The 141,666-nt window shown below is 48.5% G+C and overlaps 5 protein-coding genes across 6 annotated transcripts in view; 2 read left to right on the forward strand and 3 right to left on the reverse strand.

Moving 5' to 3' along the window:
• Positions 1–6,021: 6,021 nt before the first annotated feature.
• DLGAP3 (DLG associated protein 3) lies at positions 6,022–43,828 on the forward strand (the record flags this gene model as incomplete). 2 transcript variants are annotated; one of them, XM_082653071.1, is made up of 10 exons in its annotated part: positions 6,022–7,119; positions 11,305–11,510; positions 11,836–11,908; positions 23,444–23,657; positions 23,933–24,246; positions 24,627–24,712; positions 40,988–41,472; positions 42,433–42,524; positions 42,764–42,907; positions 43,610–43,828. In XM_082653071.1, 10 exons carry the CDS (start codon positions 6,022–6,024, stop codon positions 43,826–43,828), a joined length of 2,931 nt encoding a protein of 976 aa, XP_082509197.1. The 2 variants fall into 2 exon arrangements, with proteins under 2 accessions (XP_082509197.1, XP_082509198.1); XM_082653072.1 differs by having other exon boundaries at positions 42,797–42,907.
• A 5,243-nt stretch (positions 43,829–49,071) lies between these two features.
• SMIM12 (small integral membrane protein 12) lies at positions 49,072–52,991 on the forward strand. Its single transcript, XM_082667172.1, has 2 exons — positions 49,072–49,189; positions 52,041–52,991. The coding sequence occupies exon 2, from the start codon at positions 52,046–52,048 to the stop codon at positions 52,322–52,324; it is 279 nt and encodes a 92-aa protein (XP_082523298.1). The 5' UTR covers positions 49,072–49,189; positions 52,041–52,045; the 3' UTR covers positions 52,325–52,991.
• Positions 52,992–97,946: 44,955 nt separating this feature from the next.
• GJA4 (gap junction protein alpha 4) lies at positions 97,947–100,616 on the reverse strand. Its single transcript, XM_082668795.1, has 2 exons — positions 100,551–100,616; positions 97,947–99,447 (listed from the first exon to the last, which is right to left on the reverse strand). The coding sequence occupies exon 2, from the start codon at positions 99,428–99,430 to the stop codon at positions 98,429–98,431; it is 1,002 nt and encodes a 333-aa protein (XP_082524921.1). The 5' UTR covers positions 99,431–99,447; positions 100,551–100,616; the 3' UTR covers positions 97,947–98,428.
• Positions 100,617–107,441: 6,825 nt separating this feature from the next.
• GJB3 (gap junction protein beta 3) lies at positions 107,442–111,948 on the reverse strand. The gene is made up of 2 exons (XM_082667044.1): positions 111,867–111,948; positions 107,442–109,008 (listed from the first exon to the last, which is right to left on the reverse strand). The coding sequence occupies exon 2, from the start codon at positions 108,972–108,974 to the stop codon at positions 108,162–108,164; it is 813 nt and encodes a 270-aa protein (XP_082523170.1). The 5' UTR covers positions 108,975–109,008; positions 111,867–111,948; the 3' UTR covers positions 107,442–108,161.
• Positions 111,949–140,932: 28,984 nt separating this feature from the next.
• GJB4 (gap junction protein beta 4) overlaps positions 140,933–141,666 on the reverse strand; it is a gene marked incomplete at both ends in the record, with an annotated part of 789 nt that continues 55 nt past the window's right edge. The window contains 2 exon segments of the mRNA XM_082679089.1: positions 140,933–141,613; positions 141,617–141,666. The exon segment at positions 141,617–141,666 is cut by the window's right edge and continues 55 nt beyond it. Coding sequence (XP_082535215.1) covers positions 140,933–141,613; positions 141,617–141,666 — 731 coding nt within the window.

A 141,666-nucleotide genomic window follows, 5' to 3' on the forward strand; every position in this document is an offset into this window, starting at 1 on the left:
TGTGACTCTTTCCTCTGCAGCCCTTTTCCTTCCTCCATTTCCCATTGTTTTTCTGGAAGGTAATTGCTTGGGGCAGTGACAACCTCCTGGCGAATTACACAGCTGGTTTCCCAGTGAGATTTGTAACAACAACTCTGCCAGCCTGGCAGCCCCCAGCAAGTTCCAGTTTAAGACACTAATTGCTGGATTGTGTAGTTGGTGCTAAATTGGGTAATTTCTCGGTGACAGCATGTGTGCCACTTCTTCCAATCCCAGATAGATGCGAGCTGCATCAGAGAATGTGTCACTCACAGCACCCTCCTAGCCTCCTTCACTCCCCACTTCCTAGCCAGCTACAGGCAACTGCAAAAGCAGCTGCTCCCCTGGGCTCAGAGGTTCGCCATCTGGGCAGCTCTCTGTGTGCTGGTGGCCTGGGATAGTAGATAGATGACTTGGTGCAATAAAATGGGGGAAAGTAGCACCAGCATCCAGAGTTGTCAGAGGGTTTCAGGGAGCTTCCTTTATTCTGTACTTATCTGACCTTGGACTTGGAACAAATTCAGTACTCACCACTCAGGGGAAAAGGCTAAACCACACTTTGGTTACCTCTGGAGTGTGTAGTATGTGTGTGGTTCTTAGTCATTTGTTTCCTTTTTAAAAAACAAAACAAAAAAACCAAATTCATTACTGTGTTCCTTCAGAAGGGTGTTTAATCCGTTTGGCTTCCCTGAGCAGCAGCCCAGGTATGAGGAAAGCTCAGGCCTTGGAGTGGGACTACACTGGGTTTGACTTCTGGGTTTGTCACCAACTGTATGACCTTGGGACGGTCAGCCCCTCCAAGCCTCAGTTTCTTCTTCTGTAAATTGGGAGGTGGGGATAATATCTATCCCTTGGCATAGTTGTGGGAATTAAAATGTCATAAGTGAAAAGGATCTTGTTCTTTATAGGCTTATATTCACTCAACAAACACCTGCCATCTACCAAACATTGTTCTAGGAGTGGGGGGGGGGGTAATGCAGTGAATAAGATGGACGAAATTCCTCCACTTACATGGAGCTTACATGCTCCATGTAAGAGAGACAGACAATTTCTGAATCACACAAATTGACAATGGTAATGATAGAAGAGCTATAGAGGTACACAGTGCCTTGAGAGCACACAGCAGGGGGATCTGACCTAGTCAGGGAGGCCAGAGAAAGCTTCCCTGAGGAAGCAACAACCGGGCTGAGATCTGAAGGGTGTGTAGGAGTTAGCAAGGCAGAGGTGGACGGGAAAAGCTTTCTGGACGGGTAGGGGGTGGGGAATAGGCCCCGTGATGGGAGAGATCATGGGACTGCAGAAAGACTGGCCTGGCTGGAGCAGAGGAAGCAAGGGGGAGAGTGTTGTGAGCAGAGTTTGGAAGCCCAGGAAGGGCCAGAGCCTGCAGGCCTTGTTGGATGGGTTAAGGCATTTTATCCTAAGAACATCAATAAGCCAGTGAAGAGTTTTAACCACAGAAGTGACATGATCAGATTTGTGTTTCCAAATGACCATTTGGATTGGAGCCGGGTAAGAACGGAAGCAGGGAGACCATTTAGGAGGCTTTTGCAGACGTCCAGGCAGGAGATGATGTTCTGAGGTAGTTGGATTAGTTAGCAGTGTTTTCTGCTGCAAATACAGAAAATCTGGCCAACAGTGGTTTAAATAAGGAGGAGTTTACTCCTTCCTGCATTTAGGCCTGGAGGAAGGCAACTGCTTTATGTCGGAGCCATGGCTCAGTGACTCCAGGGCCAGCATTTCTGTGATTCTCTAGGCCTTTCTTTCATGGTGGCAAGACAGCTACCCTAGCTCCAGGCATCATGATTGTATTCAAGTTGAAAAGAAAGGGAGGAAGGATGGTACTTGCAAGCCCCATCCCTTTTATTATAAAGGCAAAAATCTTTCCCAGAATCCCTCATCAAATTTTTATGTATATATCGTTAGCTACAAGTGAATCATGTGGCTTCTAGGTACAAGGGAGGCTGGGAAAGGGGAAAGGAGGTTGAGAATGAGTTTTGGCTAGTCAGCCGACAGTGATTTGGTGCATATGGAAATAAGTGGGCAGATCTATTTTTAGGAAGCGGAATCCATAGGACTTGGCGATGGATTGAATTATTAGTCCCCTCCTCGCTTGTTTTTCCTGCCTGTGGATTATGTTTAGTAAGGAGGTGGCAGCAGAAGGTATGTGATCATAAGTGTGATATATAGGAGGAAGTTTATATAATGGAATCTATATCAATTAAATCTTCTCTTTAGGAAATCCATCAATTGGATATCTTCTTCTCCCAGTAATTTGGATTTGATTGTATTGTTTAATATTTGGACGTTGGGGATTTGGGAAGTCCAAAATGAAGGCTTCACATGTGGGATTATATTGTGTAATCTTTTAGAGTTTACAGAGTGGTTTTGTATCGCTTGATACTAAAATCCTTGGAGATAGGTGAGCAGGTATCATTAGGCTTAGAGAGGGTAGGTCACTTGTCTAGTGTCACACACTTTCTGGTCTCAGGGCTTGAGCTTTTTCCACTAGCGAGTACTGCCCTGTAGGACATGGGTAAGGGAGTTGGGGGTGGCTCGTCTGGAGAGAAGCAAACACAGGGACCCATCTCCTTTGAGACTAGAGCTGGGAGGACATGGATTGATGCTAAAGAGACTGATAAGATCTTTATGAAGGTTTAGGGCTGGCAGCAGCACCTGTGTGGTGGTGGAGGAAGGGGGGAAACCTGGGAATGCCCACCATTGGTGTGGACGTTCCCAGGTTTGATGTGGCCACAAAGAAAGCAAATGGGATGGTCTGGGTTTCTGTCAAAGTGGCCTTTTGTGCTGTGAGTCTCAGACATGGGTCCTGCCTGGGGCAGGAAGAGGAGGACCATGCCATGGATGAAAGACCAAGCTATCAAAGCTTCTTTCCAAGGTGGGGAGATGCTTCTAGGTGCTTTTCCAATAGCTGCTTGAGAGGCCATTTTGGTCTGAAGTCCCCTCTGCTTCCCCAGAGGGGGGCAGAGGAGGAGAATTGTCATCTAGAGCCAGGCAGTTAATACCTGTGAGGTGCCCCCCACCCAGTTCCCCTCCAGGCAAGATAACGAACATCTTCTCCAGCCCAGGCCATAGGGTGGGCCAGGGGCTGGGCATGTCCTACCTTCCCCTCTGTGGAAGATTCCCAGGAGACTTCACAATCTTCCTCATTGTCTCACATCCCTCAGGGTCAGGAAGTTCTTCTTGTTGTCTGACTGTGTCTCTTCCACTACTATTAATCATGTCCGCAGAGCTAGCTCCTCCTGACATCCCTGTGCCTAATAATGGCATCATTAGTCTTCCAGTCACGGCTGCTGCAAACTTCAGAGTCGTCTTCCTTTCTGACTCTCTCCCATCTCTTCCCAGTGTTTTCCAAACCCGTGTCTGCTGGAACTCTCTCAACCCACGCCTCAGAATTCCTTATTTGCCCAACTCTTCTGCCTTTATGCTTGCTGTTCCCTCCACTGGGAATTCTCTCTCCCTTACACACAGCCATCTTGTTCTCCATCTTAAACACACTTTTCTCTGGGAAGTCTTCCTCAATTTCCCTCTATTGGATCTGCTCTTGCCCTCATCTTAACTGGCCTGACATTTTGGTACCTCTTTCCAGCACAGTCATTTATTTATCTACTTAGCGAACATTTATTAAGTACCAGCTCTGGGCAAAGCCCCGAGTTAGGTGCTGGAGATCCAGTGATAAATAGAGGTTGGTTCCTACCCTGCAGAAGACCAGATTCTAGTTGGGAAGACAGAAACTGAAACAGACAATTTCAGTGCAGTGTGATAGCTGCTTTCATGGGAGGAACCCAGGGTGTGATAAAAACCCAATAGAGAGGCATAACCCAGAATAAGAGCACAAAAAGTCTTCGAGGGAAGGTGGGCTTAATATGAATAAGTGTTAGTTAGCCAGGGGAGTTGGTTGGAAGGTGGATGAAAGGAGATTCTAGGAGGAAGGAGCAGCTTGTGCAAAAATACAGGGACCTAAAATAACCCTATCACGTGAGAGATTGTTCCCCTGTTAGACTACAAGCCTCTCGATGACAGGGGCCACACTTAAATCACCTCTATACACTTCTCATTCCGAGTATTATTATGGTAGCTGCTCAACAAATATTTGTGGAATGGAATCATGTTTGAGGGCAATGAAAAAAAAATGCAGTGGCTCAGCACCATGGACAGATCACACAGACACCTGCAGTTGGAGGTAGTCCAAACTGTAAGCTCATTTGCATACATTTGCATAATGAAGCCAACTTCATTTCTCTGGGGGCCCAAAGGCTCTGCATCATGGGGGATCCAATCAGTCCTGGTTTGGGGGGTTGGGCACGGAAACTGTCAAGGCCTGAGACTGGTCCTCGGAGGACTCCAGGAGAATCTCTTTTCCTCTTTGCTTACCACCCTTTTCTTTTTGGTCAGGAGCCAGTGGTCCTGAGCCTTTTGAAGTTAGGATTCTGCCTGGTGGTGGGAATCCTGACACCAAGGATGGGACAACCCGGATGGTGAGTAGTAGGAGACTCTGAGAGATGGGGTTCTTTTTTTTTTTTGGAGATGGGCTTCTTAAATCAGAATAACCTGGGTTTGAATCTTGATTCAAAGTGACTCACCCATTTACCGGCTTTGTGACCTTACCATTTTGAGCTCAATTTTCTCATGGGTAAGTGTGGATAATGTCTACACATAGGATTTCAGTGGGATTAGAGAATATTAGGTATGCACAGTACCTGGTACGTAGCAAGTGCTCAGAGATGAGCTGTGAGCAGGATTTGGAAGAAGCCATCCCCATGGTGGGTATGGGGAGGCAGTGGAGGGGAGGAAAGGAGGAAGAGCCTTGGAGGTGCTGCTGTCTGGAGTCTTTGAGGCTGTCATCACCTCATAGTCAGCAGATGGCCCAGGAGCCTGGTCTGGGATGAGAGAGGGCGCCGTCTGCCAGCTCCTCAGTCCCTGTCCCTCCTGCTGGCACCCCCTCCTGCCGTAGCTCCTGTCCTGGCAGCTCTGGAGTCCTGATTGGAGGCAGTACTTGCTGAGAGCTGACCTCTCTGTCCTGTAGTCTTGGCAAGCCTGGGATGGGGGCCAGGAGCACTGGTTCCAATGCTTTCTCTCCATCACCCCCCTGCCCTGCCAGCCCACTGTTCCTGGGAGGAGGAACTCCTGGGTTCTAACCCCAGTTTAGGATTCAGATGCTGCTCGAAGAGCCAGCATTCCTCCTCTTTATGTTTCTCCTCCCTTCATGACTCCCCTCCATTGGAATGGGGGTGGGTGGTAAAAGGCAAAAGGGGAAATTTCATCAGGGGATATTTGGAACCCGGAAGAGGAAGGTGGAGTCATCTCAGGTTATCCCTTCCTATCTCAGTCCTGGGTAGGGGGGGAAGGAGAATAAGCTTACAGCCAGATAGAAGGAGCTGGGTGTGGAAGGAAGCAGAGGGGTTTTCCTGCAGAATCGTGATAGATACGTAGATTTGGGTCCAGGGTTCTCTTTGGTTATTGCTTCTGGGAGCTGTGACCCAGAGGCCTGAGTCTTCCTAGCCGTGGAATTGGGTAGGGATGAGACACAGGTGTGGTGCTGGATCGATTTGCCTCATGTCAGCTTGTTAAAAGCTAGTTCACCTAATGGCTAGTATGTTTGACTATTGTTTTTACGTCTGTATTGGTATCTTTTTATTTTGGGTTACCTAAGGATTTAAAAAACCCATTTGGTTGAGGGCATTTCCTCTTGTGAATAAGTATTTATCATATTTGCAGCATTTGATGGATGATGACGTTATTTTGTGCCCTTGTGAGCATCTTTGTCTAGTATGACTGTTTTAAGGCTTTTAAGCCCATTTGTGGAAAGATAGTGGAATCCATCGCACTAAATTGGTATGCACTACCTAAAGGGATATAAGAATACCTAATAAAAGATAGTTTCAGGTGACGTGGCCTGTCGTTCAGTCCTAATCCCACTGCTCCCTGTTTCTCCAGGAGGTTCCTGGGGCCTGGCCCCCAGCACTATGAAGAGCCCTTGCTGAGGCCATGAGGGGTTATCATGGCGACCGAGGCAGCCATCCCCGCCCAGCCCGCTTTGCCGACCAGCAGCATATGGACGTGGGCCCCACTGCCAGGGCTCCATACCTGCTGGGCTCCGGGGAGGCCTTCTCCACCGAGCCCCGCTTCTGTGCCCCAAGAGCTGGCCTGGGACACCTTTCTCCTGAAGGGCCCCTGAGCCTGAGTGAGGGACCAGCGACAGGCCCCGAGGGAGGGCCGGGAGGGGCCGGGGTTGGGGGGGGTAGCAGCACCTTCCCCAGGATGTACCCTGGCCAGGGCCCCTTCGACACCTGTGAAGACTGTGTGGGCCACCCACAGGGCAAGGGTGCCCCCCGCCTGCCTCCCACACTTCTGGACCAGTTTGAAAAGCAGTTGCCCGTTCAACAAGATGGCTTCCACACGCTGCCATACCAGCGAGGGCCAGCAGGGGCCGGGCCCGGGCCAGGGTCTGGCACTACCCCGGAGGCCCGCAGCGAGAGCCCCAGCCGCATCCGGCACCTGGTTCACTCTGTGCAGAAGCTGTTTGCCAAGTCCCACTCTCTGGAGGCGCCAGGGAAGCGGGACTATAATGGGCCCAAGGCTGAGGGCAGAGGTGGCTCCGGCGGAGACAGCTACCCTGGCCCGGGCTCTGGAGGCCTCCACACCTCCCACCACCACCATCACCACCACCACCACCACCACCAGTCCCGGCATGGCAAGAGGAGCAAGAGCAAGGACCGCAAGGGGGATGGACGGCAGCAGGCCAAGGCCGCGGGCTGGTGGAGCTCCGACGACAACTTGGACAGTGACAGCGGCTTCCTGGCCGGTGGGCGGCCCCCTGGGGAGCCTGGTGGTCCCTTCTGCCTGGAGGCTCCAGATGGGTCCTACCGGGACTTGAGCTTCAAGGGGCGCTCGGGCGGGTCGGAAGGCCGCTGTCTCGCCTGCACTGGCATGTCCATGTCACTGGACGGACAATCGGTCAAGCGGAGTGCCTGGCATACCATGATGGTCAGCCAGGGCCGGGATGGATACCCAGGGGCCGGGCCAGGCAAGGGGCTCCTGGGTCCAGAGGCCAAGGCCAAAGCCAGGACTTATCACTATCTGCAGGTGAGGCTTTGGTGGGGGTGGGGAACAGGGTCCTCAGCCCTCATCAATGTTGTCACCCAGGGAGCTGTGGAAAGGGTTGGGTGGGAGCCAGCTATTCCCAGGATGGAGGGTCTGGAGTCAGGGAGGCTCTCCCTTGCCTCACTGTATTGCCTTGAGCCCCTTTGGGGACCTCAGTTTCCCTGTTTATGCAGTGAAGGGGCCCTTCTATTTTGATACTGTATGTCAGTGCCGGGAAGATTTTTCCTTTACCTGAGGTTTTGGACAAGCTGTGCTGGCCTCTGCCTCGTGAGGCTGGAGGCAGAATGAGGTTGAGAGTAGGCAGTGAACAGGACAGTGCGGTGCTCCCTGCCTGTAGCTTCCCCAAGATTGGAGGTCAGCCGTTGGAAAGCAGTCCTCTTGCCCCTTAGGCCTTCTCCAGACCTCTTTTCTGCCCAAACCTGGGTGGTCCAGATATTGTTTGAATGTGAAGGTCAGTTATTTCCAGAATGTGCCTCTGCTGGTGTTTGTCATTCTGGGGAACCTGCAGCAGGACACCCGTGAGGCTGTGGAAGAGCCTGGGAGCCTGTCTCATGGGTTTCCCCAGGCTGGGCTTCACACAAGTCTGAGCTCCAGACACAGCAGCAGGCCAGGGCACACTGTCCCTGTCCTCTTCTACCAACTCTATAGTGTCTGCAGTTGAGGCTAAGAGCTCTGAACCCTTCTTCTTATGGAGCCTTCATCCATCTCTCACTGTCCCCTCTCCGTCTTCCTATTGAGATGGGGTCGGGGGCTCTTCTGGCCATCAACCTCCCTCTTCTCTGCCTTACGCTCCCCTCTCATATCCCCTGACAGGCTTTCTTGAGCCCTGCTGTAGTTTTAGGAGGAAAAGTCTAGACAAGTCCTAGAAGTCCAGTAGACTTAGGGTTATCCCCCAAACCCACGTTCCGCGTAGTTCATCTGCGTCCATCCATTCAGTGAGCATTTCCTGGGTGCTGTGGGTACAAAGATGAAGACACAGATGCTGCTTGGGAGGAGCTCACCATTTAAAGGTGGGATAGACAAGGCATCAGGTAGAATACACTGTGATGAGGCTGTGAGAGGAGAGAGCCTTGGGAGCCCAGAGGAGGCACCTCACCCACCTGGGTGATGGTGGCCAGAACAACTTCTAGGAAGAATGTCCCCTGAGCAGAATCTCAGTGGAGAATTTGGAGTTAGTTGAGTGCAGAAGTTCCAGGATTAAGGGTGTTCCAGGAAGAGACTACAGCACGTTCAAAGGTGTGGAGAGTTGAGCTTGCATGTGTCTTTGGGTGTCACTGGCCTTTTTGGTAAGTTGTTCACATGTTAGGGCTCTCCTGGGTAGGGAACTCACAAAAGCTCAAGGGAACAGATGGGGCCACAGTGGAAGCAGGAAGGGGTGGGAGACAGAAGGGGAGGTTGGAGACTTCTAGGATTCAGGACTTCTGGGTTGGCCTTGGATTGCCCCCTCCCTGGGAGAGAGGTTCTCTAAGCTGGGGATTGAAGGGTCCAGCAGAAAGGGTCGAGGAGAGAACACCAACCCTTCTTCTCCCATCCCTGGAACCTTGCCACCACTCCGCTGCTCCCTGCTGCTTCTCCAGGGCTTCCCTCACCTCCCTGGGGGCTTCCTTTTTAACATGCAACTCACAGTGTCCTGCAGAGGAGCCAGCAGCTCCGCAGTGGCTATGGAGTGGGAGCCCTGCAGTGTGCAGAGCGTGCCTGGCTGTCCCATCTGCCTCCCTCTGCCTCTGTGGCTCCTCTCTGTAGAGTATGGGGAAGGGCAAGGATCGATCAGGGGCTGGGGTTCCAGGGAATCTTAGGACTGGAAAGTCTGAGCCTGTTTGGGGGAGAACAAGGGGCTGCAGGGACTCTCTAGACGGACTGGTGCCCCCCTGGCACAAAAGCAGGGAAAGCTGGCCACATCAGACCAGGTGTCTTTGTTGGATCCCCAGTCCTTTTGTTGAGACCTTGTTCCCCTACTGGATGCCAGCTCTCTCTCAGACTTCTTGCAGAATCCCTCTTTTCACTCAGAGCCCTTGTTCCTTTATGGAGCCTCGTCTCTTCCCTGCGTTCCCATCTTCTGATTGAGCCCAGCCCCACACCGAGCCCTGTCCGCCTCACCCCCTGAGGGCTCCTTCATGGGGCCCCATCCCATCCCTGTTCTTACACTGATCTCTGACCCCTCATTTAGTCCCACCCCAGAATCTCTATTCCTCTCCCGAGCCCTATGCTCTCCCTGAAGCCTGACCCCCACCCCATTTAACCTGTTCTTTTCAACAGGTGTTTTAAATCTTCGCTACCTGCCCTGGGCCCCTCCCGCATACCTTCATTACACCTCATTCTTCACAGTGTAGGCCAACCATCCCAGACTCCCTCACCTTCCTGTCAGTGCACCTGGGGACTCATCAAAATCCCCAGCCACCCTCATACCCTTCCTTCTTGGCTCAGAGGAGAAGCCAGGACCACCCATCCCAGCATGACGCCTCCACAGGGCTTGAGCCCATCTCTCTGGGATCCCCTCTGTCCATGAGCTGTCCCCCCTTCCTCCCCACATTTAAAGACTGTCTCTTTACTGACTCTTTCCCTCATCCTGCAAACATGCCCAAATCTCTCTCATCCTAAAAAAAAAATATTTTTCTTCAACCCCATACCCCTTTCCATCTCCCTCCTGTCTTCCCTTCATTTCCAAGTTCTCAGAGTGTAGACTCCACTACTGCACTTCCTTTCACTCTCCCCTTTACTGCAGTCTGACTTCCACACCCCTGTCCTCTAAAATGTCCTGGGAGTGGTCACCAATGGTCTCTTGAGAACTCTCCTTGAAAGGTACCTTTCAATGCTTATAACAATGGTCAACATTGGGCACTTACTCTGTGCTGGGCACTCTATGTTGGCTCACTTATCTTTCCCACCAATGCTGTGAAGTGGGCATAATTATCATCACCAGTTCACAGACGAGGAAACTGAGGCTTAGAGATTAATCAGTTTTGCTTAAGTTTACCCAGCTAGCAAGTGACGGGGCCAGAATTCGAACATGGTTCTAACTCCCTAGCCTGAATCACTAACCTCTGCACGCACTGTGGCATTTGACATTATCAACTCCTTCTATTCTGGAAATGTCTCCTGTTTCCATGACATGGCATTCTCCTGACTTCCCTCCCACCCTTCTGCCCACTCTTTCTCAGGTGACTTCATAGGCTCCTCTCCCTTTCTTCGCAGTCCCCTTTTAAATGTCAGTGGATCCCTTCCCACCTCTCTTTCTTCTTTCCCCTGGGCTGTTTCATTCACTCCTGTGGACTCAGCTGCCACCCATGACTCCCCCATGTCTGCCTCCAGCCCAGATCTCTCCGCTGAACTCCAGAACCAAACGCCCAACCACCTGCTCCACAGTTCTCTGCCAACTCAAGATGCTCAACGCTGAACCTATCACCTTTTCCCCAAACCTGTTTCTCTGGGATTCTGTGGCTCAGTGAGCAGCAGCCCCGTCCCCCCAGGTCCTCAGCCAGCAGGATCTCAGTCGTCATCGACTCCTCCCCACCCCCTCACCCCCCACGTCTAATCAGGCTCACTGATGCTCCTTAACACCTCTCATTTCCATCTCCTCTTCCCCCTCATTGTCATTGTCTTAATTTAAGCCTCATCATCTCTTGCCTGGATAACAGCATCAGCCTCTTAATTGGTCTCCCTCTCGCCACTTGAGCCCCTGCCCTGCTCCTGGCCCTCCACGATCCATCCTCTGTTTGGACTGTTGAAGGGCTCTTTCTGAGGCACAAATTGATGTCACTCCCTCTGTGGTTCTTCACAGAAGGGAGGCAGAAAGTCAGAGGATTTGGGCTATAAGCAGTTAAGAGGATGAAGGAGAAGGAGGGGTGAAAGGTCACTGAAGTCAGGTGACGCTTTAGAGGGGTGAGGTTGACATAGGTCACTTTGGCCTCTGAGCTTCAGCCTCTTGGCACCTGGCACGTCAGCTCCTAGACTCTCTAGGTGGTCCTCAATTAAGGAGCAAAAGGCACATGGAGGGTGATGGGGCATCTCCTGTGGCGGAGACCTCACCTGCTCTGCCGCTGCACATTCCTGAACGTGGCCTGCTTGAGCCAGGGCTGAGTGTCTCCCACTGGCAGTGGAGAATGTGGGTCCCCACTTCCAGATTCAGCAGGGACTTGTCTGAAAGACAGAGGCCCCTTGTCCCTGCAGGTGCCGCAAGATGACTGGGGGGGTTACCCCACTGGGGGCAAGGACGGGGAGATCCCCTGCCGCAGGATGCGGAGCGGCAGCTACATCAAAGCCATGGGGGATGAGGAGAGTGGAGACTCAGATGGCAGCCCCAAGACATCTCCCAAAGCGGTCGCCCGGCGCTTCACCACCCGCCGCTCCTCCAGCGTGGACCAGGCCCGGATCAAGTAAGGACAGGGAGAGCTGGGGTGGGGGTGGGGTGTAGGATGCTGATCCTGGGTGCCTGTAGGAGACGTGCGTAGAGTGGGTACCAGTCAGGTTCCCTGCTTAGGGTTCAGTTGGGCAGTCTTGCTCTGCCCCATATAAAGAGGGGGTGCCTGTGATAACCCCTATCTGAATGCCTCTTTGGCAGAATCCCTTTACCCAGGAGTCTCCTGGGGATCTCTGGGATTTCTGAGGGTTAGACCTGCTCAGGGGCCTCAGTGCTCTCATTCCCCTCCCCCACCTCCTAGCAGACCCCCATTCTGAATCTGGAATTTTGACCTTTCCCAGCTGCTGTGTCCCACCCAGGATCCACCCCCGGAGCTCCATCCCTGGCTATAGCCGTTCCCTCACCACCGGACAGGTAGGGAGAGGCCCAGCATGCTGGAAGGAAAGGGTGGGAAGGGGGATTCAGTCCCATGCTCAGCCTAGGCCTTAAAATCAGGAATCTGCCCATGGAGAGAGAACAGGTCTGGTTCTGGGGAGCTGGGAAGCCTGCCTTGGGACTCCTGGAGCTGACTCAGACTGAGGATCTCAGAGAGTCACATCCTTAAAAACCACAAAGCATCCTCAAAGTGATGAACTTGTAACGGCAGCGTCAGTTCTCTGAGGTTCCCCAGCCCTTTCGTGGCCTGATTTCTCCCAACCCACCCCATGTAAAAGGCAAGATTGAGCATATAGACTGGAGATAGGCAGAACTGCAGTCTCAGAGATGATCAGGGCTTGAGGTCTTTCCCCTCCACTCCACCCTGTGGAACACTGGCAAGATACCTCCCTCTCAACGCCTCTGTTGGCTCATCTTTTTTTTTTTTTTTTAATGTAATTTATTTATTTTTGGCTGTGCTGGGTCTTCGTTGTGGTGCGCGGGCTTCTCATCGTGGTGGCTTCTCTTGTTGCGGAGCACGGGCTCTAGATGCGCGGGCTTCAGTAGTTGCGGCACGCAGGCTCAGTAGTTGTGGCGCATGGGCTTAGTTGCTCCGTGGCATGTGGGATCTTCCCGGACCAGGGCTCGACCCTGTGTCCCCTGCATTGGTAGGCGGATTCTTAACCACTGCGCCACCAGGGAAGCCAAGCCCCTGTTGGCTCATCTTTGAAATGACAATTGTAATGATGATTATCTCACAGGGGTTTTGTGAGTTCAGTGAGAAAATATATGCAAACACAAGGTACCTGGCCCCACACTGGTATTTTACAAGTGTGAGTTCTACCTAAGTGTAGACTTTACCCTTAACTAAAGGAGGCAGTGCAGTTTAGTAATTAAATGCGTGAGGTGGGTTTGAATTCCAGCTCAGCTACTTACCAGCTGAGTGACCTGGGGCAAGATACTTGACTTTTTTGAGCCCCACTCTCCCTGTTTAAAAATAGGCATCATAATAGTGTTCTTGGCACACAGCCAGCACTCAATAAAGGTTAGCTATTTTTACTGTTTGCTGGGCAAAAAAAGCAATGCAAAGACCGTCCTGGTTGGCTCCCATGGTTTTGCTGCTGCAGTCTCTCAGCATTTCTTTGTTACATTTCCTGAATCAGGGAATCTGATTGGCACAGCCATCTTTTCACAGAAGACCATTCTATGTCGCTAAACCCACTAGTTAATGCTCAGACCTTGTTTTACTTGATCCATCAGCAACATCTAACGCAGCTGATGACTCTCTCCTTCCTGAAACACTTTTCTCAGTTGGCTTTGAGGACACCACACCTTTTAGGTTCTTCTGCCTTCTCTCTCTGGTTGCCTATTCTTAGTCTGTGTCACTGGTGCCCGCAAACTCTTCAGGATCTGAACACTGGAGTTTTCCAGGGCTTAGTTCCTGGACTTCTTCCTACACTCACTCTTTGGGTGAGCTCATCCAGGCTCATGGCTTTGAATATTATTGAGAGCCTGATGACTCCCAAATGTCTATCACCAGCCCACATTCTCCCATAAATGCATATATATCTGTGTGTTGAAATCTCACATGGATGTTGAGTAGACATCTCAAACTTGAGATGTTCAAAACCAAACTGCTGGTACCCTTTTCTCCCTCCTCAAATTTCCTACTCCATCCAATGTCTTCTCCATTTCAGATAATGGCAATTTTGTTATTCCAGGAGCACTGATCTAAAACACTGAAGTCAGTCTGCACTCCTTTCTCTCTCACACATCCCATGTCCAACCCTTCAGCAAATCCTGTCGGTCCCACCTTCAAAGTATTTCCAGGATCCAGTCACTCCTCACCATCTCCACTGCCAGCACGTCAGTGCAAGTCACCACGTCAGTGCAAGTTCTTTTGTCTAGACTGTTGCACTGTTTTCTAGTTGATCTCTTGCACTTGTCCTTGCTCCACTTCATTCTCTCATAATACGGCCAGAGTGATCATTTAAGAATAAAATTGCATTCAATCAAGACCTTGCTCAGGGGAATAGTCAAACACTGTACTATGATGTATAAGGCCCTGCATGATCTGGCCCTTTGCTCCCTCTGAGTTCCTGTTCTAACACTGTTCCCATCCCACACCCACTCCAGCCACACTGGTCTCCTTGCTGCACCTCTGACACCACACGTGTGCTTCAGCCTTAGGTCCTTTGCTGCTACCTCTGCCTGGATCTCTCCTTCCCAGATACTCCCATGGATTGCTCCCTCGCTTCTTTCAGGTCTTTACCCAAACGTTCTAAATTTTAATTTTAACCCCCTCAACATTTCCTGTTTCCCTTCTCTGTTCTTCTCCTTTTCCTCTTCCTCCCCCCCCACCACTTCTTCTTTTCATCGCTTTACACTATCTAACATCATGTATACTTTACATATTTTTCCAGGGGGCCATGGTTTATAACCCCTGATTTACAGAAGAGGAAATTTACAGGTTTAATGAACTAGCGACATCACTCTATTATCTTTATCAGTTTTTGCCCTTCTAGTATTTTCCTAGAACATCTTTTCCTATATTTTACTTTAAAGCTTTTTGTCTCTTTATGTTTTAGGTGTGTCTTTTGTAAGTAGTTTATAGCTATATTTTATTTTATATCCATTCTGACAATTGTTTGAGAGTTTAGTACATTTATATTTATTGTGATTTCTGATATGCTTGGATTCATTTCTGTCATCTTATTTTGTGCCCATCTATTTATCCTGCCTTTTGGGTGATGCTTTTCTACTCCTTTGCTGCCTTCTTTTGGATCAATTGGATTTTCTTCATTTTTCTCTTCACCAAATCCCACACTGATTTGGCAGTTATATGTACTAATTCCATTATTTTTGTGGTTATTCTTATACTTTCATGTGCATATTTGACTTAGCAAAGTCTCAGATTGTCTTAGATTGACAATTACTTCTACCCTTCTTCTGAACAATGTAAAGACCTTAGGACGCTTTACTTTTGATCACCTCTTCCCTTCTTACATGTACCAGTTGCCCAGTATTTTAGTCCCATCTTTTTTTTTACCTCTCTCAGTTAGTCTTTATTATTGTTATTAAATTTTATACTACCAATACTTGATTAGTAGTATTACTAATACTTCACAATTTTACCTTTTTCCCTCTCACTATACCTTCTTACATTTCATTTCTTCCTTTTAAAGTAAATTCTTTAGTAACTTTTTTCAGTGAGTGTCTGTTAGTGGCAAATTCTGCCTTTAACCAAAAATGTCATTTACTCTCACTATTTTATATAATTTAGCTTATCACAGAATTTTAGGTCAACGTTTATTTTCTCTCAGTGTTTTGATGATATTCCTCTGTCATCTGTTCTGTTGTTGCTGTGGGGAAGTCTACTATCAATCTAATAGTCTTTCTTGGTTATTTTCATTTCTCTTGGATTGTTGTCAAAATTTTGCCCTTGATTTTGGTGTCCTACAGTTTCACTATGATGTGTGTGTGTGTGTGTGTGTGTGTGTGTGTGTGTGTGTGTGTGTGTGTGTGTGTGTGTGTGTGGTGTGTTCCCTGAATCTGAGGATTCATGTCTTTCATCAAATCTGGAAAATTCTCTCATGGTTACTGTTTGCTGGTACATCTTTTTCCTTCTTTTTACTTTCTATCTACTTGCTTTTTTATCCAGTCTGAAAATCTCTGCCTTTTTAATGGCGGTGTTTTGTCTACTCACATTTAATGTGGTTATTGTTATGGTTGGATTGTCTCATGTCATTTTTGTTCCTCTGTTCTTCCTTTACTACCTTCTTTTGTATTAAATACTTTGTGTACCATTTTAATTTCTTTTCGTTAATTCCTTTTTACTATATTATTCAAGTTATTAGTGGTTGCACTAGAAATTACAATGTGTATCTTAACTTATTAAAATCTAATTGATTCTGGTAAAATACAGAAGCATTGCTCTAATATATCTCCTTTCTCTCTCCCTTTTCTGTGCTATTATTGTCATATGTATTACCTATACCTGTGTTATAAACCTAAAAATTATTATAAACCAATAATAGTATTATAATAATTGCTTTGCTTACGTCTTTTAAAGAAGTTGAGAGAAAAAAATGTGAAAAATATATTTATAGACCTATTTATATTTACTCACATATTTACCATTTCTGGTGCTCCTCATTTCTTCCTGTGGATTTGAGTTACTACTGGTTGTCACTTCCTTTTAACCTGAAGAACTTCCATTAGTATTTCGTGTAAGATAGTTCTGCTGGCAATAATTTCTTCAGTCTGTATTTATTTGGAAATGTCTTTATTTTTACTTCATTTTTTGAAGGATAGTTTTGCTGGATAAAGAATTCCTGGTTGACAGTTTTTTTTCTTTTAGCAGTTTCACTATACCATTCCACTGCCTGTGGTGTTCATTGTTTCTGATGAAAAACCAGTTTTTAATCAAATTTTTTTTTGTATGCGATGAATTGTTTTTCTCTTGTTGCTGTTAAGATTTTCTTTTTGTCTTTCAACATTTTGACTGTAATGTGTCTGGGTGTGGATCTCTTTATGTTTAACCTACTTTGGATTCATTGAGTTTCTTTGATCTGTAGATTGTTTTTCATCAAATTTGGAAAGTTTGGGGCCATTATTTTTTCAAATGCTTTTTCTTCCTCTTTCTCTCTCTCTTCTTCTGGGACTCCCATTACATGCATACTGATATACTTGATGTTGTTCCATAGGTCTCTGAGGCACTGTTCATTTCTATTCAGTCATTTTCCCCATTCAGTTCTTTATATTGGATAATCTATACTCATCTATCTTCAAGTTTACTGATCACTTTTTATGCTGAGCCCTTCTGGTGAATTTTTAATTTCAGTTATTGTACTTTTCAGCTCTAGAATTTCCATTTGATTCTTTTCTTGTTCTTTTTAAAAACTAATTAATTAATTAATTTTTGGCTGCCACTTTTGGCTGGTTGGGTCTGCGTTGCTGTGTGAGGGCTTTCTCTTGTTGCGGCGAGCGGGGGCTACTCTTCATTGAGGTGTGTGGGCTTTTCATTGTGGTGGCTTTTCTTTGTTGCGGAACAGGGGCTCTAGGCTCATGGGCTTCAATAGTTGTGGCACGCGGGCTCTAGAGTGCAGGCTTAGTAGTTGTGGTGCATGGGCTTAGTTGCTCTGCGGCATGTGGGATCTTCCCAGACCAGGGCTTGAACCCATGTCCCCTGCATTGTCAGGCGGATTCTTAACCACTGAGCCACCAGGGAAGTTCTTTTCTTGTTCCTTTTAAAAAAAAATTCTCTTTGTTGTGATTTTCTATTAATGCTGTCACTGTTGTTGTACTTTCCTTTAAATATTTAAACATGCTTTCCTTTAGTTCTTTGAACATTCTTATAATAGCTGCTTTGTAGTCTTTGTCTGATAAATCAAATGTTTGGGGACATTCACATTTTCTTGTTTATTTACATGTGTCACAAATTTTTTGGTTGAATACTGAACATTTTAGCTAATGTATTGTAGCAACTCTGGATTCTTATTTTACCTCTTGAAGATTGTTATTGCTTTGTTTGTTTGTTTGTTAATCCCTGGGCTAAATCTGTGAAATCTATCTATGATTCCAGATGCAGCCTCTGATTTCTCCACTAATTTTTTTTCTTTCTTGTTTTTATTTTAAAGCCTGGTTTCCTAGGGGTTGACCCTGTCTCTGCATAGCTTAATGTCCAGCCAGAGATTGATCAGAGGTTGTGCTCAAAAACTTCAAGCCCGTAAGACTTCTTCTCTCTCCTTTTATAGTTCTATGTGTGATCTGGGGAGTACAAACACTGTGCTGTTTTCAAGCCATCTCTGGCTTTTACTTTTCACTGGGCTCTCTCGCATTTCTTCTGCACGTATGCACAGGCTCCATTGGCAAAGGATATGTGGGTGGGCTCAAGGCCTCTCTGATCTCTGTTGTACATGCACCCAGCCTCTAGTTAACCCAGACTATGTGAAGAGCTTATCAAACTCTCTGTGGCTGTCTTAGCCCCTGGAACTCCCCATCAAATCCCTGTCTAGTCTGACAGTCCCATTGCTTGCCCCCAAACAGTGCTGAAACCTCAGCCTGGCAGTGCTGCTGGTTATTCCTATCCTTGACACTATAACAGACAATGCTCAAAATTAAGTGAGCTCCCTTTGTTAGTTGCAGTGAAGCAGCTGGTTTTCATAGCCTGGCCCACCCTTTTTGAACTATTGCAACAGACAGAGCTGGGAGCTTGGGTAATGGGAGCAGCCTCAGGCAAGGACACCACAGACTCATGCTGTCCTTACCCAAAGTTCAGTAGTTTTCATGAATGTGTTTCTTTGCTGTATACCTTTGATTGATTTTCAGAGTGATAAAATGGTTGTTTTTGACAGTTTTGTGCAGCTTTATAGTTGTCTTGGGGGACAGGATTTGGTATCCTCACTCTGTTGTGTCTGAAGTCAGAAGTCTGGAAAATTCTCAGTGACTATTATTAACCCTTTGAATATTGCCTCTTCTACATTTTATCGAGTGCCCCCTCTAGAACTCTTATTTGTTGTATTTGGGGCCTTTTTATTCTCTCCGTCATATTTTCCATCTCTTTACCTCTCTACGTTGCCTTCTAGGTAAGTTCCTCAGATATTATTCACTATTCACTGGTTCACTATTTTTCTCTTCAATTGTGTTTCATTTACTCATTAGTTGTGTTTTAAATTTCCCCCTTTGCCCCCTAGAAATCTGATTTAGTCCCTTTTCAAATCTTTCTGGTTTTTTCAAAACTTTCTTTTTGGCCGCACCATGTGGCACGTGGGATCTTAGCTCCCTGACCAGGAATCAAATCTGTGCCCCCTGCAGTGGAAGCGTGGAGTCTTAACCACTGGACCGCTAGGAAAGTCCCTCAAAGCTTTTATTCTATCCTTATGTTTTCAGTTTTATTTATATTTTAAGTTTTAGAAAATTTAAACATTGTTTAAAAGCTATTCTGTTTTAGCTAAGGTAACACTAGCTGCAGTAACCGATAAACCTTGAATTCTCAACGGCTTCACTCAGTAGAAGCTTAGTTCTTGTTTATGTCACTGTCTGCATTAGTGATCTATTGCTGCATAATAAATTACCCCAAAACATAGAGTCTTAAACAAAAAATATTTATTATCTCACAATTTCTGTGGGTCAGGAATCCAAGCACAGCTTAGCTGGGTGCCGCATGGATCAGATGTCTCACAGGCTTCATCAAGGTGTTGGCCAAGGCTGCAGTCATCTCAAGGCTTGCCTAGAGGAAGATCCCCTTCCACACTCACATGGCTGTCAGCAGGCTTCAGATCCTTGATGTGTGGGACTCACCATATGGCTCACAACATAACACAATTCAAACATAACAACTTGCTTCCCCCAGAGCAAAGACTCCGAGAGAGAGATGGTGAGAGAAAGTGTCCAAGATGGAAGCCTCAGTGTTTTTGTAATCTAATCTCAAAAGTGACATGCCATTGTCTCTGCCATATTCTGTTCATTAGAAGTGGACCAATAGGTCTAATCTGCACTCAAGAGGAGGGCACTATGCAAGGATGTGAATGCAGGAGGTGAAGATGATTAGGAGCTGTGTTAGAGGTTGTCTACCACACAGTTTAATATGAGCTCATCTTCAGTGTAGCTTTATCTTTGAGAACCCTCATCAGCCTGGGTTAGGAGTGGGTCCCCCAGAAAATATTTTTAATTAATTAATTAATATATTTTAACATCTTTATTGGAGTATAACTGCTTTACAATGATGTGTTAATGTTTGCTTTATAACACAGTGAATCAGCAATACATATACATATATCCCCCTATCTCCTCCCTCTTGCATCTCCCTCTCACCCTCCTAATCCCACCCCTTTAGGTGATCATAAAGCACTGAGCTGATCTCCCTGTGCTATGCGGCTGCTTCCCACTAGCTATCTATTTTACATTTGGTAGTTTATATAAGTCCATGACATTCTCTCACTTCGTCCCAGCTTACCCGTCCCCCTCCCTGTGTCTTTAAGTCCATTCTCTACGTCTGCGTCTTTATTCCTGTCCTACCCCTAGGTTCTTCAGAACCATTCAGAAAATATTTTTAAATTGCTTCTGTTCAACTATTCTCGGTCTGGCACCTTTTTATGTTAATTTTTAATTTGGGGGGCGTCTGGCCCATGCAGACACTGAAGGCTGGGTCTGTGTGAAGACTAGCTTGTGGGTATAAATTCTTAGGAGATTTATCATCTTTCCCCTCTCCCCAGTGCCTAGACTACAGACTAGCTCCCTTGTCATCAGTCTGTGTTGATAATTGATTTTTCTAGTTTGTCTTTTCATCAAAGCTTTCCCCTTTCCTACTTTTATGCAGGTTCCCATTTCCAATTCCACGCTTCGTGTGGGCCCAAGTGGGTGTTAAAATCTAAGCCCTTTGGTTACTGAGACCAGCAACCCCTGCCCCCGCCTCCCACCCTCCACTGGGCTGTTTGCAGCATTGGCTCACACAGTTAATATTCTGATTTTCCAGTCTCCTCTTTGCTTTTGTCCCCTGGGGACTTACCTCGCTTTCTTGTGAGCTCAATTAATGTATATAAAACGTTTGTTATATTTTATTAAGTGTTTTAGAATGTTTTAAAATGGGAGGGTTTTCCAAGGTTATCTAAACCAAATGACATATGTAAAGTATACAGGATGTTGCCTTGTCCCCAGTTGGACCCACTAACTCTAGTACAGATAATTTTCAGTTAGACCCAAACAAAGTATTTTCTTTTAAATATCCCACATCCTTGGAAATATTTACTGATTCTGAGTCTGGTTTGCAGAAAGGTTAAGGTTCTCATTTCCCAAGAGGATTCTTTGGCTTTGACTCTCCTGAAAGTGAGAGTTGAGGGGAGCAGGGTGGAAGGCAGTGTAGGGAAAATAGGAGAATTCACAGCACAATGTCACAATTTCATACTTGTAATACAGTAAAGATCAGCTCAGATGCAGTATTCCTCTGAGAGTCTATAAAAATCTACGTTTCCCTTAGGTCTTGGTCCCTTATTGGAACGCCAGAAGCTCCTCTTGGCTAGTAGAGATGGAATATGTGTAGCCCCAGAGAGTTTCACACCCTCCTTCTGTCTGCCTTGGATAGAATTGGTCATGGGACTAGCATATGGTGGGGATTTCAAGAGCTTGAGAACCCTTGGGAAAGATGGGCCTTTGAGAGGTATTGTCACTGTGATTTAAGAACCTCTTGCTACTAATAATAGTAGTCAATGTTTATTGAGCACCTGCTATATGCCAGATATTATGCCTAGTGCTTTACACAGAGAAAAGGGCTGGAGATGTAGATATAAGCCACAGAGTGAGATTCCTTCCATCCTTGGTGTCCAGACTTGAGACTGAAATGCTCTCTGCTAGGGTTAGATAAGCTTTCTTGTGCTTCAGAGGGACCCTCTGGGCTGGATTGGTTCTAGTTGGGGAGTATCTTGAGCCCGGCATAGAAATAGCAAGAGTTAGATCAGCTCCTGAGCTTCAGGTACCACTGGTGCTTGGTACCCCAGAGGTCAAGAGATAGGAAAATGAGAGGTAGACTCACAAGGAGTCGTGAAAGTCACAGGTGCCACAGGAGTGTGGCTTGTGCCGGACAAACATGGGAGAACTTCATGTCTACAGGATCTTGGATTGATTTGTCCATGGCCTGTGATTTCTTTACACTTGTAATGAAGTTCCTTTAGAAAAAGCTGCAGACAGTCTTTCTTTTTAATTACTGGACCCATGTTGGAATCACTGAATCTCCAGCAAATTTGGCTCTGACCTTCAAAGCAGCCAAGGTGAAGAGAGGCTTATAGTTAGAGAACCCTGGGTTCAGATCCTTAGGGTGGGGACTGAGTTAATACAGGTTTAACAAGCTCTCCAGGACATTCTGATGCTCAGTTAGCCTGGCAGGAGAGACAGGAAACTGGACACTTTAGTTTTCTCACTTACATGCTGGGCATCTTTGGATAATTCATCTGCCCTCTCTGAGCCTTAGTTTGCCTATCTGTAGAATAGGATGGAAATTCCTGCTCAATTTGAGGTAGACTCTAGTGATATAATGTCATATACACTTTGGGGGCCGAGTTTGGAATCACTGAGCTGCAGTTTACACATGAGTCAAGCTACTCCTTTCTCTGTTGACTGTACATAAATATGATGCCATGAATCTTTCCTGGGAGGTCACAAGATGCAACCATGGGATACTTGCTGTCACATTCACCATGTGGATGCTACTGAGGACCTTGTCCATGACTTCCTCCAGTGGCCTCTACATAATCACCCATGGGGGAATTTCTCTTGGACTCAGTGACAAGAATAGTGTGATTGTCATGAGTGGTGGCCTGTGTCTACCAGGTAGGCCCTGAGACCATCCTGTGGCACTGACTGAGGGCTTACCTGCCCCAAGTGCCTCCCTTGTTTTTCTCTGAGTTTCCTAAATCGCCCTATGAAGATGGTACCATTATCATTCCCATTTGACAGGTGATTAAACAGAGGCCCAAAACTTTAATGTTCCCAGGCCACACTGCTAGGAAGTAGCAGAGCCAGCACTTGAGTCCAGTTGAGTCTCACAACATAGCCCATGTGGGCAACCCAGAAGCTATACTCCTTGAAGCTATGGGTGCTCTGAAGCTCAGGGTCAAATGTGCAACCATCCTGTGCTCTGGGTGTTGAGCTTACCACTGAACCACCTTCTTCCCTACCTTTATATTTTCTTTGTGTCAGTTTTCTCATATAAAGCAAATGAAGCTACAGCCGCTGGTATATTTAGTCTTAGTGGAGTGTTATGTGACATGCTTCCATGAACAAAATTTTTGTTTTGCTTTTTCTTAGTTGCTTCAATTTTTTTTAAACACCATGGGTTCTGCATCACAAAATATCAAAACCAAAACCAAGAACCTCAATCAGCAGTGGCTGAACTTTCCTCAGAGGATGAGGGCAGGGAAGGAACCGGCAGGCTGAACCAGAACCCTAGTTAGTGGGCAGAAGGTGGGGGAGGGCTTGGAACACTTGAAGGATGATAATTTTTGCTCTGTTATGTACCCATTAATTTCCTTCCTGCCACATCATTTTATCTCTATAGGTTGCTTTCCATCATTTTTGTAATGCAGTTGGTCATAAATAATAAAATAAAAGTTGTCCTTCCCTACAGTACCCCATCCCCATACTTGGCAGGAGGGTGGCTGTCAGCTCTCTGGTCCTCTCCCCCCAGGGTCAAGTGAGAGAAACGTGAAGGGCTGGGACAGGTGGAGAGGAAGATGGGGTGGTCTGGAGGCACCCGAGCTAGGCATCTGGGAGAGGCATGGGGGGGGGTCGAGGGAGGAGTATTTAGAGGAAAGATTAGACCCCAAGGCTGGTCCCAAAGCAGGCCTGGCGAGCAGCACAGGGCAGAGGTGCCTCCGTCTTTCTTTGCAGGGGGTGAGGGTTTCTTTTAGTCCAAAGGCGTTAAGAGTCATACAGAGACACAGCTTCTGCAGAACTAGATATATTCCTAAGGCAAAGTGCCTCAGAGACGCCCCCATCCCATCTCAGCACCACGGTAACTGTCCTTCTGGCTCCTGTACCCAGCTCAGCGAGGAGCTGAACCAGCAGCTGGAGGCCGTGTGCGGGTCCGTGTTTGGGGAGCTGGAGTCCCAGGCCGTGGACGCCCTGGACCTGCCCGGCTGTTTCCGCATGCGGAGCCACAGCTACCTCCGGGCCATCCAGGCCGGCTGCTCTCAAGACGATGACTGCCTGCCCCTCCTTTCTACCCCTGCCTCTGTCTCAGGGAGGCCCGGCTCCTGTGAGTACGCCCCCTCTGTCCCTGGCCCGGCCCTAGGTTGGAGAGCGATCTGGGTCCGGTTCTGGCCCTGGTCACGGCTCTGCTGTGTGACCTTGGGCAGATCGCTTGCCTCTCTGGGTCGGATGATGGGGAGAAGGATCCGTGGTTCTGTAGGTAGCAGCACGTGGAGTACACGTGGCTGCTGGGTCCCGTGGTACCGCGTGGGTGTGGGGAGTGGCAGACACCTGTCAGGACGTGTTTCTCACCCTATGTGTCTTTGCTTTCCCTGGCCACAGCCTTCAACTTCAGAAAGGCCCCGCCCCCCATCCCACCGGGAAGCCAGGCCCCGCCCCGCATCTCCATCACCGCCCAGAGCAGCACCGACTCCGCCCATGAGAGCTTCACCGCGGCGGAGGGCCCAGCCCGGCGCTGCAGCTCCGCCGACGGGCTGGACGGCCCGGCCATGGGCGCGCGCACCCTGGAGTTGGCGCCGGTGTCACCCCGGGCCAGCCCCAAGCCCCCCACACTCATCATCAAGACCATTCCAGGCAGGGAGGAGCTGCGGAGCCTGGCGCGGCAGCGGAAGTGGCGGCCGTCCATCGGGGTGCAGGTATGGAAGGAGGAGGCGCCGAGGAAGTTCAGGCCCCGTCCGGTTGAGGATGGATTGAGGGGGTCAGTGGGCCCTTCTGGATATAGACCTTTTCCTCGCTTACTCTTAGCTTGATCATCGACGGGGCTGCTCCAGACAGTCCCAGCCCACATCCTTGTCCCTCATCCTGGCACCATCACCCCTGGCGAGCGGAGAGCGGTGCCCAGAGGTTGGCACCTTGATGCATCTAACCTCCTGGGTCTCTCGTCTTGTTCAGGCAGATTGTCTTTTCAGGATTTGCCAGCTGGCTTGGGGCTCAGGCATCGCTTGCCCTTCTCCCTGGGAAGGACTTGCATCCCTCGGTCTAGCCCTGGCCACTGACTTCCCAATCCTGCCACCAGGTGGAGACTATCTCAGACTCGGACACGGAGAACAGGAGTCGAAGAGAGTTCCACTCCATCGGTGTACAGGTGGAAGAAGACAAGAGGTGGGTCCGAGTGGGGATATCTCAGGCTTTGCTGGGGGTGGGGTGGAGAAGAGGAGAGAGGGATGCATAACGACCTCACTGGCCTGGGCTCCCTGCACACCCTCTCTTCCTGGTCCTGAGAACAAGCCCTTTGAATGGGGAGGTGTCAGAGCAGCCACAGAGGCTCTCCATGGAGGTGTCACCAGGGCAGTCTAAAGTGAATTCTCCTTGTACCCATACCTGTCCCAGGTGCTGTGAGGTGGACAGGAGAATACAGTGGTCCCGGGAACGGGGTAGTAGGGAGAAGTAGCAGGTAGGTGCAAAGCAGGCCTCTAGCAATTGTCCTTTAGAGGGGATAACAGGATTTTTCCAATCCCTCGTTACTTCCTGTGGTGTACAAGTATGTGAACCCCAAAAGAAACAAATAAACATGAAGATTGCCTCTCAGGGGCCCCGGGCAGATATAATACTCCTCCCCACTCGGCTCATACAAGCATTTAACCAGTTGGGGGTATGCCACTATTCTGGCATTAGGTGGCCTCAGAAACAGTGTTTCCTTAATTTCAAACTGAAAAATTTGCACTGAGAACTCTGGAGGGAATACTGGGAGGAATCCCTCTGTTGTTGGCTTCCTATGGGAAGATGCTTTCTTTAATGGCCATGTGGCAGTGTCACAGTGGCCCATCTGCCCTCTGGGCTGCAGTGCTCCCAGGCCAGTGGCCCTAAGTGTGGTGTCTGGGAACCTGCCTGGGGCTGGCTGTAAGAGTTTCGTGGTAATCTGTGTTGCCCAGGCCATACCCCTTGAAGGAATAAAAGTAGAGTGCCAGAAGCAGTCCCTCACAGCTCTGTTCCCGGTTGCCATTGTTGGGTTTTAGACCTTCCCTAAATTCCCCCAACTATTTTTGGGAACCCCTGGGAGCATCTTGTGTGTGTGTGTGTGTGTGTGTGTGTGTGTGTGTGCCTGATCAAGACTTCTTGGGGTTCCTGTGGGGATTCATCACTTTTCTCTACTCTCACGCTAGCTCCCTGCAGCTCCATATGCTCCTGAAGCTGTAAATGCCTCCATCGGGTGCGGCAAAAAGGCGCCCTTGTTGCCCCCGTTATTACTGAAAGCTACCGTCTTCCAAATTCTTAATATTCCACAAAGATCACAGAAAAGTAGCGCTTTACGGTAAAGCCAATTCTGCAAGTCTATGACTTGAGTTCTTGAGAGGTGGGGTAGGAGTCATGGCTGGGTGCAGCTCTGTGTTCAGACCACTGCCCCCAGCTCTGATGCTGCCCATGGACCAGAAACCAAGCCCATGTGCCCCCATTTGCTCCCTCATGGGGCTTCTTGGTCCCTCATCCATATAGACCCCTGGGGGTCCCCCCATTCCTCCTAACAAGCCTGAATCCTGGGAAGAGTGCAGCAGGCATTCTACTGAGACTCAGACTATGTCAGTAACCTCTGTCATTCATTTGTGGATTGATTCATTCAGAAAATACTTATTAAGCATCTGTTAATAAGTATTATTAACACTTATTATGTCATAAGCATATGACAGCGCCTGTTAAATGCTCAGGGAAATGTGGAAGACATGACTCTTACCTTCGTAGAAGTTATGGCCTAGAAGGGAGTCAAGGCAATGAATAAACAAACCATGAGTAAAAATATGATTACACACTGTGGTATAATAGGTAATGTGATATTATTACAATTATGGTGGGAATATGAAAGAAAAAAGCAGGCACTAAGAGAGAAGGAACTTTATTTAGGTTAAGCAGGTGACATTTAAACTGAGACTTGAGGGTTGACTAGGAACACTCAGGTGATGGTCGGGGGAGGAAGCATTCCAGGAGGAGGGAATAGCATATGTGAAGGCACTGGGAGAGGAAAGAGTTTGACATGCATTGGGAACTGAAAGAAAATTCATGTGGCTGGTGTGGAACAGGACAGGACAATGGTGAGGGAGTAGATTGGAGAATAGGTGGGGGCCAGGTCATGTACAGCATGGGCATGATAAAGAACTGGAATTTAATTCTAATTAATGAGTAGCCCTTAAAAGGTTAAATAAGGAGTGTGGTATGATCTAATTTATGTTTACCAAAGATCACTAGCTGCTGAGCGGAGAATGAATTTCAGGGAAGTAATGGTGGGTATGGAGAGGTAGAAAGCAGGATTTTTTCATGATCCAGAAGAAAGGCATTATGGACAATCTTCTGTTGGGGATCTTTTTTTTTTTTCCTGTTGGGCAGTGCCAGTGTCTGGGAACACTATTAAGTTTTATATGTTGATTTTGTATTCAGCAGCCTTGCTGCTCTCTCTTATTAGGACCCAAAGTTTGTCTGAAAATCACGCTGGGTTTTCTATATAGTCAGTTATATTTTCTGCAGATGAGGATATTTCTTTTAAATCTGTATTTTTATAATTTCTTTCCCTTGTAATAGTGCATTGAAGAGGACTTCTAGTTTACTGTTGAGTGTAGCACTCTTATGTCCTTCCTGACATTAGTGAATATCTTCTAAGGCCCAGTTATAAGTGTGATGATGTTTGCAACAGATTTTTTTTTTTTCTTTTTTTTTTGCGGTACGTGGGCCTCTCACTGTTGTGGCTTCTCCCATTGTGGAGCGCAGGCTCCGGACGCGCAGGCTCAGCGGCCATGGCTCACAGGCCCAGCCGCTCCGCGGCATGTGGGATCCCCCCGGACCGGCGCACAAACCCGTGTCCCCTGCATCGGCAGGCGGACTCTCAACCACTGCGCCACCAGGGAAGCCCTGCAACAGATTTTGTTGGATACTATTGATCAGGTCAAGGAAATTCCCTTCTAGTCCTAGTTGGCTAAGAGCTTTTAATTTTTATTTTTTAATAAAAAATGAGAGTGGAATTTTATTGAGTGCTTTTCCAGAATCTACCTAGATGATCATAGATTTAATACTTTCATCTGTAATGTGGTGAATTATATTAATAGATTTTCCATGTTGACCCATTCTTTCATTCCTGGGATAAATCCCACTTGATCCCATTATCAGTTTGGATTAAGTTTGGCTGTAACAGGGTCTCAATAGTGACTTCAGTATATTTCTCTCTCACCAAGAAAAAAGAAAAAGGCTGGATGTAGAAGTTCAGTGTCAGGACCCCAGGCTCCTCCTGTCTTGCTGATCTTCTACCCTTTGTATATCACTCATAACCAAGGAGCTGGTGCTCAAGCCCCAGCCATCCTGTCTGCATTCTGAGCAGCACCAAGGAGAAAGAGAGAAGGATGCACTTCTTCCTTTTAGAAAGACTTCCGGCGGGAATTCCCTGGCAGTCCAGTGGTCTAGGGCTTGGCACTTTCACTGCCATGGCCCAGGTTCAATCCCTGGTCGGGGAACTAAGATCCCGCAAGCTGCTCGGTGAGGCCAAAAAAAAAAAAAAAAAAGAAAAAAAAAAAAAAAGATTTCCTGAAAGTTACACACAACACTTTCCCACATCATACTGGCTAAAAACTCATCCCGTGGTGGCATCTAGCTTCAAGGGAGGTGCTGTGGAATAGTCTCTTATTGGGAAGCAATGTGCAATGAGCAGAGCTGAAAATCAGGGTTCTTATGGCTAAACACAAAGAGAAGAATGGGAAATGGGACTCTAACAGTTTTTGTCACAGTCTTGCTGTATTATTTTCATATAGATTCCTGGATTTTTGAATAGCTGTTATTTTATTTAAGATTTTTATATTTATGTTCATAAGTGATATCGGCCTACAATTTTGTTTTTATTGTTGTTACTCAGTTCAGGCATTAAGGTTATGCTAAACTCCTAAAATGAGTTTGGTAACATTCTCTCTGTTCTGTTCTTTGAAACGATGTGTGTAAAGCAGGAATTATCTATTCCTTAAGGTTTGGTAAAGGTTGCCTATAAAACTCTCTGGGCCTTTCTGGGATAAGAGAAACTTTTTGAACTACAGCTTCAGTTTATTTCATGGTTATTGATCTATTATGGTTTTATTTTTCTTCTTCAGTCAATTTTGATGATTTATATTTTTCTAAAAAATGGACCATTTAACAAAAATTGACAGTTTTCAAAATTTTGGGTACAAATATTCTTTCTCATGGTATTATAATTTTACACATTTTTATTATATTTATAGGTTATGCCCCCCTTTTTATTCCTAATACCACATGCTTATACCCTACCTCTCTTTTTTGATTCATTTTGCTCAAGGTTTGTATATTTTATCATTTTAATATATTTTTAAAATTATATTTTATTAGTCTTAAAAAAACTAGCTTTTGGTTTGAGTGAGCATCTCTATTGTTTCTCTTTTAGCTTTAATATTTCCTTTCTTCTACTACTTCTCTGTTATTTTCTTTCTTCTACCATATTTGATTTTATTCAGCTTCTTGAACACTATTTCTTATTTTCTAACATGTTTTTAAGGCTATAAATTCCCTTCTAACTACACTGCTGTATCTGTATCTCATACGTTTTGGGGTGCAGTGTTTTCATCGTTCAGTTATAAATAGTTTGTAACTAACTTCCTTTAGGAAGTTTATCATAACTTACTTTTTAACTTGTAAATTATTTAGAAGAATTTTTTATTTTTTAATTTTTTTTAGTTTCGAAATGTATTTTTTGGTTTGAGGGGCTCCTTTTCACTTCTGATTTCTAGATTTGCTATATTGTGGTCATGGAATGCATTCTGTATGATATTTATTCCTTAGAATTTGTCAAGGCTTCCTTCATCATATACACATAGCATATATATGGTCAGACTTATAAATTGCATTTTTCAAATGTTTATCTTTGATATTTTTTGGATGTCTGATCTAAGAGTTCTGAGTGAGGTGTTTTAAAAATGTCTCACCATGATTGTGAATGTGTCATTTTCCCTGGGAATTTTATCAATTTTTTCTTAATTTGAGAGAATGCTATTTAGCATTCAGGCTTATGATTGTTGTGTCTTCTTGGTGGGTTGGCCCTTTTATCATTAAATAGGATGCTTTTCATCCTTACTATTGGTTTTTGCCTTGAAGTTGATTTTGCCTGATTTTATTGCTACGTCTGCTTTCTTTTGATTAATTTTCCATTATATCTTCTTCCATCCTTTGTCTTTCAGCCTTCCATAGCCTTATGTTTTACATATGTTGCTTGTAAGCAGTATGGAGCTAGAGTTAAGTAGATCTATTTAATCCATTTATATATTTTTTGATTACTGATTTATTTGGCCTTATTTCTATCATCTCTTTAAAAATTTTCTACTGGACATGCTTTTTTATTGTTTTCAGTTCAGGCATTAAGGTTATGCTAAACTCCTAAAATTAAGTAAAGTAGACCTATTTAATCCATTTATATATTTTAATCCTATTAAATCCACTTAATCCATTAAGTAGACCTATTTAATAGAGTTAAGTAGACCTATTTAATCCATTTATATATTTTTTGATTACTGATTTATTTGGCCTTATTTCTATCATCTCTTTAAAAATTTTCTACTGGACACGCTTTTTTTTTTTTTTTTTTTTTCTTTTTTGCGGTACGCGGGCCTCTCACTGTTGTGGCCTCTCCCATTGCGGAGCACAGGCTCCGGATGCGCAGGCTCAGCGGCCATGGCTCACGGGCCCAGCCACTCCACGGCATGTGGGATCTTCCCAGACCGGGGCACGAACCCGTGTCCCCTGCATCGGCAGGCGGACTCTCAACTGCTGCGCCACCAGGGAAGCCCTGGACACGCTTTTTCTTTGCTTTCCTCCTCCCCTACTTTTCTGTCCTCTATTGAACCGATCAAGGTGACTTTATTTCTCTTGTTCCCTCCATCCCTCCACTGCTTTGGAAGTTTACGTTTTAGTAGTGATTTCCCTCAAATTTTAAACAAATATACTTAATTTCATATGTCTCTGATAAAGTCTAAAATTAGTTAGTACTTCTATCCTGAAATAGGCACAAAACAAGAACCTTGGTATACTTTAATTTCCTTCTTAACTCCCTCCTCCCATTTTCCATGTTTTTTATATATATATATATATATATGTATATATATGTTTTAAATTCTTCCTTTATTGGTAAAAAAAAAGAGTGATTCTACAAAGCAATCTCAAGGGCCATCAAAGTGTGAAAGCCATCAGGTGTGTCTGGCAACAGGCAGCTTCCTCCTCCTTCAGGGCAGAGCCAGTGTTTCCCATGCCTTCCAGCCCTGAGTCAGCACTTTTTTTTTTTTTAACATCTTTATTGGAGTATAATTGCTTTACAATGTTGTGTTAGTTTCTGGTGTATAACAAAGTGAATCAGCTATATGTATACATACATCCCCATATCCCCTTCCTCTTGCGTCTCACTCCTACCCTCCCTATCCCACCCCTCTAGGTGGTCACAAAGCACCGAGCTGATCTGCCTGTGCTATGTGGCTGCTTCCCCCTAGCTATCTATTTTACATTTGGTAGTGTATATATGTCCATGCCACTCTCTCACTTCATCCCAGCTTACCCTTCCCACTCCCCGTTCTCTATGTCCATTCTCTATGTCTGCGTCTTTATTCCTATCCTGCCCCTAGGTTCTTCAGAACCATTTTTTTTTTTTAGATTCCATATATATGTGTTAGCATACGGTATTTGTTTTTCTCTTTCTGACTTACTTCACTCTGTATGACAGACTCTAGGTCCATCCACCTCACTACAAATAACTCAATTTTGTTTCTTTTTATGGCTGAGTAATATTCCATTGTATACACGTGCCACATCTTCTTCATCCATTCGTCCGATGATGGGCACTTAGGTTGCTTCCATGTCCTGGCTATTGTAAATAGAGCTGCAATGAACATTGTGGTACAGGACTCCTTTGGAATTATGGTTTTCTCAGGGTATATGCCCAGTAGTGGGATTGCTGGGTCATATGGTACTTCTATTTGTAGTTTTTTAAGGAACCTCCACACTCTTCTCCATAGTGGCTGTATCAATTTACATTCCCACCAGCAGTGCAAGAGTGCTCCCTTGTCTCCACACCCTCTCCAGCATTTATTGTTTCTAGAGTTTTTGATGATGGCCATTCTGACCTGTTTGAGGTGATATCTCATTGTAGTTTTGATTTGCATTTCTCTAATGATTAGTGATGTTGAGCATCCTTTCATGTGTTTGTTGGCAGTCTGTATATCTTCTTTGGAGAAATGTCTTTTAGGTCTTCTGCCCATTTTTGGATTGCGTTGTTTGTTTTTTTGCTACTGAGCTGCATGAGCTGCTTGTATATTTTGGAGATTAATCCTTTGTCAGTTGCTTCTTTTGCAAATATTTTCTCCCATTCCATGTTATATTTATCTAGTATTTTGATTATACCTCTTTAAAAAACCCTGCCTTTAAAACCCTTTAAAGAATCTGTTGTTGTTATATCTTTTATGGTTTAATAGTTTGGATTTACAAACATGTTTTAACAATTTATGTGTTCACTATTGCTTGTTACTGCCCACTGCTTCCTCCTGGGTTCAATTTCCTTTATGCTCAAGCATTGCTTGAGCTTGGGACCAGTTTTAGAGTTAATATCTCAGCTTGAGGTTTCTGTATTTCACTGGTACTACTCATTCAAACCCCGTACCCACAACCAGAGCAGCCTTAATATTCTGATTTCTCAGCATCCTACTTCCAGGCCACATACCTGAATCATGACATGAATTTTCTAGTCCACATTTGTAAATGAAACCACCTTTTTTTTTTGGCTGCTGGCTTTATGCGCGGGGTCTCCTTCCAGGTCCGCAGGATGCAGAGGCTTGGGGTCTCTCCTTTAATCCTCCCTGGGCGTTACCATCTAGCCTCTAGGATATATCTGGCCCATAGTCCTGTGGCTCACTTGGCTTCGGTTCCCTTTCACCACTAAGGTTTTGAATTTCCTTTTTGTTTCTGATACCTGAAGATGTCTCTTTCCTGCTTTCAAGCTTGGCATTGTAGCAAAACCATCTTTTGGGCTCTATTTGATCCAGCATTTCTATAGGTATGGGGGTGGGGTGGGTGGGCACTTCCTAAGTTAGTCCAGTCCACTACATGGATCAGTCGTCAGCAGCAGTTACAGAGAGAAGTGGGACCAATTTTGGAAGCGTTTGGAGTGAAGTCAGGGAAGGGTGGGGACAGGCAGAGAATGAGGTCTTCCTTGGTCTTGTGTAGGTGCTTGGGGAGGTTTGGAGGGGTGGGCAGGGGAGAGGAGAAGGTTTATGGATAAATGTCTAAAGAACTGGATTGCTTGGGACAGGTGATCACACTGGGAATCCAGAGGGGGTGACAGGTGGGGAGAGAAGAAATCTGGCGCATCTTTCTGGCCAGGCTCCCTTGCTTGTCTGCTGAAGGCATCCTTAGTTATACACCTGCACCGTCCTTTCTCTCCCTTATGTCCCTGGCACTTTAAGTCTGACTTACCGCACACCATGCCCCAGCTGGTACATAAAAGTGAGCCACGAATACCAGCAGCCCTTCTAGGCACACATCCAGGCCTAGCCCCCCACCCACTGCCACCCCATTTTCTTGGACTCTCTTGTCCTTGCTTCTGTCTCACTGGTCCCAGTATTTCTCTCTCTTTCTGTACTTTGGTTTAAAAAAATTGCTGGGGAGGAAAAGTTTCTCCTTTTCTGCCTTTCAGGTGTTCCCTGCTAACCTATAGGGTGAGGAGTGCAGATTTATAGCCCTTTATACCTGGGAGTTGTCTGTGGGTCCGTTCTGTTGCTCATCATCAGTGGTGACTTGGCTTAGAAATAGACAGGGGTTGGAGTTGGTGCCCCTTCAGTTCCATGTCCACCGCACCTCCACCTAAGATTCATCTGTCCACAGACATTTATTATAACCCTATATTATCTGTCAAGTACTGTACTGGGCACCAAAGATACAAAGGTGAGCAGAGCCAGACACAGCCCCTGCCCTGTGAAGCTTGCTGCCATGTTAATCTAAGAACCTCTTAAGTGATGCAGAAGTACAGCTGAGAAGGAGCCACAAAGGAGAGGTGTGTACACTATGAGAGTGTGTAATAGGGGCCTTTGACCCAGGCAGAGGGGTCAGGCATGGATTTCCTGAGAATGTGACATTTGAGTGGAGATCTGAGGGAGGAGCAAAAATTAACAAAGTGAAAGTGGGAGCTGAGTGTTCCAGGCAGAAGGCCCAGCAGGTTCTAAGGCCCTGTGGTGGGAGGGAGCATCATTAAGAAACAGTTACCACCCCCATCTCAGGGCATCCTACAGCACCTGTCTTCCCGGACCCAGCACACTGTGGGCCATGATAAAAGAATGCATCAAATGTCATTGATGGACATGAGAAGTCTGTCCCTAGGGCCTTTTGAGAACATCAAAACCATGTGATTTTTGCCTCTCTCACTAATCATGAGATCCCCTTGTAGCTTCCACTTCTAGATCCCTGCCACTAAGATCTTATCTTAAATTCCAGATTTAGCAGAAACAAAACAAAGTAAACAAGTAAAAACACCATACCACCCAATTAAATTTGATTGTCAGATAAGCAATGAATTATTTTTAGTATAAGTACTTCCCAAACAGTACTTGAGACATACTTATACTAAAAAAATTATCTGTTATTTATTTGAAATTAAAATTTAACTGGGAGTCCTGTATTTTATCTGACAACCCTACTTAGATCCCCTTGTGCCCAACCAGGGCTCCCTGGAGAACTCTGTGTTGGAAGTCCACCCCTCCCTCAGCTTCATGATCATTTCCGGCTTTGGGACCTTGGGAAGGGAATGTGCAGAAAGAACAGGAAGCTTCCATCCTCATGAAGTTATATTCCAAGAGCAGTCCTGCAAAAGCAACGAGTCGCTGACTGACCACAAGCCTGGGGTGTGGACACTGCCTCTATTCCTCAGCGTCAACTCCAGGATGGTCACGACTCTTCCTCAACTCCCACCCTAGCCCCACCTCGGCATCACTGTCACAGCCCCCAGCCTGCGGTGGTGCACTTGGGGATTCCTGATTGATTATATGTTTAAACTCTTAGATGCTTTCTCAGAGAGGGAGCTGCTATAATGGCTGAGCCTTGCTGAAATGTCCACGCCCATTCTCCCTCCCACCCCCCCGCCAGCCTGCTGCCAAATACTCCTGGCAAAACTTCTTGACAACTCCTGGATGTTGATCATTCCTTGGACAGTATGTCTCATGGGATAAGCCAGTTTCTTCCCAGAGCCTTTTGTGTTATCCCTTAGAGAATCACAGGAGAAACATCTCCCAGAAGTAACCATGATAACTTCCAGAATCATCAGGAATGTGAGCATTGTCACCCTAAAGGACTTGAGGGGAGGAGGCCTCCTCAACCGTGTTAAAAGGCTTGGGGAGAAAATATTGTAAAAGGCATTGTTACGAATTAGTGATGATTCATAACTGAAGCCAGTTTCTCTCCTGTGTTTGCAGCGATTGGTGAAGACTGCAGCAGATACTGCCAAATCCAAAACTAAATAGGGACATAAGCCTTGGACTTCACTACCCTGAAAATGGATCAGTTAGAGTTAGGATTAGGTTTGGCTGTGAGTTACAGAATACCCCCAAATGACAGTGACTCAAACATGATAGAAGTTTATTTCTCTCTTGCTTAGAAGTCCAGAGAGTCAGTTGAGGGCTGGTACGTGCTCCGCAGTGTCAGACCCAGCCTCCTTCTATCTTATTGCTCCTCCATCCTCAGCACGTGGCTTCCATCTCATGTTCCAAAATGGCTGCTTGAGGTCCAGCCATCATATCTACATTATGGTCAGCAGGGAGGAGAAGAGAACAAAGAAGGGCCTGCCCTCTCCTTTTAAGGACATTTTCTGAAAGTTGCACATACTACTTCTGCTTATAACCTCTGAGCTAGAACTTAGCCACATAGCTACACCTAGCTACAAGGGAGATGGGTAAAAGAATCTTTATTTGAAGGGGCCCTGTGTCTAGCTTAAAATCGTGGGATTCTTTTACTAAGGAAGAAAGGAGAATGGATGTTGGGGGATGATTCGTAATCTCTACTATCCTCCCTTCCAACCAACCAACCAAATAACCAACGTTTATTTGAGGAAGTGCCCAATTTAGTAAGGGAGACAGATATGTAAATAACTAACTACAATACAATGTGATATGGAGTATAAAAAAGGTTTTATTCAGAGTGCTGTGGGAGAACAGATGGGAATGATCAACAGCAATCATAATAATCAATAACTACAATGGTCTGGCTGGGTTCTCAGAGCTACACTCCCATTGTTTTACTTGTCCACCTCCCTTTTTTATTCAGTGTGAGCTACAAACCTTCCTGCCTCACCATGTCACAGCTAACACTTGCAGTGGGCAGGCCACGTGCTGTTCTAAGTTTCCTAGATACATTATCTCATAACAATCCTGTGAGTAGGTACTATTATCATTCTCCTTTATAGATGAAGAAACTGAGGCACGAGCCATAGAGCTGGGTTTTGGACCCGGACATTCTGGCTCCAGCGCATACATGCTTAACCACTCTGCTAGCCTACCTTCCTTAAAACTATTCATTCTCATTCCCTCCCCCAGCCTTCTCACCCCCAAATCTCCAGCAGACGACCTCCCTGCTTACTTCTTTGTAACGACTGAGGTCATTGGTGGGACCCCTCTCCACTGCCGGACCAGCCTCCAACTGCATCTCTTTCCTTGCCTCCTCCAGCAGTCCTGCCTCAGGGGTTGAGGCATCTGCCTTTCTGGTTAAAGCTGCTCCTGTCCCTCCGTCCTAGGAAGGCAGTGGAGTGTAATGGTTTAAGAGCTGGCCTCTGCAGACAGACTGCACTAAATTAATAAGTGTCTGGTCTTAGGAAGTCACTTAGGTTCTCTAAGCCTTAGTTTTCTCGTCTGTGAGTAGGGGTGATACTAATGTGAGGGCCGAGCATATTGATTCATGTAAAGTGGTTATTATTTGTTCCCCTCCTATCTGGTCCTTGGATTACTGCCTCTCTCTTCTCTAGCTTGAATTGACTTCTCTTTACAGGTTGTATTAGTTACCTACGGCTGCTGTATTATTACAGCACAGTATTATAGCCACTAATTTAGTGGCATCCAATAGTCCATATTTATTATCTTACATTTCTAGAGGTTGGAAGTCTGAACTGGGTTTCACTAGGCTAAAATCAAGGTGTTGGCAGGACTGACCCCTTTTGGAGTCTCTGGAAAGCATCCATTTTTTCACCTTTCCCAGTTTATAGAGGCTGTCCGCATTCCTTGGCTTGTAGCCCATTTCTGTCTTCAAAGCCAGCAGCGGCGGGTTGAGTCCTCACAGGCAATCCCTCCAACCTTGATCCCATTGTCCCATCTGCTTCTCTGATTCTGACTTTCCTACCTCCCTCTTTCACTTATAAGGACCCTTTTGATTAAAATGGACACAACTGGAGACTGCAGGATCTCGTCTCAAGATCCTTGACGTAATCATTTTTGCAAAGTCCTTTTTGCTGTGGAAGGTAACATATTCATAGGTTCTGGGAATTAGGACATGGACTTTTTTGGGTGGCCATTATTCTTCCTACCCCTTGGGGATATGGCATGTGAGAAGCATCCAGATGTCCCTCCTTTTTCTCCCCCTCAAGCTCTATGGAGATACAATTGACAAATAACCAGATCATGCCTTCCTTAAAGGTACATTGTCTTCTTTCTTCCTTCCTTCTCAACCAAGCCCTTTGGAAGAGTTGTCTTGCCTAGTTTTCTCCACCTCGTGACAACCCCCTCCCATCTGCGTCTGCCCCCATACTCCACCAAACTGACTCTTGCCCTGATCACCAGTGGCTTCCATATTGCCAAGTCAATGGACACCTTTCATTCTCAACTGGCTGCATTTTCCAGTTGGCTGCTCATTCCTGCTTGAGACCCTTTTTTGAGGATTTCATCCTTTTGTGGTCCCCTGTCTGCCTTTAGGTGACTTTCTCTTGATTTTCCTCCTCTTCCTCTCTGGCTTAGACATGCCTGGGGCTCTGCCGTCTCCACTGGCCCCTGAAATGTCTGTGTTCCCCAGGGCTTTGCATCTTTGTTCCATTTCTCTTTTCTTGGGTGATCTTGTCTCACACTGCTGGTTTTAAATGCCACTTGCACAAAGATGACCATTCCTGCTTGTGCTGTGCAGATCTCTGGCTCCTGGCTGGAAGTGTTGGTGAAGATTGTGTTTCCAGTAATCCCATAAGCTCCTCAATTTCTTTGGTCTTCCTTCAAGTAGACACAGTGAGAGAGCTACTTGAGGTACTGACTTGAGAACCATGAAGCCTGGGGCATTCATGCTTCTGTTCCAGACTGCGTGGCCTACTTCCATCAAGACACAGTGTGGGGCTTCCCTGGTGGCGCAGTGGTTAAGAATCTGCCTGCCAATGCAGGGGACACAGGTTCGAGCCCTGGTCCGGGAAGATCCCACATGCCACGGAGCAACTAAGCCTGTGCGCCACAACTACTGAGCCTGTGCTCTAGAGCCCATGAGCCGCAACTACTGAGCCCACATGCCACAACTACTGAAGCCTGTGCACCTAGAGCCCGTGCTCCGCAACAAGAGAAGCCACTGCAATGAGAAGCCCGCGCACTGCAACGAAGAGTAGCCCCTGCTCGCTGCAACTAGAGAAAGCCCACGTGCAGCAACGAAGACCCAACGCAGCCAAAAAAAAAAGATACAGTGTGATCTTCTCAGGACCCCTCAGAGGACAGTGAAAGGCACAGACCCAGTGATGACAAAGGACAGCTCCATGTTTCATGGGGGTAACAGAAAAGCAAATAGGGAAGGCAGATCTTCACTAATGTATTTATTGGGGCAAGCCCCACCTTTACCTGTGTGGTTTGCAATTGCTGGAGCGCCGAAGGAGCCAGAGGCTAACGAGCTCAAAGCACAAAAATATTTAAAGGGAGCCAAAGGGCACCCTGACAGTTCAGTTAGACGTACAAAACTCTCACCAGAAACAGAGCAAGGTAACCAAACCGTGGGACCGCCTCCAAATGCAAGAAGACGGCTGAGGGAGGGATGGTACGAGGATGGCCTCGGGGCAGTCAGGGGGCTCACAGAAGAGGAGGGGGCTTGAGCAGGGAACCAACAGGCAGTGAGGGGGAGGAAGGCCATTTCAGGCAGGGGAATAGCACGTGCAGAGGCTGAAGTCAGGGCCAGTATAATCTACTTGGGGAGCAAGGAGGGTTCAAGGGAGATGAGGCCAGAGAGGACTGCATCCAGAGTAAATGCTAGCACAGGAAGCCTGGGCTTTATCTTGTTGGCAATGGGGAGCAATGGAAGGGTTTTGCGCAGGGGAATGGGTTGGGCAGAGGTCAGCTTTAGAAAGACTACTCCAGTGCTGGGTGGATTGGTGAGAGAATGTTGGGCCCCAGATCTTAAAATATGCATAGGTATAATTTTACAAGGTATAATTTTTAAAAGGTATAATTTCATTTTATCTGATTCAAAAAATTATTTTATTATTATTTCTTATTGAAGTGTAATTGACCTACAACACTGTGTAGTGTCAGGTGCACAAATTCAATATTTCTGTACGTCATTCAGTGACCACCACGGTAAGTCTAGTTGCCATCTGTCACCGTGTAAAGTTGCTACGATATTCCTGACTGTATTACTCATGCTGTACATTTCATCCCTGTGACTTATTTATTTTGTAGCTGGAAATTTGTCCTTCTTAATCCCCCTCACCTATTTCACTCATCCCCCACCTGCAAAGTATAATTTTAGAGAGAGGAGGTACCTTGGCATTGGCACTGGTTCATTCCTGTCATTTTATAGCATATGTGTGTGTGTGTTTATATATAATACATATTCATATATATCATATAGTGTATTTTATATACACACATACATATATACGTACTAGATGGCCCAGGTGGAGGCCCAGGTGGAGGCCCAGGTGGAGGGTGAGTGACCTCCCAAAGGCACATAGCAACAAGGCCAGCGTTAGAACTCCGGTCTGCCTCGCAATCCACTGCTCTTCTTCTGTGCTATTCTGAGTGGAGGCAGCAGTGTCCGAAAGGAGGTTGATCCAATAGTCAAGGAAAGAGAGATGCAAGCCCCGACCAGGGCAGGTGCCAAGGTGAAGACCACATGGGAGGCAATGCGGATATGTTCCTGCTTTCTCTTTCTCTGGGTGGGGGTTGGGACATAGGGCTGGCTGGGGACTGCACATGAGTGCACCTCTCTTTCCTGGGTCCTGCAGCATCCTTCTGGGTCTGGTTTCTATGGCAACAGGCTCCCAGCAGGCAGCCCGCCAGCTGGAGGGAAGCAGGCAGGCAGGGAGAGAAGGCCCAGGCAGCATGAGGAAGGCTAAAGTTGTGGGGGGTGGGGGAGTCTTCTGGGAAGCAGGAGGAGCCCCTAAATCTGGCCCCCCAAAACCCTCTCTCTTCTGACCATATGAGGGTGGAGGTAGCTTAGGACACATGGGCTTTTCTTTCATGGTCCTTGAATTTCCAGATCTCAAACGTCTGTTCACCTCTCCCTGGCACCCTCACATCTCCTGACTCTCTCTTCTTTAAGTATTATCTATTATCTGACCCCAACCTCATGCGCCTCAGGGAGCACTTACTTCTTCATAGAAAAGAGCCCTCACTCTGATTGAACTCAGTGGGGAGGGGGAGAACAAGGTCAACTGACGTTCTGTTTTGCATAAGATTTGCATATTATTAACTCAAAGACAAGAAATTTCCAGGCCCTGTGTCATTCCTGCCAACAACTTAATTCAGCTCCACTGGCACCCGCTGACTGTGTCTGGCCAGGCTCCGTGCTGAGCCATGGGGTCCCTAGAGGAGAAGTCCTCCCAGCTGCAGCCCACCCCTTCTCGCCAGCTGCTCTAAGGCAGTTCTTCCTGATGTTCTAGCAGCTGGTGTGGTGGGAAGTTCTTGGGCTGTGGAGCGTGGCAGCCCTGGGTCCAGATCTTGGCTCCGCTGTTTTCCAGCTGGCTGACTGTGGGCCTCTCTGTGCTATAGTTTATTCATCTCTCCATAGGACTGAGGATATACCCGTACAGCTGGTATGAACTAGCGAAGACACGTTGTTTGTTAAAATGCTGAAATAATGCTGTGTTCATTGGTAAAGAACCACCACCCTGGACCCTCCCCAGGCCCTTTTGGCCCACAATCCAGCTTCTGCGGGGTGATGCCCTAGCACTTTGGCTTTGTCCGTCTGATTGGTGTCTGCCAGCATCTGTTCTGCCCATGAAGTACAGGTGGTTAAATATTTTGAATATCACCCCTGTCCAGAACCGGTGCAACAGGTAGGTATGTTATGTACCGACCCATGGCAAGGACTGATACATTTAAAGGTTGTGAATTAATGTCCATCACTTTGTAGGTTTCCTTTTGGCCTGGGGTGCGGGTGAGGGCTGGGATGAGACTGGGCAGGGGCAGAGATAACCGCCAGCTCTCTCACCAGGCGGGCGAGGTTCAAGCGCTCCAACAGTGTGACAGCCGGCGTGCAGGCCGACCTGGAGCTGGAGGGCCTGGCCGGCCTGGCCACCGTGGCCACAGAAGACAAGGCCCTGCAGTTCGGACGCTCCTTCCAGAGGCACGCCTCTGAGCCCCAGCCCGGGCCCCGGGCCCCCACCTACTCAGTCTTCCGCACGGTCCACACGCAGGGCCAGTGGGCCTACCGCGAGGGCTACCCACTGCCGTATGAGCCGCCGGCCACCGATGGGTCGCCCGGCCCCGCCCCTGCCCCTACCCCCGGCCCCGGGTCCGGGCGCCGTGACTCCTGGATGGAGCGCGGCTCACGTAGCCTCCCCGACTCAGGCCGCACGTCCCCCAGCCCACGGGATGGCGAGTGGTTCATCAAGATGCTGAGGGCGGAGGTGGAGAAGCTGGAGCACTGGTGCCAGCAGATGGAGCGCGAGGCGGAGGACTATGAACTGCCGGAGGAGAGTGAGTGAGGGGACCCCGGGCACGGAGGCATCGTGGCGGCGGCGGCCACTACCGCGATGTGATAGGAGAGGCCTTTGGCTGGGCCTGACTGTGCCTTTCTCACAGTTTGCTCGTATGGCCCCAGACCTTGGTGGCTCCCATTGGCAGTAGGGCATGTTGGGAGCTCTCGGAAGGAAGCAGGGAGCAGCTTCAGAGGTCGGAGCTAGGACTGGGAAAGTGACCGGGTGAAAGGGCTGGGCCTTCTAGGAGATGGCTGCCAGCCCAAGTCCATGGGGATTGAGGGGACCCTATTCCCATCGGGGCTGGTGTGGGAATCCAGGTCTGATCCAGGTGTGAGACCAGGACTTCAGGCAGAGGGGGAGGCAGTGCACAGTGTCAGCTCATGTCTGAGGCCTAGGAGAAGGAGATTCAGCCAGGGAGACAGGGCCCTGCACGAGGGAGGACATGCCCTTCCCTGCAAGTCCAGTCTGAGGGGAGACACAGTCTTAACCGCAGAATCCCCAATTTGATGGGATAGTGACTAGCAGACAAGAGTCATGCACATGACATTATTTGGTAATTCTCAGTGAGCCAAGGAGTCATATACTGAGGAGTGACAAAGTTCTGCCAGTGAGTGGCCACGGAGCTAGTGCCTGGCTAAGGCTGTTGGGCTAGGCTGGCACCGCTTTCCATCTGTTCTCTGACATGGGAGGGAAGCGGACACAGGAGGATAAGCAGTCAAGATGTGTAGATCGTGTGAAAGAAGAAACCTCAGTGTCTGAGGAGACAGTCTTCTTGGTGAAGTGGGATAGGAGCTGCTTGTTATGACCTTGAGGATGGGATGGGGAGGGGGCCGGAGGAGACAGACGGATAGACAGACGGTGCCAGATAACAGAGGGGTCAGTCATTCAGGGCAGACTTCCTGGAGGCTGGGTAAGGAGAGGCATCTTTCCTCTCCCCGCATCTCCTTTTGCTCTCCAGTCCTGGAGAAGATCCGCAGTGCCGTGGGCAGCACACAACTTCTCCTGTCCCAGAAGGTTCAGCAGTTCTTCCGGCTGTGTCAGCAAAGCATGGTGAGTGCCCATGGCACGGAGCCTATCAGGTGTGTGTACCTGGTAGGGGACTGGAGTGTGTGTACGCCTGGAAGTGAGACCAGGTGTTTGTCTTGTCTTGTCTCCCTACCTCCCAGTCCCCTCCCCGCTCTCCCAGGTTGAGCTTCCTGACAATGAGGGTGGGTTGGGCTTTCTCTGGTCCAAGCTGGGGCTCAGACCCTGCCGACTGACTGCTTCCCCTCTGTCTCCCTCCACTGCAGGACCCCACTGCGTTCCCCGTGCCCACCTTCCAGGACCTGGCGGGTTTCTGGGACCTCTTGCAGCTCTCTATCGAGGATGTTACCCTCAAGTTCCTGGAGCTACAGCAACTCAAGGCCAACAGCTGGAAACTCCTGGAGCCTAAGGTGGGGGGAGGTCCCTTCAAACCAAGAGTCCAGACCCTGGAAAACGCCCTTCCCCAGAGAGTGTGGGTGGGGGCGGGGGGAGGAAGGCAGGAGAAGCGACCCTGGGCAGCAAAGCTAGTCCTGGACAGGTGATGGTGACCCTCTTCGACCCTGCTGTTGGTCACTGCCCTCTGCTTGGTCCCACTGCTCATCACTGCCTGAGCTGCAAGAACCCTTTGGTGGCTGCAGCCACCTCGGACCAGCTGTCGTTTGAGGGAGCCAAACTAGAGCTTCCAGAAGGGCAGACTGCCCTCAGCTTGGACCTCGGCACAGAGGGGACCTTCAAGGTCCCCTCAGCCCTCATCTCACTAGACCTTGTCAGTGATGGGTCCCAGCAGCCTGGAACGTGAGCCCTCATTGCCTTGCCTGCGTCGGGGGGAACTGCACTCCTCTGGACCAGGAGGGAGCGAACGCTCTGATGCGAGTTGTGGAAAACGGCTCCACCAGGAGGCGCTCGAGTCCATCTCTTTAAAAAATGAAAAATGTGGGTTTCACCTTGGCAGAACAAGCACCCCTGGGGCTTCGGGGGCCGTCACACGCTCTCAAGAACCGCTCTCACGAGTCAGAGGCGCGCGCTGTTAACCGTTCCGGGCCGCGGGGGCGCCGGTTGGGAAGTCGGGTGGGACCCGCCCCCAAACTAAGTGCCGCCTCCTCTGCCGGCAGGAGGAGAAGAAGGTCCCTCCGCCGATACCAAAGAAGCCCTTGCGGGGCCGGGGCGTGCCGGTGAAGGAGCGCTCCCTGGACTCGGTGGACCGGCAGCGGCAGGAAGCTCGCAAGCGGCTCCTGGCGGCCAAGCGCGCCGCCTCCTTCCGCCACAGCTCGGCCACCGAGAGCGCCGACAGCATCGAGATCTACATCCCCGAGGCCCAGACCAGGCTGTGACCGGCCCGGCCCGCCCAGCCCGGGCCCGGGCCCGCGGTTTTCTACCCGTACTGTACACCCAGCGTCGAGGTCACTGTGAACGCGGGCTGCCCCGTGCGCCCGCCCCGCCGGCACCGCACGCCCCGGCCCCTCCTGCCCGTCACGGTCTCGTGGGTTTTTTACCTTCCCGACCCCACGCGAAGGCGCCCGGGCTGGGCTGGGGGCCGTGCCTCTCCGCCCTGCGCTCCCACCGGGACCCCCCACCTTCCAGGTCCGACGCTTCGTCCCCACCTCCTCCCCACGGGCACCATCTCTGCCATTACCCCACGGGCCAGGCCGGGCCGGGTCCCCCATCTGGGCTCTGCGTCCCCCCCACCCCGCGGGGCTGGGCTTCGTGGGGAATCAAGCTTCGTGGCTTTTTATGAAGACTCCCGAACCCCGCCTAGGAGCCCGCCCCACCCTCCCAGGGGCTCTACCCTCAGCCCTCAGCCCACCGGGCCCAGGGACCACAGTGGCTGGACCAACCCAGGACCAGGGCGCCTGGGCCTCTCCCCTTTCCCAGCTGCTGGGGAGGGGAGATGGGGGCTTCCCCTCACCACACCTGTGGCTGTTCCCACATCCCCTTGAGTATCCCAGGAAAAATAAAACGGCAGAACTGCACTCGAGCCAGCTGCTCTCTCCAGAAGAAGCCACCTCTGCCCGAGCCTGGGACAGGGGGTGGAGGGAGGAGAGGCCGGAGCCCAGGCTTTTGGTCTGGGGAGAGCGGGGTTGTCTGGGCCAGCTGGGGGAATGGGGATTCGGCCCCGCCGGGTGGCGACAGAGGACCTGAGCCCTCCTGGAGGGGCCCGGGTGGGTTGAAGGGGCCCGGGTGGGGTGAAGACGCCTGTCTTCCAATTCCTCCTAGTTTAGTCCGGTTCCCTTTCTGCCTTCCAGTTCCCCAGGGTTCCCCCAGAGAGGGAAGCCCAGAGCCCAATGCCTGACACACAGCGTGTGCTCCATAAACAGGAGGGCTGCTGTTCTTCGATGTGGGCAAATATTGGTTTCCTTTTCCCTAAGGGGCCACTGTTCTTTCCGCTCCAGAAAACTGTTCAATTCTGTGCTGTCATGTTTTCTGATGCCTCCTGTGCATGGGTATACATTGATGGGGAACAAAAGAGAGAACAGAACTTTCCTGGGAAGCTCAGTGGCATCCCAAACCTAGTAGTGATGGCTAATGTTTATTGGATGCTTGCTGAGAGTCAGGCAAGATGAGAGTGCTTTACATGAACGTAGCTCATCCTTACAACAGATGAGAAAGCTGAAGCCCAGGAGAGGTCAAGGGCCCTGGCCAAAGTCACAGGCAGGCCTAAGAGTGGTGGATCCAAGTCTGTCTAATGTAAATCCTGAGCGTTTAGCTCTAAAGCCTTTTGAGCCCAGAAGGAGTTGAATGGCAGCTCCTACCTACAAAGCCCTCTCTCTAGTCTTTGCGTTGATGTGGACTCTGAGGCAGGACGAAGAACCTTCCAAAAGGGTTGGCTGCTCTTCTGGGCCACACTGGACTAGCCAGTTCTTCTCATTCATGTATTCAGCAAATATTTATCAAGAACCACTGTTGGCCCTGTCCAGCACCTGAATATAGCTCTGAACAAGTTAGTTTCTGCTCTTATGGTGCTAACAGCCATATGGGAAAGACAAGTAAGTAAGCAGTTACATTATAAGGGTGAGTGCTGGAAAGATGACTAGGTATTAGCCACTGAAGGAGGGCGAGGGCTGGGAAGAATGTTCAAGATCAGAGAACAGCTGTGCAGAGGCTTGGAGGAGAAAGAGGTATTGGGAGTGCAGAGGCTTGATCATGCTGGGCTTTTGGGTCAATTTGAGGAAGGTCGGCCTGGGTCCTGAGCGCCACGGGGAGCCACAGAAGGGTTTTGAACAAGAGAGTGGCATGAACATATTTTACAGGCTGGTCTGGAAGACCACCTGAAAAGCAAGAGGTCATATTCCCACACACACTCATTTGAGGCCACTGGGAGGTGAAAAGGGCTCCCGTGCGACCCGAATTCCCAAAAGTGAATCAGCCTGGAGCTGATCCCAAACAGATTCCTGGGCCCTGTGCAAGACTTAGTGAAGAGTCTTTGCTCTCAGATGAGTTTTTTGGGCTTATTTATTTATTTTGGCTGCGTTGGGTTTTCGTTGCTGCGTGCGGGCTTTCTCTAGTTGCGGTGAGAGGGGGCTACTCTTCCCTGTGGTGCACAGGCTTCTCATTGCGGTGGCTTCTCTTGTTGCAGAGCACGGGCTCTAGGCACATGGGCTTAGTAGTTGTGGCTCGCGGGCTCTAGAGCGCAGGCTTAGTAGTTGTGGCACATGGGCTTAGTTGCTCCACGGCATGTGGGATCTTCCCGGACCAGGGCTCGAACCCGTGTCCCCTGCATTGGCAGGCAGATTCTTAACCACTGCATCATTTTGATGGCAGCCAGGTTTGGGAATACTGAAATTGGATGACTCAGAGTTTCAACTAGAAATGTTCATATGTCTATTTCCCCCAGATTTGCCAAGTGGGGCACTGGCTGAGTGACTATCATCCTGAGGTTCAGTTTTCTCGAAAATGGGGAGCTGGGAGAGGTTTGAACTAGACAATACTCAGAGCAATCCTATGAAGCAGGTATTGTTATCACCCCCATTTTACAGATGAGAAAACCGAGACTTGGAGAGGTTCAACAACTTAGCCCAAACCACGAAGCCAGGAAGTAGCTGAGTCCAAGTTTAACCTCTACATTATATAGATTTTTATGGGTCTCTGTGTTTTCCCAGAAACTGGGCCAGGCTTGCCGGGACCATGAGGTATATGGGAATGGACACGGAGAGCCGGGTAGCATCCAAGACTGTGTGGGCATCCTGCTACAGATGTGATGTCTAAAATCTCCCCTTGTGGGGCTAATGTAGGGGGCATGTGGGGAGTCTCCTTAGGGTATTGTGGCCTAGGTAGTTGTGCTGGGCTCCATGGACATGTGAAGGATTAGATCCAGTCCCTGTGCCTGAGTTGCTCCCATCTGGCCATAGCAAGGCGCATAAACACAAAGTTATGGTACAAAGGGAGGCCTGCTCTCCCAGAGGGGCTGAAGAGACCAGAGGAGGGAGCCTCTAGCAGCCGGCGAGTCTAGGAAACCTTTCTGCAAGAGGAGCCTTTTGAACTGGGTCTTGCAGGATGAATTAAGAGTTTTGTAGTCAGGGATGAGGAGGGAAGACATTCATTTCAGGCAAAAGGACCGACCAGCTTAGGCAAAGGCATGGAATGCTATGTGTGTGTGGGATAATGGGAAGAGCAGAGACTGGAGAGAGGTGACAGGCTAGAACGGGTAGAGGGGAAATAAAGGAGATGTGGCTGGAAGGGAGCCATGGGTTTAAGTTGGAGAGTCCATGGTTTTATTTAAGTGTTTGAAAGACTCTTTGGCCAACAGAATAGAAATGGACTGGAGGAGGCAATGGAAGGCAGAGAGACCATTGAAGGGAGTTGCCAAGGTGGTCCAGGTAAGAGATGATGATGAATTTGAGAGACATTCAGGAGGCATAGGTGCTATAAACTGGATCTGGGGAATAATGCAGAGATGAAGAGGCCTTGAAGGTGTCACTCAGGTTTTTGGCTTGGTGAGTAAGTAATGCCATAAATGGACATAGGACATTACAGAAGGAGGAGTAAATTTGAGGAATACTAAACATGCTGGTGATCAATTACCAAGCACTTAGAAGGTGCCATATACTGTAAATGCTAAGCATTTTATACACATTAGGTGATTTAGTACAGAACAACCAAAGGGGGGTGGGTACTATTACTGTCTTTTTTAAAACAATGAGTGTAAACAGCTTTTCTGAGATTAGCAGGCAGCAGGGTTAGGATTTGAACCCACAACTCTCTGATTCCTAAATCTGTGCCCTGCAGCCCCACTCAGTTCTGCCTGACAGAACTGCTAGCCACTACTTGAGACTTAGCTCAAGGGCAGGTTCCTCTGGGGAGCCTCCCCTGATTCTTCCTGGGGCTCCTTCTCTGTGCTACTTGTGCATGCTCCCGTCATCACATTTCTCACACTCTCTCGACATTTTGTAGACCCCTCTGCTTCCCTGTTAGTCAGACAACTCTTGGGGGAAAACACGGTCCCAGTCATCTTTGCATCCCCAATGCCTAGCACATGTTAATTGGCTGACTGAATGCTAGTTATTCTGGGCAATTCTGTTCCCTTGTCCTCCCTCAGTGAACACGTTCTGCTAATAATGGTTTCGTACACATTTCTTTATTCTTTATCTGTTCCTTTTTCTCCACCTCCATTGTCAGAGCTTAGCATTGAGATCTTTGAGATCATGAAGGAAGGGAATCTACCCTGATAATGCAATCTAGGAGGCTTCCTACCAAGGTGTCCCTTGAGCTTGAAAAACAAGACAGAGCTACTTTGGTAAAGAAAGGTGGGAAGGGCACTCCAGGTAGATGAAAAAGCATAAATAAAGGCACAGAGGTGTGAAACAGTTTGGTCTGCGTGGGGGAGGGGAATAAGAGGGGTTTAGTATGTGTTACCAAAGGTAAATAAGTACGCCTGCCTGAGACTAGTGGAATGAAGGTGGAAAGACAGGGCTAGGTGGGGGTGTTATGGAGCTTAAGCTTTGGTGTTTTTTTTTTCTATATGTGTTAAAGTAGACATCTGTACAGGGCGCAGTGGGGACACAGAGGAGGCAGTGAATACTTGCACCTAAGGGGTCAAGTAAGACAGGTTTTACTATATTTTAATTATTTGTACACTAACAATAGTACCATTTATTTCCCTGCTTGTTATGTGCCAGCACAGCACTTTGCATACATTGTTTCATCAACTCTCACAACATCCTGTGAAATAGGTGTTATTACCTCTATGCATAAGAAGGAAAGGAGGCTCAGGCAGATTGACAATGTTCCCAAGGTCACGCTGCTAGAAAGCTAGCCCAGACCAGAAGAGTTCTTAAGAGTTCTAGATTTTACTCTGCTGAGACCTTCTTGAGGTCAAGGATCATGTTTTTTATTTTTCTGTGCCCAGACCAAGGTCTTAGAAGAAGCCTAATAAACATCAGTTGAATACATGAATGCGTGACCTTCCACTTTCTCCACGCGAAAGCCCGTGGTGATGTCACTGGGAAACCTCCTGTCCGGGAGGGGGCGCTGTGGCCCTCTGCGCAGCGCGGCCCGTTGCGGAGCCCTAGCTTCCTCAGGCCTTTGGCTCTGGAGCTCAGCCAATCCCTGCGCTCCGAGGGAGCCGGCGCCGGTGGGCGGGGTCCGGGGCGAGGTCTCGCGGGCCGCTGGGAGTGGCGGCTTCGGAGCTCCCCCAGCGCGGGCGGATCGCGGGCGGAGGGCTGGGGCCGGACGGCGGGGTGTGAGCTGCGGCGCGGGTGAGCACTCGTCCCGGCAGGCAGTTCCTACCCCCGAGCGGCTGCTGGGCCGCCCGTAGCTGTGGCGACGGCTGGTGGCCTTGACCTCTGAGTTAGGGGAAGGGAGATGGCGAGCGTCCGCTGCGGCCCTGGCCAGGCTAGACTGCTCCCTCTCTTCCCCGGGCTCGGCGTGGCAGTCTGAGCGCCCTGCAGACATTCTGCAGCCCGGGCTTCTCGGCCTTAGGCACGTGGGTGAGGACAGACCAGCCGAGGCCGTGAGCGTGGTGGGATAGGGGCAGGGGACCGGGAACCTAGAGGAGGGAGAAGGGCAGACCCTTGGACCTGACCTCCTTGCGCTCTCATACCCGGACCGGGCTCAGTACCGGTCAGAATGAATTCTTCCACCCAGTCAGGTCTCCTCTGCCCTTGTTAGCAGTTCTCAAATCTCGGACTGCGGCTTCGCGTCTCCTAGGGCCTCCGAGGTCCCCGGCACAAGGGCAGGTTTCCCGGCAACCTTTACCGTTTGACCTTCACCGGACGCTCAGGCTCCTTCATTGCGGGGCTGGAAATATTTGCCACTTTTGCCTGTTTCGTTTTGACACCCTGGAGATGACTTGTTAGAGTATCTAGCTTCTTGTAATCAGCAAAGGCACCTGCTGTGTTCCTGCCGCCTTTCGAGGGCGGGTGGTTAGATGACTGCGGTGGTTTTACACAAATGAGTTGCTTGGGCTCTCATTCATTCACCAGACTTTTTAAGCACTTAATGCCGGGCGTGGTGGGAGGGGTGGGGGATGAATAGGGCACAGTGGGGACGCACAAACATGGGCCTTTCCCTCTTGGAGGGTTAAGTGCTTTGAGAAATGCAGACAAATGGGGTAGGCCAGCCCAATGTGTGACACAGAGAAAGTGGTTATAAATGTTGAATAAATGAAAGGATTACGTTATTTGGGAATGATTAGAATGTGAACCCGACCACAGAGGGAGACCTCGGGCTGCATGTGAGAAGCAATATTAGTTGTGGACTCATGCTTCATATATTTGAAGACAGATTGGAAATCTGAGTGGAGAGTTGCTGTTTAGGAAAAGTGTTTACTTATAGAGAACTTGCTTACAGGTAGGAAAGAAAATGAAATATTAGGTTTGAGATTCTTCAAGGGTGCCTCTTTTAACAACTCCTAAATCTTGTAATGTCACAAATCTCTGAGTGTAATCTTAGAGTTTGCAAAAAGGGAAGCTCTTCTAGGTAGTGAAATGCCAAGCTGATGGGAAAAAATTGCAGTAAGTTCTTCTCAAGTCCGGGATTTGGACAGAAACCATACACCTATTTGCAGTGTGTTCTTTCCAGTAGAAGGAGCATAGGTGTTGAAGTTGGAGAGGCCTGGGTTCCAGTCAATGTCTCTCTCACTTCTGGTGATCTTGGGCAAGTTAAGCTTATGTCCCTGAGCCTTTGTGGCCTTCAACAAAAATCTGGGCTAATAATTCCTACCTCATAGAGGTGTTGTGAAGATCAGATGATGACTAGTGTGTTAATTGTCCAGCATAGTGCCTGGTGCTAAGACAGGGACTCAGAGGGCAGTCTTGGAGCTGTTGCAGTTTTTTCCTTGGTGATGGTCCATTATAGTCTTGGGTCCACAAAATGCTGGGGTTCTTCCAGAGAGAATTGGAACCAAAGGGAGGGGGAGAGAGTCATCTTAACTTTGGTGAGGTTCAGACCAGAAATAGCTAGATTGGAGAAATACCTGCAGGGGCACAAAAGGAATGATCTTTCAGTTGAGACTTCTGGGCACGTTACTTAACCCTCTGGTCATGCCAGCTACATCAAGAGAGTGGACATGCGGATTAAAGGAGAGAGTATATATAAAGAGCTTAGCCCAAGGTCTGGCATGTAATAAGTGCTCAATAAATGGAGCTGTCACTATTATGATAGTTGTGAATAGTCTTTGATAATTGTTAATAATGATAATAATCATTTGAGACTAAATGGCTGAGAGTGACCCAGTTTTTGTGTTTTTACATTATCCTGGTGTTGCCTTACTTAATTTCTGGAAGCCCTGGGGTCATTCCACTTCTTTGTTTTTCCACTTCTTGTACAGTAGTTTTTTAACATAGAATTTTCAAGTTCTAGTGTGTCCAGAGTATGTATAATGGGCTGGTGATATTTTTAGGAGTTTATGCAAATACGAGGATATGGCTTTGGTTGAAGAGAGTGTATTTTGAAAGGGGTTTGGCAAGCAGATTTGTAAGGAAGAGGTTTGTCTTGTTAGAAAAGTCAGGTTCAGAATAGGAAAAAACCATTATCTTTATCTAAAATCCAGAGTGGTTGGGTAATGGTTTGGGGTTTTGGCTGCCTGAATACGTTGCTTATTCTTTATGTGGGGCAGAGGAACTACTTCTCATTAACCTGGAGACAGGAGACTCACAGCGGTGAGCGTGGTGGGGAAAGGATGGCTGGCTCTGCTGATGGAGGAATATTGTAGAGCAGAGAAAGGCTCTTACCCGCTCTTAGAATGTTGGCAAGTTGTGCAGGGAGGGCCTGGGGTCAACAGTAGGATTGAAGCTTTATTAGGTAAGGCTCAGAGGTCCTCTCGTGGGGAACGCTGCCATACGTGGTTGCATAATTGTCAAAGAGTGTAGTACATAAATGAGATTCTTTCCCCCTTCCCTAACAATTGACTCTTCTGAAATTTCCTGGATTGTTTCGGAGACCCAACTGTTGCATAAAGCAGGGTGCCCTCTTGCATTGCCCTGCATGGGGTGGATGCTCAGTAAATTGTGCCAGGCTGCCTGGTGAGTGGAGAGCCCTGGTGGGTTGTCCGTGTTTGGTGGGAAGGGGTGCTGCTTCTCCCTAATGCGGCCTCCTACTCTTCTGCAGATGTCATGTGGCCTGTGCTTTGGACCGTGGTGCGTACCTATGCTCCCTATGTCACCTTTCCCGTGGCCTTCGTGGTTGGGGCTGTGGGCTACCACCTGGAATGGTTCATCCGGGGGAAGGATCTCCAGCCTGTGGAGGAGGAGAAGAGCATCTCGGAGCGCCGGGAGGACCGCAAGCTGGATGAGCTGCTAGGCAAGGACCACACCCAGGTCGTGAGCCTTAAGGACAAGCTGGAATTTGCCCCTAAAGCTGTCCTGAACAGAAACCGCCCGGAGAAGAATTAATGGAGGACACAGGGCCCTATGGGTCCTTCTGGGGGCCAGGACTGGTCCTGCCACCATGTCGACCCAGCAACCAGAACCCACATCTGATTTACTTTATTGCTTCTTCTGGCCCCTCCCGCCCCACACAGCCACACATATACTGGCTGCTCTGCTATGGCCAGGCAGACACACTAGTAGCTGAGGGGCCAGTGAAGAGGAAGGCCCGTGAGGGTTCTGGCCTGAAGGCTGCCTCTGCTGGATGGTGACCACAGCTGCTCAGGCTTCTGCGTTGCTAGGTGCACCACAGGGAGGAGAGTGATGAAGTGAACATTGGCTGTCAGTCCCTGTGGGGAGGCAGTTTGGCCTCAGGTGGGAGTGGCTGGGATTGGGGTGATGCCTTTAGGAGGGTACCTACATGCCTAGTTCTAGTTTGCACTGGGAAGAGTTCAGAAATCTCCCTGGCTCCCTTAGCTAGCTTGCTCTGGCCTTTGTGCGCATTCTCCCTGAAATCCTGTCCTGTCAGCTCAGGAAGGGGATTCCCCTGGGAAGGAAAGCAGTGTTTTGTTCTTGGGAGCCCAGGCTGTTCACCTTGGGGCAGGTGAATTTGCTTGAAAACAGTCATTGTCTTTCACCCCCCACCCCGTCACTGTGTAGTGCAAAACTTGATTAAAGTGGCGTCTGAGAACCATTTTGATCTAATCCTGTCTTCCAGGTGGTGCTGGGGTCTCCTAGGAGCTATGCAAAGCAGGCATCTCCGGGTAGGATAAAATTGGCCTTTAACTAAGGACTTTGGGGCCCCGGAAGCTTTGTTTTACTAGCGTGGCTGCATTGGATCCTGGAGGCGGTGAGTCCTGGAGGCGCAGGTTCCCAAGGGCCTTTTTATCATGATGACATGAGGCTTATATACTTTCAAAGTCTACATTAAGAGTAGACCAAGGAGCTTAACAATTGCTATCAAATTTTCCAACTTCACACACACATGCACACATACTTTTCCTTATAATAGTATATGTACATTAAATTTGGTAGGGGTTTAAAAAAGGTTACCCACATTCTGAGGGCTCTGGTACAGATAAAATATTAACATTTTGGTATCTTTCACTAATTCTTGGACTAGTTTTTTTAGATACTACTGTACATAGTGTTTTCATATCATAATCACTTTCCTATCTTATCACATGGTCCTCATAATCCTAATTGTTTTCATTAGCTGTGTAATTGCCCATCAAGTGGGAATACAGCATAGTTTGTTTTTAACAGTTTCCCTATTGCTGGACATTTGGGTTGTTTCTGGTCGTTCACTAGCAGAAATACTGCAAAGAGTATTTTATATAAGGATTTTCCTGCATTTTTGGACTAAATGGTAGGAACAGTAAATGGCATTTTGGAGATTAATCCTTTGTCAGTTGCTTCATTTGCAAATATTTTCTCCCATTCTGAGGGTTGTCTTTTTGTCTTGTTTATGGTTTCCTTTGCTGTGCAAAAGCTTTTAAGTTTCATTAGGTCCCATTTGTTTATTTTTGTTTTTATTTCCATTTCTCTAGGAGGTGGGTCAAAAAGGATCTTGCTGTGATTTATGTCATAGAGTGTTCTGCCTGTGTTTTCCTCTAAGAGTAAATGGCATTTTGGATGAAATGGGACAAACAGTTTTAAGGGCCTCAATGCATAATACTAAATGTCTTTCCTGAAGGGCAGTAGGAGCTTATACTAAATGCTGCCACTAAAGATGTTGTCGGTGAGGTTGGAAGGGGTGAGAGCAGAGAGCCAACCTATTGCCTCATGAAGTCAACTGACCTTTAACCTGAGTGAGCAAAGACAAGTAATGAGCATTTGATGAAGAATGAACCTGCCTTAAAAGGAGGAGGGTGTTTGCCCTGCCTCTTACCTCAGGATCTGAGGCCCAGTGGTGTTAACAGGTGGGTGAAGGTAGAATTCCTGAACAGGTAGAGATGCCGGCTGTGGGGTGGGAGGAGCGGGGGGACGTGGAAAGTGGTAGCCAGAAGCCAGAGGAGGAGGAGCAAGTCGATTCGGTGGCTTCCCCTCAGTCGCCGAGGCCTGCTGGGAATGTTGAGATGAGCTGCTGTTGCTTCTCAGGGCATAAATCCGATGGGGAGCGTGGGGAAGCAGGGTCTGCTGCTGAAGTGAGGATGAGGTTTCTGGTTCTGGAAGGATGTGCTAGTAAGCTCAGCTTGGTTACAGGCTCAGGCTGTCCAGGCCTCATGGGCAGACCAGTGCTGCCCCCCTGTGGCAGTCCTGAGGACGACCAAGCCTGGGATCCCTTCACTGGGCTAAACCACCAGTAGCAAACTCTCTTGCCTACAGGGGTCAGTCAGGTGGCTTAAATGAGCGGCCAGGCCAGGTGCTAGAAAAGCACAGGCCTGCCTAAAGGGGGCAGTGGCTGTGCAGCTTCGTGCAATTTGTGCTGCTTGCCAGAGATACCAGATTGTTGTTTTCCTCTCGAAAAGATGCCAGAAGTTCAGATTTTTTGGGGGGACGGGGGAGGTGTGTGGTATGGAAACTTCTGATTTTTAAATGTTGAAAATTTATTTTTTTTAAAATTCTAAGCATGTTAACATACCCATAGGGTTAATTTGATCCAGTGGCTGCCAATATGCCACCTGTCAAGCTGCCCCTTGCCTTCTAATGAAATCTTAGAGGTGTGCTTTGTTTTTAAGCAGTCTAACAACTGTGGCAAACATTAGATCCCAGGATTGGTTCCCTCAAAACACTTTTGGGCATCCTGCACATATGTAGTTTAATATCGGCCTAAGCAAAACATAACAGGACAGAAAACCTACAGAAATAACACAAAAAAAGTTTTCCCACAGACTAAGACATTTTTGGATTTTCAGATATTTTAGAATAACCCTGCCACCACTGATGTACGTCCTCCCAGTGCCTGATGGAAGAAGCACTATCTTTGGAAGTCCAAGTTGCTCCCTTTTTCTAGTCTCACTTTGTGCTCCTTTTAAATAATTTTATTTCCTCGGGCTTGCCCTCGCTGAATTTTTGCCTCCAGCAAGTCTGTTAGTATTCTCAGCTGGCTCGCTCTTTTCCCACGGGCTGGCTGAGCTCCGCTGCTACCGCGGGGCTGTGAGATCATGCGTGCTTTCTTGCCTCTGCTCAGGTATCATCAGGCAGCAGGGTTTCTGTGGATGGGGCAAAGGTGGGCCAGGCTTGCTGGGACCAACCAGGGCATGGACTGGTTTTCTTCCACACTTGCTGATTCACCTTGGAGGCACATGACCCTCTTTTGGGTTGGCCCAGCAGTCACGATTCACTGAAACACATTAGTAAGTAGATGTACTTGGGGCTTTTACGCACCCCTCCCGGCCCCGCCTCGTCTCTTCCCAGCCTGGTGATAGTGGTGGCTTTAGAGCTGCGTTATCCCGTCTGAGCATGGCCGGGATCACTTCTCTGCCCTCAGCGGCCCAGGGTCTGGTGCTTTTCCACTCTCTCTCGAGCCTTTCCTGTGCCTGTTGCTGTGTTAGCTCAAGTCAGCTGGGCAGCTGCCAGGACAAGCCTGCCAGGGGGCCCTTTGACTCCTGTCAGCTTCCCAGGGCCCCAGGCTGGTGAGGCCGTCGGCCGAGTGAAACACCATGGGATTAGCGTCCCCAGAGTCACTTGGGAGCCAGGCAGTGAAAATGAAAAGGCTCGTGCCTTGCCTCACTTTTCCTTTTCCACTCTGGTGTGGGTCTCTAGGCACTTGTAGAGTAGTGAGCCAGGGCGGTGTGGTACAGTGAAAATAAAGTGGATTCTCGAGTCTGACAGACTTATGAGTACTGCCTCAACCACTAGCTGAGTGACCTTGAGCAAGTCACGTAGCCTTTCTGAGCCTCAGGTATCGGTTATCCTCATCTGTAAAACAGGGATAAGAGTACCTATTTTTGCTGGGTTGTTACAAAGTTAAGGTAACATATGTAAAGTTCTTAGCAGAGTCCGTGGCAACAAGTAGGTGCTCAATAAATGTTGGCTGCTGGAGTTTTATTGCAGAAAAACAGTTCCACGTAGCCTTGTGATCCTAGTGAGTTCACGTAGCCTTGTGATCCTACTGAGCTAGGGATGCGGAGGGGAGAGCAGCCGTGGTTGGGAGGGTGATCACAGGGACCCACCCTCACAGGGACCCTCTCAGGCCTGGTGGTTGAGGGCTTCTTAGGAGTATTTTACAGGAAAGGCTGCCTTGTCCAAGAGCCAGGCTGGCCACGGGGGTGCAGGCTTCAACCTGTGTCGCTAAGTAGTAGCCGCATCGGTGCCGTCTCAAGGTCAGAGACAAGACGGGCGGAGCGAGGTTTGGGGGAACACCGGGGAGTAGCATGCGTCAGGATGGGTGGAGGTGAGAGCCTTGGACTTGGAGGCAAGAGACTGGGGTGGCCTGGGACATGCCCCTTCACCTCTTCTGGCCTTGGAAGAATAGGGGTACTGATATCCTTCCTGCTGTAGTGTAAAAAGAGCGAGAAGCCAGCTTAGAGCTTCGAAAATGTGCAAGTGCTGTTCTATCCCAGTAAAATCTCCCTTTTATCGAATCAGGATGGCAGCCAGTCTGAATAATGGAATAGACATAAATGCTCCTTTATTCTTTTTCTGAACAGTCTCTTCAAAGTATTTGCTAAGTAGAAGTCTTTGGGGAATCAGCTTGAAGAGTAAAGAGGAGTAATTAGTAATTAGTGTGTATCATTTTGCATCCTGTTCCAGTGGTGCCTTGATGTACTTAAAAAGTTTATTCTTTTTAAATTAAATTTGTTAACATTAGTTATCTGTTTATCAAATCCCTTTTACACAATGCAGAGATGAACCTTGGCTTTGGTTTTTTGTTTAAAAATTCCAAATGGGTCCTCCAAATATTTTTGAGATTTTTAAACATCTTTACTGGTGTCCCAGAAAGGGCAGCTCTTCTGTCTAGAAGAGTCCAAAGTCCCTTGTACTCTTATGCCCCTCTCCACTGGCCCTGTTCCTTCACTTCCAACCCCAGCTCCACTGTCCATTTCTGTTTGCTTCTGGGCCTGAACTGCCCAGTGCAGCTAGAGAATTTTGCATAACCGTGTGGCCTGACACTCTGCATGTATGGGTTCAGATGCAGCCTTCAAGGTGATTTCTTATTTATTTGTCTTCTTTGGCTGTGCTGCGCGGCATGTGGGATCTAGTTCCCTGACCAGAGATCGAACCTGTGCCTCCTTCATTGGGAGCATGGAGTCTCAACCACTGGACCACCAGGGAAGTTCCTGATTTCTTTTTTAAACAAGCTTGGTTTCAAAAAAGAAAACAAGCTGTGAGGCCAGCTTGCCCTCAGCCCCATCCCTGCATTCCTCTTAGCCCTTGCTGCTTGCTCTCCACTTCTACCACTAAAGTGGTGAAACCAGTTTGGCTAAAAGCTTTTGTGATTGCACATGTGGTATCCACTCCCAGTCATACTAATTAATCTTTTGCAGTGTCCGGCACTCTTCACTGAATTCTGTCTTGACATCACCACCACCTGTGTTTCCTTTTCCAGCTGTCTCCTCTGCCACTGGCTCCTCCTGTTCTCCTACCTGTGAGTGTTCTTCCAGTTTCATCCTTGGCTTTTTTCTTGCTGCACTGTTTTAGCCTCACCTGTGGCTTCAACCACCTGCTGATCTACCTTGAGGACTCCCAGATGTCTTATCTGTAGTCGTGAATTTTCCCCCAAGCTCTAGATCATTCTCTGAAACAGCTCACTGCATCTCTGTCTAGATTTGTATGACAGTTAAAGGTGTTGACCTGGGTTTGAAGCTTAACTCTGTAATCTAGTTGCGTGACCAGAAAAGTCACTTAACTTCTCTAAGCATCATCTGTACAATGGGGACGATTCTTGTGAAGATGGAGAGTGTTTGTAAAACACCCGGCCTGGTGTTTGGCATGGATTCCGTCTCCTCTCTCCTGTTGCTCAACTTGGTTCTGACTCCCCCTTCGCCCAACCTGTGGTGACCCACTTCTTCTTCATCTGGAATTCATCCTCTGTTCTCCATCTTACTTCCCTGCCCTTATAATCTCTTGCCTAAACTTTTGGTCTCTTCCTGAAAATTCTTCCCATTTCTGGCAGCTTTTTCTCTCTAAAACACATCTTTAATGAGGTCACTCCTTAAAGACCTCCATGGCTTCTCTCACCAAAGCCCCTTGTGTGCCATGCAGATTCTTTCATCATCTTGCCCTAGCCTCCCTCCCGTCATCCCCAGGACAGAACATGCTTTGTATTGATACCGTTTCCTGACGTGTTATGCTCGTTCCGATCCTGATGCTTCCGGGTGCACTACGCATCGGGCCTCCTTGGCTGCCTGGTGAACTCCATTACACCACAAGACAGCCTAGGTAGCTAAGCAGGGACTGCCATTCCCTCTGCCTCTCTAACCCTGTGTCCGCTCTCCTGCTGCAGCATTTACACAAGGCACTGTGATGGTCGTGTGTCTGTTTCCCTAGACTGTGAGTTCCTTGAGGGCAGGGACCAAGCCTTGCACAGATTCATTTCCAATAAATGTTGAATGAATTAAGAGGCCCCTGAGTGTGATTCTGGGACAGAAACTGGGGCTGGGTTTGGAGACAAGCCTCTTTGGAAGATGGAGCAGGGCTCCCAGGTGTGTGCTTTGAGCTGCCTGGCAGCCTTGAGCTAATGGCAGCCGTGTCTTGCTACAGCTTTGCCTTCCCCAAAGCTGGTAATGAGCTAAACCAAGAGCAACCACTGGCTTAATTTTCCCAGGGGAAGTGGGGCTTGGACAGAGGGCGGGCTTTCCCCACTGGGTAGGACCTGGACCAGCATAGCCCATGATGAATTTGACCCTGATGACTCTGTAGTGGGGAACAATGTCCTCAGGAAAGCATTCAGGAAACCCTTCGTGTAGTAGTGATCAAAGCCGTGTAGCAGCTCAGCAGGGTGGATGGGAACCCTCCAAGGAGCCCGGCAGGGCTCTGGGTCAGAGCCCAAGGAACCACTTAATGCCTTTACCAGGTAGGGCTCTCCCTCAGCCTCAGCAGACCTCTGGGTTGACCCTGCAGAACACGGAAATCTGGGAAGGCATGGGAATGCCTGGGAGCCCAAGGGAACCGCTGCTTCTGGAGTGTCTTCTCTGTCTCCTTTTTCCCCTTCGTGCCTTCCCTCTGGCTGTGGCCTGGGAGGGGGTGGGCTGGAAGGTGAGGCAGAAGCCTTGAAAACAGGGATGGGGCAGGCTTCGGTGTCCTCATTTTTTTTTTTTCTAATTAACCATTTTATTTTATTTATTTTTTGGCCATGCTGCGCAGCATGCGGGATCTTAGTTCCCTGACCACGTATTGAACCTGGGCCCCAGGGTGAAAGCACCGAGTCCTGACCACTGGACCAGCAGGGAATTCCCTAGGTATCCTCATTTCATCAAGAAGCTGGCCTAGAACATCTTGTGTTTATATGAAGCCCTCTTCGTTTGTCCCTTCTCCCCAAGGAGCTCAAACAGAAAGGAGAGGAGTCCTGGTTCCCCTTATGCTAACAGGATCGAGGCGCAGGGCGGGAAATGGCTCACCCAAGATAACACAGGGAATTCTTGGCAGAGCTTGGCTTGCGGCCATCCCACGGCCCCGCCCCTTCCCAGTCTGCTTCTTGTCATCACACCAAACTGAGGTCAGCTGGCCTGCCAACCAGTTGACTTTACCAATGGAAACACCCTTGAGTGTGTGAGGGCTAGTGGGCACAGAGCTGGCACTGCCACAGCCCCTCTGCTGGTGGCTGGCGTGACTTGTCTCTGCCCGAGGCTGCAGCCCGCTTCTCCTGCCCCTTCCCAGTTTCATTTTCCCAGCACACAGACCAAAGATAAAGCTTTGAGGCAGCTGTGCCCCTTTGATGCTCTCCAAGCTGTTTTCCCCACGTGCGGGAGGGTAGGAGGTCACAGTCTTTCCCACAGATGGAGGCCTTTGTGTTTATAATTTGGTCAGTTGATGACAAGGTGGATTGCTCCGTCTGCTGTTGTCCCTAAAGCCCTGTCCTTGGCTGGCCCTCGCGTCGCCAATGGGCTCAGATCCCAGCCTTCCCCTTCTGCCTCCAACAAACTTGGCTCTGGAGTTAGACTGCTTGGGTTCAAAGCCCAGCACTGCCACTTACAGCTCTGTGGCCTTTGCCAAGCTACTTAACTTCTCAGAGTTTAATCTCAAGTGTCAGGTGGAACTAATATATTGCTTACCTCAGGGTTATTGTGAAGATGGAAAGAAAACACGCAAGGCGTTTGGCACAGAGACTCACGTGTAGTTAGCCCTTAGGAAAAGTTGGTTATTTTGATTAGTGGTATTTTTCCATCCCATGCATTTACCCGCACTTCAGGACTCAGGTCTGTGGTCTCTAAGAAGGGGTGCCTGACTGTAGAGGGGAACCGAGGCCTAGGGCAATGCCGTGGCAGAGGGCTGGGGGATGGTGAGGGGTCCTGGTCCTTAACTCTGAGGCCGCTTGGCTCTGCCATTCGATGCTGCTCTCCTCCCACTTGCCTCCCCCACTCCCAGTCCCTCTGTACCCCCTTGGTATTTTACAGCATCCCCAGCTCCAGGGGGGGTCCCTGATGCCCACATAGCCCTGCCTTGGTTGGCTCACTGCATGGTCTGCAGGCAGATGGGGGTTTCTGGAAGAGGATGTAGAAGCTGGGCAGCGGAGGGGTGGGGCTGAGTGGGAGGGGCCCTGCCTGGGTTGTTGTGGCTCTTGGAGCGCCAACCCATTGTGAGGCTCAGCTGGGAGTAAATGGGGGGCAGTCCCCCCAGACCCCTCCTCATGATCCCCGGACGAGGCGGGGGGCTGTCTTAGTTTGCTAGGCCTGCTGCAACGAAGTACCACAGACCAGGCGGTGTAAACAACAGAAATTTGTTCTGTTGTCCTCCCACAGTTCTGGAGGCCAGAAGTCCAAGATCAAGGTGCCAGCAGGGTTGGTTTCCTCTGAGGCCTCTCTCCTTGACTTGCAGAGACCATGCTCTTGCTGCCTCTTCACAAGCTTGTCCCTCTGGGCACCTGAGCCCCTGGTGTCTGTGTCCAAATCTCCTCCTTTTATAAAGACACTGATCAGATCGGATTAGGGCCCACTAATGGCCTCATTTTCGCTTAATCACTTTGCTTAAGGCCTGGTCTCTGGAACAGTCACATTCTGAGGTGCTGGGGTGAGGAGTCAGGTCTTCAATGTATGAATCTGGGGGGGGGGGGGACACAGCTCAGCCCATTAATAGGAGGATAGACAGGGTGGCATCATGGAAGGGGCTGCCTCTGGGGGAATCTCCAAGGAGAGGGCGGCAGTGGCCAGAGCCTTGGATACGGGTGCCCAGCCTCCTGAGGCAGGAGCTCACTGGTCCCTGGTTGCTGGCCTGGTCCTGGAGTGAGGCTGGTGCCGGCGCCTCTCACCAGAAGCCTCGGGGTGGGAACCCTGGGCTGGAAGGTTCTCTGAGCTGGTTATCCCTGTGGTCTCTGGGGTGAAGGAACAGTCAGTGGCGGGGTGCAGGCACTGGTCCTCTCTTCCCCTTCTTATCAGAGACTGGACGCCCTTCCGCCTCTAGGCAACCATTAGAGTCTGGCCGTGGCCCCAGGCCCTCCCAGAGGGGCCACACTGACTTTGAAGGGGACACAACTCCAGCTGCCTGGGCTTTAGCTGAGCTCTGCAACTTGGGACCCTTCTGTGTAGGGAGGAGTAGAAGCGGCACTGAGCATCCAAGCATCACTTCTGTTGTCTGTTTTCTAGAAGATTTACCTGTCTGATTGTTTTGGTTCAGGCTGATATTCTGGAAAAGACTCTTTCCCTTGAGCTATGTGTTTTTTGATAAAAGCTGAGCAGGTGGGAAAGTGGCTCAGAAGTTTGCTGGGATTCAGAATTGGCCACAGATAACAAATCCAGGAGCCCACCTCCCTGTCACTTTTATGCAGCCCCACTAGGTGGGCTAGAGGTCACTTCAGGGGCCTCTGATGGTGCCTTGCCCCTCCCCAGCCCTCGGTGCCTCCCTCTGTGGTCAGCAGCCCGGGGTCTCATGTGGCCGCGGGTCCCCCAGGGTCCAGGAGCCAGCATTGGAGGCAGGGATGACGGTGCTTTAGGCCAGGCTGCCGGCCGCCTCCTGCCCAGACCACTCCACGAGTCCCACGATTGCGGGTTTCCTGCTTCTTGGAAAAGGGCTGGAAGAGGGCAGCCACCCTCTTTCTGCTGTGGACCTTGTTAGTCACGGAAACCCGAGGCAGAGAAAGCCCAGAAAACTTGAGAAGGAAAACCTACTTGCTCACTGAGCTCCAGTGAACGTGGGGCTGAGTGTTTCATGATACCTCATTTAATCCCTGCAAAGCCTAGTTAGTTACAGGTGAGGACACAGACTCAGAGGCTAAGTCACCCTCTAAGTCACTGGTGGAGAAGGCTGTGGAATTCAGCCCTGGGCTGCTGGCTTTGGGTTCTTTTCTACCCCCAGGGAAGCTGGCTGCCACTCCCTTTTACTTTCTTCCCCTGTGACGGTGGAGGGTGGAGGGTGGGAAAGTTGGTGAGGGCTTCCTGCCCTCCTTCCTTCCATCTCCAGAGACCTCTTTGTTCTCCCCGATTCCTGGACACACGGAACCTGGGGGCTCCTACTGGCTGAGCTGCAGCTCTCAGGTCTCCAATGGCTAAGGAAAATGAATAGGTTGTCACTTCTTGACCTCTCCCTGCCTCCCACACCAGCCCCCCTCCCACCCAGCGACCACAATGGCCTGAGGCTGATTCAGTGCCCCGGCATTGAAAGTGGAGAACAATACTCACAGCAGCAGGCCACTGATGGGGTGGGTGCAACCCCCTGCCCTTCTCCAGGGTTGCCTGCCGGGAAGGCAGGGGAGGACTTTCCATGTCTGGAATGTGGGTGGGTGTCCTAGAGAGGGTATGAGAGGAGGGGGCGAATGGTATCCTCCCCTTTCCCCTCTACCTAAACCTATCTCCCAGTGCCAAGCAAGGCTGGGGGTAGTATGGCTCTGCCTCTCATTAGCTGGGTGACCCTGGGCTAGTGACTTAACTTCTCTGTGTGCTTGTCTTTATTAAAAAAAATTTTTTTTTGAGGTATAGTTGATGTACAATATTATATGTTTCAGGTGTACAACAGAGTGATTCATACTTTTAAAAGTTTACATTCCATTTATAGTTATTATAAAATATTGGCTATCTTCCCTGTGTTGTGCAACGTATCCTTGTAGCTTATTTATTTTATACATAGTAGTTTGTACCTCTTAATCCCCTACCTCTATCTCGCCCCTCCCCGCTTCCCTCTCCCCACTGGTAACCACTAGTTTGTGAGTCTCTATGTCTGTGAGTCTGTTTTGTTATATTCATAGTTTTATTTTTTAGATTCCATATATAAGTGATAACATGTAGTATTTGTCTTTGTCTGGCTTATTTCAGTGCTTATCTTTAATATGAGGATTTCCTACCTCCGTCACCAGGTAATCGAGGGGAAAGCTCTAAGCATAGTGCTTGACTCCACGGAAGACACTCAGGACAGTAGCCCTGCTCTTACCCCACCTTCCTGCTAGTTGGGAGGCGGTCTTGATCTCTTTGACCAGCTCCTTCTGGGAGGAAAGGTGCTTGGGAAGGTGAAACCTGGGAAAGCCTTTTGCTGAGTCCATCTGGAGCCCAGTGAGGGCAGAGGCCTCCCTGGCTCTTGCTGTGCTTTGCCTTTTTTGACAAGGAGGAAGCTGAAGGAATTGTGATTGTCCGCTCTGGGAAGATAAGGTTGAAGCCGGTGACTTAATAAGCATTTGTAAGCCTATTGAAGGTTATCATTCAGAGTCGAGTGACCTGCGGACACAGGGAAGTGTGTTTATAGTGTACACCCGAGGTATGCAAGTAGCCATGGGAAAGCCTTTCCCAGCAGAAGGCTTGGGATCCTGCAACTGGGCAGGGGTGGGCGGTGGGGGACTGAGAAAGGCTGCAGACCCTTTAAAAATAGGTCCTCTGTTGTGCCTGGGCTGGGGTGGGGTTTGGCCAGGAGTCAGGTGAGACTGTTGGCATCGTTGGGGGAGAGGGTTGAATAGTACCTGGCCTGGGGGTGGACAGGGAAGCCCTGCCTCTGCCCCTGCCCCCAGCTCTGTCTTGCTGTATTTTCGGAGACAGCACAGGAAGTGGGCCTTCACAATGTCAGGATACAGGAAGCTATCGGACTATTGAAGGCCACTTCCTGTGAGCTGGTCATTCACATACATTTGTCACTGGTTATCAGGCCTTTGGGCCCTGCCATTGTCTGGAGGGGCTGCAAAAGCGTGGGGACCGCCAGCAGAGGCTCTTGGACACAGAATGCACTATTGTGCTGAACTGGCAGCTCCCCATGGGGTGGGGAGGAAAGTGGTCGGTGAGAAGGGGACGCCTGCCTCTCATTGTCATCGACTGCACAGTGGGATTGGGGGCTGGGGTCCTCTCCCGCTCCTGGGAGCCTGAACTTGGGAGAAGGGATGGTTGTAGCAGGAACCTGGCTTTAGGTGTGGTGCCAGACAGAGCTGGAAAGGAGTTCAGGCACTTCGTTAGCAGTGGGGAGTTTTCCAGGTCTCTGCCAGGAGCCAGTGTGATTTAAAATGGCCTTGGAATCAGGCAGACCTGGATTTTGAAGTCATACTCTGCCACCATCAACGGTGTGACTTTGGGCAAGTTGCTTCACCGCTCTGAGCTTCAGTCCTGCTCCTGTAAAACACGAGTAGTCATAGCTACCTCATCGGATGATTATTAGTTGAGTAATTTGTTGAAGTTCTTAGCTTGGTACCTGGCGAGTCTTAGATGTCTAAGAAACGTTATTTCCCTCTCCACCCTCATCTCCTTCCCTTCCAGCTCACTTCTGACCCTGCTGTCTGGTTCTCCAGTGAGTGAGCAAATCCGCGTGCAGAGGGGATAAATAGTTATTTTAATATCAGCCCAAACAAAACAAGAGCTCTGTCTTCCTTTATGCCAAGAATATCAAGCCAGCTGTTAATTATCTGCACTAATGGAAGCACAGAACAGATAATTTTTCTTTGGCCATGTGCCTTTGGCCTTATGTGTGGATCTGGGTGTGTCCGAGTTCTTGAAATGCACTTCAAGATAAATAATGAAGTTGTTAACAGGGCAGACCTAGCTCAGGAAGAGGCGCGTTAGAGCACCGTCCAGCAGCCCACGGCTTTGCCCTCCCAACCCTGACCCGTCAGTGCCAGGAAGGGACACTTTCTTCCTCAGACACATGATGAAGTGGAAAACCGTGGACATTGGAGTCTGACACTTGGGTTCAAACCCTGACTGTGACCCTAACTAACTGTGTGACCCTAGGCAAGTTATTAGACCTGTTCGAGTCTCAGTCTCTTCATTTGTAAGGTGGAGATAATCATAGGGCTTTTGCAGGGTTTCTGTGAGGATGAGATAAGGTAGATACGTCTTCCTTTCTTTTCTTTCTCCTCTTATCTCTGTCACTCCAGCCCTACCTTAACAGAGAACCCTTTTGATCGTTCCTGGCACAACGACATGGTTAAGTGCTTGGACCTCAGAAGGGTTGACTGCCCCACCGTATTGACAGAGTGCTCTGTCCAGTATGGTAGGTGCTAGCCACATGTAACTATTAAAAGTAAAATGGGGAATTCCCCGGTGGTCCAGTGGTTAGCATTCCGTGTTTTCACTGCGAGGGCCCGGGTTCAGTCCCTGGTCTGGGAACTAAGATCCAATAAGCCGCACAGTGTAGCCAAAAAAAAAAAAAAAAAAAAAAAAAAGTGAAATGAACTAAAATAAAAAAATTCGGTTCCTCGCCAGCCACATCTCAAATGTCCAATAGCCACAGGTGACTGGTAGCTACTGTACTGGGCAGAGGAGGCAGAACATATCCATCATCGCAGAGTGTTCCACTGGACAGCGCTGTGCTGGGGGATGTGCTCTAACCCCGGAATCTGATAAGCAGATAAGGAGGGAAATAAATGAATGGGGAGTGGGAGTGTGGGTAACCCAGAGCTGAGGAGTGGCCCTCTACTACTTGGAGTGTCTGTGGTCTTGGACGCTCTGTGTGGCACTCTTCTGCCATCAGTGGAGTTAATCCACAGCACAAATGCGAGGGACCTCTGAGACGGGGCTGAGAAAGCTGCCCAGAGTCAGCCCTGCACTCTAGGCTTGGGTCACCTCCAGGCCTGACAGTGTTCCGTGGCCCCCGTGCATGTACGAATCATGACTGCTTAGGCCTGGGGGAGCCGCAACTGCCCGGAGACTTTACCCCAAAGCCTGCTGCTCTGGACTCTCTTCCCCCTTTGTCTCCTGTCCTTGGTGTAGATACCAGAGCCATTCACATGGCTGCTCTGGGCTCTGGAATTAGCTTTGGGCACCCGTGGATCTTAGCCATCTAACCCCAGCTGCACCTTCCCAGTCGATATCATTGATAAGCCCTGCTTTGCTTCCGGATACCCTGTCTAGTCTTGTTGGTGTCCCTCTCCTCTCGCCCTCTATCCCCAGAGGGGCTGGGATGGGTTTCTGTGCCCCCAAGCTGCAGGACTCGGGTCCTGCTCTGAATATACTCATCTCCTGAAGCTCCAGTTCTAAAAGCTGTCTGCTCTGAATACCAAACTGGCCTAAAGACATTGATGTTGGGCTGAATCCTGCCTTTGGAGGAACTCACCCTCCCTGCCCAAGTCCCAGCTTCCCGTCCTTTCCCATCAGCTTGCACCAGCAGTGAAGTCCAGCATGCCTGGCACCTGAGGCCACTGGTGTTGGTCCCCTGTGCTTGCCCCCACCTTGGGCAGCTACACAGACAGTCATAGTAGTCAGAGTTCAGGGGAGCTTGGCAGGTGCTAAGGTTAGGAGTGGGTCTGGGATCACACGTGACGCCAAGTTATCCCCAGGCTTGGGAGAGATCATGGTTCTCTAGTTCAGAGTATATTCTGCTCCCATTGCATGTTTCACAGTTGGGGACCCTGAAGGAAAGAAAAGAGAAATGGCTGGCTGCAGCCACGTTGCAGGTCTCAGTCGGGCCACCTTGTTTCTATTGGTCAGAGGTCTCCCAGCCCCTTCTCCACCTAACCCCAGGGTCATCGCCTTCTTCCCCAGCATAGAACAAGTTATTCTCTCGTCCCCCATCTGACCTCTCCTCTTTCCCTCCCTGCTTACGCAAAGTTGGGGTCAGGGAGGTGGTCCCTAGGCATCAGAAGGTTTCCAAAGATACTGGCAGCTGCCTCTACCGTCTGTTTCTGCCTCTGCCTCTGCCTCACTCACTGCCAGCTGAGGGGTGGGGGTATCTGGGGAGGTGTCTTGACCCAGAACAAACAGTGTGCTGCCCATGCCATTGTTGGGAGGAGCCCCAAGGGACAGCCTGACTGGTGCCCCCCCCAGCTTTTCTTTTCCCTGGCGCTGCTCGTTGTCCAGCCCATCCTGGGATGGAGGGGAAAGGGCGTGTGGGGGCTGGGCAGGGCTTTAGGCAAGTGACCAAATTCCAACGTGTACTGTGCAGGCAAAGAAGACCTTCAAGTTCCGCAGAGTTGCTTCAGTGGCAGACACGGGGCTCACCAGTGCTCTCTCAGCCTCTCACTGCACACCTTTTTCTTCCATGTGGAGGAAAACAGGGCTGCTGAGAGCTCCCAAGTCTGATATATTACAGGAACAACTTTGATCCTTGGTTTCTGAATCCAAAAGAATCCCAGAGAAGAGACACACTGGCCCTTGACTAGCAGGTAGTGCCTGGGGGAAAGGTGAGTGTTAGGTGAGACACGGCAGCTTCTGCAGAGGCTGGTGGAAGGGGACCCAGTTCTCAGAGAAGGCAGACGTTACAGGGGAAATGGGTATGATAATGCCTCTTGGGCAGGGCAGGGGTTTGCCACGTAGGCTCAGCCCTCTCTGCTATGGTGATTTCTTAGTAGAAATGCACTGGCCTTAGAAATGGGGCCTTGGCATTGAGGTGGACATTAGTGGTGACCCAGGTCAGCTGCTGTCCTGGAAGGAGTGGAAGGCTGTGGAGCCTGTGACTTGGCCTCTTTGAGCCTGACCCCCATCTCTAAAGTGTGTGAGATGTGGCTTTCCCTGGCCTCACCAACCTGTGCCTGCAAATGAAATCACATTGGCCTTAACGCCCCACTTTTTCTGCCTCATAGCTCCCCATCTATAGGACCCAGACTTCTATCTACTCGGAGGGTTCCCAGGACATCTCACATGTGTTCATAGTCTGTTTCTTCATGACTGGTCCTGGCCTGCAAGCCACAGAAGGGCTATGGGACCCCTGAAAAAGCCCTTATTCCCTGCTGGGTGCTGTCCCCGTGCCCTCAAACCCGCGAGCAGACTGGGTGCCAGGTGGCATCCTGTTTCCTTCAGTCCTCCGTGAACTGGAGCCACTTGGAGTTCCACAAAGTGGGGAGAAGATTCCTCTCACCAAATTCAGATCATACTTTGTCTCTGGGCCCCAAAGCTGTGTGCTTGTGAGCCTTCTCTCACGTGATCCTCCGGGAGAGAAATTCCCCTTGCCAACAGCTCATCCCTCTCCCTGACGTTCTGTCCCAGTCCCAGGAGCTGGGCCGGGGGAAGGTCATCTGCTCTGGCCCCTTTCTCTGGGACCCTGCGTCCTGTATATACCCCGATGTCGGGCCCTCCCCTTGTGAAGGGTTGCTGGGGGGAGGGGGTGCTGTCCTTTAAATGTATCAGACACAACCTGACTTGGAATCCTGATTTAGCCTCCTCTGGAAACCCCTTCTTCACCAGAATAGCAATTCCCTTTTAGAAGGGTTGGTGTCAGTTAAAGGAGATACGTGATAGGTGCTCCACAACATTACTTCCTGTTTCTTAGTCCAGGAGTTCATTGGTCTCCTTTTGGGAGGCCGAGGATGACAGCACCTCTTATTTTTGCAGCTGCTTGGGAGCCAGGGCTGTAGGCCTTTGGAGGGCCAGGAAGGCCTGGCTGGCCCGGCCAGGTGAAGCCAATGTATCTCCAGCCTTGAAGTTCTTCTGTGGTCTTTTGGGGTGAGCTCCATGGGCCCCAGTGTGGTGGAAACAAAGATCCTGGCTGGTTGTTAGGTGTGTCAGAGTTTGAGGTGATGCTGGCTGAGACCTCAGGCTTAGAAGGAGAGCAAGGGAACATACATTTTGAGTGTCCCGAAAGCCCTTGTTTCACCTGGACCCCCTCCTGCAGTGTGCATTTCTACCCAGCCGAAAATGAAAGCCCAGCCTCCCTCCTGCACAGGAATCCACTCTGCAGCGGTCCCTCTGTGGCCACCCAGCAGCTGGCCATTCAGTCTCTGCAGGTCCATCAAATAGGAAAAATGTGTGCTCTAGATTCAAAGATATCACGTGTGTTGGAATGATAAAAACCTAGCGGGGGTAGAAGGCAAAATAATAAACTGCATAAAGATAGGGTAGGGAGAGCTTGTTTAACGACAGTCTCAAAAACAACCTTGGGGAATGTGGTGACAGGGACTCAGTGAGGTGGATGAGGGAAGGGGCTAGGCTGGAGGCACGGAGAAGTCACTTGGAGTTGTTTGGGATCTTCCTGAGAGGAGGATATCTTCCCTGATTAGATGTTCTGGGCTCTGGAGGCCAGGCCTGACTGTCCCCAGATCCTCCCCCTGTTCTCTGGGAAAGGCCCTCGGAGAAGGTTCTGGCTGGATCACTCAGTCCCCAGCAAAAGTTGGAACTAGGTCAGTGACCCGAGAAGGGAGCATGCAGAGGCGGCGTCCCTGGGGACCAGGCAGGATAAAGAGTCCACTGGAAGCTGCTTCAGGAGCACTGATGCTGGTGGCTTCCCAGAGGAGATGGCTTGTGTACTCAAGAAGGCTTCTAGAGCTGCCCTTTGCCGCGAGACCTAAGACAGGGAGGTGGCCGCCATGACCTGCTGTGTGTCCACCCAGCCTTCATTTTCCATGAAGAGACACATGAACCCCAGGGTCAGCCATGTGCACACACGGAGCCGCATCACGCACACCCGGGGCACCCTCCCTCACATGCACCCCCCTGTGCATACATGGACCCTGACATAGGCACATGCTTCCTTCCCATCTTCAGCCACTCTCGTCCTGGAGACTTCATCCCCTCCCCCACTGCCCTCACTGCCCCACCCCCCGCCAGCCCCACCCCTGAGAAAGTACAGCTCGGGGGTCCCCAGGGCTGCACAGGAAATGCTTTGCACACAACGGGTCAGCCAGGCTATTTTCTGTCCCAGAACTGGAGGGAGGTTGGGCCGGGAACAGCCAGATGCGACACAGTCAGCTGTTTTCTGCCTCTTTTTTTCTGCCTCTATAGTCTGCAGTCAGTGTTTCTCTGTCTCTCAATGGCTCTGTCCTGTCTCTGTATTTCTCTTTCAGGCCTCAGGGTCTTTTTGACCCAATGCCCTTTGACACCTTTCACTTGACTATTGCCTACACACCCTTAAAAATTCAGCTCAATGCCACCTCTTCCAGAAAGCTTTCCCTGACTCCTGTCTGGACTCTCCCCTTTGCTCCCAGAGCTCTGCACAGATGCTCTCAGAGCATTGGACTGATGAATTGGCCTCCTGTCTCCCGCTGGACCATGAGAAACGTGAGCACAGGACCTCTGTCTTCATGACCTGGTTTCTCAGCATCTGCACACAGAGACATCCACATGCACATCCACGTGCACTTTGCACACATGCCTCATTTATTCATTTGCTCACGTATGGGGGGACAGGATGTGCAGTGATTAAGAGCCCAGACTGGAGTCAGACCGCCTGAATTAAAATCTCAGCTGTGTGACCTTGGGCAAGTTACTTATACTCTTTGTGTCTCAATTCCCTGGACTGTAAGATGGGGCTGAGACCAGCACCTGCTTCAATGAGTTGTTGGGAGAATGAAATGAGTTAATACATATAGCACTAAGAATAGTGCCTGGCTTATAGCAAGTGTTCCCAAATGTTAGCTATATTATTATTTTCACCTGTGGTAAGAGGGAGAAAATCAAATCGCCAGACTTCCCTCAGGGAGAATATCTCAGGGAGAATATCGTATCTATTTGGAGGCAGTATTTTGATTAGTTGCGAGGGTGTGAGCCCACTTGTCGAGGGATATACTTTATATAACAACAGATGGTTGCTAAACTGCCTTTTAAGGAGGGTGCATTTGGGCAAACTGCAGGGCTTTTGTTCTGTGCAAGTTTGGGGCTAGAGCGGAATTGCTGGAGGCAGGAGAGTCTGGGCATTGTAAGGGGCAAGGGCAAGAGGATGCATTAGTGTCCTATTGCTGCTGAAACAAATGACCACAAACTTAGTGGCCTAAAACAACACAAGTGTATTGTTTCTTAAACAAATTAATTAATTTATTTTTGGCTGCTTTGGGTCTTCGTTGCTGCGTGCAGGCTTTCTCTAGTGGTGGCGAGTGGGGGCTACTCTTCATTGTGGTACGCGGGCTTCTCCTTGCGGTGGCTTCTCTTGTTGCGGAGCACGGGCTCTAGGCGTGCAGGCTTCAGTAGCTGTGGCGCACGGGCTTAGTTACTCCGCGGCATGTGGGATCTTCCCGGACCAGGGCTCAAATCTGTGTCCCCTGCATTTGCAGGCGGATTCTTAACCACTGTGCCACCAGGGAAGCCCCACAAGTGTACTCCTATGGTCCTGGGGGTCAGAAGTCTAAAATGGGTCTCACTGGGCCCAAATCAAGGTGTTGTCAGGCTGCATTCTTCTCTGGAGGCCCCCGGGGGAAATCTGTTTCCCTGCCTTTTCCAGCTTCCAGAGGCCACCTCCATTCCTTGGCACATGACTCCCTTTCTGCTTTTCCCATCTTCAAAGCTGGCTCAAGGTCTTCTCACATTACATCACTCTGACTCTCACCTCTGCCATCCTCTTCCACTTTTTACGACACCCTTGATAATCCCAGGATAATCCCCCATTTGAATGTCAACTGACTAGTAACCTTAATTCCATCTGCAACTTTAATTTCCCTTTGCCATGTAACCTGACATAATCACAGGTTTGGGGATTATTAGGACCTGGACATCTTGGGAGGGGGCATCATACTGGCTACCATCAAGGACTACTGGTGTCATAGGAAGGAGATTAGAAATAAACATGTCTGATGGGTATTTGGAGGATCTTGCTGTGGGGTGTGCATGTCCTCTGTCTTTACAAAATCAACAGCAGTCAGATGCTGTGTGGCATGTATTTTCTTTGGGGTAGATGGGAAGACATATGGACTCTTGCTTCAAGGGTTGACATGAGGAGAAACCCCAAGCTTCCCACAACAGAAAGAGCTGAAGGTTGGGTTATACATTAATTCACTCAACCTGTATGTGCCAGGCTAGGCTCCTAGCCCTCAAGTCATTCATAGTCTATTTGGGGAGACCGGTGTACAGACAGGTAAGGTCACTCGGGTAGGAAGATCAGCGATGAGGGTCTGCGCAGAGAGAGCACAGAGGAGACATCCACTTAGGTTGGAGAGAGGAGAGGCTAGGAGGATTTCCCTGGGGAGACCCCTCATCTGAGGTTGGAAGGATAAATAGAAATTTACCAGGTGAAGAGGGGAAAGCCTATTAGGCAGCCTGGACTGTTAGGGCAAGGGCATGGAGATAAAAGATGTGAGGCACCATGAGGGTGTGTGTGTGTGTGTGTGTGTGTGTGTGTGTGTGTGTGTGTGTGTGTGTGTGTGTGTGTGTGTGTGTGTGTGTGTGTGTGTGTGTGTGTGTGTGTGTGTGTGTGTGTGTGTGTGTGTGTGTGTGTGTAATATGTAACCCTGAGCACAATTCCTGGCACTCTGGAAATATTTCCGGAATGAATACTTCAATGTTAATGCTGTCCTGTCTCTGTTTCTAGGTAGGCTATGGCCCTACCAAACATAACCAAATAGGAGACACCTCCTTTTAGGGAAGCCTCGCAAGAAGTGGCCATGACCTACCTGTGAAGTCTTTTTCAGTGTCTCTCATTAAGAAAAGGAAGCAAGTTTGTTTCAACAATACTTCGTATCTGGAGAATACTTCACACTTTACTGAGCCATTTGTAGTTCAGTGGATCATTTTCTTTCAGCTGAAGAAACCGAGGCTCAGAGAATTAACTAACCTTCCCAAGGTCACACAGCCATGTGGCAGAGCGGGGGCTGGGCTCCAGCACACCTGCTGCACAGCCATGTCCCGAGTACCTGCTAATTGCTGCGTGTCCTGCATCCTTCCCTCTGGTGCTGAGGCAGCTGGGACCTGGTTCTGGGTGGCCTTGTGCTGCCCATGGTCGCCCCCCTCCTTCCCCGGAAGGGGTTTCCTGAGGGTGGAAGTGGGCCCCAAAGGCCTAGAGGGTGGGCATTGTTCATCTGCACCTGGAGAGTGAGCTCATTTCAGCGACTCCAGTCAGGGGGAGGGCCTGAGCAGTTGCCTTGGCCCAGGTCTCTGCCTCCATCTTTGCCTCCTTTTCCTGGGAACAGGTCCTTTCCCTAAGTCCTCGGTGGACAGTCAGGAGGCCAGGGACCCAGTGAGGCCAGAGAAGTCTCTTAGTTCCCCTGTCTATAAGTGAGGATTGAGTTAGAGTTCCCTAAGTGTGGTCTGCTGAACAGAATACTAGTTCTATAGAATACTTTCCAAGAAAAGGGCTGCATGGTGAAATAAGGGAAAAGCGGATGATCTCTCCCTCCCTTGGACATTCACAGCGTATGCTGGCACATCAAAGGCTCCGAGAGGCCTGAAATGAGGGAACTGGGTTAGCCAGTGTCTCTCACTTAGCCTTCCTCATACTCCTGTCCTCATGGTGTTCCACTGACAACATGTGGAAGATTTTGGAATAGATGATCTCCAAGGTCCCGCCTCACCTCTCCTTCCAAAATGTAAACTCCTTGAGGCAAAGGTCTGAGGTTGATACTTGTCGTATAGTTTTGGCTGCCCAGCACCCCAACTCCCCTCTTTGGGGGAATCTCACATGTGTCTTAGAAGGAAGCTGAGCCCCATCTCGCACTACAGACGTTTCCCTTTGTGAGATCATCCTCCCTCCCCCTTTCTGGCAGCTTGGGTGGGGGTGTATGATCTAGGCTCAGGACTCTGAGTCCAGAGAGAACGAGCCAGAGATAAGGGCAGCCGCGGGTTTGTTCAGAGAGGCCGAGCCTGCCGCCAGCAGGGACAGGCACCTGTCCTGCAGAATGCAGCAGCATTCTGCCCAGATCTTCTGCCCACGGTGTCACCTCAGCTGGAGCCCCTGCTGCTGAGCCTCCTTGGATTCCTGGGGGGTCTCTGAGCCTCATTTTTTTTTTTTTTTTTGTGGTATGTGGGCCTCTCACTGTTGTGGCCTCTCCCGTTGCGGAGCACAGGCTCCGGACGTGCAGGCTCAGCGGCCATGGCTCACGGGCCCAGCCGCTCCGCGGCATGTGGGATCTTCCTGGACCGGGGCACGAACCCGTGTCCCCTGCATCGGCAGGCGGACTCTCAACCACCGCGCCACCAGGGAAGCCCTGTGGAACACTTCTTGAACAGGGCCTGGGCCAGGGATCTTAGGTGCTAGGGATCAGTTTGATGCCAGCTCAGAGCAGGTTTGCTTACAGTAACGTGTGGAGGAGAGGTTTTGAAGCAGCATCTCACTACAGTGGAAAAGAGAGACCTGACTGCTTTATAATGTCTGTCACAGACACAGAGTGGGAGAGGAGTGGCACCAAGCAGTGGTGCCTTAGGGGTGGTGGTGGGAGCAGTCCCCCTTGGCGGGGGGTGGTGAGGACTGTTTTATCACTAACATTCTCTAGAATTGCCACTGTATGGCGAAAACAAAGAGCTGGCTGAGTTTTATTTCCTTTATTTTTATTTTTAAAAATAAATTTATTTTATTTTTGAGTGCCTTGGGTCTTTCTTGCTGCGGGAGGGTTTTATCTGGTTGCGGTGAGTGGGGGCTACTCTCCCTTGCGGTGCACGGGCTTCTCATTGTGGTGGCTTCTCTTTTTGCGGAGCACGGGCTCTAGGTGCATGGGCTTCAGTAGTTGTGGCGCACGGACTTAGTTAGTGCAGGCTCAGTAGTTGTGGCGCACGGGCTTAGTTGCTCCGCGGCATGTGGGATCTCCCCAAACCAGGGGTCGAACCCGTGTCCCCTGCGTTGGCAGGTGGATTCTTAACCACTACACCACCAGGGAAGCCCTAAAAGCCGGCTGAGTTTTAGTCAGTTTTATTATTCTTTTAAAATTTGCTACAGACAATGCACCCCTTTATTGACCACATGTGGGGTAGACCACTCCCCCCTCCACCTTGGTGTACCCTTGCATAGGGACAAATTGGACCAAAGCAGACAGAGCACTGCTTTCTAGCATCTGTTACAAACGTCAAGTGACAGGATGTACACTCCCTCTCTTCCAAAGACTTGGAATCAGGAGGTAGCATGCTGAATTAAAGTTTGTCCATTTAAAAAAAATATAAAAGTTGAGAGTTATGCTTTATTCGGTGGAAAGTTTTAGGACTTCAAGCCCAGGAGGCAGCATCTCAAGTAACCCTGAGAGAACTGCTCCGAGGAGGCAAAGCGGGGAGCCAGGATATATAAGAGTTTTGCAACAAAGGGCAGGTAGTCTGAACGTCACTTAGAGATGAAGAGGGGCCTTTGGGACCAGAGTTCTAGTATGCATAAGTATGGGGATGGTGTGGCCTAAGAACACAAGGGGTTACATCTACCAAATGGAAGTGGTGCTCCCTGTTTTACTAACTGTCGCAGGGCCTGTCAGTGCCCCACTCAGGTCCTCTGGGCCCTGACTATTCCCGCGCATACTGTTATGTCAACTTGCATTTCTCTGCCTGAGGACTTTCTCTGGTTGTGGGATCATGCTCAGCCCCCCTCACAGGGCAGTCTGAAGGCTTGGAGAGCTAAGGGGCCAGGAGTAGCACCTTAGCTCTCAACCAAAGCCGGGCAGGAGTGGTGGGTAAATATTGCAGCTTCCTTGTGTCTCTGGGGGTCGATTCTGTTCCATGTTGTGTCCCAGAGGTCTCCAGCAGGACTGAGTCCCAGTTGCCCACAGCAGTCCCAGCCTCCTGATGCATCCTGTATTTGTTTCTTCCCTTCCCTCCCTTCTAGGAGCTTCCTGGGATCAACTCCGGAATAAACGGCTTTGCATTCAAACCCTTACCTCAGGGTCTGCTTTGGGGGGAATGCAAACTAAGACACTAAGGGCTTCCTGATAAAAATGGCAGGTTGATAATGGCTCCACTGCAGCCCTTAGAAGGTAATACGGTGAGCTCATAGGTGCTTCGTAAGCTAAAGACCCCTGCAAATACAAAGGGCTGTGCGGCTGGCTGGGGCGTGATCAGAAGGACAGGGGCTTTGGGATCCAGCAGGTGTGGATTCATATCCCAACTGTGCACCAGTCGCCGTGTGGCCTTGGGTGAGTCGCTTTGCCTCCCTGAACCTCCGTCTCCTCATCTGAGAAACGTGATGGGCAGCAGGCCTTACATTTCACATTCTCTGAGGGCTGAAAATGGTAATGGCATAGAGGCTGGCCGAGAAGCAGGCACCAGTGGATGGGGCACTTCTGCCCTCAAAGGTTAGTGCACTGTGCTTCTGAGGTCAGTGGTGGTGCTCATAGCCTGGCAGCCCCTGGGGTCTCCCCTTTTCAGTAAAGGCAGATTTGGGGTTGAGTGCTTTATCCCCAGAGTGGCCAGGACCTTGCTCTTCCCCCTCTGACTCTGAACCTGGCATTCTGGCCTGAATGGTCTCCTGGGTGGGCCTGGCTCTGCCCCTGCCTCCATGGCCCCGGCTGGCACCCTGGCAGCCAGGCCTGTCCGTGCTTATCAGCTCCCGTGTTTACTCAGGATGGGTACGGGCCTCCTCCTCCCCTTAGAAAACAAGAAAGCATGTTTTGCCAGTGGCGAGGTGGAATGGGGGGCCTCTCTGGCTCCAGGCCGGCCCCCCAGCAAGGCCGCCAGTGGGCAGGCAGCCTGTTGTTGTTGGAGTGGAGAGCGGGCTCCCCAGCGCCTGTTTCCTCCAGCTGTCCAAGCGCGGCGGGCTGGCGGGCTGGGGAGGAAGCCCCCGGTCTGTGGGCCCCAGCTGAACCCCCTGTCACAACAAGGGAACAATGGCCTGGAGGGGCTGGTGGGTGGGTACAAGGGCAGCCCTCTATGTTCCATGCTCCCACCAGCAACAGGGACAGGTTGCTGGGAGGTCTGCTCCCTTTCCCCTGCCTTGTTTTCCACCTTGTTGGGCACGCTGTCTCCCACCATGGGGCCAAGGAAAACAGTGGCCTCAGGAAATGTCTCTGGGCTGTTGCTGGGGTTCTGCAGCTCTGGAAGGTAGCAGAATGGGGGGAGGGGACCAGAGAGGGACCAGCATTGCACAGGCTCCATTCTACCTGGGACTGTAGCTAATGAGTCATGGGTCTGTTTCCCACGTGCACCTTGAGGACTTGGTCTCCTTGCATCTTTGTGTCTCGAGGCCCAGCATAGGGCCTGGCACAGAGCAGATAGCAGAAATGATTTGTTGACTAAATCAGTGGACAATTGAACATATGAATAGGTCAATTTCTAGCTTTGCTACCTGGTGGCTATGTGGCTTTCAGTAGGTTACTTATCCTCTTTGAACCTTACTTTCTTCATCGGTAGAATAAGTACCTCGTAGGCTTGTTGTGAAAGTGAAGTGTGCTTCTAGCATCTTATTTTCTTCTGGGGACTGTGCAACACAATAAACCCAATAGGTTGTAACTAGCATTAGTACATGATTGGTGCTGTTGGTGTTATTGTCAATGTGTGATTTAAAGGAGGTTGCCACAATATTTGCAGTAAGAGGTCTATGGTTTTGTCTCTATGGGTACAGGAAGGGGGCTGAGCAGATGCTATCCCTCCTGGGGCCAGGAGTACCTCCCCATGCATTCACAGCCCTCTGAAATGTAGAGTGGCTTCTGGGAGCCTGGCCAGCCTTGGTAGCCCTTGGGGATGAGGCACGTAGTTTTGGGTCCACTGCAGGACTTACATATATCAGGCTGTGTAAGCCCTGCCATCTCTTACCTAGTTTAACCTTCACAACAATCATTTGAAGAAGATGTTGCTATCCCCATCTTACAGATGGGGACACTGAGTCTCAGAGAGAGTCACACAGCCAAGGTCACATGCTGGTAATTTAATGGAGAGATTTGGATCTAGGTCTTAGAAATGCCAAGTTATGTTCGTTCTATTGTGCCTCACTGCCTAGAGATAAAGATGTGCTACTTAGAACCTTGAATTGTTGGTGGGACTCGGTCTATCAATGACTTTGGACTAAGGACTATAAGAGGAAGTAAAGATGGAAGTTGAGCATAGAGCCAGGGACGGAAACTGAAGAGTGGGAAGCGGAGCCTAGCACTAACTAAGGCTTTGGGGAGTTGTGTTCAGAGTACAACGGATAAGGATGGGTACACATATATATGATTAGTCAGGCGGGCTAATGCTGTAACAATAACACCAACAATAAAAACTCACCTAACTCTCCATGGCTCAATACAGGAAAAGTTTATTTTTTGCTTATTTCACAGTCCAGTGCGGGAAGGAGGGAGCTCTGTTTTATGCAGTTATTCAGGGACCCAGGCTTCTTCCATATTGTGGTTTCATCGTCTTCTAGGGTCTGAGTCCTCCACTGGATCCTCTCCATCCTCCAGCAAACAGAGAGATCATGGAGAAAGCAACCCACTCCTAACTGCCTTGCCCAGAAGTAACTCATATCGCTTTCATCCACATTTTATGGGTGAGAACTAGTTGTGTGGTCCTACCTAAATGCAGGGAGGCTAGAAATGGGGTCGTGCAGCATGTCCAGGAAGAAGAGGACAACATGATATGGGTGAATCCTAGCAGGCTCTGCCACAAAAATATAAATGATTTAAAAAATATAGCTAACAATCTCTGAATTCTTTCCATGGGCAAGGTCTGTGCTAAGCTCCCTATAGAGGTTACCTCACTTAACTCACTTAATCCTTGCAACAACCCTATGAGGTAGGTACAAATAGGGAGGGCTCCCCACTTACAGCCCAGGAAACTGGCAACCATCAATCTGCTTTCTTGCATTGAAGTTTTGTCTTTTCTAGAATTTCATAAATGGAATTATATAACACATTGTCTTTTATGTTTGGATTTTTTACTTAGCATGTTTTTGAAATTCATCCATGTTGTTGGTATGCTTAGTCTTTTATCCTTTCTAGTGGGTTTTGTTGTGGTATTTCATTGTGGTTTTAATTTGTGTTTCCTTAATTACTTATATTATTGAGCATCTTTTCATGTATTTCAGTTTACTTTTGATGAAGTCCCGTTTATTAATTTTTTCTTGCATGGTTTGTGCTTTTTGTGTTCTATCTAAGAAATCTTTACCTAATCCAAGTTCACAAATCTTTATCCAACCCAAGAATTTATCTTCTTTTTACTTCTAGAAAGTTTTTTTATTATTAGCTCTCATGTTTAGGTTTTTGACCTACTTAGGGTTAATTTTTATGTATGGTGTGAGGAAAGGGCTCAGGTTCCTTTTACCCCTCCATATCCAATTGTTCCAGGACCATTTAATGAAAAAAACCCATCCTTTACCCATTTATTTACCCTACATCTTTGTCAAAAATCAACTGACACCATATGTGTGGGTTTATTTCTGGATTTTCTATCCTGTTCTGTTGATCTATTGTCTATTCCTATACCAATACCACATCTTTTTGATCATAGTAGTTTATAGTAAGTCCTTAAAACAGGTAGTGTATGTCCTCCAACCTACTTCTTTTTCGAGGAATATTGCATTTTTAACTAAGTTTCAGTCAGCTGGATAATTTCTACCCAAAAAGCCTGCTGGGATTTTAAAATTGTGATTGTATTTAAATCTATATATATTTAACTTATGTTGTATTTAATCTATAAATCAGAAGAATCAACATCTTAAAAACAATGAGTCTTAATATCCATGAATCTGGTATATCTTTTATTTGTTTAGATCTTCTTTAATTTCTCTCCACAATGTGTTGTACTTTTCAGGGTACAGATCTTACACATGTTGTTCAATTGATCCCTAGTTTTTCATAGTTTTGATGCTATTACAAATGGTACTTTAGAAATTCCAATACCAATTATCCTTTGTGGTATATAAAAATAAAGTTGATTTTTATACATTGACTTTGTAAGTTGAGATCTCATGAAATTCACTTATTAGTTCTAGTATCTCTTTATTTTGTAGATTCCTTAGAATTTTCTAAACGATCAGGTAATCTGAGAATAAAGACCATTTGACTTCTTTCTTTACAAAGATGTATACCTTTTTTTTCTTGCCTCATTGCATTGTCCAGTAAAATGCTGAATAGAAGACATCCTTGCCTAATTCACCTTAAGTATAATGTTAGCGGTAGGATTTTTGTAGACATGCTTTATCAGATTGAAGAAGTTCTCATCTATTCTTAGATTACTGGGAATTTTTAATCATGACTACATGTTGAATTTTATTAAATGCTTTTCTTGTATCTATTGAAATAATCATGTGGTTTTGATTTTCTAGTTACACCAAACTTGCACTTCTGGAATTATGCCCACTTAGTCATAATGTTCACTTCTGATAGAGGGGTATTGAAGTTTCCTACTGTAATAGTGGATACATCTTTCTCTCCTTGCAGTTTTATCAGTTTTTGCCTTACATATTTTGATGTTCTGTTAGATGCTTACACATTGATGATTGTTATATCTTCTTGGAGAATTGTTCCTTTAATTGTTATGTAATGCCCCTCTTTATCACCAGTAACTTTCCTTGCCCTGAAGTCTGCCCTGTCTGAAATTAATACAGCTGGTCCTACTTTCTTTTGATTAGTGTTAGCATGATACCTTTTTCTCCATCAACTTACTCTTAATCTATACTTAAAGTGGATTTCTTATAGACAACATATAGTTGGGTCTTATTTTGTGATCCATTCAGACAATAACTGTCTGTCTTTTTTCTTTTTGGCTGTGCCACATGGCTTGCAGGATATTAGTTCCCTGACTAGGGATTGAACCCGGGCCCTGGCAGTGAAGAAACTGAGTCCTAATCACTGGATCACCAGGGAATTCCCAATAACTGTCTTCTAATTGCTGTACTTACACCATTGATGTTTAAAGAGATTATTGTTATAGTTAGGTTATTATCTTCCATATTTGTTACTCTTTTCTATTTGTTGCCCTTGTTCTTTGTTATTTTTGTCTTCCACTCTTTTTCTGACTTTTGTGGTTTTAACTGAACAATTTTTTTGATTTTAATTACATTTTATTTAACCCCAAATATTACCATTCCAATATGTAAAGATTATGAAAAAAGTAACAAGATATTTTACATTCCTTTTTTATACTGTCTTTGAAATCCTAACTGAACTTTTTTTTTTTTTTTTTTGCGGTATGCGGGCCTCTCACTGTTGTGGCCTCTCCCATTGCGGAGCACAGGCTCCAGACGCGCAGGCTCAGCGGCCATGGCTCACGGGCCCAGCCGCTCCGCGGCATGTGGGATCTTCCCGGACCGGGGCACGAACCCGTGTCCCCTGCATTGGCAGGCGGACTCTCAACCACTGCGCCACCAGGGAAACCCCTAACTGAACATTTTTATATGATTCCATCTTCTTTGTTTTCTTAGCATATCAGTTATATTTCTTTTAACTTTTTTTAGTAGTTGCTCTAGAGCTTGCAATATATATTTACAACTAATCCAAGTCTACTTTTGGATAATACTATACAACTTCATGGGTAGTATGAATACCTTATAATAACAAAATAATCCTAATTCCTCCCTACTGTTCATTGTATCGTCACTTTCATTTATTTCTCTTATGCATAAATGCATATACACTCAAATACATATTTGCTATTACTTTTGAACAAACTGTTATCTGCTAGAGCAACAAGTGTAAAAATAAGTTTTTATTTTAGCTTCACTTATTCTTTCTCTGATGCTGTTCCTTTCTTTATTTAGGTCTGAGTTTCTGGTCTATATAATTTTCCTTCTCTCTAAAGAACTTCTTTTAACATTTCTTGAAAGGCAGATCTACAGGCAACAAGTTTCCTCAATTTTTGTTTGTCTGGGAAGTCTTTATTTCTCCTTCATTTTGAAGAATAATTTTGCTAGGTACAGAATTCTAGGTTGGTGACTTTTTTCTCTCAATACTTTATTTCACTTTACTTTCTTCTTGCTTGCATAGTTTCTGAGGAGAGGTAGATGTAATTCTTATGTTTACTCCTCTATAGGTAAGGTGTTTTTTCCCTCTGAATTCTTTCAGGATTTTTTTCTTTGTTTTTGATTTTCTGCAATTTGAATATGATATGCCTGGGTGTAGTATTTCTGGCATTTATCCTGCTTGTTGTTTCCTGAGCTTCTTAGGTCTGTGATTTGGTATCAGACATTAATTTTGGGGAAATTCTGAGTCATTATTGCTTCAAATATTTCATCTGTTCCTTTCTCTTTTTCTTCTTCTTGTATTCCCATTTTGTGTATATTATACTTTTTGTAGTTATCCCATAGCTCTTGGATATTCTGTTCCATTTTCTTTTGTTTTTTCTTTGTTTTGTTTTTCTAGTTTAGGTTTTTTGTTCTTTTTTTCATTTTTGGAATTTTCTATTGAGATATCTTCAAGCTCAGAGATTCTTTCCTCAGCTGTGTCCACTCTACTTATAAGCCCCTCAAAGGCATTCTTCAATTCTACACTTTTCTTTTAATCTCTAGTATTTCTTTTTGATTCTTCCTTAGACTTTCTGTCTCTCTGCTTACATTGACCATCTGTTCTTGCATCTTGTCTCTTTTATCCATTACAGCCCTTATCATATTAATCATAGTTGTTTTAAATTCCCTGGCTGATAAATCCGACATCCCTTTCATATCTGTGTCTGGTTCTGATGTTTGCTCTGTCTCCTCAAACTGTATTTTTGCCTTTTAGTATGCCTTGTAATTTTTTTTTGCTAGCTGGTCATAAGGTACTGGGTGAAAGGAACTGCTATAAATAGGACCTTAGTAATGTGGTGGTAAGGTGTGGGGACGGGGAAGTGTTCTCTACTCCTATGATTAGTCTCAGTCTTTTAATGAGCCTGTGTTTCTGGACTGTGAGCTTCATAAGTTCTTCTTAGATATTTCCTCCCTCCCTCCCTTTGGTGAGACAAGTTGGCAATAGGGGGCCAGAGTTGAGTACTTCCCTTCCCCCCAGGTCAGTTAGGCTCTGATAAATCTCCAGCAGGTGAGCCTCTGGTTAACTCGTTTCTCCTGAGGTCAGTCCTTGATAAGAAGAATAGAATGCGCTGATGTATTTCCAAATGGCTACTTTCCCCCTCCCTCTGCCAGAAGCGGGACTTTTTCTTCTGATATTCATTGTGAGAACCTAGGTGAGATCCTGAATGTAAAACTCACAGAAGTGTGAGGACCCTCCTTCCCCATGATGGGTTCCCCTGGTTTTTGACTCTCAGACCTGTCTACACGGAGACTCCAGGATTCATCAATTGCAGTTTAGGTTTCCTACCCCAGCACTGGTTCCCTCAGAGGTTTCAGCTCATGGGTCTGGAATGTTGTGAGTTTTCTATACTTGCCTGTTGGTCTCTCCTTTTGTGGGGACAGTGGTTTACTTCTCTTACAGATCCAGGAAGAGTTGTTGATTTTTCAGTTTGTTCAGCTTTTTACTTGTTGTTAGGAAGGAGTGGAGCTCTAAGCTCCTTACATACTGAGTAAGAAACCAGATGAGTGGAATCCAGAAGTCTCACTTATTTTATTTATTTATTTTGTGGTATGTGGGCCTCTCACTGTTGTGGCCTCTCCCACTGCGGAGCACAGGCTCCGGATGTGCAGGCTCAGCGGCCATGGCTCACGGGCCCAGCCGCTCCGCGGCATGTGGGATCTTCCCGGATCGGGGCACAAACCCGTGTCCCCTGCATCGGCAGGCGGACTCTCAACCACTGCGCCACCAGGGAAGCCCTCACTTATTTTTGAAATATATTTTCCCTGGGATTAGAGTTCTAGATTGATCTTTTTAAAAATACTTAAAAAAACTATTGCTCCATCTTGTTTTGGCTTGCTCAGTTTTTTTTTTAACTTATTTATTTTATTTTTTATTTATTTTTGGCTGCATTGGGTCTTTGTTGCTGGTGCGAGCTTTTCTCTAGTTGCGGCGAGTGGGGGCTACTCTTTGTTGCAGTGCATGGGCTTCTCATTGCAGTGGCTTCTCTTGTTGTGGAGCACAGGCTCTAGGCGCACGGGCTTCAGTAGTTGTGGCACGCAGGCTCAGTAGTTCTGGCTCACGGGCTCTAGAGCACAGGCTCAGTATTTGTGGCGCATAGGCTTAGTTGCTCCAGGGCACGTGGGATCTTCCCAGACCAGGGGTCAAACCCGTGTCCTCTGCATTGGCAGGTAGATGCTTAACCACTGTGACACCAGGGAAGTCCAAATGTCTTCCATTGTTGTCTTCAGTATGTTCATGTTTTTCTTTATATGCTTGAGCATAATTTTTATATATATATATATATACATAGTAACTCTTTTAACTTGCTTTTTGCTAATTTCATCACCTCTATCATTCTTGGGTCTGTTTCTTTTGGTTAAATTTCCTCCTGGTTCTGAGTTACATTCTCCTGCTTCTTTGCATTTCTGGTAATGTTTATTGAGTGTTGGACATTGTGAGTTGTACATTTTGGATGCTGGATCTTATTGTATTTATTTTTAAAATGTTAAAATGCCCTAGCATGCAACTAACTTACTTGGGATTAGTTAGAACCTCTTGAGGCTTGTTTTTAAGTTTTGTTAGGGGAAGTCCAGAGGATCCTTTAGTTTGTGGCTAATTTAGCCCCACTACTACATGATACTCATGTCAGGACTGTTCAACACCCCATATATTATGTGGTCTCTCACTCTGGCAGGTGGGAACACAAACTATTCCAGACCTTTGGAGCTCCAGGATTTGTTCAGCTCATAGTTTTCCAGTGATTCTTGCTCTGTCTTCATGGAGTTTCACCATGGACTCAAGGGGAATTTTCTAAACATCTCTGGAACTCTCTGTGAAGTTCCATCTTCTGTGGCACTCTACCCCAGAAAGTCTAATTGTCTTGGCTTTCTTGAACTCTGATCTCTTTCTCTTCAATTCAGCAAGACTGTTGGTCTCTGTTTGGGTTCCCCTTCCCTGCTTTGCAGCCAGGAAACTGTTCCCACGTAGTAAACTGGGGTAATTGCAGTGCTCACCTTGTTTATTTCCCTTCAGAGACCATAGCCCTTCACTGCCTGTTGCCCAATGTCCAAAGGAGTTATTTCATATATTTTGTCTGTATTTTCTAGTTGTTTATGATGGGAGGAAAATTTTCATAGCAGTTAATCCTTTGTGAGTAGAAGCACAGTTCTCCATTAGTTTTAAACTTCAATAACTTCTAAAAATGTTCTGTAAGTTTGATTTAGTTCTTTTACTAAAATGCATGGACCTTTATTTCTTAAAAATATCTTTTTCTCACTTTTTTATTCCTTCTTTTTTTCTTAGTCATTTAAAACATACTTGTTTGTATAACTTAGCTATTTCCATAATAATATTGGATAACACATCATCCAAAAAAACTCAGTAGCCTACAACAAAAATCACTTATTCTTATGCATCTGTTTATTGGCGTGGGCAGCTCTGCAGAACTAGGCTAGGTTCAGTTGGGAGCCTCTGGCAGCTGGCATGGCTCTACTTCTCACTGCAGGTCTGTGGTCAGCTCTGCTTCTAGAGTGTTAGTTCAGGGGCAACCGCCACTCAGGGGAAAATCTTCTTATAATGATCACAGAGGCACAAAAGAACAAACAGAAACACTTGAGGCTTCTTAAGGCTTAGTCTGGGGACTGATCTATGGTCACTTCCTCCCCATGCCTCTGGTCAAAACAAGGCATCTAGGCAAGCTCTAAGTTAAGGGATGTATAAACACACTGCCTACAATGAAACCATAGCAAGGGTATGGATGTAAGGAAGGATAAGTACTGGGTCAGTAATTCAATCTATCACAATTCGATCTACTGAATCTATCCCATGGTTCAATGATTCGAAGTTTTTGGAGGTCAAATTCTTCTGTATGTTGTTTTGCTCACCCTTATTCATAGTGCATTACTTTCTTGTGTGTTTTGTAATTTTGTGTTGTGTGTTCATATATGGTGGTGCTATTTTTATGGGACTTCCATGTGGCTTTGCTTGAGGAAACATTCCTCAAGCATGACTTTCTTTCAATTTCTACCAGGTGCCCTAAGTTTCATTAGCTAAGGACTACTTAGTATGTTAATTTCTGAGCTTAGGGGTACCTGGATATTGCAAGGAGAACTCCATACTCATGAGAACAGGTTTGTGGTTACTAAATCTCAAGGGAGGCATTTTTTTTTCTACTAGCACTAGGGCTGAGAGAAAGAAAGTACTGGCTTTATGCAGGAGTCTCAATTCCAGCTCTGCCACAGGTGGGCCGAAAGCCTTGTCTCCTATTCCCACATCGTTGTTAAGAGTCAATCCCCTGTTACCAAAAGCAGGACAACAAAAGCATTGGTACCCACATACTCATTTTGATTTTAAGTTTTCCTCCTTACTTTTGATGTCTCTTTCCAGCTCAGCTCTCCACTTGAAAAGTTGTAAAATTTTATCCAGCATTTCTGTTTTATATTGTATCGCATCAGATATATTGTCATTTTGTACAAGCTTTTCTCTTCCCCTGGATTTCTCCTTTCCTGTTCCCCAATCCTTTGGCTGATACCCTCTTATCCTTCAGGCCTCATTTCCTCTGAAACCTCCAGTAAATAAGATATCCCTGTTATTCCCCCTTATAGGGAAATTATTTTCCTTTATAGCATTTATTCACAATTTGTAATCTTATATTTATATGCTTTATTTAACTTCTGTCTCCCCCATTAGACTATTAAGTTCCTTGTAGACAGAGACTAGATCTATTTCATTTTCTACTGATCCCCAGAGCTTAGTTCAATGTTTGGAATATGGTAGGCTATTTATTGAGGATAAATATTTGTTGAGTGAACAGTCATGATATTTGCAAATACCATATTATAGTCGTGTATGTGATATTATGTTAGTCAAAATAACTTCCAAAGTGTTCACCAAGTGTGGTTTCCCAAAGCTTGGGAAATATGAATGTGGGAGGGGCTCTAGTGGCCTGCTGTAGAGCTGAATCCTAGACTCTGTTCTGGTCAACATTTTAACCAATGATGGGATGATGACGTCTATGGAGTATGTCAGAGAATTATATAGGCTTTGTCAAGCTCTTGGTTGAAATCAGTATTTGATTAATTATTAATTATTAAATCATTTATGATTAATCTAAACAGAAAAGGAATTTAATTGGGAAGGTATTAAGTAGCTCATAGAATTGACCCAGAAGGCTGAGAACTGTGCTTGAACAAGCTCTAGGGAAGACAAAGCCCAGCTAAGATCCAAGCATGGAAATGGTTTGCTTAGGACTCCTCAGCTAGGGCTGATGTGTCACTGGACACATCCTACCGTTGTTCTTGGATTCAGTAGTCCCTGGGCACTTACCATCTGCTATGGACTGAAAGTTTGTGTCCCTCCCCAAAATTTATATGTTGAAACCTTACTCCCGAAGATGATAGCATTTGGAGATTGGGCCTTTGAGAGGTGTAATCACCTCATGAGTGTGGAACCCTTGTGCTGGGATTAGTGAACTTATAAGAAGAGACAGGAGGAGCTTGCTCCACACCCACTCCCTGCTCCCTGCTACCCTCTCTCTGCCATGTGAAGAAACCAGGAAGAGGGTTCCCACCAGAAACCGACTGTGCTGGCACTCTGACCTCTGACTTCCAGTCTCTAGAACTGTGAGAAACAAATTGTTGTTTAAGCTACCCAGTTTTTTAGTACTTTCATTATAATATAGCAGCCTGAACTAAGACATCATCACACCAGTGGGCTCATCTCTAAGTGCCCTGTGTCTTGGCAGCCCTTCCTGAAGAGTCTTGGGTAGAAGCATCTGATTGGCTGAACTTAAGTCACGGGCTCAAGCTCTGCTTGCTAGGTTCCAGGAGCGAGGTCCTATCTCCTCACTTCAGCTTCCATGTTGGGAGGTAGACCCTGCCCTCAATTTATCTTAGGACTCCTTCCCCACTGGGAAGAGGTTCAGATGCTTGTTCAGACCCCGCTGCTGACTCCCCAGAGAAGATACTTCCCTTATCTGCCTAGGTCTCTGTTTGCCACATTTCCTCAACCCCTGCTCCAGGCTCCAGGGATATAGCTTCCTTTCCTTTTGTGACACTTACCTGCCTTCCAGGCAGCATTTTGGAGCTTTCTTCTCCTAAATTGTCTGTGGATTGGGTAGGTCTCCCCTGCTCTCTACTTCTTCATATCCTATAAATAAGCTCATGGACTTTACTCTTTTGAAAGTGTTCTCTGCTGAGCCCTGCCAGAATCTCTGAGTTTGGTTCAATTAAATTCTATAAACCTGAATGAACCCATTCTCCTGGTTCAAAACGTGGTTACTCTGTGTGAGAGTTTCCTGATTCTGGGTATTGAGGATGCATTCTCCAGGCCCTTAGGGAACTCATGGGCCAGTGGAGGAGGCCTAGAAAACCAGACTATCAAAATATTTAGTCCAGGTTTCTCTTTTCAAAGCCTTTCAGGTGTTGAAATGCTTGGGCCACTTTCATTTTTTGAGGCTCTCACTATATTAAATAGCTAAGAATTGTATAGAGAGAGTTAGAAAAATTGTGGTATGTTTCAAATATGTCAATATTGAATGCTTTTTAACATACACACTGAAACGCAATTGTGTGTGTAACCTCATTTGGAAGTAATGTCAAAACTCCCATTGATGTCGCTGCTGGGTTGGTAGAGTTCTCCGTCTTGGTTGTCCCTCGTTATCTCTACTCCAGGCATGTCTGGCTCTGACACAGCTTGCTGTCATCGCCTCAGTCCTGGAGGCCTCTCTAGAGCCAATCTTGGGAAGCCATCCTGGGCTCCCTACCTTACTGAGTTCTGTTCTCTGCAGGGACCAACCACTGTAAGGCTGAGAATGGGTCTTCCAGTGGCTAACACTTGGCTTGTGCACCTGTGGTCCTAACCTAACACCTGCACGTCTCGTCTTGGGAAGCTTTTGGGCCCTGTGCTGGACTTGGCTTCCTGTGTCTGCCCCTCATTCCCCCTTGTAGAATCCACCCTCTGTCCACCCTCGAGTTTCTGTTTCTGGTTTTAGAGCTCCTCTGGGTCACAGCCAAGCTGGACTGACTGCCGTTCTTTGAGCTCAGGGCATGACCTGGGTAATCAGGTCCCCCCACACACTCAGGTTCTCTGTGATACTTTGCTCTGCTGCCTCCCCACCTGTGGAGTGGGGTGGAGCAAGGAATATGCGTTTTAGAAATAGCATTTTGCACTTAACAAAGACCCCAAACATACAGATGCAGGAATAAACATAGTCTTCACCAGGAAGGGCCACTTAATTGCATTAAACTCTCAGATTTGCCAGATGAAAAATAAATCCAATTTATGGAAGCTAGAAGTGGCTAATATTCTGGATGACAAGAGTCCAGATTTAAGAGGATGGTTCTTGTCAGTTGGAGCAATGGGCTGAAGTGGACATGACGGAATTTCGCTGGTACAGATATAAGTCAGATGTGTTATTTTTAATTCCCAAATTCCCAGTTACATAAGCTCATGCTTAGTAATAGCTGAGTGGCAGGCCACATGTAAATGGCTTGGGGGTTTTATCTGGAAAGCTTTCCAGTTATATTTTACCAAACTAGCATGACCCTGATTATGAAACGTCTCCACATGGCACACAAAGAAGCCAAGGAACAATTTTACTAAGGCTTTTAGTTGAAGTGTAAGCAAAGTGAGAATATATGGTCTGATGACAAAAGTCTGCTCAAACAATCAAATAGGCAAAAATTTTTTTGTGGGAAAATATAAATTACTAAGATTCATGGAGAAGAAAATCTGAGTAGACAAATAGTCACTGAGTGACAGTGAAAAAATTTTTAAAGAATGACATAGAGAAGGCATTGAATCCAACTGGCTTTACAGGCAAGTTTGTTCAAACCTTCAGGGAATCATGCTGTTAAAACAATTGCAGAGCATGTAGTCTGCTTTAGTTGATCATTGTCCTGGATATAGAATTTCTGTTGCAAATCACTTTACTCAGAATTTTGAAGGCTTTGATCCATTTTCTTGTAGCCTCGAGGATTGCTGCAAAGTGTGATGCCATTCTGATTCTTGAGACTGTGTTCTCCCTCTCTGGAAACTTGTAGGCTCATCTCTTTGTCTCAGGTATTTTGAAAAATTTCAGAGGTGTGGACCTATATTGTCCGTTGATCTGGGCACTTAGTAGCCCTCTCAATCTAAGATTTTCTCTGATTACTTCCACTCCTTTTTTTTTTTCTTCCTCTTCCCCTTTCTAGAACTCCTGTTAATTGGACCTCCTGTACTGATCCTCTAACTTAAAAAACTTTTTTTTGTAATGTCTATATCTTTGTCTTTTACTCTATTTTCTGGGGTGATTGCCTAGCTATCTTCCAAAATGTTTATTGAAGTTTTCAATTCTGCTCTCATGTTTTTCATTTTCCAAGAACTTGATTTTGTTGTTATTCTCTGCATATTTCTTCTTCTTTTTTTTTTTAAAGACTCATTTTTAAAAAAATTTATTTATTTTTTGGCTGCGTTGGGTCTTTGTTGCTGCACGCGGACTTTCTCTAGTTGCGGGGAGCGGGGGCTACTCTTCGTTGCGGTGTGCCGGCTTCTCATTGCGGTGGCTTCTCTTGTTGTGGAGCACAGGCTCTAGGGTGCGCAGGCTTCAGTAGTTGTTTGCACACGGGCCCCAGTAGTTTTGGTTCGCGGGCTCTAGAGTGCAGGCTCAGTAGTTGTGGCGCACGGGCTTAGTTGCTCTGCGGCATGTGGGATCCTCCCGGACCAGGGCTCGAACCCGTGTCCCCTGCATTGGCAGGCGGATTCTTAACCACTGTGCCACCAGGGAAGTCCCTTATTTCTTCTTTAGAGCATCATCTTCTTTTTTCATGGATGCAATACACTCTTTTATCTTTCTGAAGAAAGCACTGATAGTTAAAAAAAGTTTTATTCTCCATACATAATCTCTATTTCCTCTATAAAACTTTATTCTGTTTGTTTCAGACTCTTTCACATAAGGCACTTCCCTTGAATACCTGACATCCTTGGCTGCGCACTCATATTTGAGAGTGGGTCACTAAAAAGCTGCTCTGAGTGAATGGGTGGGGCTTGGCCATCTAGCTGTCTGTTTTCTTGGGGAACATCTAGTGCCACATCTTTAGCTCTTTTCTTTTGGGTCTGTCAGATTCCACTTAGAAGACTCTTTCAAACACCTGCCTCGAGAATATATACCTGGCTTCCAAGATGCTCAAGAAAAGTAAAAACAATAAAGGGAGAATGTATTCTAGCAGACATTAAAATGTGTTACACAGGCACACTCATGAAAAGGGTGGTAGTATCATATAATTTGATAGGTTGATGGAATATAATTTTAGGTAGTCCAGAAATAGACTGTTTTATGTATAAAAAGGTAGTATACAGTCAAGCTGATATCACAAATTAGTGTAGGAAGGATTATTCAATAAGTGCTGACGGAATCATTAATTATTGGGGGAAAAATTAGCACCTCAGCTTACATTGTATGCTAAAATTAATTTATTTGCTCATACTTTATTTCATTCAATAATTATTTATTTGTCTCATTATTTTCAAGACAGGTTACAGTATTAAATATCAAAGAGGAAAAATAGTCTTAGAAAGTGGGAAACAGTATAAGTATAAAAATATTGTAAAGGAAAAAATTGACAAATTTGACTACGTAGAAATTTAAAAGGACAAAATCACACACTGTGAAATTTTAAAGATAACAAATAAGCCAGATAAAGAGTTGAAATCTCTCTGTAAAGAGGTTGCCCAAGTTAATCAGAAAGCACCAGAACATGAGCGAAAAATGGGCAAAAACAGTCACAGAAGAAATGTATTAAAGACGCACGTGTTAAAATGTTTAGGCTCACTAGTAATCAAGGCTTATGCATTGAAAGGTGATATATATTTTTTTCTGATTAATAATCATGGGAATTGAAATTTTTAATAGTGCTAGCATGGGTGCTTTGAAACGGGCACTTTCATATGATGCTATTGAATATACAACACATTTTTACTGGAAAGAAGCTTGTTTCATATCTAAAATAATCCTGAACAATGAATATGTCGATCCCCTTTGTTCGTCAGGTCCTTTCTTCTTCAGCTGTTCCCTCTATCTAGGATGCTCTTCCCCATTCCCCATCTCTTCCCTGGAGCCTTCCTCCTCACCTTTCAGGTGCTGAAGCTCACCTCCTCGAGGAGCCTTCCCTGCCTGCAGTCTTATAGTCTTATCTATCATCCAGCGCTCTGGGAGCCAGCTCGGGGGAGATGGCTGAGCGTCTCGCCATTCAGTATGTAAATTTCCACTTCATTCCTCCACGATCTTCACGGCGCTGCCACCCTCTACTCGGCGTGGTGTTTCCCCGTCCATCGCTGTTCTATCCTCTCCAGAGAACGAGCTCCCATCGCTCCACAGGGTAGGGGAAGGGTGGTCACCTAGCTAGCTGCTCAGAATGGAGGAGGGGACCCATGAGCCCACCGCCTGCAGTCAGCTCTCCTGTTTTCAGCTCCACCTTCTCTCCACCCTCAGAGGTAGCTGATGCCTTCACCTATGATTTGCTTGTGCTTTTCTGCATTTCTGAATCATTCACAATGGACTACTTTCATAATCAGTAATCCATTAAAAACATTTTTTTAATTAAAAAAATTAAATTAAAAAAATTTTGGGCTTCCCTGGTGGCACAGTGGTTGAGAATCTGCCTGCTAATTCAGGGGACACGGGTGCGAGCCCTGGTCTGGGAGGATCCCACGTGCCGCGGAGCAACTAGGCCCGTGAGTCACAACTACTGAGCCTGCGCGTCTGGAGCCTGTGCTCCGCAACAAGAGAGGCCGCGATAGTGAGAGGCCCACGTACCGCGATGAAGAGTGGCCCCCGCTTGCCACAACTAGAGAAAGCCCTCGCACAGAAATGAAGACCCAACACTGCAAAAATAAATAAATTAATTAATAAACTCCTACCCCCAACATCTTCTTTAAAAAAAAAAATTTTTTTTTAAATTTAAAAAATTTTTAAAATTTTAAATTTCATACCTTTTGACCCAGTAATTTCACTTCTTGGAATGTCTTTCTTTTAAGGAAATAGGCAATTTGGAAAACTTTTATGTACATTCACATCACAGTACAATTTTTTTTTTTTTTTTTCCGGTACGCGGGCCTCTCACTGCTGCAGCCCCTCCCGTTGCGGAGCACAGGCTCCGGACGCGCAGGCTCAGCGGCCATGGCTCACGGGCCCAGCCGCTCCGCAGCATGTGGGATCTTCCCGGACCGGGGCACGAACCTGTGTCCCCTGCATCGGCAGGCGGACTCTCAACCACTGCGCCACCAGGGAAGCCCCACAGGACAATTTATAATAGAGAATAATTAGTTGCAAACACTCTAAAAATCCAATATCAGGGTCATGGTTAAGTAGATAATGATAAAGCCATATGATAAAGCCATTAAATGGTGTTTCCTAGGATACTTGATAACATGGTGAAAAGCCTTATGATTTAATGTAACATTTAAAAAGCAGAATACAAAATTATAGGTACACCTTTACTCCGATTTTATTTAAATATATGCATGGAAGAGTCTGGAATGAATTACTTCTGAATATTAACAGTTGTTACCCCAAGATGGTGGGATCTCATTGTCTATAATGATCATGCATTACCTTTGTTATCTCCCGCAAATTCTATATATGAAAAAGAGAAGAAAAGAGAAAAGCTAATGTAACCCTAGGTTGCATTAATAGAGGTAGAAGTTTTGAGACAAGAGAGGTGATAATCTGGATTCTGACCACCTGGAGTATCATGTCTAGCACCCAGGGGAGTGTGGCACATGTTGAGAGGATAGTAGACAAACTGCAGGTTGGCCAGAGACTTCTGGAATCAGAGTCAGCTGGAGGAATAGGAGAAGAGCAGGCTCAGGACCAGCCTGGTGGCTATATCTGTGTGTGGCTTGGATGAGAAGGGCAGAACTGTTGAGCCTCATGTGACCCTTGAAGTCTGAGCCAGGACTGGTGGGAGAAGCTGTAAGGTAGAAAAAGAAGTTCCAACAATCCTGAGATGAATTCCTCTTCCTGCAAACATCAGTAGTCATGCTGACGTTAGTGTGAAAAGGAAATGAAGGACCTCCAGTCAAGGCACTGGAGGTCAGTGGTAAATTCATGAGGTCAGCAACCCAGTGGTCAGTGAGCCAGCATGTTAGATGGGGAAGAAGTTTTGACATCACCCAGCCCACGAGCTCTCTGTCTTGTTTATGTGTGGCCCATGACGTTCACTGCTCCCATGGGCTGCAGATAAGATGACCTTGGGTTATGAAAAATTCCCAGTGCCCTCCACATAACCCCATCCCTTTCTTTTCTACTCAGGAAGGCAATGTGGATTCAAGTGACTGGAATTGACCTTATAGAAATAACCTTGAATCTGTTCTGATTCCTGAAAAATAGCACATCGCTTGTGAGCTGCAGATCAATGATCAGTGGCAGGTTATTCCTTGCGATGCTCCTCATGCCTAGTTGCCACATGCCTGTTTCTCATCCAATCCTTTCATTTCACAATGGTGACACTGAGGCCCAGAGAGGGGAAAGGGCCACAGTCAAGTGAGGGGGTGGGGGTGGGAGGCAGGAGTCAAGCCTCCTACGGCTTTTTCTGTGACCAAGAGTTGCCTGTTACCAACTTGAATTTTGGTGGTGACGAGGGATAGGCTGGTGGGAGGAAGAAGAATGCGATGGAAGACGTGAGATGTGAATCTGCTGTGTTCCATCCAGGCCACATCAGAAAGGAGATGCCTGAGTACAATATATATTAGCCTTCTCCTTGACCCCCCTCCACCAGTGCTTGGAGGTGAAGTGGGGCCCATGGGGTGGTGGTATGGGTTGAATTGTGTGCCCCCAAAAGGTATTGCTAACCCCCAGCCACTCAGAATGTGACCTCATATGGAAACAGGATCTTTACAGAGGCGAGCAAGTTAAAACGAAGCCATTAGGGTGACACTAATCCAATAGGAATGGTATCTTTATAAAAAGAAGAAATTTGGACCTAGAGACAGACAGGCACACAGGGAGAATGCCATGTGAAGATAAAGGCAGAGATGGGGGCGATGCTTCTGTAAGCTGAGGAATGCCAGGTACTGCCAGCAACCCATCGTAAGTCAGGAGAGAGGCATGTAACAGATTCTCCCTCACAGCCCTCAGAAGGAAATAACCCTGTGGACACCTTGATCTTGGACTTCTGGCCTCCAGAACTGTGAGACAATACATTTCTGTCACTGGAGCCACCCAGTCTGTGGTACTTTGTTATGACAGCTTTAGGAAGTGAATAGGGGTGGGCTGGGGCTTAGAGCCACTCTTCATTTCATAAGTCTTCACCGCACTGCCCCTGCCCTAATCTGTGTGGTCCCGTCCCCACTACACTATCCTCATCCTTAAACCCCCAGCCCATTTGCCCTTGTGTTTGAGTGGCCACCAGTCTAGGACCCAACCCCAGCCTTACCAAAGGCCCAAGTCCCAGCACCAAGCTCAGAGTGGGTAAGCTTTGAGGGAGGGAATGGATGCCCTCCTCACTCACCTAAACCTGTCTTCTCCCACCTTTCCAAGCCAGGACAGGTAGGGGATACCAGAAACACAGGCTCCCAGGGCCCCCAGGTTGGGTTGGCTCGAAGAGACCAACCTCTGACCCCACAGATCTGGCCTCTCAGCCTGGCTTGGGGAGAATCCCTTGGAAGGGGACCTCAGCCTCCTGGAGTTATGCCCTTCCAACGTACGAACAGTCTACTTTCTGCCCAGTCTAACTTAATCCCTCACTTTATAGTCAAAGTGAATGCAGGGGGCTTCCCTGGTGGTGCAGTGGTTGAGAGTCCGCCTGCTGATGCAGGGGACACGGGTTCGTGCCCCGGTCCGGGAAGATCCCACATGCCGCGGAGCGGCTGGGCCCGTGAGCCATGGCCACTGAGCCTGTGCGTCCGGAGCCTGTGCTCCACAACAGGAGAGGCCACAACGGTAAGAGGCCTGAGTACCGCAAAAAAAAAAAAAAAAAACTGAATGCAGGGCTAGGCCCATGGTAAATGAAGAACGTCTCCCCGGCAGTCCTTAGAGACTCACTGGGGAGATGAAATAGGCTCGTACCAAGCAGTGATCCAGATTGCCGAAAGGTAGAGATCATCACTGGAGACTGGCTGGAGAAGTGGGGGAGGGCTTCCTAGAGGAGGAAGAACCTATGATAGCCTTGCTGGAGAGGGTGAGCTGAATTTTATTGCATGGCATTAGGAGCCAGGTGCACTCATATACTTTCTCTTGTTTTTATTTCTTGCACCTGTGAGGCAGGCAATATTATCTGCATTTTATAGCTGAGAAAACTCAGACTTGGAGAAGTGTAATGATTGACTTAAGACCACATGGCTTTATACGTATTACAGGCAGCATTTAATTTGAGGACCCTCTAACATCAAAACTCATCTTGCTCTTTCTTCTGCTTCAGGCTCTGCCTTTTCCAGGGTACGGAAGTGTATAAAGGACTGGTGGGGTTTGGAAGTGTGGGGAAGAGGCACCCCAGGCTGGCAAAGGAGCAGGGTGAGAACATACCCAGTGAGTCTGGGGAGCTGTGAGGAGGCTGGTCTGGTTGGATCTCAGGGATTCAGAGGGAGCAATGGGAACCAAAGCTGGAAGAGTGAGGGCTGTAACTTATCAGGCCGAGCATTCAGGCTTGATGGGTAAGCAGTGAGTGAATTCTGGGGTGAAGGATACAGAGCTGGTGTCTTGAAGACCTATCTTGATGGGACAGGGGAAGGTTGTTCACCCGCTATAATGGTTCTCAAGGAGAAGCATGTGGCCACGTGAGGTGGACCCCATCCCCTCCTCCAGCCCCACCCCCAGATCTCCCTGGGTAGGGGAGGACAACCAGCAGGCAACAGCTTGTCTCCGAGGGCCACTGAGTGTTGCTTCCATCCGGGTCACCTTCCACGTCAACTCTGCCAACACTGGGCTTATCCTCAGCTGTACTTCCCACATCCTAGATGGCTCAGCAGGCCCTAAGCACCCCCTCAGTCCCCAACGGTTCCCCTTCTCCATGTCTTTGCACAGTTTTCTGTCTAAACAAGGTGTCCTCTTCCCTCCCCAGCAGACTCCTATTTATCTGTCAAGATCTAGTTCAATTGCTTATTTTTTTTTTCCTGCAACCTTTGTGACTCAGAGGCAGGATTCGATTCCTCCACTGGACGCTGGCCGTCCCTTCCACCTCTCTACACTGCCATTGTCTGTTCTCACTGTGTGAGTTTTAGGTGCATGGGGAGGATTTACGATGCAGGTCCTTGAGTTGCTCCTTCTGGTGGGCAGACTAGACAGGGCCAAGGTAGGAGGGGGCAAGTGATCTAAACCTGCCTCCCCAAATACCGAGGGGTGCAGGCCCATTTGAGCTGGACTCTGAAGGGCTTGGCTGGCATGCAGGCAGGGTGGGGAGCAGTGTCCAGTAAGGAAGCACACTGCAGTTGGGAGCGTGGCCGGGGCACTGGATGGCCATGGGGCAGGATGGGGACAGACTCTGCTTTGGCCACTGATTAAGGGGCAGGTTGAGGGGGCTGGTGCTGGGGCATTTTAAAAGGCAGTGTTTAGGACTCAGAGCTGCTGAGAGGCAGTATGTAGGAGTTTGAGGGTTTAAGGTGCTGCCTGGTGTTGGGATTGCTAAGGCCAAAGACAGATTATGCAGGACCAAAAAGGAAGCCTGGGTAAAGCAGCTGTCCCCCCACCGCAGGCACATCATGACAGTATCAATACACACCTCGCTTGTGGTCAAGTCCTGTTTATTTTAGAAGGATAAACAGCAGAACTAGGAAGGAGTGATGAGAACAAGACCCCAGTCCCCTTGACAGGGCCAGATCCAGCACAGGCTCTGTCTGTGTGTGGGATCAAGGCTGACCCAGCAGCCTCGACCAGCCTTTTTCTGTGAGGACAGGGTGTGTGGACAACCTGGGCAGAGGTGAATCTTCCAGGGGGTGGGGGTGGAGGAAGTTGTCTCCGAGTCCCTTTGAACACGGTGAAAAAGACCACAGGGCCCAAACACCCTTGGCCAAGAGCACCCCAAGCTGCCTCTGTCTGTGCCTGGGACAAAGCCACATTCTGGAGGGGAAACTATGGTGCCCTCTGGTCACCAGGAAGGCCCCAGGTGTTCAAGAACAACATGCAGTGAGGCCTTCTGGCCAGCAAGCACCTGCTTCCCCAGCCCCAGTCATCTCTGCAGAGTCTTGCACTAAAGGCAGCAAGACTTCCCGGGCTCTTATACATACTGTTTCTTGGAAGCAGAGCTGCTGGGGCGACTGGGGGATTTCCGGCCACTCTGGGGGGGCGGGTCCAGGAAGAGGGGGGTTCTGGAAGAAGCCAGCCTCTCCTCCGTAGTCAGGTTGGCCCAGTTCTGCTCGCTGGACGAGAGCCCATTGTACGTGGGGCATGGCGGGGATGAGGGCCCCTCACCCATGGGGAGGTAGAAGAAGACCTGGTCAGCATAAGGCTCCGAGGAGGTGCCCTGGGCTGGGGGCGTGTCCTGGCTCTGCCGGGCCCTCATCCCCCGGTTGAGGCAGCGGCACAGCAGGTACGCCAGCTCCAGCAGGTTGAGCACCAGGGAGATGAGTCCAACCACCAGCATGAAGATGATGAAGATAGTCTTCTCCGTGGGGCGTGAGACAAAGCAGTCTACGAGGTAGGGGCAGGGTGAGCGCTGGCACACGAACACAGGCTCCATGGTCCAGCCATAGAGACGCCACTGGCCGTACAGGAAGCCTGCCTCCAGCACACTCTTGCAGAGCACGCTGGCCACATAGGTGCCCATCAGCGCCCCACGGATCCGCAGGTGACCGTCTTCCGCCACCGAGATCTTGGCCATCTGTCGCTCTATGGCTGCCAGTGCCCGCTCCACGCGTGGGTCCTTGGCTGGCAGTGCCCGCAGCTCCCCCTCTTTCTGCCGCAGCCGCTCCTCGCGCCGAGACAGGTAAATGACATGGCCCAGGTAGACCAGGGTGGGCGTGCTGACGAAGAGGAACTGCAGCACCCAGTAGCGGATGTGGGAGATGGGGAAGGCCTGGTCGTAGCAGACGTTGGTGCAGCCTGGCTGGGCCGTGTTACACTCGAAATCCGACTGCTCGTCGCCCCACACTGACTCGCCAGCCAGGCCCAGGATGAGGATGCGGAAGATGAAAAGGACCGTCAGCCAGATCTTGCCCACCACGGTCGAGTGCTCCTGGACCTGGTCCAGCAGCTTCTCAAGGAAGCCCCAGTCACCCATGGCTCCTGGGCCTCCGCCTGCAGGGAGACAGAGGACACTGTCAGCATCCTTCTCAGCTGTCCTAGCAACAAGGCTGCAGGGAGGCCGGCCACACCCATTTTACCTACAGGGAAACTGAGCTCCAGGAGGGGAAGGGACTGGCCTGGGGACTCACACCCAGATCTTTGGATGATGACTGCTAAGCTCTGGCAAGGGTACAGCTAGGGTCCCTGTCTAGTCACATCTGTGTCCCTCTTGTTCCCAGCTGCAGTCCCAGGGTGACCACAGCCGAAGGAGGTCTGGATCAAGGTGAGGCTCCTGAGCCTGAGGGAATAGAGAATTTGAGGAACTTATCCAAGGTCACAAGGCTGTGCCATGCCCCTCCTCCCCTTTGCCCAGGACAGGCTGTCCCCCCCACCCCAGTGGGGGAGTGGGTGGTGGTGGTGATATCTTCAGCTTCTCAGGGGGCCGAAAGCCTCAGGTCCCCACTCCCCACCCCACCAGCTCTCACCCAGCTGGCCTCACTCTAACCTCTGAGTTTATGGTGGGGTGGGTGAAGGCATGCTAGACACTCAAGGCAGCATCCTGCATTAGCTCCACCTGTCAGCGATACTGACCACCTGCCGCTCAAGTACCGGCACTTGATCCTGTCCCCTTTCTCCATCCCCTCCCCCTGCCAAAGCTGTCGCTGCCAAATTCTAGACTCTTGAAAGGAACTGTCATGGCAGGGTGGAGGCACAGGCCACGAAGTTCCCAGAACACCACGGGGAGAGTGGGGGGAGGAAGGTAGGGGAAAGGGGCAGGGGCGGTGCTTCTCCCCAGCAGCAAAGCTGTTTAGAGCCAGGCTCTGGAACCAGGCCTGGGTTCAAATCCTGACTCTTCTACAAACTGGGACCTTGGATAAGTGACGACCTCTGAGCACTCCTCTCCTGTAAAATGGAAATGATACTATTCCTACTAACAAGGGTTCTAAGGATGCGACTGAAGGAGGCAGGAGCCTGGCTTAGCGCAGACGCTGGCCCAGCAGGCTGGGTGAGCGCAGCCGCGGTGGGTCCCCCAGCAGCCACCCTCAGCCCCTGGCACGTGGCAACCTGTCCCTGCCCGCTCGTCAGCTGGCAGGTGGCGCCCCAGCCCAACTCACCGCCTGCCTGCCGGCGGCCCAGGTGACAGTGGGGACGCGCGTCGGCCGGAGCGGCGCCCGTGGGAGCCCTGCGTGCTGGACGGCGCCTGGCGGCGGGGGCGCCTTAAATAGCACGCGGGGCGGGGTGGGGTCAGGAAGCGGCGGGAGGGCGGCGGGCGCTGTTCCGAGCCGAGCGGGGGCGGGACGGGAGGTGCAGGCTCCCTGAAACCACACTCAAGGAAGGGGCCCGGGAGGTGGCGCTGGGGGTCGAAAGGGAAGAGGATGAGAAACCGCTGCTTTCCATGTCTGCCCTCCGAGGTCTTCAGGCCGACAGACTCTCCCAGCCTCAGCTTCCTTGGCTGTGGAACAGGTTCTCGCGGAGGGGGTTTCGGGGTTGTGAGTTTCCCAGGGTGGCTACATTTGAAAGGATTGCAGCCAGAACTTTCTGATCTCAGGCAACTGGCCTGAGAGGCTGTGAGAGATGGGCGGGTGGGGATGAGGGTGCGGGGGCCTCTAGGGAAGGACATCTCCTTGCCCCTTGGTGAGAAGGGAGAAGCCCCCTCATTTGTGGGGTGGCCACGGGGTGCCCCCCGCAGTGCCCCCCTGGGACAAAGCCACATTCTGGAGGGGAAACTATGGTGCCCTGCGGTCACCAGGAAAGCCACACTGGGTAATCAAGACTCGTTAGGGCATGGGGAACCACACTGGGAGAGAGGGGTTCTAATCTGCCCTCCCTGGCGTCTGTGGTGGAGCTGGGGTCTCTACCCAGCCCCTGTTCTTGCAGAATTCTCAAACATCCCCACTCCTGGGCAGGCTACACCATCAGAGGGCACTAAGAAGTGCCCGTGGACCACGTGAGACTGGGGAGGGGATGGCTGGCGGGGACTCTCCCGACCTTTAGCTTGGATCCCGTTCTCATGCCTCTAAATACGGGGTGGGGGGAGACATCCCAAGGAATTAGGGGTGGGCAGAGCCTGCCATTGCTCATTCAGGCATCATCCTGAGTGTGAACACTCGTGTGCTGCAGGCACTGTATGTGGAGCTGGAGACTTCACCACAAACCAGCCAGATGTGGTCTCTGGCCTGGGGCTCCCACTGGCTGGGGCAGAAGGCAGGAACTGAGCGTATCAGCCCTGGGGTTAGAGTAGATGCACAAAGTTCTCCTGAGAACTACCAGACTCAGAGGGACTTGGTTAGGAGCGTTTCCTGGAGGAGCCTGCGCTAGCCACGTCGATGGACACAATCAACGATCTATAGCAGGAATAGAAAAGAGTTTTATCTGAGCCAAACTGAGGATTCTTCTCCAGGAGATAGCCTCTCAGATAACTCTGAGGAACTGCTCTGGAGAAGCATGGTTTTCAGCACAGTTTATATCTTGTCAGAACAAAGAACATCAGACAAGTCAGGGATACATTCCTTCAAGGTTTCAAGAAAAACAAAACCCAGAAAACCCCAAACCCCCAAAAAGCACAGCTCAGCAGCGCACAGTGAGTCAGTACGGCCTTGGCACCTGGGAAGGGAGTCATCACCGGAGGAGTAGCGGCACGGGCGTCCCAGGAAGGGAGGCATGTTGTGATCTTTATTTTTAACATGAACGTTCTTTACTTCTGGTCAATGCACCCTTTTCTTTAATAATTAAAGCAGATGAACAACGTAGGTTTGATAGGTCACAAACAGGCTGTTTTAGTTAGCATAAAATTCGAATTCACTCAGGTACAAGCCAGAATGACTTTCCCATACTGCAATATGTGAAACTTGCTTTCGTCAGCCGGATGGGGGCTGGGGGGAGAGCATTCTAGGCAGAAGAACAGCGTGAGCAAAGGCCCAAGGACTGGGGGCCGCGACGTCCCGAGGCTTCACCGGCCTTGGTGGGAGAGGCAGTAGGGCCTAGAAGTTGAGACTTTTCTGTTTATCTCTGTGCCCTTAGGCACGTTGCTTAAACCCCTGTGCCTCAGTTTTTTCCTCTATAGATTGGGCAGGTAATAGTTCCTACTGTATCGGGCTGATGGGAGATCCAATCAAAGCACATAGCATAATATTAGTACACAGGAAGTTTTCCAATGGATGGGGGCTAAAAAGGTAACAAAACATTTTTGTGACAAAAAGGGTCAGTGGGTTGGTCTTGGTGGGAGCAGAAAGGGCTGAAAGGGAGGGAGCTGGGGTCAGAATGTTGGTGAAGGATAGGGCAGCTAAGGAAAGGGAATGTGGCAGGTGGGGTCCAAGGCCTGGGGCCGGTGTCAGAAAGGTCCTGTGTTCCTCCACAACAGGATTCAATCTTTGGATTCCTGGTGCCCCAGGGTGGGTGCCCCAGGCTCCTGCCTTCAGCCCTCGCAGGAGGACCTCTGGGGCAGCAAGTGTGGTGGGCTCAGCCCAGACGTCAACTTCAGGAGGCTGATAGCTTCCCCTTCCAGGACTGTCCCTCAGGGCCATGATGAGCTGAGCCTCCTGGATTTCCAAAGCTGACGAGGAGCCCACGAAATTCTGACCCCTGAGGGCATGAGAACCGAGGTCCCTGGAGGCGGGTTCTCACCACGCCCCCACTACAGCCTCTGCTCCCAGAGTTCCTCTCCTGTGGCTGGGCCCAGGCCCTCCCAAAGCCTTTGTGATCCCAGCTACTGGGAAGGAGGGAGGAGCTGCCCTCACCCTCACCCCTTCCTTAGGGGCTCTGGAGGTTAGAGTTTGAATGATCCCTCCCCTTCCTGGAAAGGATGAGCCAGGGTCGGCCAAGACAATCCCACAGCCTGGCCATTCCACCTGGGAAACATCCTTAGACCCCCACACCTCCCTCTGTTCCCACTGCCCTGACCCTGTTTAGGCCACCATCTCAGTGGCCTCCCAACTGGTCTCCTGGCTTCCAGCCCAGCCCCACCCTTCCCCAGAAATCAGACCACACGCTGCCCTGCTTAGAACCCTTCTGTGGCTCTCCTTTGCCTCCTGGCCTCAAGCACCTCTCCAGCCTCCTCCCTCTTCCCCTTTCACTCAGTGATCCAGCCATACTTGACTCTGGCCTTTGTCCGTGCTGTCCCCTCTGGCTGGGGCACCCTCACATGCTCAGCCCTACAGTTGTTCCGAACTTTGCTCCACGTCCCTTCCCCCAGAAGTCCCCTTGCTGGCCTCCTCTGGATTAGACGAGCCTTTACGTTCTCAGCGGCTCACCTACTGCCCCTGGGTGCGCTGTTTAGTCCTGTTACATACATTCACATTGTTGTGCGACGGATCTCCAGAGCATTTTCATCTTGCAAAACTGAAACTCTATACACATGAAACCATCCCCATTTCCCTTCTCCCCATCCAGGGTGCATTGTTTACTTGTTTTTGTCTTTACCCCGTCCCCTATTAGTCTGTGAGCCCCTTGAGGGCAGGCAGCTGAGTCCTGTTTACAGGCCCAGCACCTAGCAGGGCCCCAGGCTCATATACGAATTTATGAATTCAACAAATTATTTACTGAGCGCTGAGCACTGCCTGGTGCTGCTGTCCTAGACACTGGAGATCAACCAGGAACCAGCGATAACAAAACTCCCTGTCTTGTGGGCTTTACATTCTAGCCGGAGGGAGACAGACAAAATATAGAATGTGTTAGCTGGTGATACCTGTTAGGTGGAGAGTAAAGCAGGAAAGGAGGATGAGGGCGCAGGAGGTGGTGGTTTCATTTTTGAACAGAAGAAGGGAGAAATTCTCATGAAGCAGCTGACCTTTGATGCAGGCCCTGAAGGAAGGGAGGGACCCCTGTGGCTCTCAGGAGGAAAGCACATTCCAGGCAGAGGGAGAGAGAGAGTGCAAAGGCCCTGAGGCAGAAATATGCCTGGTGTTTCCTGCCTGAGGGAGAGCAAGGAGGTCAGCGTGACTGAGTGAGTTCAGCAAGGAGAAGAGATGAGGGTTCAGAAAGGCAACAGGTGGGGCAGGTCTTGGAGGCCCCTAAAGGCCAGTGTGAGATGCCTTTGGAGATTTGGGGCAGAGGAGTGACATGGCCTGATTTAGGTTTTATGGCATCACCCTGGCTGCTGTGCTGGGAATAGACTGTGGGAGTGGGTGGTGGATGCAGATCTCCCCCTTCAACGGAGGACTCGCTGCCCAGCTGTGCGGAGTCTGGCGAGCTGACAGCCTCCAGGTCTACTTCAGCTATGCAGGTGGCCAGGCTCTGCTTGGGGTGGCCCCAGGCAATGGCTGAGCCAAGCGTGGTCAAGGGCCCAGCCACTTCCATCCAATGTGACCATCTTTGTCTAACGGACACAGAGCTCCCACGAACGGGTCTTGTCGCTCGGTCCTGCTTCCTCCCCTTTCCATTCACAGGTGTTCCTCCCCAGCATGCCCTTTGCACCCCTCTCTTTTGCAGCATCTGCTTCCCAGAGTTGGAGCAGGAAGCAGGGAGATTATTGCAGTGAGCCAGGTGATAGATGATGCAGGTGTCTCAGCTCGGACTGCTGTAAAAATACTACAGACTGGGTGGCTTAAACAACAGAACTTTATTTCTCATAGTCCTGGAGGCTGGAAGTCCAAGATCAGGGTGCCAGCCTGGTTGGGTTCTCAGTGAAGGCCCTTTTCCTGGTTTATATCGGGCTGTCTTCTGAGTATGTTTTCACATGGCAGAGAGAGAAAGACCATCCCCCTCGTGTCTCTTCTCATAAGAGCACAAATCCATCCTCATGAGCCCACTTCCCAAAGGCCCCACCTTTTAATAACATCACACTGGAAGTTAGCGTTTCAACATATGAATTTTGGGGGAGACACAAACATTTAGTCCCTACCAAGGGGCTTGGATCAGGGTGATGAATACAAAATAATCTATTTGCCTTGGGCTGCAGGGTGGCTGTCACCTCATGGAGTAGATGTGGACTCGAAAGTGTGTATATGAAATCTAAATCATAATCATAAGCACTATCGAAGGAAGCTTGCAGTGACTCGTCACGTGGTTGGGGGAAGAGGAGGTAGAGGTGTGTACCCTCATAAGAGAAGACCAGGGGACGTGAGATGTGTGCTGGGGACTCTCCATGGTGGACAGTAGCTCAATACATGCTGGATGGAAAGCGTGAGCGGCACTGCTGGGGACAGCTCTCAGGCCAAATGTGGGATGCTTAGGGCTGGAATATTCCCTCATCTGTGGTCCTGGCCCGCAGCTTGGAGAAGCGGGACCAGGACTGGAGGCTCAGTCCCTGCTGGGATAGCTGATGTTGTTCTCTGGTTGCTCTGACCTCGAAGCCATCCTTATCCAGGCAGTGGGAACCGTCCTGGAAGATGCTGGAATGCAACACAGCAAATAGGTAGCGATCAGCCCTCCCTGGGACCTTGGCAACCATCCACTCCAAGCTGGGACTGACACACCAGATGGCCTGGGCGGCAGGCAGAGACTTTCCTACGCATGGTTGTGCATGGATATTTACTGGATATGTTAGCACTGAACTAACATGTTATGACACTGTCTCCTTTTATCTCTGCAACAATCCTAGGAGTGGATACTGTCCTGAGTGCTGGGCTGAATATGTTCCTTTTGCCCCTCAGATCTGCTCTGTGCCCTGGGAGGCTGACCCGTACTGACCGTCTCAATAGGCTTCTGTGCCCTCTGGTTTCTGGTTGTGTTGGGTCAGTGGGAGCCGCTGGCAGGTGGGTAGGAGGTGGTAGAGTGAAGTCGTGGTACTTATTTGATTGCTGCGGTTGGATGCCTCCTTGCAGCCTTTGTGTGGCAACCCGTCCATTGCTACCCTGGTACTAGCCCCAGGGCACCTTTTATGGGTTTCCTTCAGCATGCCTATACCTTCAAAAACAGTCCCTCAAGGAGACTCTTTGAAGTTCCTTGGTTTGAATGTGCCATCTGTTTCCTGTTGAGACCCTGACTGATAAAATTCCCATTGTATTGATGACAAGACTGAGGTTCTGAAAGCCTGTCCAAGGTGCAGCATGGTGAAGCTGTGGTCATGAAGTGGTTAAGCTATGATTTAACCTGGGAGGTGAGTGTCAGCCCGGCCCGGGCCCTTTAAACTTGGCTGGCTTATCCACCACAGTAACGACCACACGTGAGAGCAAAGGTGAACCCCAGCCTGTCCTGTTGACACAATGACCTGTCCTTTCCCCGCCTGCACTGGCTCTTGGCTCACTGCCTCCTGGATTTCTGGCTCCTGGCCTTGGCTTTGATAGTTACTAAATGTTCCTCTGCGTGAGTATAGTCTTGCACCCCCTTTTGCTTTCCATCCTGTCCTGGCTTGGATGTTGGTGTTCCTGAAATTTCAGGTCATCACACAGTGCTGGGAGTGGGGCTGGGATCCACCTGGGGTTGGTTAGTGCAGGAGATGAGTGTGTCTCTGTCTCCCCCAGGCTCTGAGCTCCTTGGGCTCAGGTCCTATTCCCCTGTGCAGTCCTCATGTCTGCCAGGGGCCTGGGGTGGAGAAAATGTTCAGGGAAAGTGGAAGGAGCTGGATAGCGCTTGGGTGAGGCTGGGGCTTCATGCCTTTAGAGGAGCCTGTTGTGAGCATACAGGAGTGAGAGTATGAATAACAGGGATTTTGTGTACACAGGGTGGGGTGCACGTTGTGGATGGCAGTGACTGGGTTACAAAGGAGGAAGGAGCGTGGTTTGTCTGCAACCAGAGGGCTGTGACTGTGTGCGCTCAGGGCAGGGCCTCACTATGAAGGGCTAGCGCTGCTGTTAGAGGGAGCACAGCGCCCTCTTGTGACCACATCTACAATCACAGCATGTATATCTGTAGGTTCCGCCCCAGATCCCTCCTGGGTCAACCCCAGCCCCAGCCTAAATTCAGCTCGAGCCATGGAGCTCTCTCCCCTTCTGAGGGGCTACCTTCTCTGCCCTCAGGGTCTTGTGGGTGGGAGTGTGGGAGAAAAGAAGAGAGTCAACCTGTATAAAAGACAGCCTTTATTGATTTAGAAGAAATTGCCTCGGGGATGTTCCTATCAGCACATCCACCTCAAGTCCCTGAGAGTAGGGTCTGAAAGGCTGGCAACAGACTGAGTACACTTGTGGGAGGAAGATGGGAGCAAAGCTGCCTGAGGGTGGAGGAATAAGATGGGGGGCAGGTTCCCAAAGGGCAGTGGTGACCCAGAGGATCTCTGGGTGTCTCAAGCCGGGGTTGGTGTCACCAGAGCTTACCCCTCCTCTTCCCAGGCTCACTCAGCCTCCAGACCTCCACTGCTGGGAGGATACTTCCTTTCCATCCCAGGAATCTGGGTGCTTCTCCTGAAGGAATGAAGATTCCCTTGGGTCTGGTATATCTCACCAGACCCAGGGCAAGCATCTTTCCCTTTGTGGCCTCCAGGCCTCTGCACCTGCTTTTGTGTGCTAGGAAGCACTTCTCACCTCTCTTAAACATTCCTCCCTCAGGGAAGCCTCCCCCCATCATCCCCTCCTGGCTTAGGTGAAGCCCAGCAGAGTCCTCTAAGTGACCCCTTGCAGGCAGTAGTTAATTTGCTTGTCTTTCTCCCAGGAGGGCTGCCAGTGGGCCTGTGGTGTGACCTATACCAGACAGACAGCACAGTGCCCAGCGCTCAAAACAATCTACTGAAGGTGAAATTGAATAGTGTAGTGAATTCAGAGTGGGGCCCCCCAGCCCCGGGAGGACCCCTCCACCGGCACAATACCTCCCTGCCTGTCCCCACAGGCAGCCCAGGATCGCTCCCCAGCCCGTGGTCAGATGGGGGTCATGTTGGGTGCCGAAGCACGTAGCTTGTCGTCGCTGGAATCCGGGCCCAACTCCCCGGCCTCCACCAGCTTGTGGTGGCAGCGGCAGGTGGAGGCCTGGCTGGCGGAGGACGGGGGGCCGCGGCCCCGGAGGCCGCTCTTTCTGGGAAGGCTTCGCACGACCCTGTGGAAGATGAGGTAGCAGATCTCGCAGAAGGTGAGCACGATGCAGACGGCGGAGGCGCCCACCATGAAGTAGGTGAAGAGCTTCTTCTCGGTGGGCCGGGCGATGTAGCAGTCCACGATGTTGGGGCAGGGGGCCACGTTGGCGCACTGGACCAGGCGGGGCATGCTGAAGCCGTACCAGAGAGTGTGCAGCAAGTAGAGGAAGAGGAATTCGATGAGGAGCTTGAAGATGAGGCTGAACAGGTAGGTCCACCAGAGGCCACCGTGCTTCTTGCCCGCGTTGTCGTACAGCTTGGCGCACTGGTCGCCGTGTTTCTCGCGGTGCCGCCTCTCCCGCTCCTCGCGGTAGGCCACGTGCAGGATGACCAGCAGCGACGGGCACGTGACGAAGATGAGCTGCAGGGCCCAGAGGCGGATGTTGGAGATGGGGAAGAACTCGTCGTAGCAGACGTTGGTGCAGCCTGGCTGCTTAGTGTTGCAGTCAAAGTCCTTCTGCTCGTCCCCCCACACGCGCTCTGCAGCCACCACGTACACCAGCACGCGGAAGACGAACACCACCGACAGCCAGATGCGTCCGAAGGCTGTGGAGTACTTGTTCACCCCGCTCAGTAGGGCCTGGAGCGTCTTCCAGTCCATGGTGCCTGGTGGGGGCGCTGTGGGCCGTGCCCGCCTGACAGGATGGGAAAACCGGTCTGAGAACGGGTAGATGACATTTATAGAGTATTTACTATGTGCCAGGCGCTGTTCTGAGTTCTCTATGTGGATGGATTCGTTTGATCATCCCAACGACCCTATGAGATCAGGACTGTTATTCTTCCTAAGCTACAGAGAGGAAACGGGCACAGAGAGGCTAAGTAACCTGCCCAAAGTCACAGAGCTATATGCCGGAAGGAAGGGAATGTGCATTTGCTGATAATAACAGTTATTATTTATTGAGCATTTACAACGAGCCAGGCAAGGAGCTAAATACTTTATGTGCTGGATCTCATTTAATCCTTATAAGGACCTTGGGAGGTAGACACTATGATGCTTCTCATTGACAGATGAAGAAACTGATAATCAAATGAGAAAAGGATTGCAAAGCACTCAGTACACAGTAAGTGCTCAATAAATGCTGGCTATCCATTGTGAAATCTAGAGCGGTCAAGTCACTCATTTAAAACTAGAATTGGGGCTTCCCTGGTGGCGCAGTGGTCGAGGGTCCACCTGCCGATGCAGGGGACACGGGTTCGTGCCCCGATCTGGGAGGATCCCACATGCTGCAGAGCGGCTGGGCCTGTGAGCCACGGCCGCTGAGCCTGCGTGTCCGGAGCCTGTGTTCCGCAACAGGAGAGGCCACAACAGTAAGAGGCCCGTGTACCGCAAAAAAAAAAAAAAAAAAAAAAAAAAATTTAAACTAGAATTGAATTCAAGGCTGGGCTGTCCACCGCCTGCTCTCCATTTCTCTGCTGGATGCCTGCCCCAGACCAGCTTCTCAAACTCACCTCGTTGATGCCTCGCTCTCATCCTGTGAAGTTGGGGTGATGAACCCCAGATAGGAAACTGGGGCTTGGAGAGGGGAAATAATCTCCCCAAGGTCCCACAGGCAGTGGGTGGTGAAGTTGGGAGACCAGTTCAGGTTGCGGGGGGAGGCACATGGAGAGGGAATGGTCTGGTTCCTGGGGACACCAGATCCAGGAAAAATCTAGGGACACCTTCCTTCCCTGTGCCAGGACCTGAGGGAGCCCCAGACACACCAGCAATCCGGGATGCCGGAGCTTTGTGGTGGGGAGTCATGCTTTGTTCAGGTCCCCAGATCACACATCCTCCTCCTAGTCCTGGAATGACTCAGAGGGTGTGGACAGGTGGGTCTGCCTGAGTGCACCTAGTGTCTACATGCTGCAAAGGGTGTTGGGAGCGTGTGCCTCTCCGTGTGTACGTGTGGGCTTGTGTGCACACGTGAGTGCTCCTGGAGCCGCTCTGTGACTCTGAGCATGCATGCTGACTGAGGGTCCACCCCTGCATCACCACTTCTCACCCCTCCACCACCACCTCCTGCTCCAAACCACCATCACCCTTGCTGGTATTATTACCAAAGCCTCCTGGCTGGCCTTCAAGTGTCTGCTCCTATGCCCGCAGAGTCCATTAAATTGAATCATGTCACGCCCTTGTTTCAAACTTTCTACTAGCTTCCATTACACTGAGAATAAAACCCCAGTTTCTACATTCTTGCCCTACTCTCCTACACTCTCCACCTGCCTCTCTGCTCAGGCCGCAATGGGGGCCTCTGGGGCTTTGTAATTATTCCTGCTGCCTAGAATGCTCTTCCTCCAGAAACTTGCATGGCTGCATCCTTCTCATTACTGAGGCCTCTGCTAAAACATCCTCTTCTTAGAGGCCACCCTAGATTACCCTGGACCTGGAAGCCCCTGCCCTCCCAGTCACTCTGCTCCTGTCCCCTTTATTTTCTCCCCGGAATTTAATTACCAGTGGGAATTAAAGTATTTGTTTAATCCTCTACCTCTCTGAATTTTCATGAACTTCTGTTTCACAAGGGCGCTTATTTTATACGCACTGGCAGCAGCATACAGTAACATACTTAGAATAAAAAAAAACGTGTCTGCCTCAACTCAGCTCCTTCTAAGACCTGTCCTTTGGGGAGTGGGATGTGTATTGAGCGTGGAGTCACATCTGGATTCAAGCCTCAGCTCTACCCCTTCCACCTGGGTGACTTCCAAGTTCTCCTAATCTCTTTGACCTTCCTTCCTTATCTCTAAAGAGAAATAATTCCTACTTTCTTGAGCTGTGGTAAGAGTAGTAAAAGGCCATTCCTTCCCCAGCCTGCCACTCACCTGGCGAGAGTTCAAGAAGACTGGAGTGGAGGTTGGAACCCTGTCTGCCAGCCCCGGAGGAGAAGGGCCCTGACAGGTGCTTCCACCTGAGCCTTCTCAGGGCGGCCCACCTGGGGGCTGCCCCCTCCTGGGCCCCCACCTTCCACCTTCCAGTCCTGTCTGCCCAGTCCTGTCAAACACACCCTAGGGACGCGACTCACCGGCAAAGAATTTCCCTCCAAGCCCAGACCCGGGACTGGTGGAGCCGGATCTGGCCCCCCATGCGGCCCCCCAGCAGCAGCTCCCAGCTATCCGCTTTTCCCCTGCCCCGGGACCAAGGCGCGCCCAGCTTTCACCGTCACTCCACAGTGCCGGCCGGCCCCCTCCTCGGGGCAGAACTCCGCTCCCCTCTCCACCCCCCACTCCAGCCGTCACCAGCACCAAGTTTCCGTCCATTCCAGGCAGCTTGGGAGCCTGCCGACGGGGGAGGGGGTTGTCCGGGAACCTTCAGCAGCTGGAGCCCCCTCCCCGCCCAGAACCGAGGGGTGAGAAGGCAGGTGGGGAGTGGGGTGGGTCTAGTTCCCTCGACCTCCTCCCATCCCCTCACCTGCCAGTCTCAGCCTGGCCCGAAGGCAGGATCAAGCCCCCACCCCGCCCGGGGTCGCCGGGGAGCGCTCAGCGGCCGTGGGCGCGGGGTGGGGAGGCGCCCCGCACTCACCAGCAGCGGCGCGGCCAGCGGGGGGCCGGGACCCCGCGTCCTCGAGGCCCGCAGCGGAGGCGAGCGGGACCGGAGCCGCGTCTCTGCAGTGGCGGCGAGGCGCGTGGCGGCAGGCAACGCCGGGGGCGGCGTGGAGGAGGGAGGGTCAGGGGAGGAGCTCTGGAGCCGCCCGCCGCAGAGGGTCGGGTTTTAGTCCAGACACTGTCACTCGTTCCCCCGGCAACCTTCTCCCGGGCTTGACGCCCGTCTGAGCCTGGGCTTCTTCTTCATGTGTGAAACGGGGGCATCTGTGGCCCTGGGCAGGGCTGTGGCAAAGGGTCCGATGAGATTCGGAGCGTGAAGCGCTCTAAACTGGTTAAGTGTCAAGTGGTCCCCAGACGGACTGCAATCAGGACTAGCCCACGTGCGTTACCACGGGTACTGTGTCCGCGCCCTGCGGGTCACTGTCCCCGCCTGGCGCTTGGTCTCGACCACTCCCGGAGGCTGCCCTCCCCGCGTAGGTGCGTGGCTCAGGCTCCGCGTCCTGGAATGGGCATGGGCACTTTGGAGAAGTGGGGGGCAGGTTGGGGGGCAGACCCTGTGCCCGCAGCAGGAAGGGGCACTGCGCCTGGAAAGGAGATGGGGGGATCCTTCGTCCAGGGGTGAGGGCCGGATGGGGAGAGGCCGTTGCCTGGAGTTACTGCAGGGGGCAAATCCCATGTGCGGTGCGGGGCGGGAGTAAGAGAGAAGTGAAGGAGCGGAGCCTGCGCTTTAGACCTCCTGCGGAGGGAGGCGGGGCCTGCGGTTGGGCCGGGCCGGGCTGGGCTCTGAAGGCAAGGACGCTTTGTCTTATTTACTAGTGTGCCACGACTAGGAATGTAATGAGAGAGCCCCGGGGCCTCAGCCTGGTCGGGGAACCCCCAGGGTTTCCGGCCTCCCGGGGAGTCCTGGTGTCTTAGTCACCAAAGGGCCTGAGCACTCCCTGTCTGGACAGAGATGATGTTGCTAGCTGAAGGGTGATTATACGTGGCATCTTCCCAGGACTGTACTGGTTTATGCCTGTGGCCCTGGTGTAATTAACAGCATCCCCGTTTACTCTCAAAAGTAACTCCAAACTTGGAAAGATCAATTACACCATCACCCTACCTACTCCTCCTGGTAGAAAACTAACACTGCATTGGGGGCTCAGAGACATCTTTGGTCCCTGCACTGTCCCGCAGGCTTTATTTCATCATCACAGTGCCAGATGAGGAAGGTACAATCCTTCTCACTTTTATGAGTGAGAAAGCCAGAGAGGTTGTGTGACTTGCCCTGGGTCACACAGATAATAAGGAGCAGAGCTGGCTCTGGAGGCCTCAGCCATGCTGAGCTTCTGGATAGGGCAAAGCCACAGGGCAGAGGCCATCTTTTACTTTGAAAATCATTGCTGAGACTGACCAGTGCTGGGGTGGGCCGGGTGCTTCTGTGCATGTGTCAGTGTGGGACTGTGTGTGAGTATGATGGTGTCCTGTGGGGTGTCCATGACTGCCACCTGCACCTTACCTTCTCCGGCTCTGCTGCATTTCAGAGCAAAACCCGTTCCCCACTTCCTCACCTCCTAGTCAGCCTTCAACCCGTTGAACAATGTTTTCACCCAACCATGTAACTAAAGACAGCCCTATCAAGGGTGCTAAAAACGACAGTAATGTCTCTGTCCTCCTCCTGCACCTTCAGAAGTACCTGACACAGCTGACTGCTCCTTCCCTCTCAAAACACTTTCTTCTCTTGGCTTCCTTGACGCCCCACTCCTGGTTTCCTTGTACCTCGGAGGCCTCACATCCTGGTCTCAGCCTCTTCTCTCCTGGGTGAGCTCATCCAGTCCTCGGGTTTCCAGTACTATCCATTGGCTGCTGAGTCCCACATTTCTAGTGCTTCTCCCTGAACACCAGACTATGTATCAGGGCTGCCCACCTGACCACTCGGTTTCCAGTTACTGGGTTTTCCTTCCTGAGATCAACTGCGTATTCGACTCTGTAGGTATTTATTTTTCCATTTACCCTATGGAGGTGTGCTGTGTACATGGTTCTGTACTTGGCTATTTTCATGTCCTTTCACGTAACGAAATATAGGACATTTCCTCTATCAGTAGATATAGAGTTATCTCATTTTTTTTTTAATGCTTGAATAGTATTTCATTTTCCCCTTAGTAGATGGGGAGCTGTCTCTTAAAACAAACAAACAAACAGCTGAATAGCATAGGTACTATAATATATTTAATCACTCCCATATTGATGAAAATTAAGGGTGTTTTCAATCTTGTATTTCTTTCTGTTGTAAACATCATTGCAAGAAATACACTTGGATAAGTATCACTGAACACATTTTTTTAAAATTGTATCTATAAGATATATTCTTAGAAGTGGAATTTTGGGGTTAAAGTATGCTCATTTAAAGTTTTGATAGATATTGCCAAATCCCCTCCATAGATGTGTCAGTTTATGCTACCATCAGACATAAAGTGTGTGTTTCCCATATTCTTGCCAATATAGAGCATTAGCAAACCTTATCTTTGCCAGTGGTATCTCATTATATTTTATTTTGCATTTCTTTTATTATGAGCGAGAATCAGCATATTTTCATACGCTTAAGGGCCACTTGTGTTTCTTTTTCTGTGAACTGTCTTTTGCTTTTGCCCATTTTTCTGTTGGGTGGTTGCCTTTTTAAAATTATTGATTTCTTAGGGGCTCTTTACATATTAAAGAAATATACCCTGTGTCTATGATGCAAATAACAAGGATTTCACCCTCCCCTCCAAGTTTGACACGTGTATTTTGACTTTGCTTATGGGGTTTTTGCTTTGCAGAATTAAACATTTTTTTATGTAGTCAAGTGTATCAGTCTTATCTTTTATGGCCTCTGGGATTGGTCATAATTAGAAATGCCTTCCCCCCCTCTGAAAACTGGAAAAAGTTTTTCTCCCATGGTTCCTTCTAGCTAAACTAGTGCTTTAATGATGTAAATCAGATCATGTCCCTCGCCTGTTTTATCCTGGCACCCACTCTCCTGACATTGCCCTACAGAACCCCAAGTGACCTAGTCCTGCCTCACCTCCCATCACACGTCCCCTTGATCACTGCTCCCCAGTCACACTGGCCTGCTTTCTGTTCCACAAACAGCATGTTCAGTCCATGTTGTGTCCAGCCTTCTGGGCTTTGCATTTGCTGTTCCCTTTGCCTGGACTGCGCTTCAGCTGGCAGGTTCTTCCTCCTTATTCACGTCTCACCTTCCCACAGGGGTATTCCCTGGTCACCCCACCTGAAGAGACCTCACCCACTTTCTCAGCAGTCACTCTTCAGAACAGTCTTTGAAGTTATTTCCAGGAGAGTAGGGAGCTCACTGGTTGTAGACATCAGTTCCTATTTGTAAAGTAAAAGTTGGGCGCGCATAAGGTTGTGTGTGAGGACTGTCTGTTACCGTGTGGGGTGGGGTAGCTGGGGGTCGAGGGGGTAGCATGAGGCATAGGTGTGTATGGTTGGTGTGTGTGGCTGTGAATGTGCATGCTCGTGGAAGTGGCTGCTAGGGTTTTGTGAGGTTGTGTGCATGTCAGGCTGTGTGTGTGGTTGGGTGAATGTGCTCTGGTGACCAGGTGATTTGATTGCCCGGGTCTTAGTGAAACAGGAGGGAAGGGGGCAGGGCACAACATGTGAAAGAATGACATAGCCTGAGGCCATGACATAAACTGATTAGAACCAAATGGATCCAAGTCGAATTCCACTAGACCTTGAGCCTCAGAGTATATGCTCACTGTAACACGTCAGCACACTAAATGACACACCCACAGGCGCCATGACAGTTCCAAGGCCGACCATAAGGATCAAAAAGTGGGCGGTGGCCCAATTCCTGGAAATCCCCGCCCCTTCCTGAAATAGCTGGAATACTCCTCCCACTCATTAGCCTATGAAATCACCCACCCCTATAAAAACGGACACCCCCATACCCTGAGGCCTTTCTGAGATGGCCCACACTCTGTCTGTGGAGTGAGTTTCTCCCAAGGCTGCCCCCCGCCTTCTGAGATGGCCCACACTCTGTGGAGTGTGTTTCTCTCTAAATAAATCCACTTCTTACCTATCACTTTGTCTCTCACTGAATTCTGTCTGCCATGAGACATCAAAAACCTGAGCTTCATTAAGTCCTGAAACCAGGTGTGTGATCTCAGTTGGAAGACTGTGGGTTTTGTCTGGGTTCGAGTCCCGGCACGTGGGTTCACGAGTCCCAATCTGAGGTGCACGGTTTCCCTATCACTCCGACCTTGCCAGATGCCACCACTCATTCCTGACATCAGGCAGCGCCCCCAACAACCGGCCTTTGCTTTTTCTGGAGTGAGCTGGAAGAGTCCCCATTCCAGGAAGAGACTCTGAGGACCCCCAGGCCCTGTTGGCCCACTCCGAGTTTCTGCTTCCTGAGCAGGCGAGTATGTGGGAGGCCATCTAGGCCATCCTCCCGCCTCAGGGCAGGGCTGTGTTGCACCAGGGCTTAGCAGCTGCCCCGGCCACCCCACTCCCCTCAGGGCCTGCACCTGCTCTCTGGGGCAGCAGGCCTGAAGCCTGCCACTGTGTTCTTCCTGCTCAGACCTTGGCCCAGCTGGTCTTGCTGCCAGGCAAGAGCCCCTGTGTCTGAAACGCTGCGCAGGCCTCGGGCAAGGGCTTCCCTCTTCTGCTGGGATTTTGTTGTGTTTGTGTGTGTGTGTGTGTGTGTGTGTGTGTGCGCACGGCAGGGACCTGGGCCCTCTCCTGGGCCTGAAGGCCCTTGAGCACAGAGATGGGGCAGGCAGAATCCTCTGGAAAGCAGGTTGGCGGAAGCATGGGGCCTTTCCAGTACTGCTGCAGTATGTCTGGGGCTGTGGGTAGGAAGAGATGCCCCAGGATCTGGGCTAGAATGTTGCTTTCCTTCCAAGACATCCCAAGGGACCTGGAACTTCTGCCCAGCTCTATCCTCAGATAGAGGTAATCCAGGACTTTTCTGAGTTGAAGTCAGGATTCAGTCATTCTACATATGTCCTGGGATCCCACCCCTTCTCACCGCCCCCAGACCTTACGCCATGTCATCACCCTTTTGCTCTTTTAAAAAATTGTTTTTTTATTTTTAAAATTTATTTATTTATTTTTTGGCTGCATTGGGTCTTCGTTGCGGTGCGTGGGCTTTCTCTAGTTGCGGCAAGTGGGGGCTACTCTTTGTTGCGGTGCACGGGCTTCTCATTGCAGTGTCTTCTCTTTGTTGCGGAGCACAGGCTCTAGGCGCGCGGGCTCAGTAGTTGTGGCTCACGGGCTCTAGAGTTCAGGCTCAGTAGTTGTGGCACACGGGCTTAGTTGCTTCGCGGTATGTGGGATCTTCTCGGACCAGGTCTCGAACCCGTGTCCCCTGCATTGGCAGGTGGACTCCCAACCACTGGACCACCAGGGAAGTCCCACCCTTTTGCTCTTTACCGGGTCTTTCCCATGACAATAGATACTCTGGTATTTCTCTATCTTAACAAACAAAAGTCCCTTGACCCCACATCTTCCAGCATCTGCCTCGTTTCTTTCCATTCCTTTATAGCAAAACTTCTTGGATGAGTTGTCTTGATTCCTCGCTTCCTTTTACTTTCTCTCTGGAACTCTAATCAGGCTTTTGCTCCATATAGTCCACCTACACCGCTCTTGCCAAGGTTCCCGCAGCTAAATCCCACAGTCAAGTTTCAACCCTTATCTTTCCCTGCACTCGCAGCAGCGTTTGGCGGCCAGCACATCACATCCCCTGACTTTTCACCTTCTTTTCTGGCCTTTCTTTCTAGGTCTCCTTTGCTGGTTCCCCCTGATCTCCCTGACCTCTAAATATTGGGGTGCCCGGGGGCTTAGTCCTAGGACTCCTTCTCTGTCCTCACTCACTCTCTTGGTAATGCCATCCCTCTCAGGGTTCAAAATATCAAAATTAGGCTGACAACTCCTAAATACTTATCTCCAGCCCAGACCTTTTACCTGAACTCCAGACCCCTGTATACAGCTGCCACTCAACCTATCCCTCAGGACGTCTAGCAGGTATCACAAACTTCTCACATCCCAAATTCATCTTCTTAATAGGATTGCCAGATTTAGAAACGAAGCAAAACAAAAGCAAAAACGAAAAACCAAACCCAGGACACTCAGTTAATTTTAAGTTTCACATAGTCCATGAGACATACTTAAAACTAAAAAAAAAAATTTGTTGTTTTTTATCTGAAATTGGAATTTCACTGGGTGTCCTGTATTCTATCTAGCAACCTACTCCTTAGATTCCTCTCCACCTTCTCTGCTCACGTACTCCTGGAGTAAACAGCAATGTTACTCATCGACCTGTTCAGGCCCCATACAGAGTCACGTTGACTCATTTTTCTCATACCTCACATTCAGTGGCAGTGAATCATTTTTCTCTTCTCTTCTCTTCTTTTCTTTCCCTTTCTTTTCTATTTCCTCCCTTCCTTCCTTCCACTCTTCCTTCCTTCCTTCCTTCCTTCCTTCCTTCCTTTCTTTCTTTCTTTCTTTCTTTCTTTTTCTTTCTTTCTTTCTTTCTTTCTTTCTTTCTTTCTTTCTTCCTTCCTTCCTTCCTTCCTTCCGTTCTTTCTTTCTTTTTCACTCTTTCTTTCTTTTTCTTTCTCTCTGTCTCTCCTCCTTTCTTCTTTCCTCCCTCCCTCCCTTCCTTCCTTCCTTTCTCTCTCTCTCTCTTTCTTTCTCTCTCTCTCTCTTTCTTTCTCTCTCTCTCTCTCTCTCCTCTCTTTCTTTCTTGACTTTGGAGCAGAGAAAGGTTTATTGCAAGGTCTGAGCAAGGAGAACGGGCGGCTCAGGCTCAAAGAGCCCACACTTTCAATGTCACTGAATTATTTTGTCTCTACTTTCAGATTATTTTCAGAATCTGGACACTACTCACTGACTCCATTAGTGTTATTCTGGTAACATTAAAGTCACGAATCATTTCTTTCCTGCATCACTGCAATAGCCTTACAGCTGGTCACCCTGCTTTATTCCTTGCCCTATCTATCTATTGCTAGAAATGCTCCACAGGCTTCCTGCTCACTCAGAGGGACCGCCAAAGGCATCAGGATGGCTTTTAGGACCCTATGTGAGCTGGTCCTTCTCAGCCTCACCAGTGTGCTCTGGCCTCATATTCCACACCTCTTGACTCTCCCCCTGCTCTGCCTCATTGACTTCCTTGCTGTCCTGGGTCCACACTGGGTCTTCCGTAGCCTCAGCACCTGTGAACTTGCCCTTCCTTCTAGCTGACACACATTCCCCCAAACCTCTGCCTGGCTTGCCCCCTCACCTTGCCTAGCCTCCCCATTCAAATTGCAGTTCCCGTCCCTGTGCTCCTTCCATCCCTTCCTGCTTTCTTTCTCCTTAGCACTAGAATCATGTAGCATATTTTATATTTTGCTTATGCTTCTTGTTAATTGTCTCCCCATAACTAGAATCTACAGTCATCTTTGTCTGTTGCGTCCACTAGTGTATTCCCAATGCCTGAAACAGTGCCTGGCACTTTGTGGACAAAAGTACTCACCAAATGAGCGAATGGTACCCTCAAGCACAGTTAGCTCCTGTCCCAGGCCAGCACATAGCAGCTGTTTAATCAGCCCCTTCCACCCTCCGACCCTCCAGAAGTCTCTCCCTGACTGCCTGCCCTCCTCCAGGAAGCCTTTACTGACCGAGCCTTGTCTGTCTCCCTTTCTTCTTGCCACCAGGCCCAAATCCCTGGAATTCAAGGGTCAGGTGGGCTGTGTGTCTGGCTGAGTCTGTCTGTCCTCATCCAGCCACTGCTGTCCTTCTGGATGGGAGGAAGCTCTTTGCTTGGGCATCAGGGCGGCCAGAGAAGCCAGCCTGGGGTGCGGCGTGTGCAATATGCCTGAAGCCAACCAGCCGCCTGCAGTGTGGGAGGTTCTGGAGCCTTGGTCCTGGGCCAACTAGGTGATGGGCACTGGGCACCGGGGACTAGAGCCTGGACTGGGTCTGGCTGCAGGACTGTGTTTCCTGAACTCACTGTTCCTGCGAACTGGGGAGGTCACAATCTTGGCACCTGTGTAGGTGGTTCGCCATTAGCTGAGCTGGGAGCACAAGAGGAGCAGACAGGATGGGGAAGAAGAAAATTGGGGAGGGGGCTTGTGCCTGGAGTTTGCTAAATGATATTTGTGTTTGTAAATGATATTCCCTTGCAGCCACTTTGACAGGGGCCATCAGGACGTTCTGACATGGCTGTAAAAACCCTTTCTTGCAATGCAAGCATGTAGAAGACAGTTTTGCCCCGTTTGCCTCTCCATCCCTGAGCCTCACCGGAAGCCCAACACATGGCCTCTCCCAGGTCCTCAGGGCTGGGGCATGGCTCAGGAATGGTTGTTTCTATACAGCCAAACTGTCCTCTGCATCCAAGTGCCCTGCCAGGTGGTCTGAGCTCCCTGTGGGACGACACGCATGTGGATGTCCGGAGGCAGTTGTCTGGGCCTCGGGAAAGAGAACACTGGGAACTCTCGTGCTTTGCTAGTGCAAATGCAAAACGGTGCAGCCGCTGAAGAATACAGCTTGGTGGTTACTCAGAAAGTTAAGCATAGAATTACCACTTGACCCAGCAAGTTCCCGCCTAGGTGTATACCCGAAAGATCTGGGAACAGGGACTCAAATACCTGTACGTGAATGTTCATAGCAGCACTGTTCACAATAGCCAGTGTTTGAAGACAACCTGAATGTCCATCAAAGGAAGAATGGATGAACAAAATGTAGTCTGTCCATACAATAGAATATTATTCAGCCATAAAAAGGAATCAAGTTCTGATACATGCTACAACATGGATGAATCTTGAAAACATTATGCTAAGTGAAATACACCAGACACAAAGGACAAATATCGTGTAATTTCACTTATATGAAATATCTAGGATAGGTGAATTCATAGAGACAGTAAGTTGTCAGAGGTTACCAGGGGCTAGGTGGAAGGGTGGCTGGGGGTTAGTGTTTAATGGGTATAGACTTTTTTTCAGAAGTGATGAAAAAGTTCTGGAAATAGTAGTGACGGTTGTACACCTTGTGAATGTAATTAACACTCTTGAATTTTACACTTAAAAATGATTAAAATGGTAATTTCATTTTGTATATATTTTATCACAATTAAAAAAATGAAGGAAAAAGAAAAAGGGGATGGAAATATGGGTTTGGGAGTCAGTGGTGTCCAGATGGTAATGAAGGCCATGGGGGAGGACGAGTTCACCCAGGGACGGCTGAGGACTGTGGATGGACGGCCTGGGACAGAGCCCTGAGGACCTCCCCAACCAAGTGGGCAGGTGAAGGAGATTGAGGGGGAGTGGCTGGAACAGCAGGAAAGCTGGAAGAGTGGTGTCCTAGAAGCCTGGGTGTATTAGTCGGCACCCTGGATTGCAAATGACAGAAACCCACCTTGAGTTAGTTTGGGCACAAAGGGGAATTGATTGGTTTGCAGAAACGTGGGAAGGGCAGGGGTACCTTGGGACCCCACCAGCACCTGGCCCAAGTCAGGTCTGCTTTCTAGGATGTCTCTCCTGCTTGCCTCCCTCTGCTCCTCCGGGACTGCTGGCTTCCTCTCTCCTCGTACGGACGGGCTTCTGCAACAAGGATTTTTTTTTTTTAATTTTTAAAATTTATTTATTTATTATTTATTTTTGGTTGCATTGGGTCTTTGTTGCTGTGCACGGGCTTTCTCTAGTTGTGGCGAGCGGGGGCTGCTCTTTGTTGCAGTGCGTGGGCTTCTCATTGCGGTGGCTTCTCTTGTTGCGGAGCACAGGCTCTAGGTGTGTGGGCTTCAGTAGTTGTGGCACGCGGCCTCAGTAGTTGTGGCTCGTGGCCTCTAGAGCGCAGGCTCAGTAGTTGAGGCGCACGGGCTTAGTTGCTCTGTGGCATGTGGGATCTTCCCAGACCAGGGCTCAAACCTGTGTCCCCAGCACTGGCAGGCGGATTCTTCACCACTGCGCCACCAGGGAAGCCTCTGCACAAGGCTTTTGCTCATGGCCTGCAGCAACCTGAGCACACACCTCCCCAGGTTTTGCTGCTACATGCTTCCTTTAGGAAGGATTCAAGTAACCTGGAGAAGACACCTGAGTGACTCCACTTCGAGCACATATCCACTCTGAGGTCAGGGGGCCAGGATGCATATGTTGATAGTTGCTTTTGTTACCGAGTCTAAGCTCATACTGCTTGCTCCACGCAGGCCAATAATTGAGCGTTGTTGGGGCAAGGGATAACGACTTTTTTCAGAAAGCCAGCAAACTGAGAAAGATGGTGGGCTCATGCCCCAAAGAACCATCTTGCTTGAGTTAGAACTCAGGCTTCTTTTATACCAGAAGGGGAAGGAGTAAAGTCAAACACTTCCTGGTTCCCATCAGCCACCGTAGGGGATGTATTAATTTCTTCCTCCCTGCAGTCATTCACAGGTGAACCTGGCCAGGATGTTTCCTGTGAGCTAAACAAAGGTATTTTAGCTTAATGCTCATTACTTGGGTAACAGGGTTCCCAGAGATGGGCCGTTATGTATAATTTGAGCTTATAGGCAACATTCCTTTAGTGATTAACTTGTAATAGAATACAAAATGTTCTTCCCTATTATACCTTTAGCACCCCAGTTTAGAGGGAGGGGAGAATCCTCGGTGCACAGACACATAGGGGAAGAGGCTCAAGAAGGAAGGCTGTTGAACCTGTAAGATGACTCGTGGTTTAAGAGGAGGACTGTGAACACCTGCTGGGCTTTAGCAGCAAAAGACTCTTAGGTGTGCTTGGCAAGGACAAGTCTGAGTGCTGGGGCAGAGACTGGCTCATAGCTGGTGGGAGTGAGCGGGAGGTGACGACATCGAGTCAGTACATGAAGACCAAGACCTCTGACTCAGGAGGCACAGTTGTGAGAGCCAGGAGAGATATGAGGAGGTAGCTGCGGGAGATGGGGTCAAGGAAGGATTTTGTTTTTGTTTTTTGGATGGAGCGAGGTGAGCATGTTTGGATGCTGGGAGAGCCTGGAGAGAAGCAGAGGTTGAAGAAACAGGAGAGAGTAAGGGGGTGGGGAGGGAGGGCATTTGAGCATGGGGTGAGGGGCAGATTAGAACCTTGGCTGGAGCAGGCTCACGCCTTTTTCTGTGCTGTGGGAAAGGAGGAGGACCCGTGTGGATACGATTGGTCTATAGGTCTGGTGGCTGTAGACGGGAGAGCGTTCTTCTCAGGCAGCTTTTATTTTCTTGGAGAGATAGAATGAAAACAAGATGGAACTGGCTAGAAGGAGAGTAGAGAAAGTTGAGAAGCCTACCAGCATGAACAACAGCAGAGAGACCGAAGCAGGGAAGAATGAGGACAGTTAGACTGGACTGGAGAACATGAATTTGCAGTGGCCTCATGCTGCTGGCTTGATTCACACCAGCAGAGCCCATCACAGGGTGTAGAGGTGGGAAAACAAGCAGGAGGGGCAGAGGGACAATGGGGGTATTAGTACGATGGCAATCCATTCCAGTTTTATCTCAGCAACTATTTCTTACCCCTTGACGGTATATCAGGTGTGGTGTAGGGCCTGAGGATACATTGGCAAGCCAGGCAGATTCTGTTCGTGCCCTCGGAGAGCTTGCCCTCTAGTAGGGAGGGCAGACATCAATTTATTTTATTTATTTATTTAAAAAATTTTGGGGGGGTATAATTGATTTACAATGTTGTGTTAGTTTCATGTGTACAACAAAGTGAATCTGTTATACAAATACATATATCCACTCTTTTTAAGATTCTTTCCCCATATAGGCCATTATAGAGTATTGAGTAGAGTTCCCTGTGCTATAGAGTAGGTCCATATTAGTTATCTATTTCAGCGGTCCCCAACATTTTTGGCACCAGGGACTGGTTTCGTGGAAGACAATTTCTCCATGGACCAGGGTGGGGGTGGGGGTGCTTTCGGGATGATTCAAGCACATTACATTTATTGTGCACTTTATTTCTATTATTACTACATTGTAATATATAATGAAATAATTATACAACTCACCATCATGCAGAATCAGTGGGAGCTCTGAGCTTGTTTTCCTGCAACTAGATGGTCCCGTCTGGGGGCGATGGGAGACAGTGACACCCAAAGTGTGTTGCTTATGTCCAGTCTACTCCATAAGATGCAGCTTAATTGTCACTTGCCACCAACTGATAGGGTTTTGATATGAGTCTGCAAGCAATTGATTTATTATGGTCTCTGTGCAGTCAAACCTCTCTGCTAATGATAATCTGTGTTTGCAGCCGCTCCCCAGTGCTAGCATCACGGCCTCAGCTCCACTTCAGATCATCAAGCATTACATTCTCATAAGGAGTGCGCAACCTAGATCCCACGCCTGCGCAGTTCACAGTAGGGTTTGCATTCCTATGAGAATCTAATGCTACCGATGACCTGACAGGAGGTGGAGCTCAGGCAGTAATGCGAGCAATGGGGAGCGGCTGTAAGTACAGATGAAGCTTCACCTCCTGCTGTGCGGCCCGTTTCCTAACAGGCCACAGACTGGTAGTGTGAGGGTTGGGGACACCTGGTCTATTTTATATATAGTAGTGTGTATGTGTCAATCCCAATCTTCCAATGTATCCCTCTCCTCCCCGTGCCCCCCAGTTAACCATAAGTTTATTTTCTTTATTTTTTTTAGAATTTTATTTATTTTTTTATACAGCAGGTTCTTATTAGTTATCCATTTTATACATATTAGTGTATATATATCAATCCCAATCTCCCAGTTCATCACACCACATCCCCTCACCACTTTCCCTCCTTTGTGTCCATACATTTGTTCTCTACATCTGTGTCCCTATTTCTGCCCTGCAAACCAGTTCATCTGTACCAGTTTTCTAGGTTCCACATATATGTGTTAATATAGGATATTTGTTTTTCTCTTTCTGCCATTTCACTCTGTATGACAGTCTCTAGATCCATCCATGTCTCTACAAATGACCCAATTTCATTCCTTTTTATCGCTGAGTAGTATTCCGTTGTATATATGTACCACATCTTTATCCATTCGTCTGTCGATGGGCATTTAGGCTGCTTCCATGACCTGGCTGTTGTAAATAGTGCTGCAATGAACACTGGGGTGTATGTGTCTTTTTGAATTATGGTTTTCTCTGGGTATATGCCCAGTAGTGGGATTGCTGGGTCATATGGCAATTCTATTTTTAGTTTTTTAAGGAACCTCCATACTGTTCTTCATAGTGGCTGTATCAATTTACATTCCCACCAACAGTGCAAGAGGGTTCCCTTTTCTCCACACCCTCTCCAGCATTTATCGTTTGTAGATTTTCTGATGCTGCCCATTCTAACTGGTGTGAGGTGATCCCTCATTGTAGTTTCGATTTGCATTTCTCTAATAATTAGTGATGTTGAGCAGCTTTTCATGTGCTTCTTGGCCATCTGTATGTCTTCTTTGGAGAAATGTCTGTTTAGGTGTTCTGCCCATTTTTTGATTGGGTTGTTTGTTTTTTTAATATTGAGCTGCATGAGGGGTTTATGTATTTTGGAGATTAAGCCTTTGTCTGTTGATTTGTTTGCAAATATTTTCTCCCATTCTGAGGGTTGTCTTCTCATTTTGTTTGTAGTCTCCTTTGCTGTGCAAAAGCTTTGAAGTTTCATTAGGTCCCATTTGTTTATTTTTGTTTTCATTTCCATTACTCTAGGAGGTGGATCAAAAAAGATCTTGCTGTGATTTATGTCAAAGAGTGTTCTTCCTATGTTTTCCTCTAAGAGTTTTATAGTATCCTTTCTTACATTTAGGTCTCTAATCAATGTTGAGTTTATTTTTGTGTATGGTGTTTGGGAGTGTTCTAATTTCATTCTTTTACATGTAGCTGTCCAGTTTTCCCAGCACCACTTATCGAAGAGACTGTCTTTTCTCCATTATATATCCTTGCCTCCTTTGTCATAGATTAGTTGACCATAGGTGCGTGGGTTTATCTCTGGGCTTTCTATCCTGTTCCATTGATCTATATTTCTGTTTTTGTTCAAGTACCATATTGTCTTGATTACTGTAGCTTTGTAGTATAGTCTGAAGTCAGGGAGTCTGATTCCTCCAGCTCCATTTTTTCCCCTCAAGACTGCTTTGGCTATTCGGGGTCTTTTGTGTCTCCATACAAATTTTAAGATTTTTTGTTCTAGTTCTGTAAAAAATGCCATTGGTAATTTGATAGGGATTGCACTGAATCTGTAGATTGCTCTGGGTAGTATAGTCATTTTCACAATATTGATTCTTCCAATCCAAGAACATGGTATATCTCTCCATCTGTTTGTATCAACTTTAATTTCTTTCATCAGTGTCTTATAATTTTCTGCATACAGGTCTTTTGTCTCCCTAGGTAGGTTTATTCCTAGGTAGTTTATTCTTTTTGTTGCAATTGTAAATGGGAGTGCTTCCTTAATATTTATTTCAGATTTTTCATCATTAGTGTATAGGAATGCAAGAGATTTCTGTGCATTAATTTTGTATCATGCAACTTTGCCAAATTCATTGATTAGCTCTAGTAGTTTTCTGGTGGCCTCTTTAGGATTCTCTATGTATAGTATCATGTCATCTGCAAACAGTGACAGTTTTACTTCTTCTTTTTCAGTTTGTATTCCTTTTATTTCTTTTTCTTTTCTGATTGCTGTGGCCAGGACTTCCAAAACTATGTTGAATAATAGTGGTGAGAGTGGACATCCTTGTCTTGTTCCTGATCTTAGAGGAAATGCTTTCAGTTTTTCACCATTGAGAATGATGTTTGCTGTGGGTTTGTTGTACATGGCCTTTACTACGTTGAGGTAGATTCCCTCTATGCCCACTTTCTGGAGAGTTTTTATCATAAATCGGTGTTGAATTTTGTCAAAAGCTTTTTCTGCATCTATTGAGATGATCATATGGTTTTTCTTCTTCAGTTTGTTAATATGGTGTGTCGCATTGATTGATTTGCATATATTGAAGAATCCTTGCATCCCTGGGATAAATCCCACTTGATCATGGTGTATGATTCTTTTAATGTGTTGTTGGATTCTGTTTGCTAGTATTTTGTTGATGATTTTTGTATCTATATTCATCAGTTTTATTGGTCTGTAATTTTCCTTTTTTGTAGTACCTTTGTCTGGTTTTGGTATCAGGGTGATGGTGGCCTCATAGAATGAGTTTGAGAGTGTTCTTTCCTCTGTAATTTTTTGGAAGAGTTTGAGGAGGATGGGTGTTAGCTCTTCTCTAAATGTTTGATAGAATTCACCTGTGAAGCCATCTGGTCCTGGACTTTTGTTTGCTGGAAGATTTTTAATCGCAGTATCAATTTCATTACTTGTGATCAGTCTGTTCATATTTTCTATTTCTTCCTGGTTCAGTCTTGGAAGGTGATACCTTTCTAGGAATTTGTCCATTTCTTCCAGGTTGTCCATTTTATTGGCATAGAGTTGCTTGTAGTAGTCTCTTAGGATGCTTTGTATTTCTGAGGTGTCTGTTGTAACTTCTCCTTTTTCATTTCTAATTTTATTGATTTGAGTCGTCTCCCTCTTTTTCTTGATGAGTCTGGCTAATGGTTTATCAATTTTGTTTATCTTCTTGAAGAACCAGCCTGTAGTTTTATTGATCTTTGTTATTGTTTTCTTTGTTTCTATTTCATTTACTTCTGCTCTGATTTTTATGATTTCTTTCCTTCTACTAACTTTGGGTTTTGTTTGTTCTTCTTTCTCTAGTTCCTTTAGGTGTAAGGTTAGATTGTTTATTTAAGATTTTTCTTGTTTCTTGAGGTAGGCTTGTATTGCTCTAAACTTCCCTCTTAGAACTGCTTTTGCTGCATCCCATAGGTTTTGGATCATTGTGTTTTCGTTATAATTTGTCTCTAGGTATTTTTGATTTCCTCTTTGATTTCTTCAGTGATCTCTTGGTTATTTAGTAACATATTGTTTAGCCTCCATGTGTTTGTGTTTTTTACATTTTTTTCCCTGTAATTGATTTCTAATCTCATAGCATTGTGGTCAGAAAAGATGCTTGATATGATTTCAACTTTCTTAAGTTTACTGAGGCTTGATTTGTGACCCAAGGTGTGATCTATCCTGGAGAATGTTCCGTGAGCACTTGAGAAGAAAGTGTAATCTGCTGTTTTTGGATGGAATGTCCTATAAATATCAATTAAATCTATGTGGCCTATTTTGTCATTTAAATCTTCTGTTTCCTTATTTATTTTCATTTTGGATGATCTGTCCATTGGTGTAAGTGAGGTGTTAAAGTCCCCCACTATTACTGTGTTACTGTCGATTTCCTGTTTTATAGCTGTTAGCAGTTGCCTTATGTATTGAGGTGCTCCTATGTTGGGTGCATATATATTTATAATTGTTATATTTTCTTCTTGGATTGATCTCTTGATCATTATATAGTGTCCTTCCTTGTCTCTTGTAACATTCTTTATTTTAAAGTCTATTTTATCTGGTGTGAGTATTGCTACTCCAGCTTTCTTCTGATTTCCATTTGCATGGAATATCTTTTTTCATCCCCTTACTTTAAGTCTGTATGTGTCCCTAGGTCTGAATTGTGTCTCTTGTAGACAGCATATATATGGGTCTTGTTTTTGTATCCATTCAGTGAGCCTGTGTCTTTTGGTTGGAGCATTTAATCCATTGACATTTAAGGTAATTATCGATAGGTATGTTCCTATTACCATTTTCTTAATTGTTATGGGTTTGTTTTTGTAGGTCCTTTTCTTCTCTTGTGTTTCCCACTTAGAGAAGTTCCTTTAGCATTTGCTGTAGAGCTGGTTTGGTGGTGCTGAATTCTCTTAGCTTTTGCTTGTCTGTAAAGCTTTTGATTTCTCCATCGAATCTGAATGAGATCCTTGCCGGGTAGAGTAATCTTGGTTGTAGGTTCTTCCCTTTCATCACTTTAAATATATCATGCCATTCCCTTCTGGTGTGTAAAATTTCTGCTGAGAAATCAGCTGTTAACCTTATGAGAGTTCCCTTTTATGTTATTTGCCATTTTTTCCTTGTTGCTTTCAATAATTTTTCTTTGTCTGTAATTTTTGTCAGTTTGATTACTCTGTGTCTCAGTGTGTTTCCCCTTGGGTTTATCTTGCTTGGGCCTCTCTGTACTTCCTGTACTTGGGTGACTATTTCCTTTCCCATATTAGCGATGTTTTCGACTATAATCTCTTCAAATATTTTCTCGGGTCCTTTCTGTCTCTCTTCTCCTTCTGGGACCTCTATAATGCAAATGTTGTTGTGTTTAATGTTGTCCCAGATGTCTCTTAGGCTGTCTTCATTTCCTTTCATTGTTTTTTCTTTATTCTGCTCTGTGGCAGTCAATTCCACCATTCTGTCTTCCAGGTCTCTAATTCGTTCTTCTGCCTCAGTTATTCTGCTATTGATTCCTTCTAGTGTATTTTTCATTTTAGTTATTGTATTGTTCATCTCTGTTCATTTGTTCTTTAATTCTTTTTCTTTTGTTTGTTTAACATCTTTATTGGGGTATTATTGCTTTACAATGGTGTGTTAGTTTCTACTTTATAACAAAGTGAATCAGTTATACATATACGTATGTTCCCATATCTCTTCCCTCTTGCGTCTCCCTCCCTCCCACCCTCCCTATCCCACCCCTCCAGGCGGTCACAAAGCACCGAGCTGATATCCCTGTGCCATGCGGCTGCTTCCCACTAGCTATCTACCTTACGTTTGTTACTGTATATATGTCCATGCCTCTCTCTCGCCCTGTCACAGCTCACCCTTCCCCCTCCCCATATCCTCAAGTCCGTTCTCCAGTAGGTCTGTGTCTTTATTCCTGTCTTACCCCTAGGTTCTTCAGAACCATTTTTTTCTTAAATTCCATGTATATGTGTTAGCATACAGTATTTGTCTTTTTCTTTCTGACTTACTTCACTCTGTATGACAGACTTTAGGTCTATCCACCTCATTACAAATATCTCAATTTCGTTTCTTTTTATGGCTGAGTAATATTCCATTGTATATATGTGCCACATCTTCTTTATCCATTCATCCGATGATGGGCACTTAGGTTGTTTCCATCTCCGGGCTATTGTAAATAGAGCTGCAATGAACATTGTGGTATATGACTCTTTTTGAATTATGGTTTTCTCAGGGTATATGCCCAGTAGTGGGATTGCTGGGTCATATGGTAGTTCTATTTGTAGTTTTTTAAGGAACCTCCATACTGTTCTCCATAGTGGCTGTATCAATTTACATTCCCACCAACAGTGCAAGAGGGTTCCCTTTTCTCCACACCCTCTCCAGCATTTATTGTTTCTAGATTTTTTGATGATGGCCATTCTGACTGGTGTGAGATGATATCTCATTGTAGTTTTGATTTGCGTTTCTCTAATGATTAATGATGTTAAGCATTCTTTCATGTGTTTGTTGGCAGTCTGTATATCTTCTTTGGAGAAATGTCTATTTAGGTCTTCTGCCCATTTTTGGATTGGATTGTTTGATTTTTGTTTTTGAGCTGCATGAGCTGCTTGTAAATTTTGGAGATTAATCCTTTGTCAGTTTCTTTATTTACAAATATTTTCTCCATTCTGAGGGTTGTCTTTTGGTCTTGTTTATGGTTTCCTTTGCTGTGCAAAAGCTTTGAAGTTTCATTAGGTCACATTTGTTTATTTTTGTTTTTATTTCCATTTCTCTAGGAGGAGGGTCAGAAAGGATCTTGCTGTGATTTATGTCATAGAGTGTTCTGCCTATGTTTTGCTCTAAGAGTTTGATAGTTTCTGGCCTTACATTTAGGTCTTTAATCCATTTTGAGCTTATTTTTGTGTATGGTGTTAGGGAGTGATCTAATCTCATACTTTTACATGTACCTGCCCAGTTTTCCCAGCACCACTTATTGAAGAGGCTGTCCTTTCTCCACTGTACATTCCTGCCACCTTTATCAAAGATAAGGTGTCCATATGTGCGTGGGTTTATCTCTGGGCTTTCTATCCTGTTCCATTGATCTATCTTTCTGTTTTTGTGCCAGTACCATACTGTCTTGATTACTGTAGCTTTGTAGTATAGTCTGAAGTCAGGGAGCCTGATTCCTCCAGCTCCGTTTTTCGTTCTCAAGATTGCTTTGGCTATTCGGGGTCTTTTGTGTTTCCATACAAATTGTGAAATTTTTTGTTCTAGTTCTGTGAAAAATGCCAGTGGTAGTTTGATAGGGATTGCATTGAACCTATAGGTTGCTTTGGGTAGTAGAGTCATTTTCGCAATGTTGATTCTTCCAATCCAAGAACATGGTATATCTCTCCATCTATTTGTATCATCTTTAATTTCTTTCATCAGTGTCTTATAATTTTCTGCATACAGGTCTTTTGTCTCCTTAGGTAGGTTTATTCCTAGATATTTTATTCTTTTTGTTGCAATGGTAAATGGGAGTGTTTTCTTGATTTCACTTTCAGATTTTTCATCATTAGTATATAGGAATGCCAGAGATTTCTGTGCATTAATTTGTTGTTTAATTCTTCTAGATCTTTGTTAAACATTTCTTGCATCTTCCAGATCTTTGCCTCCATTCTTTTTCCGAGGTCCTGGATCATCTTCACTATCATTATTCTGAATTCTTTTTCTGGAAGGTTTCCTATCTCCACTTCATTTAGTTGTTTTTCTGGGCCTTTATCTTGTTCCTTCATGCGGTACATAGCCCTCTGCCTTTTCATCTTGTCTATCTTTCTGTGAATGTGGTTTTTGTTCCACAGGCTGCAGGATTATAGTTCTTCTTGCTTCTGCTGTCTGCCCTCTGGTGGATGAGGCTATCTAAAAGGCTTCTATTTTAAAAAATTATTTATTTATTTTAAAAATTATTTATTTAGCTGCATTGGTTCTTGTTTGCGGCAGGTGCAGGTGGGATCTTTCGTTGCAGTGTGCAGAGTCTCTAGTTGTGGTGCGTGGGCTCTAGAGTGCATGGGCTTAGTTGCCCCATGGTATGTGGGATCTTAGTTCCCTGATCAGGGATTTACGTGTCCCCTGAATCAGAAGGCAGATTCTTAACCATTGGACCACAGGGAAGTCCCCATAAGTTTATTTTCTACATCTGTAACTCTATTTCAATTTTGTAGATAAGTTCATTTGTAGCCTTGTTTTAGATTCCACATATAAGTGATATCATATGATATTAGACATCAATTTAGAAGCTCCCATGTGAGAGGAGGGTGGTGGGAGGAATTCTGTGGAGCCCGAATGTAGGCTGGATACAGATGGAAGGGAATGTAGGCAGGAGAGGGTCACAGGCTCAGCTCTGGCGGTGCCCGTGAGATCAACAAACATGGGCAGATGTTGAGGGAGAGAGAAGTGAGAGGGCTGGGGTAACTGTGGTTAGAGAGTGGGTTGACTCATACCTGCCTCACCCTTTCCTCCTCTCCTCCTGTTACAATTACTGAACTGTACTTTTCCTGTTGAAGTCTGAGCCTCCATCTGGGCTCTGCACCCCATTCCCTCTGGCTCTCTTGGGGAACTTGACCTCCTTTCCCTTCTACTGGTTTCATCTCACCACTTTTAAATATTCCCAAGCCTCTCTCATTATAAAAAAAGAAAAAAACTTGCTTGACTGCCCCCATTCTTTTGCAGCCAGTACCCTTTAATTTTCTATTGTTCCCACAGCCACCATTTTCCAACCAGTCGTCTGCTCTTGCTATCTCCATTTGCTTGACCTTCACTGTCCCTCACTTTGTTGGGACCTGGTTTCTGCACCCCATTCTCTACAGATATTCCTTCCATGGGTACCAATGACCATCTTTGTTAATCCAAAGAACACTTTTCAGTCTTTATGTGATTTGACCCATGACAGTGTTTGGCACCGATGATCACTTTCTCCTCTTCCTAGAAACTCTTCTAGAAACTTCTCTTAGCTTCCGTGACATCAACTTTCTCCTCTGTGACATTGTTTCCCTTGGCTTATATGATACCAGTTTATCCCACAGGCCCACTCCATTTGGTCTTTAAGCCTCCACCCTAGGGCATCTTCTTATCTCTCCCCCAAACAGTCTCTGTACAGTATTAGACAGTCTCAGGGCTTAAGTTACCACCTACCATAGAGGCCCAGATATAAGATAAAAACCAAATTAAAAGCAATCCCCTAGATTCCCAATGAGGAGACTCTCCAAAAAGTTTGGAGCCTAATTTGAATACATAAACTTTTAGTGTGGTTGAAGTACTTTATTAACTTAGTTTGCTATATGTTAAAAAAATCACATATTATATAAGACATTGTAGTAATACATTATTTTTTTTCTCCCCTCATTTTATGAAGCAATTTTATTTAAACTTTTAACATTTCTCTTTAACACCTGGGTCAGTACCATTAGAGCTTTTGTTTGTTATCATTAACCTTTTATAGAACACACAAACTTTATTTTTGCCCAAGTTATTTGTGTCATAGTGCTTTCTGAATCTGTGTGTGATGCTGGAAACTTTATTCTTTGCCACAAAAACCTGATTGCATAATATTAGGTTACATAAACTAAAAAAAAGAAAAATCATCTGGTAGGTGTGTATTTGTCGTCTCCACAACATAACCAATTTCTTTATTGTTCTTGAAGTGATTTTTTTTAGAAAGCCTTGCTTAAAAAGATGAATACTTGAAATTATAAGGTCATACCCGTAGGAATAATGATTGAATCTGTGTGAAATGTCCTTGCCTCCATTTTTTTTTGATTCTACCAGCGACCTCCATGCATATCCAAAACTTCATTGATTGAGGTTATTTCAGGCTAACGAGTTTTCCCCAAAGAGCATTTTGTTGTTCAAAAGGTAGTAATTGAGAGCCTGCCCCGTAATTCAGGAGGCTTTGTAAGGACTGGAATATAAGACAAATCTTTCCTACCTCAGAGATAATTTTGGAACAAAATCTTATCTCATATGTAGATGTTTTGCTGACAACTCCCAAATTGATATCTCCTGGCCAGGACTTTTCCCTCTTATACCCAACAGCTTGCTAGACGTCTCCACCTGGGTGCCGATCACTCAGTGGGTCAACGCGTTTTTACTGAGTGCTTACTATGTGTCAAGCACTGTTCTGGGTGCTGGTGGATAAAGGGGTGAACATGACAGAGTCCCTGTTTTCAAGGAGCTCATCCTAGTGGGATGATACAGAGAATAAACATGTAAACAAATAAGAAAATTTCATATACTAGTAAATGCCATGAAGACGATAAAATGGGGTCATATGGTAGAGGGCGACTGTGTGGCCTGTGTGTTTCATTGGGGGTGGGTGGGCCACAAAGGGCCGCCTGGAGGAGAGGATGTTGATTTGAGATGAGAATGCTAAGGAGGCAGTTGTGTGAAGCTCTGGGGAAGAGCACTGGCAGCAGAAATCAGAGCAAAGACACCGAGGTGGGAGAAGGCTGGTGTGTGTGCACGCGTGGGGGTGGGGGGTGGGCGGGGGAGAGCCGGGTGATGGTGGTGGAGGGGTGCGTGTGAGAAGGGGAGGGGCGGGCTTAGGAAGATGAGTTTGGAGAGGTAACCAGGGCCTAACCAGGTAGGGACTTGCGGGCATGGCAAAGAGTTTATCTTCATGTTTTACGGCCCTGATGAGAAGTCACTTGGAGGGTTTTAAGCAAGGGAGTGAATTGGCCTGATTTATATGATAGAAAGATCTCTCAGGCTGCCGCGTGGAGGAGGAATTGAAGAGGAGCAAGAGTGGGGGCAGGGAGCCAACTGCAGGTATCCAGTGTTCAGCGAGGTGGCACTTGGAGATGGTAGGAAGGGAATGGACTTTGAGCATATTTTGGAATTATATCCAACTTGACTCACTAATGGTGTGGATGTGATTATGCGGAAAGAGACATCTAGGTCTTTGAATCGAGCAGCTGGGTGGACAGGAATGACATCTTCCAAGGTGGAGAAGACCAAGAGGAAGCATAAATCCGTTCTCTGTTGCGGGATTAAGAGTTCTATTTTGGGTGACCAACGGGAAGTTGGATGCATGAGTCTAACACTCATGGGAGTGGTTAGGTCTGAACTTAAAAATGTGAGCGTCAGCAGCTTATAGATGATTTTATGGATGATTCTGGACAAGATCACAGAGGGGAAGTGTAGATAGAGGAGAAAAGAGGGTAGAGAACTGGCCCCTGGGGCATCCTGCGTTCAGAGATCAGCAAGAGGAAGAGGAATCCATGGAGGTCAAGAAAGACCCGTCAGTGAGGTGGATTCAGGAGAGGGTGCTGCCCGGGAGCCAAGGGAAGATGGGGTTTAAGGAGGGAGCTCTCAACACCCAAATGTTGCTGACGGGGTTAAGATGAGGATGACCAGTGGATCTGACAATGTGTCGGCCGTTCGTGACCTTGACAAGAGCAGTCCTGACTGCAGTGGTTAAAGTGGTGAGGAAGGGGAGCTGTCGAGTGTAGACAACCTTTAGAGGGTTTTGGTTTTTTTGTAAACAGGGTAGTAGCTGGAGAAGGATGTGATGTCAAGAGGGAATTTTAAAGAAGAGAGAGGGACTTCCCTGGTGGCGCAGGGGTTAAGAATCCACCTTCCAATGTAGGTGACGTGAGTTCGATCCCCGGTTGGGGAACTAAGATGCCACATGCCACAGGGCAGCTAAGCCCATGTGCTACAATCAAGACCCAACACAGCCAAAAATAAATAAACAAATATTAGAAAATAAAAATAAAAAAGGAGAGAGAGGAAAACCTTATAGGATATATTTATAGAAAGGAATCGTGACGCAGTGGAGGTGAGAGGTGATGGCGTCCAGTGCCCACATACAGTTGGGGGCGGGGGTACCAGGAGCAGGGATGCTTCATCCATGTTATACGGGAGAAGGCAGAGTGAAGGGGCACTCATGCCAGGAGGCTGGCAGACTTGGTGGTAGGGGATAAGTTAGTGCTTGCCTACTGCTTCTATTGCCCAATGGCACAGGATGCCTGGCTCTCGGCTGAAATGGGGGATTAGGAGAATGGGGGCTGGAGGTCTGGGGAAAGAGAAGGTATGATATAGTTATCTTGGAGAATAGAGTTAAAGTTTTAGGAAAACGTAGAATTTCTTAGAGATGCTGAGTGCCCACTTGATCTTTGTGGCTAGAAGTTGCACCTGAAACCAGCCGGTCCAGTGGTATTATTCTCCTGGTGTTCTGGAACAGGGGCCACATGAAGAGTTGGGTTTACTTGAAGTTAGGGTCTTGCCTGGGGAGTGATCATAGAAGCACAGAAAGGCAAGGGAGTGAGGATAACTACGAGTCGGCAATGACGTGGGGGCCCATGGACTCTAGCTGGGGAAGGAGGGAAGGTGGGGATATGAAGGGGGTGACGGACATTGAGGTAATGGGGTTATTGACTAATAGAGGGGGCAGAAGGATTGCTGGAGTGGTAACGAGAGAGAGTGAGCTACACAGATAGGAGGTTGTGCAGCTCTCGGTACACACAGGGTCTAGGGTGTGAGCACACATGTGGACAGGTTCAATGGGTGGAGAAAAAGATTGTTGGAAACAAGGAAGTCCAGGAACTGAGAGGTCAAGGTTTTGGGTGTGAAGTCACCAAGAATGATAATAAGTGTCTTAGTAGCGAGCCAGGGTTATAAGGCAGTCCATGAATGAGAGGGGATAACCACCTTATTTGTGTCTCAGTCTAATTCGTCTGAAACGGAAGTTATCAGAAGTTATCAGGTGGAAGTTATCACACCTGCTCCTCCACTTGGTAAACGGCACCACCACCCAGAGCCAGAAACCCGGGAGTCACTTTGATTCCTCTCTCTACCTGATCCCCACACCCAACCAAGTCACCAAATCATTTCGATTCTATCTTGTAAGCGTCTCTTAAATCCAGCTACTTCTTTCCATCACCACTGTGCGCACCCTAGTTGAGTCCACTGTTGTTTCTCACTTGGACTATTGTGTCAGGCTCTAAACAGAGAGCCCTGCCTCGGCCCCTCCACACTGTGACCAGACGCTGTGAAATTAGATCATGTCGCTTCTGTACGAAGTCTCCCCAGTGACTTTTCATTGTTCTTAGGATAAAGTCCAAAATCATTAATGGAGATTTCCAGACAAAGCACTGTATGATCCAGCCCCTGTCTACTTCGGCCGGACTCCTACCATGAGCCCTCCTGGGTTGCTTCCTGTCCTTGGCATCAGGTTTGCTCTCCTTTCTAGGCTTTTCATATACTCTCCCCTCTGCCTGGAATCCCCTCCCCTCTTTGCTTGGCAGAATCCTCCTCTTTCTCTAGATGTCAGCTTAAGAAGTCCCAGTGACTTCCCTGGTGGTCCAGTGGTTAAGACTCTGTGCTTCCACTGCAAGGGGGCACGGGCTCGTTCTCTGGTCGGGGAAGTAAGATCCCACAGGCTTCGTGGCACGGCCAAAAAAAATAAAAGAAAGAAGTCCCAGGGAAGCTTTTCCTGGGTGCCCGGATGTTGGCTCCTCCTCCCCCTCCCCCAGCACCCCCTGCTTCCCCAGGTGTCAGGAGTTCAGCCGCCATCCTCTTCATAGCATGTAAGCTCCACGAGGTCAGGGACTGTGCCTGATTCTTCCCAGATAAATCCTGTGCACCTGGCACGGGGCTTGTCACATAAAAGTGAACAATAAATATTCACTGACCTGAATTGGATGGAAGATTCTAGAGGTGGAGCAGTTGTGGGGGAAGACAAGGTCCGGGGTGTGGTCCTACAAGTGGGTAGCTAAATGGAGTGGAGGAGGAGGTCACAGGACACGAGGACGGCATGGAATGAAGAGGGCAGAGTGACGCATGGGTGGTCCCCGCAGCCCTGCGCCGTGAGAGAATACCAGAAGACTACGAGTCACGTGCTCAAGTCTTTAATGAACGAGGAGAAGTAGGTGCAGCCATGGGGGTGGGTGGAGGGTTGGGGGGAAAGATGGCAGGGCCTAAGAGGGAAGAGTTTTCAAGAAGATGGAGGTGGAATGTCAGAGAGTGGTGGCCTCAGGCCGGTCAGATGGTGTTTGGTCTCCACCTGGCTCAGTTGGCTCAGGACTTGAGACTTCTGGGAATAGTGCCCACGAAGAGCGCTGGCGTGGGAGTAGTCAAGGTCCGAGGATGCTCTCGCCCTGTGTTGGACCCAGCAGCAGCCCCTGGAATGGGAAGCCTGGAAGCTCAGAGGGTGTTGCCTGTGGCTTGTCTGCTGTCCTGCATGCGGGAGCTGCCTTGGGCTGAGCAGCTGGGGGCCGTCTGGTTCTGAACTGGTCTAGAGGGCCACCATGTTCCCCAGGGTTGCGTGGTCACAGCTTGGCAGTGGGGGCCACCTTGTTTCTTGAGGTCGGGAGTTCAGTGGATGGTATTGGTGCCCTGCCCATGTCCCCTTTCCTGGGGGACATCCACTCATGGCTTATAGCTTCCCCTGGAGAATTGACTTTGACTGAGTAGGAGCCACCTACCCCTCCTGCCAGCCCTCCTGCTTGGGGTGAAACCGATGACTGACGGCTATGGGAGTTCCTAAGCCTGATGCCCTTTCCTCCGGGGGGACAACGCTGTGATGGGACTTATGATCCAAATGCCCTTCACCCCATGGGGATCAATCAGGTTAAGGCTGAGTTTCCCTGAACACACACCCTGCTCAGCTCCTCCCCCTTGCCATCCTGCTTCCTCTGTTCCTTCCTTACATGCACACAAATTCCTGCCATGGGCTCTGCTTCCAGGGACCCTGACCTAAGATGCGGTGGCTCTCTGATCTTGTTCAATAATCGGGGGTGGGCTTGGAGGCTCTCCAGGGATCATGGGGGACACAGCCCCCCACAGATTCAGCTTATTTCTGCGGGCTTGGAAGGTCCCCTTCCCTCTTTAGGCCAAAGTTTCCTCACCTATAAAAACCTTTAGGCTGTGTGGAGGTACCAGAAATGGAATGACCAGTTTCCCCAAAGCTTCCCTCTTGGGAAGGATGCTGATAGCTGATAAGCACCCACAAATGGTGCTTAATAACTATTTTTAGATGAACAAATAAAAGAATGAATGAAGGTGCCCACATGTGAACTGAAGTTTTTAAACTATTGGGTGGGAGACTGAGTCAACCAAAGATATGTAATATGGACTTATTCAGTGTATCTGCATAACGCCATTCCGTTCAGACCTAAGCTTCCTGCCGCTGTGCCCTCACTGTATGATGGGGGTGGATACCTTGGGAAGAAGTACCAAGTTCCCCTGGAAAGCTGAAGAGGCTGGCACGATGTTCCTTCTTTCGCATTCTAGCTCCCCAACAATGAAGTTGATTAAGGGATGTATACTACCTATGAAATGGTGTCTCCTAAATGATTTAGTATCTATCAGCTCCAGTAACAATAAAGAATAATTGCTGAATACCTTAAAAAAACAAACAAACAATCTTTAGGCTGGATTAGTTAAAACAACAAAACACACAAGCAAGGAAACACCATGCTGAACTCCCTGGGCTAGGTGTGGTGGAGGATTCAGATTCAGATAAACGAGACACGGTCCCTTCTGTCAAGCAGCTCATCGCCCCTTCACTCATTTAACAAACTTTTATTGAAGGCAGCAGGGAGCTGGATGACTCATGGTCCTGTGCGTGAAGGGCTTACAGACCCACGCGGAGGGGACCCCTCCAATTCGGGGAGAATGGCAGAGGTACAGGCGAGGCTGGCGCACGGAGAATGTGGTTGAGGCTGTCCCTGGGGTTTGAGGAAGCGTCCTAGCGGAGGGAGGAAGGGCATTCCAGCAGAGGGAACAGCATGTCCAAAAGCTCCCGCACGACCCAGCGTGATGTGTCTGGTTGGAGATCCGCAAGCCCTTTGGTGTGTTATGATGGTATGAGGAGGGTGGGGGTGAGGATGGGGAGGTCAGTGGGGCCAGGTGGAGGGCAATGGGAGTGGTGGCCATGCTGGAAAGACTGTCAAAGCAGGAGGAATGATGTGGTCAGATTCGTACACAACCGCTCTGTCCCCGTAGAGGAAGGCAGATGGGAGAGGCCCAGTGGGAGGTGGTCAGGCTGTGGGGTGGGAGAGGAGAGGTAGATTCAGGAAACATTTAGGGGTTGAAATTAGTGGGATTTGGTGCTGTACTGGGAGGTGGGGTGTGAGGGGCTGGGAGATGGGGTGGAGATGAGGATGTCAGGCTAGCTCCTGGCTTAGACAATTGGGCGGATGGCAGTGTTATTCATGGGGGGGGGGTGGTGATCCTTGAGGAGGGCAGGTTTGGGGAAGATGATGTGGTCAGTTTGGGGGTTGCCGAGTGGGAGATGCCTGGGGGTCTCCCAGATGGTTGTCCCATGAGCCATTTGTGTGTGTTCTGGGACTCAGGGCAAGTCTAGGCTGGTTTTGGCCATTGTCAAGGTCTGAGTGGTGTGTATAGGGGAGGATGAGGGATTGTGTAGCCAGTAAAGAGAAGGGAAGTTCCTCATCCTTGAGGATCTGTGAGGGGCCCGTTAGCTTGGATGCTGTCCGTGGGTCCCTGGCCTGTGGGCGTGGGCCTCCTAGACACACTGGCAGACTGCCCATCCGGGACGTGCTCTCGGCACTGCCCCACGCACAGCAGGCCTGCCTCTCCTACCCTCCAAGGGACTTACCTCTGGGGACCTGTGCTGGGCAGGGTTCGGGAGGCCGGAATGGGGGAGCCATGTGCACTCATCTGAGTGACACTCACTGAGAACCAACTCATGCTGGCACAGGGTCTCCTGGGGTCCCTCCCCTCCTGCTTTGACCAGCTGGTTGCAGAGTCCAGAGACACCTGGGTCAGCCTCTGGGCTTCCCACCATGTCCTGGGGGCATGCTCTGTGTGTGGTGTGGGTGTGTGAGTGTGGTGTGCCTGTGTGTGTGTGTGTGTGTGTGTGTGTGTGTGTGTGTGTGTGTGTGATGGGTAAACCTGGATCTGAGGTTCCAGGCTCAGAGGCCCACTGAGCGGTCTCGGCCTCCTCTCCAAGGTCCATTGTGAACCCCCCTGCTTTCCTTCCCATCACTCCCTCCCTGGTCTGCAAAACACTGAGAAAATCATATTTATTAAGGGTTTGACATACCCTATCACCATATATAAAATCCCCTCCAGCCATCAACCTTCCTTCCCTGGGGCTGAGGACCCAGAGACCAATTTGCTTCCCAGCATTAGCCTCTGGGTGGGTCTCCTGAGCTCCACACCCACGTTCCTCACCTGCCCTGCCGTGGCCTTAGGGAGCAGGCAGAGGCTCTGGTGGTCTCAGCTGCTGACCTCACCGGTTATGGATACCCACCTGCATCCACTGTGCTTGATCCAGCCTTCATTAGGACAGAGTTCCCATCCGGGGGGTGCTCCCCCTGGCAGAGGGCATACGGTAGGCCTGTCTCGGGCAGGTGAGTCCAGCGCTGAGACCCCCGGCCTCTGGAGCCAAGGGTCTCCAGGCACCTCTTGCCCACCGGGTGGGTGACCTCACTGAGGTTGAGCATGGCTGCGGCCACCATGAAGTGCGTGAAGACCTTCTTCCCCGCGGGCCGGGAGGTGTAGCAGTCCGCAGTGCGGGGGCCTGGCGACTCGGAGCAGGCCACCACGTGGGGCATGTCATGGTCCTGGTAGAGGCGCTGAAAGATGTAGAGGAAGCCAGAGTCGACGGCCGCCTTGAGGAGGAGACTCAGCAGGTCTGTCCACCAGAGCCCGCCCCGCTTCTTGTCCAGGTTGTTGTATAGGGATGGGACGTCGGGCCCGTACTTCAGGCGGTGCTTCCGCTTGCGCTCCTGGCGGTAGACCACACGCATGACCACGAGCAGTGAGGGACACGTGACCAGGATGAGCTGCAGGACCCAGAGGCGCACGGGGGACACGGGGAACAACTCATTGTAGCAGACGTTGGCGCAGCCCGGCTGGCGGGTGTTGCAGATGAAGCCCTTTTGCTCATCATCCCACAGCTTCTCGGCCGCCACCAACTACACCAGCACGCGGAAGATGAAGACCACGGACAGCCAGATGCGGCCCAGTG

Source organism: Grampus griseus, assembly GCF_964374135.1.
Source record: "Grampus griseus genome assembly, chromosome: 1".
NCBI lineage: Eukaryota > Metazoa > Chordata > Mammalia > Artiodactyla > Delphinidae > Grampus > Grampus griseus.

Bases quoted from the DNA above. Each gene is read 5' to 3' on its own strand.
- SMIM12 (XM_082667172.1), top strand. From the start codon at position 52,046: ATGTGGCCTGTGCTTTGGACCGTGGTGCGTACCTATGCTCCCTATGTC.
- GJA4 (XM_082668795.1), bottom strand. From the start codon at position 99,430: ATGGGTGACTGGGGCTTCCTTGAGAAGCTGCTGGACCAGGTCCAGGAG.
- GJB3 (XM_082667044.1), bottom strand. From the start codon at position 108,974: ATGGACTGGAAGACGCTCCAGGCCCTACTGAGCGGGGTGAACAAGTAC.